At 35.6% G+C, this 130,392-nt stretch overlaps 2 protein-coding genes across 3 annotated transcripts; both read right to left on the minus strand.

Moving 5' to 3' along the window:
- Positions 1–11,927: 11,927 nt before the first annotated feature.
- On the minus strand, positions 11,928–70,121 carry LOC131668608 (zwei Ig domain protein zig-8-like). The gene is made up of 7 exons (XM_058942926.1): positions 69,822–70,121; positions 34,635–34,734; positions 22,995–23,185; positions 20,679–20,840; positions 15,681–15,815; positions 13,692–13,902; positions 11,928–12,863 (listed from the first exon to the last, which is right to left on the minus strand). Exons 2-7 carry the CDS (start codon positions 34,708–34,710, stop codon positions 12,763–12,765), a joined length of 876 nt encoding a protein of 291 aa, XP_058798909.1. The 5' UTR covers positions 34,711–34,734; positions 69,822–70,121; the 3' UTR covers positions 11,928–12,762.
- Positions 70,122–98,581: 28,460 nt separating this feature from the next.
- LOC131668610 (zwei Ig domain protein zig-8-like) lies at positions 98,582–118,732 on the minus strand. 2 transcript variants are annotated; one of them, XM_058942931.1, is made up of 7 exons: positions 118,706–118,732; positions 108,768–108,866; positions 106,758–106,948; positions 105,298–105,459; positions 100,316–100,450; positions 99,573–99,783; positions 98,582–98,748 (listed from the first exon to the last, which is right to left on the minus strand). In XM_058942931.1, the coding sequence occupies exons 2-7, from the start codon at positions 108,841–108,843 to the stop codon at positions 98,642–98,644; spliced, it is 882 nt and encodes a 293-aa protein (XP_058798914.1). In that variant the 5' UTR covers positions 108,844–108,866; positions 118,706–118,732; the 3' UTR covers positions 98,582–98,641. The 2 variants fall into 2 exon arrangements, with proteins under 2 accessions (XP_058798914.1, XP_058798913.1); XM_058942930.1 differs by having other exon boundaries at positions 118,344–118,724.
- Between the last annotated feature and the right edge of the window lie 11,660 nt (positions 118,733–130,392).

Here is a 130,392-nt window from a genome sequence, read left to right on the forward strand (position 1 = left end):
TCCAGAGAAAGGGATGTGGCGGCTTTCTCTCACTTTCGTGTGCTTGGCTTATCCGCCCTTGATTTTATCGTTGCCACGACGACGATATTCAAATGAAGGCGACATTCGGACCTCTCTACCTATATAGGTGTAACTATGTATGTATATATACATGTACGTGTGTGCTCACGAAAGCTCCCTCGGGTCGAACAGGCTGCTACCACGGTACACGTGTAATAAATAGCAAGCATCTCATGACGTTCTTTTAGCTGATAAAACTTTTCTTCCTGCAAGCTACTTATTTTCAATGAATATATTCTTGTCTTGCAATAAGGAAAATCGCTATTTGTTTACGATCGTCGCGGGAAAAACAGTTATTTGAATCGAAGCCACACAATAACGTTCGGCGCGGGATAAGAGAATGTGATCCATCTAAGTTGTTCTCTTCTTTTTGAAAAGTTTGGCGTCGGCAGCAGTACGTTCATCTATCAATGCGATACCATCTGTGGACTCGAAATTGAGAAAATCGAAAATGTAGCTTGACGTTGTGTAACTGCAAGAGCGAGCGAATGGCCAATTGAAGAAAGAGAGTTGCTCCGTGCACTTTATTCTTACCAAAGTTTTCTAATGTCAAGTCGAAAGGTTCTATTCACTTTTAGACAGTGCAAACTATCACTTTTATTTAACGATTTGTCTTGATCAAAATAAAATAAAGCGCATAAAATTACGAATAACTAACTCCCTCGTGGAATCAGAGCAGCAATGAACGACATTCGATTAGCACACAGACATACACGTACACAGCGTAGTGCATCGTCGACCCAACAAGCAAACTTGTTCATTTGACTCGACGAGCCACCAATTTTGCATAATTACGCGGCGGTTTTCAACCATTGCGATGTGTCGCTCGTAAAATCTATTTTGAAGCGTTGTATGTGCGGATCATAACTGCTCGCGCAACTGTTTTACCCATTAATTTGACGCTGCGAATTTATTTGAATTGGTAAAAGACTGGATCTTTATTATACAATCTCACCAGATTAAAAATGGATACTCGTCCGTAACCACAATAGTATACGGTGATTTTGAACGAATTAATGGTATCATCAATGTTTTATTGAAAGAGATATCATAAATAGCTATAGATTATATTTTGGACAGATATAATTAATTATCTCCGATTGATTATACTTCATTATGCCACTAAGATAGGAAGTATTAATGGGTTAGTTATTTGAGTCTCGATGTGGATTAAAATTTATTTATTATTAGTCATCGCGAGCAGGTTGCAAATTGAAGCAGCAAGGATTGGTGAAATCGGTTCAATTTCAAACGTTTTATAAAATTTTGAAATTGTATGTCAACGAATTCTATCAATAAATCACTTTAACTCGTCTACTTTTATCTTATTATGCGGATCTTTTAATGAACTTTCATTAATATAATTCGATTCACTAAAAAATCTTGAAAAATAATGGAGATTCTCAGAAGCTAAAGTATAATTCTTTTGTTAATAACTTATTGATTAGTTAATGTTGTGAGATATTGCAGACTTTTCAAATTGAGTACTTCATCAAGTTTATTGATTTATGAAGTATATTGATTTTCAATTATTTCGACAAAATAGTAGATGACAATCTGTATGTTTTTAAATAAATGTATTAGTTTACGAGTTACACGAAAAGAGTAGAAATGAAAAAAAAGAGCCAATGGTCACATTTACGAATTAATCACAGCAATGATAAACGATTAACATTTAAAGGTAGCGTCGACAAATCTGCGCAAACAGAACGGAAGCGTTAGGTGGACTAACGTAACGAGGCAGAAGAAGGAAAAAAAAAGAGACAGAATCGTGCATACGCACGAGTTGTGCTCTTGTTGAACTGGTAATTGCGACAAATTGAAAGCATTAGGTAGTTCGTACACGAGAGTGAGCGCGCGCTCAACGAATGCAACGATCTACATGTGTGCCCGTGCGTGCATGTGTGTCTATATATGTATACCAGCATATATATACATGTATGTATATATATATTTATATGTAACCGCGAGAGTGAGAGAGGGAGAGAGAGAGAGAGATTGGAGACCCGTACACGCGTCTCGCGCGGCCTCCCGTGCGATGCCAAGTTCGATTAGAAGCTCAGCGAAGGGCTTTGTTCGAACGAAAATCTAATTTACTGTGTTTAGAACGCGCCAAACAGAAGTCGACGCTGCTTGTCAGCAACCTGCGTGGCATGCCTATGTAATTTAGCCGGTTGATACTTGTACGTATCCGCGGAATAAAGTGTTGAAAAAATAACATGTTCTTATGCATCAACTATTGCACTGTTCAGCCATTTGAGTTATATTAATTTTTGTGTTACGAACGAAAATCGAGTAAGAGAAAGCCGTCATAGTGCGCCGAATTTGGCAATAAGCACAGAAATATTCGCGCGTGGGAAAATCCTTTTATTGAGCCCCTAAAAAATTCTTTTTTCTTATTAATGAGCAATATGACACGCAGCGATCGTAAAACGATTGGTAAGCGCATGTGACATTTATTCATCTTTTTTTCTTCGTTTTTTTGGTTTATTTGTTTTGTTGGTGCGATGGTTAGATATAAGGGCCGTTCTAGACGTACGGTTTTCAGTAACGCGCCAGATAACGAGGGTTTTCAGTAATCTTTGGACCATGTATTATTTAACTTTACATAAATTTGTGACAGCTTGTAAGCGTATAAATGTCGAAAGAAAATTGTGTTCGCAGCGTTATAAAACATGTGTATTACTGTACATGCTGCGCATGCTGCGTTTAATCTTGATAATGATTTATTAGTAAGATGTGTGATTACAAATGTACGATTATTGTAATGAAAACACAGAATAAGAGCTCCGAGTCCGAACGTTGCCGGGTCGAGTGTCTGTGGTTACCCGATAGTTGACGAGTATCTGTTGGTTAATACAAGAACCAGTCATTAATACTTTATTTGGATTTTAAGAGGAGAATTGATTTATTACAGGATACATCTTTTAATAAATAATCGAGATGTAAAATTTGATTGATTTTGAAATGGGAAATGTTAATTTGCGGACACGAAAATGAAAAATGTTACTTGTCACTAATGTAGACATAGTAACTGTAAAACATTGCTCATCAGTTGTGGTAAAACTTGTTATTTTATTGACATCAACATGGCGGCAGCAATGTACGGGATTACACGAAGTCACCTCCGATCTCCTCTTTGACAACTCGTTTGCCATTTATGGTTGTGGCTTGCAGCAGCTATTGCCATATACGCTATTAACTCAAGGCAATTGTTGTTCTTGAGACTGTCATGACATTTGTATGCAGAGAGACATTTAGTCAAATGACTAGAATATAACATGTACGTTGTTCCGAGACCATTCAGCGATCCACGAGCAAAGCAAAGAGAGAGACAGAGAGAGAGAGAGAGAGAGAGAGAGAGAGAGAGATAGAGAGAGGAAATAGGGAAGGGGGCAGGATTCGACAACGGGCCTGACAAACCAGATACCATTGGTGTTTGAGGGTCGAGACGCGTGGGGCAATAAAGGAGGGGAGAGAAAGAAAAAGCTTCGACATGAAAATCGAAAAACAAGGTCAATCTGACCTTAGAACTGGACTAGACGAGTCATCCTTTTTTTTGTCAAAGCACATGTGCGACTTAGTTAATTATATAAACTCGTTTGTATTAATTTTTATAACTTGTTTAATTAAAAATTTTACATTGATGTTCTTTGTTTCGATATCAGTGTTTTTTAATTCTTATACATATACACTTATTTTAAGTTTATATTCTTGTACATTTAATTTTAATATTTTGTTAGTTTTAATTTCAATTTTACTATTTGTTGATTTTGTCACTACATTGAACATCATTAAAACGTAAAATTTACTCTATTTGTGCATCACTTCTTATTCCTTTGTTACCTGTTCCTAATATTTTAAAAAAATTATATTTTTCTATCATACAGAATAAAACTATATTTTTAATTACTTATAAGTAATGTTTCTCGGGAAAAAACTGTTCTAGAGTATTTTCCGTTTGAAAAAAAGTTAATTTCTAAAAGTATGCCTTTTTAGTGTGAGTTCAAATTATAAGGTTTCTATCATTACACGTTGTTTATAACTATTATAAAATTGTGTGAAGTAAATTCTTGTGAATCGATAACGAAGAATTTAATATAAAATGATATACATTTGCTTGTGCCATATAAAGTAGTGTATGTCTATATTGCATCAGACAAGTATGTTGACTGCACGATTAATTAAATTTCATAATTAATGTATAAATGAAATATACCTGTAACTTTTTAAGGTGTGCCAAATTAATAAAAATACATAAATATTAAATACATTTATCTCATCTGATGTGTATTCGGGTAATACGGTAGGTCACAGAAATTTTCAAATTTTATCGATGAAACTGAAATTTGTCAGAATGGAAAAAACTGCATTTTCTATAGCAGGCTATAAACGGAATATTTTTCATCTTCGTCATTCTATTACATCCAGCTATTCTCGTCATGAAAAATAAATGGCATATTCTCACGTTGAAAGCTGACCAGAGAAAAGAGAGAGAGTAGAGAGATGCATTATGAATGGGATGGCTCGCTAGTTCACCTCAATAAACGATGAGACATATGACTTACGGCCGATTATCTCCCGCGTCACGCGAGAGCGCGAAACTTGAAATTTGCGGCCTTTCAAAATCTGGGACATCTCTTGTGATAATGCATGTCCGCGTTTTATGCTACGCGAATGTCTCTTAACTAACTAGAAAATTTTTTTTCTATTTGATTTGAAACTTGTTTCTGCATGTTATCAAAATACAGATAATTAAATTTTTTATATGCGATGAAAATATATTACGGCTTTTAATTTAATGCACAAATAGGGAAGAGTAAAAGTTAGTATGGCACTTAATAAACTTTAAGAAAGTTTTATGCGAGATATGGATGAAAAGCTTTTCATAGAAAATAGATAAATTTGTAACTTAATTTTAATATTTTTAAAAAGTATTTTCATTGCCTGTAGTACATAAATGTCGCGGAAGGTTGTATAGAAAATGATATGCAATGTAACAAACGTTCAGCGTACATTCTGTTTTTGAAAAAAAAACTCACGTTTATCAGCATACAATGAAAGGTTTGAATGCAAAAGTCGAAAGACCGAATGTAATAAAAAAGCTCTCTATACGAGGAAGCAGGTAAAAGTTAAAAGTCATTACACGCTGCGACACACGAAATTTCGTATAAAAATATCAAATGAAATGCAAAGTTTCAATTACCAGCGACAAAGAAGTATTAACATTGAAAAATATATAAACATTTCTCTTTGCAAGCACACAATTATATTAAAAAAAAAAGCCTTTGTCTTCGGTGTTTCTAAAAAGAAACGGTATATTATATTATGCGAGAAAATGAGCATCCTTTTTTCCTTTTTTGTCCTTAAGGCAAAAAGCAAAACGAAGCCTTACATTTGAAAACGATCTACTCTGCAGCATTTTCGCGTTCTCCTTTGATGTGACAAGGCTCTTTGGGCTTTAAACTGATACACGTCACAACGAAGCGATCCCGTGACTGTAGTAGCTTTCCTCTTACGCATGCCCGACACCGAAAGCTCTCTCAGCACTTAAGCTCGTATAGTCAAGTATATAATAGGGGCATCAAATTACCATCGGCGCTCGCTGCATAATTTCATTGATAGCTCCGCGCGCACGAGCCAAGCAGATAAAAATCTTAGTACCCGTCGCGGCTCATTTGCACCCGTTTGAAATGCATGAAAGAATGGCAGCGAGGCAATAATTAAAACCAAAAAGTATCGCGCGATTAATACAGCTCGTTGAGAAGAAATGGAGCAGTTCCATTACCGATAGATATTCACTCCTCTTAGCTATAATTTAACGATCGCTTTCCTTTCTGAAAAAAGTAATTTATCTCCAGATTTTCGATCGTATTATTCTCATTCTTCCCAAATTCGCGGATAAAAGCTTCAAATTGGCATAGGATAAAGTGGCCCGCCGTTATATCGCATCCACAGAAAAGAGGGATTGGAAAAAGTAAAAATGATAAAAGGTAGAAGGTCGAAGGATGAACATGAATACACAGCAGCTGTTGTCCTCTTCCAACAAAAGAAAGAAGTAGATAGAGAGAGCGAGAGAGAAGGAGAGAGAGACGAAAAAGGTAGAAGTAGTGCGGTCACGTTATGATCGATATTATGCGAAAACAAAAGTCATTCGAAGAGTGAGCGAGAAAGCGCTACGTAAGTGGAGTAAAAAGAAGTTCCTTTACCACACACACATATAGTTTGAGTTGTTCTCAGAAAGTCATAAATCGTCGAAGGCAGTTAGACGCTCGTTAGATAAGCAAAAGGCGGAAGATGGAGAGAGGGGGGAGAGCGAAACGATTATAATCTATTAAAGTGACCGATAAATTTGCATTTCCTTCGTCCAAAGCGCCCCCTCCTCTCCCTGCATTCTTATCGAGTCGGTCTATAACAAGTAAGTGTATAACTCACAGGTGATAGGCTGACATCGTGGCAGCATCGTGATTTCACTAACATTCACCAACACTCGCGGTGTCACACATGCAGATACAACAACAACAATGACAACGACAACGACAACAACAACAAAGTACGTGGGTAAAAGACGTATCAGCCGGGGCCACAGCCCGGCGAGACGCAACGCGGTCGACTACTAGCTGCTACCGTTTGGCTGCGCTGCTGCTGCCTGTTTCACCAAAGCGCAGGCGCCTACACCCACGATTTGTCGCGACCGAGAGGAGAACTGAAACTGCTGCTGCTGCTGCTGCTGCTGCTGCTGCTGCTGCTGCTGCAGCCCGAGGCACACTCAGCACACAGAAAGAGCATTGATCTCGCGCGCGTCACACAGCAGCAGCTCAACAACGATACGTTCGCGCCAACTCGTCACTGCACGCGATGCACCTACCGCCCTTCATCTCGTCTCTTCACGCGATAGATCGCCTCTATTACGTGCGTGTGAACAGTCGATGAGATTGTTGATTCGAAAAACTGCTGCTTATTTTTTTTAACAGAGTTAATATAGAGTTTGCACGAGTGAGGCGAAAATGTGCTGGTTACTTTTTTCCCCGAAATATTTCTATTTATCAGACGGGAATTAGACTTGCAGATATACGAGGTAGATAGTTGGACGAAAATATCGGATAAGTTTTTAATTATGCAAAATTGCAGATTCATTTAAAAACGAGCTTATTAATCTTTCGAGTGGAAGATGGCTGTAGCTTTTTACAGGTGGTAAAAACAATGAAATCATTGAATTACAGTTGTTAACGCTGGTTCAGAATTTTACTCAACATTACTATAACAAGTCAATGTAAATGTATCAAGAGATTGATAACCGAGTTGAATCATCTGCCGTGAATTGTGGATAACGACACTCATTGACTTTCTTGCATTCTGTTTAAAATAATTTTCTCGATAACGTTTATTCGACAAGCAATATAATATTGATTAATATTTAATTGTACAAAACTACATTTAGAATATTACAAGATATTTTTATTTTATTTATCTCACGGCAAGTCGACATAAATTTGTTAAGTACTCAAAATAAATAAATAAATAAATAAAGTTGCTTTTCTGATTACTTAGGAAAATTAACGTTAGATTTTATTTTCTTTGATTCTCATTTAAATTATTTATGAAATCAATAATCTGTCGTCTTAATTAATGCGACAGTTGAGAAACATAATTTTCAGCATGCTAATTATGAGTATTTTATTAGTATATTGCATTAAAATAAATTGAATTTTTCTAGTCAAGAAAACATGTCGTATGTTTTATCAAGAATATTTGTGAACAAATTAGATTTATTTAAAAATTTCTCTTTTCAAACTACCTTTATTGCAAAATCGTAACTTTTCATTGATTAATAGTAGATTGGAAAGCTAAAGAATACGAATTGATATACATAAAAAACGTTCGATATCATTTTTCTCCTTTGAAAAAGTTGAGCACTACAAATAGCCGTGTGCCTGCATTAAAAAAGAGAACGAGATAGAGAGAGAGAGAGAAAGAGAGAGAGAGAGAGAGAGTGAAAACGATATATAATAAGCGCATGAAATTGAAGGGAGGTGAAGCAACGGAGGTAAACCTCGAAATGTTCCAGAATATAACTTTGCAACTAAATCGCTTGGCCATTATAAGGCTTCCCTCCAAGATTTCAGCAAAATATTTTCCGCCACTTTGTGCTTTATCGGGGAATACGATGCCGACCTAGAAGAAGGAGGTCTAAAACGCTTCGTGACGTCATCTCTGGGTTCGTTTACTCAGCAAACATCCTTGAAAAGCACGATCCGCACAATTTCTCTCTCTCTCTTTCTAGTCTTTTTTTTCTGTTTTTTTGTAAAGAAGAAGTTTCAGTGGCAAGGAGAAAAAAATAGTCAGTGAGAGGGAGAGATCGGAAAACTCAGATGCTTTATGCACGAGGCTATTAGCAATCTCCCTCTTGATTAGCTTCGCTGAGCAAACTAATAATGAGAATCTTTTGTAAAGAGTGCGCGAGTACTAGTTTCTGATTATACAAACTTTTTTCTCAAGTGCGCAACTGGCGCCAGAGAGAGAGAGAGCGAGAAAGAGAGAGAGAGCAACAATTTGAAGTTTATTGCAGACTTTTACTTGGATTTTTTCTATTTGCCTGGCTGTTACGTCGAGCGCGCTTTCCAAACTAAACTTGGTGATGTTTGCTAATGAGCTTCTATTATCAATTCAATATCGACCTAGTTTCTGGATTCGTATCAATATAAAAAAGCTTTTTTTCGCTTTTTATGAATATCCTGCTTTGTGCGAAATAACTAATAATGCGAAAATCCAATAATCAATCGGAATTCATTGCCGGTTGTGTCTCTTATAAATACTAATAGAAAGAGAAGGCCGCAAGACGAAACTTATATTCTTTTGCCGCTCGCGAAGTGAAAAAGTGAGAAACAGACATACTCGGACCATAGGGAAGATTTAAACGTGCCTGTATATATATGTACATATCCTTTGGACTAAAATCCATTTGGTATGCGAGGTATGCAGCCTTGGGCGGAAAAGAGTTAGGAAGAGATCTGGGCCGCGCTCGAATTTCCGAATCTCATTACGGGAGAGACGATGGGCAGGCAGGTCGATGCGCACAGAGCTGTTAAATTATACAGCCAACCAGAGAGAACGCTGACACTATCTATCTGTCCATCTCCTGCCGCAGTGTAAACGCACATCGAGTGAGCGAATTCGTCTCCCTCTCATACGTATACATGGAAAGTTTAGCCGCTTGTAATGGGTCGCATCTTTCAGACTGCTTTTCCCATTAACGTTGTTTGCACTCAAGAGATAGATCCGATGTATATATATATATAAGCATCGTGTCACCGATGCTTATCCGTTAATACTGCTAATTATGAATTTTCTTGTGAGATGGCACGACAGACTCATTTTTCATTCCGACTCGCTGGTGGTGGGATAATTATTATTACGCTACTCCTGGACTTTTAAATCGAGATCCGCCATCGATAAGGCTGTGCTTGTCAATTACTATACAATATGTGGGTGTTTTATTTTTTATTCCTGTCAACTATTTGTCAACAGCATGATACTTGAATGCATAATAAGCAATTCTTATCCAAACGAATAACCGTATCATTTAAAAACCAGAAATTTCTTGAATATATACTGATACATGATGTGAAGAATATTTATTTCATAGCGCTAATTGAAACGAATTTTATACTCTAAAGTGCTTATTATAAACTTGATAAAAATTTAATTTACATTGGAAATTGTTCTAATATTGTCACCGATTATGTAGCTGTCGAATAGCACTGTTCCTCCATAAGCTTTCAGTATGGTAACTATGCTAAATTATTTATATACTCAATACGATGGTAATGTAATTTAATACGATAACACTGTAATTTTCAAAAAATAAACATTTTCATAATTTACATTATTTTCGTTTTATTAAAATAAAACTACCATTTGATCATGATTTTTTTATTTATCAGTCATTTTATATGAAAAGTAATAATTTCAATTTAGATTATTTTACATATTTGGATTTCAAAGTTACGTGTGAACGAGTTTAAAGTTACTAAATTGTTATTAATCCACTTACAAATATTTAGCCATTGTTTTCTCACTCGATCATTTAGTCTCTTAGAAATTTTCTTTCTAAAAACTGAAATTTCTTTATAAAAGAATACGCCAAGAAAAAGCTCTCAGGAAATCGAAATATTACGTCTTGATTCGAAAAACAGTATGTCATTCAATTTTTGACAATATAAATTGATCAGTTGATTTTTATTTCACAGGTTTTATTAAAATACTTAAACATAAGTAGTTAAATTCAATTCCAAAAAAATTTTTCTTATCTTCGTTTCGTTCGATAGAGCAAGTGAACAAAGGCCGAAATGGTTATGGCGCGAGCCATTGTGCGGTTGCATGAATGCCACGGGGAAGGGGATTCACAGTCAATACGCACATCGAACTTAATGACCCAGTGAATAAACGCAATGACCCTTGATTTTCGTTTTTCGTCAATCAGACACAGAGCATTCTATTATCCAAGAAAGCATTTACAACATAAAAATGTTTCTTGAGTTGTTCTTTGTCTCTTTCTCATTGAAGTTATTTTCCAGTTTGTAAATTCTACATTATGATGATGATTTTCGTGTTAGATTTTTAACCATAAGAAGTTAAATCAAATTCAACAGTCTTAACGGACAGAATTCAGTCGCTATGAATAAAGTAAAAAGCAAAGTAAAATTCAGGAGTAAAAATATTAAGCGAAATTGTCATCTTTTTTTGTTTTAGAAATAAAAAAGTAGGTATCTTAAAAATTTCTTTCGACAGCAAAATAACTTTCAAGCTAGAACTTAGTTTTTTTTAAGTACAGGCTACTTAAAAAAGTAGAGGAAAAAGTTGCTCTTTCCGAACTACTCCACGCATATTTGCTTTTACTGAATTCTTAGACGCTGGAGCTTATAAATTTGCAACTTACTTTCTCGTAAAAACATTTTTTGACAGCGATAATTTAAGAATAATGATAAAAAACTGAAAATAAAAGGTGTAATCACGAATGTACAAATAAAAAAAAAATAAAATACAGTACTAGCTTTGAATCTTCTTTTCTAACTCGCTCAAAGTATCGTACATAACATATATGCTTCTGACTTCCGGCGATAATAGAGATGAAGAAAGTCCTCAGAGGTAATAGCCATTAAAAATTCCATAAAATTGTAATGCTAGTACATAAAATACAGGTATTACGATAGCACTGTCTTAGCAGTTAAAGTGTATGAAGTTAATACTCTTTCACTCGTCGTTAAATTATATATGAGGTCCATTCTATGTCATAATGTTTATGTGAAGGTGTAAAAAACATTAAATATTAAGACTATTTTTTACACGTAAGCGGAAAAAATTTTTATTTTTATCTCAATATTAGTCTTCTTATTGGCGACCAATAAAATCTAACCATGCCTAATAACAAATTTGAATTGTAGTGTAAATAGACCAAAAGTTGATGAATGTATATTAAGCATACAGAGAAAATGGGATAATAAGTCCTTTTTTGTCTGTGTTGAAATAGAGCCAAACTAGTGTAATTTAAAGAGAAGTTCAAAAAATAGCTTAAAATCAACTTTATTTATGCAACTGATTGAAACATTATCATGACAAATGCTAAATTATTGTACTTACCTTTCTGATTTTGTCATTTATGAAAATAATTATCCACTGTAACAAAAAAAAAAGATACAAGCAATCGAATTTTTTTTAATAATAATATAATGGTATTTTAGAAAAAATAAAAAACGTTTGTTATTCATTCAAAAAAAATTCTATTTTATTGCTAATAATAAGAAATAGATAGTAATGAATTATAATCACGAAAAAAATCCACACGCAAATGGAATTTTGACATTTATTGGATATTTTTATAAAGTTATTTTTTTTATTGTAAAACAGATATATTCAACATATTCATAGATTTTTACGTTGACGAATTTTCCCACATGTAAGATCGTAAGTTTATTTACATATTTCGAGGAGTCTATTTACAAAATGTATTATGACAGACGTATTTACACGAATAAACTATTTGAAATCATAGTAAAACAAAATTTCAAACAAACATTTTCATTTACATACATACATGTGATCATTATCGTAGATATATAAAGACGGAAATTTTATTTTAAAAATAAGTTTCTTAAAATTTAACGATTTTTAAACTATTTAATCTTGCAAATATAAACAATACTCGAGGAAACAATGTGAGCGATTATGAGTTTTTTTTCGTTACCATCGTAACCGGACATGAATGGTTGGAGTTGGATAATTATTTTTTTTAATATTGAAATGTTCAGTTAATATATGAATCAACAGCCCCGTACACGATGCCGAAACCACATATACAATTACTTTTTTTTGGCATATAGACTCGTTATGCATTTAAAACTTATGTCCTAAGTGTAGTGTCGTGGCAGTTCAATGACAATGAAAAGTGATCAACCCCATGCGAGAAGATAGATACGTGCGAGAATTCGGAAAGTACTTGCAGTTACACGATGTGTCCCATTACCACTTTTACGAACACGTCGCTCTCACTTATTTACACGTTCTTCGTATAAGTTGGCGCAGGATGCGTTGTGATAGAATCTTATTATTAATATTTATCATCGTTATTAACGATTGCAAAGATCAAAGAACGTAATCAACTTTCCTTCTCTCGTTTCAGGGAGTAGATCATTCGGGTAGGGCTCATCGAACTCCAAAGTCCAGTAATAACAGAAGGGACAGTACAAGCAGGCAGCTACTTTGTCGCAGACCCGAATTTTTCCGACTTGCTGCCATCTTGTCACCTGAAATAACAGAAGAATACGGTGGTTGTTTTATCTCTCGTGTTATTTTATCGTATTAACATTGTCTTAAAAAATACGTTAGAAATCTTATTGCATCGTCTAAGATTGACTGATAGCAGATTGTTCTAGATCTACATTTTTTCAAATAAAAACCATTAAGTTTTCACAAAGTAACAATTTTTTTGACATATTATCTATACTTCAACTTTTAAAGACTCAATCCAATCAATTTAAGTTGTATCTGTTGCATAATCTGTTGCACTATAACTTGTAACTGCTTCTCTATATGGAAAACTGTTATTGCAAAGTTATATTTTTAATTGTTACTCGTTTTATTCAATTCAACGAGTACTAGTCGTTACTCTTTAGTTTGAAATTCATGAATAACTCAACAGTTTCTTCAGCAAGATAAGTTATATCAAACACCCAGAGTATGTTTTTGTATGATATCCATTTCCGCAAAAATAACAATTCAACTTGATTTTGAGTTGGGAATAATATAAATGTTATTCTACCAGTTGTATAAATCAATGTTTCATTTTTTGCGCACAATGTGCATTTTTTTAAATACATTTTATTGTGCAAACAATCTATGTGATTCTTTCTTTGGTATTCGATCTCAATATATTCTGCAAACTCCATAACTTGTTTTTCTCACCTTTTACGTAGTACACTGCAGTCCTTTTTGTTTAGCGTCAATGCCATGTTTCTATTTAATATTTTACTTTACATTCTCAACATGCATTTCATCTACTTTTCTGTTAGTTTGTTCGCATTGGTTTTAGTTCTCATGCCTATTTATGAAAGCCTCAAGATGAAATTACATACCTTCGGTGACGAAAACGAAGATTGAAGCGGGTTTGGTGTTGGAAGCGCTGCAGGTATAATTGCCAGTGTCAGATTCAATGGCGTTGTTGATCGTGAGTCGACTTTGCGTTAGCCCTGGTTCAGTTTGTACGGTGACGCCGCCGCGCGTTGTGTCATAATTAATCATGCGGTTGTTGTGGTACCAAAAGACGTACTGAGGTGGCGTTGGACTCTATAAAACGAAAGAACAATCCGATATGTAGATATAACTATTTTCTCACGTGCATCTTATACGAAAATACGATATTTAAATAAAGTTGTGCTATCATAAAGTATACTAGTAAGAACTCATTGCATTCATGTAGCAACAAAACTTATGGAACTACCATGATTGACATTTAATTTTCTAGGAAAAACAATTTTACCAGTCATGTTACATTTCTAGTTTTTCAATCATGCAATCTTGTATTTTATTTGGACAAGAACATTTTACATTAAAAAAAGTTTAATAAAGAATAATTTTTAATCTTTGAGTCTATGAATATTTTTATTAATTGACGGGCGAATAACTTTTTTTTTGCTTGTCACCATAGTATAGAGAATCAAATATTGCCTCATATTTCAACAAAAAAGTTTCATTGCTAAAAACTGACGGTCACGTATTTGGTCAATTTGATATTTTCAGTGAAGAGTTTAGTAGAATTATTACGTATATTATAGAGATTAAATTAGTTATTAATGATTACTAATCATTCAATGATCTAACGATCACAAAGGTAGAATTCATTATTATTTCAACAGTATAATCGGCTGATAATAATAAACACTAGAATCGTATTAAAAAGGTTACTTTTGATGATGATATAGTAATTTGAGTAATAAATAAACTCTATTGACTTTCCATCAATCCTTTATTATAATTTAGCGACAGTTTCAACTATTTTGATATTAATGTTCTCTGGTTCATTTCAGGCTAAAAATTACTATGAACAGAGTAAACCTAATTTTCTAACATAAAAATATAATATTATTAACTAGAAAACAAGATCTTGCCGAAGAGTTGGTAAACAATACGATAGTCAGAGGTATAAACAGTGTGACACTCTATATACACATCTGTATGTTGTGTCATACTGGTTATAGATATTACTGTGATCTCTTTTACTAGCTCTTCAGTAAGCTTTTGTTTCCTGGTTAATATTACGTTGATTGTAATAAAGGATTGATGGAAAGCCAATAGAGTTAATTAATTACCAGCGTTATATTGTTGTTGGCGTCTATACATACACAAAGAACTTGAATTAAAGTGAAAATTATATACTGTAGCATATTAGTAAGAAAATAACGAATTATGTAATAGGTTATGTGTTTGTGTGTGTACACACACACACACACCCACACACACACACACACATACTGATGCATACATATATATACTGTTTCAATACGTAATATAATCAAATCCATCGGGGGACAAAATGGATATAATATTTTAATTAAAATTAAATTTTAATTTATTTAAAATCCTAACGAATCGTAAAAGCCTCGTCTGTTGAAATATGAAAATATATATAGAATAAATTCAATCTATTAATTTTAAATTCTTTTAGTACTGCCACATAGGTCACTTCTAAATAAAACATAACTGGAAAATGTTAGAATTCTAAAGTACATAAATAGATGTATAACATTTCGGCATGAAATAATGAGTTTATTATTTTCACTTTGATCCTTGTGAGTGTGTGTTATACTTATCGCTCGAAAGAACTCCGTCGAAAGCACTCGCGACACTTATAAAAATAAAATTTGCCTGTGCCCTTATTTGTTTTGAGCATCAGGATTACTAGGTCAAGAGCCGTCGGGTGCATTCACTGAGAAAGCTTCGAAAAATCCTAGTTCCATATATATGAAATACACGTGATGGTGAGAAGAATTTTCGAAAAAAAATCGTACTTGTTTTACACAAGGATATCATTGGGATTTTTTTTCATTGTGATTGAGGCCACGTACTTTTTCTATAATGCAGACGAGATTGATAATAGATCTGACATCTACGTGGTGCTCTTCACTTCCCAGTATGAACGCTTCGGGCGTTACTACTTTCAGATTGACGAAGTAAGACAGAATTCCTGTGCTGCGGGAAACCTGTAACAGAAATCGCAAGCAGCTGTTAGCACTATCATTGCAAAACACAACGAATTTGCATATTATTTTAATTATTAATAAATGCACATAGTTTAACTATATTTGTGGATTAATACTTGGGCACAATGTCGCCTTGTAGAAGTACGCAAAATAGTTATTTTGAAAAAACGAAAAAAGAAATGAAAAAACCTAAGGTAAATAGTACGCGACTAAACGTTAGAATACTTGGTGTGCGCTGTCGCGCAGACGAGTGCAAATAAAGTAAACTTTTCAAGCAATCGTTCTGTTTTCTGTGGTTATCATACGCCAAATATTCACCAAGCTGGAAGGTGGTAGTACAGTGTAGCAGTAGGTTGTGTGCGCGCGCGCGCAAGTTTCTGGTGGCGCGGAGTCTCTCTCGCCTATTCTCGGCAAAATTCCGCGGCACAGTTTATTCATAGTTGATTATGCTTATAGTTTCTAGTTCGCAGTGGCACGCGGCTCGTTTAATTGCCCAACCTCACGTCACGGTTTTCTCCGCGTATATATACCAGTGGTATTTTCTGTCGCTGCGTTGCCGCGACTGACTAGAGTGTCCTGTGAATGTAGACGATTAGCGTTTTCAATGGAATTTCATGGTTTTACTGTAGCTATTGGATTTGCTTATATGTGTGTGTGCGTCTGTGTGTGCATGTGCGTGTATGCACGACACTGTGAGTGCTTCCATTATAGTACTTCACAGTTTGAAGTTTCTGCAAATGAATCGATATATCGTTTTACTCTACTGCAGACAATTACAAATTGGAAAAACTCAATCTATTGATTAATTTCGTTCTTTGCTACTTCATTTTATAAATTTTTTATAAAGTATCCAAGCTATAAAAAAGATATTTTTTCGTATAAATACATGGGTGATTATTATTTTTTTAATCTCGAAACACCGTCGCAAAAGTTATAAAGATCGCGAGATTGAAGTATGTTAATAATAAGGGAATTTACATTTTGATGGATGTTTTAAAAATGAAAAATAATCAACATGCATCGCCTCAAAAGAATATCGTCGTGTATATGTATTAGTATACCAAGAGAACTTTGATCGTGCAGCATCGTAGTATTCAAACGGAATTTACATAAAGGAGAGCGACCACTCACTCCTGCCTACATCCTATAGCCTTTATCCCCTGGGAAGCTATCGATATATCAATAAAATCATCATTTCAAATCTCTATCTTTATATGGAGCTGTTTTCAAATGTTACATCTATTTTCAGCGCTTTGCATTAAATATACACAAAAATCACAAAATACAAAAGAAAAATTCATCTTATCTTTATTTCAATTACATGTGCATATTTAATATCGTCATATATTTTCGTCGTAATGTTATACATTTTTTCCTCAACAATATTCATTGTGATCGAAATCCTTGACTAATTTCAGTTTAAAAATTAATTATGAAAAAAGTATGTCATCGTGTCTGGACGATCAGTATTTATAGTTTGATATATTATTAAATAAGTTAGAGGTGTATTACGTATCATCCATAAGTTATTTATCAAAATATTGAAATAATTCCTAGTATAAAATGTATAATTGCTTATATTATAAATTCACATACTAGACCTAGCGTTATTAACATTATAGAAGTATTATGAATTATAATCAATTAGAAACAAATTAGTATTAACGATAAAGGTAAAACATTTGGAACGAGATTGCATAGTCCTTTCTCAGGACCTCGTTAAAGGTATATATCCAGTCGTAGAACTACGAGCACCTGGCGTGTAAGTGTGTGAATATATAAGATAAGCCACGTGATGCGAACAATGCGGGCTAATGCCCATAATTAAATATCTATTAATTACTCTCGAACGCAACGCAAAACGATGGTCTTCATGGTCCTTCTTTTCGTGATTGTCGAGCTCTCGTGACGATGATGAGCCAGGATAGAACAAGAAAAACTCTCACGCTATTCAGTCGTCGGGAGAACTCGAACCTTTTTCTTTCTTCAATTCAAGCTTATATATATATTTACTCACTCGATATATATGTACACACATACGAGTAATCTCAAGTTCTAAGTCAAAGCGTTTTCATTATGCGACTAAAGCCTTTTTATTGATTTTCTCGGGCAAGCACGCGCGTGTATTTTATGTGAAATGTATTTACGTCGACTACTTCTTTAAGAGATTACGCTTTTCTCGTTATTTATCTTGCGTTTTTTCAGAAGTTGATCAACTTCCGTCGGATATTTCATTTATTACTATTAAAGTTTGAACGCTTAAAATAAATATTGGAGTTGATTTATTGCAGGACTGTCTATATATGAAAGTTATGCAGTTGTAGAAATGTTTATTTTACGAGATTCTTTATTACCAATTTATAATCGAGTGGCCCTGTAAGAATAAATCTTTAAATGTCAATAAAATTGACGTGATAAGTCAACAGTCGAATTCCATATCTTCTATTTTAAAAATAATAAAAAATGGAATACTAATCCCAAGCGACACGATAACTAGAGCGTCTACCTCAGAAAGAAAAATAAAAAGTATTTATTCAGCATATCTCAAGCATAAATTTATCCTCGAGCTTTCAATCTGACCGTTTTATTATCCTCGGAATTGCCTCACCTCTAAGGTAGGGATGTTATCGCGCTCATTCCTTTCTTATTTCGTGCAATCGAAAAATTCAATTTTCATTCGCAGACCGCGCAGCAAAGAAAACTCTCTAGCGACTGAATATTCTCTCGTCAATTATTATTACGTTAATTATTCAATTATTACGTTGGTGCGCGGTGGCGCTGGTCAATAAGCAAACTGGATTTTCAATCTCAGTAGCAGCTTATTCCGCGCACTGAAAGCACAAGCTATGTGCCGCACGTGCGAAAGACAGACCGAGAGGGGAAGGAAAGAGAAAGAGAGTGCGCGGTCGGCGCTAATGAGCGTCCGGGATTAAGGTAGCTCGGAGTCTCGAGACTGGCGCGTTCGCTTTTGTTTATTGCGCTTTGAAAACCAGCACAAGGAAAATGGGATCTCTCTCACTCTCTCTTTTGAGCGTCTCAGCCTCCTCGTAGAACCTGCTTTATCAAGATTTACATCACTCAAATTTTCTTGCAAATATCGGCGCAAGTAACATCCCGAAAAATGGAGTAATAGCATACCTTTGAAGATCCTAACATTGCTATATTCGAGTACAATTACAATTTAAACAATTTATCAGTCTTTTGAATAATTTTTTATTTTTAATTGAAACATACATAATAATATTAATAAAAGCAAATAATTATTTTGTTTAATAAATTATTATAATTGTTATTAATATAGGAATATTGAAAAATCAAAGTTGTAATATTTTATCGCCCATGTTTGATCATATCTTTATTTTATCATCATTATTTATCGGAATGCGATACTTTTCAAAAGAACATTCATTGAGTAACAAATGTAACCCGTAAGTAGTGTGGATCATTGTTTGGTCAGGCGGTCGCAGTCGTATTGCACCGGTAAAGAAATGTATACTCGATTTTCCCGAGTGCAGTAGCTAACGAGAGACGCCTTTGCCGATGAGGTCATCCGCAAACCGAAATGTAAATGAGTGAGTGTCGAACTCGTGCATAGTGCGTCTGTTGTAACGAGTTTGTTGTCCTCTCTTCGTGTCGATTTGATTTCACTTAACCTACTGAGTAATTGTATGTTTCCATCTAGGTGAATGATCATTCCCCATTTTTTTTAACAATGAGACGTAGATTATGAATATTCCTTGGGTCGAAAAAAGAAAGTATTGAAATAGTGCTACAAGGTTGGCAACGCTGACATCCGATTAAGGTTATAAAAACTTTTTATGCGTGCTCATTTAGAGAATTATCCATACATCTATGTCGGGGAAAATTTGAAAACGTTTTCCGACGTTCGCTGATTTGTTTAAATTTTTATATTTATACTCTTAAATGCTATAAAAATCCTTTCAGCGTCTAAATTAATTTTGATTATAATATTTTTACAGTAGTTCACAGTGAATTACAAGAGATAACTTCGATTTTACAGTATTTACGACAGCTACTGCCACGTAAGCCATTCGTTAGTATTTTGATAAGTACTTGGGAAAGGATGAAATGCGAACACTTACGCGAGCTGTTGAAATGAAATGGCTGGTTGAAATATATGAAAAGAGAGAGAGGCGGAAGATTTTCGTAGGGAAAAACGAGAATGCTGCATTGAGGGAAAAGTAGGTACGAGTGAAAAGCATCTGATGCGCGCCCGCGCGTATAGGTTTGAATGCCGTGCGGCGTGCGGTCTCTCTCACTCTCTTTAATATTTAGGAGCTTGTAAATTCTACCATACAAAAGCTAACGTTTCGCCGAAATTTTCTCCAAGAAAATTCTCTGTACAAAATGGAACACCTTTAGTTCAATTCGAATGGCGTTCGAATATGTTCATTGCTCAATGAATCAATATAACGACCAGATTCTTTAAAAGTTAATGCTAAATTTTGTTGGAATACATTTTGATAAACATTGTATAAATTTTCCTAGTAAAAATAAGCTTAAAATAGATTAATTGCATTAATTCCATGATTTAAGCTTTTCACTGCAAAATATTTACGGAACAAACATCATACTACAACGTTATTTGTTATCAAAATCACGCGCAGAGATAACTTGATTGAGTACTCTAGTATCACAATTGAGGAGGTATAATCCTAACCTCGGTGTACAAGTTTTCTTTATCGTATTGTTGTTAGCACTTTGAATTCTACGCAATTTTCTGTATCAATATATTGTTGCCTGGATATCGACGAGTTCTTTTACGATACGTATGTTTTTCTTTCAAGATTCACTTATTTCGAGGTTAGCTATTTTCATTGAAGTTATAGAAAAAGAACCCACCTGACATTCATAGGTTCCATTATCACGCTCCTGTACATACTTGATTTGCAATGTCCAGTCATCCGAACCTTCAGGATGCAACACTTGAAATCGTTCGTCATTGGTGTACGTAAAAGTTGAACTTGTCAGCACATGCCAATCTCGTCGTCGTATCCACGAAACCTAAAATGATCAATTAAATAAAAATTCATTATGTGAGTGGGTTTTTGTCGGAAATGACGCGCGAGTATGCGGGGCGGGGGAGGGGGGAATCAGGAACTTAATTTCAGCCTTGAATGTGTGTGTGTGTGAGAGAGAGAGAGAGACTAACGGAGAGAGAGAACACAAGTGATGAAATTTGTGGGCGTAATATGAGAAAACATTGTCGTCTACTTTGATGAATGCGTACCCTTTTGTCCATGTCAACACAAAGAGTCAAGAAGCAGAACAAGTTCTATCAATCAAGTGTAATTTGGATGATAATGGAATGCTGAGTAATGTTTATTGCCATGGAGGAGAACTTAGCAAAAGTAGCTTGGAATTCTAATTTTATCGGCTGCGTAAACGAGACGACATAGTATTGCATACAATCAAAAGGTTAGTAGCTGTGGAAACCACAGTGATCATTAATTACTGCATCTAAAGAATTTCAATTAACAGCGTCATTGTCACCTGTCGTAGAATAAAGGAACTCATTACTGCAATAAAAAGAAAAAATACTTAAAGCGTCTTTCACGCTCCGGCAAAAGTGAAAGAGATTTCATCATAAAATGCTCGGCAACAAACAAAAAAAAAAGCCGCTTGTTGGTCAAAAGAGCGCTTATAGCCATTGAAAAGATGTCGTCGAGAGCGCCTGCTGCAATTCATTAGAGCTTTCAGCACTGCAGTCGGAGCGATTAGCCCAGAGACAAATTAGAGCGTGAAATTCGTACTCTCGCGCGAACAAAATGTTATTGCAGAACGATTGAGAGTTCGCTGTGGTGGTGGTAGTAGCTAATGGAGTTACATCGGTCGAACAAAGATACACGGTACCTCTGAGACTCAGAGTCGTGATATAAACAGGAGGAATTAGCACTTGCTGTGTATGCTACACTATTATTATCGCAAGTGTTAATGGGAACACTGAGATTGAAACGATCTTTCACCGGATAGCAGTTCGTATATTTTGTAAGTTACGATTATAATTTATCTCAGTTTGCTCACTGTATTTCAGGAATAATTTTACTATTACTGTATTAATCGAAAAAGTAGCCTAACGAGGTAAAAAGACACGTGACAATCGAATTCCGCGTGAATTTTCAATAAGTTCAATGCTCGAAGTTGATTTAACTCGCATATATTTAGAGAGGCCCTCGATATTCAATTTAAAAAATTAACACATCACGGAAAGTCTTCGATTAACTATATTCGCGAGTGCAAGATGAGAATTCAATAAGCGATACGAACTGACGTCTTGCAACAAACTGCAAAACTTTTGAGCGGTTGAACAGAAGAAAAGGAAAAAAATCGACAATGATTATAAGCTCCTATAACGTTGAGAATCCCATCTGAATAGCACACCAATCAAGTACATAATTACCATCCTAGCTGGCGAGGCACTTCACAAAGCAAGACCGATTCCCGCTGGAGAGCCGTTAATTAGCGCATGCTATTTACGCGACTAGCGACTACAGTGCCAACTTCTGAGAGAGAGAGAGGGAGAGACTACAGTACTACTATTACTACTACCCAAAGAGCCGGTTAAGTTTCGTTTCAAATTGCCTCGATAACGACGCGCGCTTGAGCTTTGAATGTATACTTGATTGGACGCTCGCGTTATCTCGTTCTTGTACGCTCCTGTAACACGTCTACTTCTTCGCTCGATCGCATCAAATCACACTCGTGTGCGCGTTCCAAACTTGGGCTTGCTTCCCATTGATTCTGCGCGTTGATTTATTCGATTTTGCAGCTTGTGCGAAAAGAAAGACGCATCTCGAATTATTAAATTCAATTTGCTCAAGAGAGTATTTCGGAGGTGCAGGATTGCCAAGTGCAAATTCTAATTTGATGAGATAGTCGTGGAGCACCCAGACAAGATTGCCGATAACTCAATCAAATTATAGGAGTAATCGAATATTACTCGTCGAGCTGTAACTGCAATTATCGAAAGCGGCCAGGTAGAATAATTAGTAAGCTTAGGTTGCCTTTGGCGATCATTACAATGCTGAGATGCAATGACAAGATGATGCAAATTAATTTGTTTCCGTGTAAAAGCGTTCTCGACGGAGAATAATTTCATTGAGTGGTTAAACGGACGAAGAAGATGTAGAAGCGTTAATGACTGAACGCGCAACTTACCTCGGCGTCGGCGACGTTTCTCTCAGCCAAACTGCGGACCTTGCAGTGAAGAAAGGCAGTACCGCCAAGCTGAACGGTCACGTTCGTGATGGTGTTGTTTTCGTTGGCCTCGTTTGCACGTTGCAACTCCTCTAGGTTACTGTACCACAACGCCTTCCAGTCCGACGGTGGCTCGTACGGTAACTGGCGCTCTGCAAAACCACATCAAGCCGAACTTTGAATACTGTGCACACATATACATCTTTCTTCAATAGTTGTCTTTGATTTATATAATTGAGTTCAAGAGTATTGAAAAGGAAATCGACACTAAGAATATTTGTACACTGTCCAATACACGTGTTTACATACACATATACACATATACATACATATACACACACACACACATATCGCGGAGTATTTTTATTTTTCATGGAAGGCTCTCCAGTCGATTTGAAAAAATGTCATTTGTCATAGAGTAAAATCGACATCTACGTTTTTCAGAAAATAAATCGCAACTCGTGATTTAATTTTTCATCAGATCCACACGCGTGTGGTAAAACCACAGTCGCTGGAGAAATCACTGGAAAAATTCATCTTTTGAATTAAATGTTTTCATCCAATTTCACCCGATGCAGACGTGTAAAAAGTAATAACGAACGGTAAAAAAGTAAGTCTCTTGACAATGTAGCTTTCAATTTTCATACTCAGTTCAATTTGCGAGAAAAGAGACAAGAGTGAAAAAAAGATCGAGCGAGTGAGTGGTATTGTAGGAGAGAGATAGAAGAGACAGAGAGCGAGAGAGAGAGAGAGAGAGAGAGAGAGAGAGAGAGACAGGCAGACAGGCAGAGACAGAGAGAGAACTCTAAAACTTGTTCCGGCACCGTGGCAACTAATTCAGCGGGATACAATTCGATGTTTTGTTGCTTCGGTGTTGGTTGCACACTTGCTCATGCCAGTAATTCACGACTGTGAAAGAGAGAGAGAGAGAGAGAGAAAGATAGAGAGAGAAAGAGAGAGAGAGAGAGAGAGAGAGAGGGTGGAGGAAAGGTGACGCAATTTCGAAATAAACTTTTAATTAAAATTCCACGTCGTCGACAATTGGACGTGCAGCTTATTTATTTATTTTTTTGAAGTATGTATTTCAAAACGTTTGATCAATAATTGAGTTGACGGAAAAAGTAATATTGAGACATTAAGGTATCTCGATCGATATGCATAGACAAACGATCAATGAAAAAATTTCGTCGTGATTTTCCTTTAATCGTTTGGCAAACATATACATGAAAGACGCTCGAAAAAATTATTTTCGACAAATATTCATACATAGAGTGTGACTAATCAATCTTAGAATGTATTTTGAGCAGAGGTTTCTTCATAAAAACATTAAAAATCAACTATATTTACCAAATGTCATTTATGTTTATATTGATAATGAAAAACTGAATGTTGTTGTACCTCGTAATTAAGCTGTCCGGAGAAACATAATTGATTTTTTAATATTTTATGAAGAAACCACTGCTACAAACATTAAAAGACTGATTAATTACTATTTAGTAATAAACATTTGATGATAATAATTTTTTCGAGTACATTCGATTTATTTTTAGGTAAACAACTGAAAGGATGTTGCGACGTAATTTCTCCATAGACTATGCGTATTTATGGATATTGAGGAGGGGGACCTAAATTATCTTCGCAACTTTTCGACGTTGTATTAACGAGCATCGCGTTTGCTTGTATTGTACATCGTCAGCATTTGTATACCACAATCTTTAATTATTTATTTGAAGCTATAGTCTTCGCAACTGCTGCAGTTTAATGGCGCGAGAGGATTATTTTTAGTGAAAGCTATTATCAACGTGTGCGTTCATTATTCAATTTCATTATATATAATGTTTGCGTGGTAATCGAAATCTATATGTCAAATACTTGGTTAAAATTTTAGGTATTTGTTGCGAGCAAAAGTTATTAATGATGACCGTGAGAAAGAAAGATATTAAAAATAATTATTACTGGTATTTTGGGCTGACGAACGAGAGTTTATACTACTGTAGTATCCAAACTCAGGCGAATGGTAGATTAGTAATCTATATTTCTAACTTGAAATAACCATCATTTACCTTACTAGCATTACTACAATACATCATCTACATACTTACGAGAATCATAGTAATAGGCTTTAACTGATTGATTAGCCAAAAAAATATTGTTATTCGGCATACTTTCTCGGATTTGGTACATACTGGAATTAACGACAAACTGTTTAGTAAGCATTTCTCAATCAACATGTTTACTGTATTCGGTTGAGTCCGATTAAAAAATATTCAATGCATGGTTAGCGCGTCGTAGTTCAATTAAAATAACGGCTATAAAGGAATGGGGCGGAATAAGCCGATCTCGTTCTCTGCGATGAAATCGAATTAAAGACGCTGATAGAATATATACGTGTACATGCGCTTGCGTACAAAATAATATATATCCGAATGGAATTGTCGGGATGAGCGATTTGAGATTTAAAAAAGAGAGAGTAGGATAGAAAAGGGACTGGGCCAGAAGCTCGTTTCGCTAAAAGCCCTCGGCAGATATGAATAAAGCCTCGCAGTGCTCATTGTCGCCAGACTTACTTTGGCCCGTTACTGTTTCTCCCAGTAATAAGGGTTTCATTTCTCTCTCTACTCTCATGTACAGCGCTGGCTTTCTAGTACATCTCTTGATGAGCTAATTTGCTTTGCTGCCTGCTCCTTTTCTAAGAGTGACATATTTCGTTGAATATTTGCGTATATAGTTTGCTCGACTCTCGCGTTACTGAGGTCACATATACTTTGTGCAATTCCAACGTTCACCTTACTCTCTATTAATCATCCTAATATTACGATGTCGTGCATCTTACGTCTTCGTAATAATTACATGAAAAACTTTAGAGCTTTCGAGAAAATGAAGACAAAGTTTAAAAAAAAATGCATCGTGATGCAACACGAGAACGAGAAGAAATTCCCTTGAAAAAAGCATCTAGTTGGAGCTTTTTTTCCCCTGTGACTATATGAATTTATGTAATATCAGTTGCACACCATTGGCAATGGAATCCTTCAGTATCTAAACGTAAGAGATAGGGAAAGCGACGCGGATCTGAAGCCTTTGTATTTTACATGACTAAGTAAATAGCCAGCTGAAAATGCAAATTCCTCTTCAAAGAGCGTTGGCCCAACTCTCATTATTATTAGCATTGTCGTCATAATTACTATTACATCCACCAAGCTCGCGCGCCGAGAAGTTGTCCGTCTAAACACGTAGTCTCGAAACTTGCCCGTGTCCACAGTACGCTTAACTCTGTTACAAATCGGCTTTTCATATTCAATTTCCCGTACGACTCTCTCTCTCTCTCTCTCTCTCTCTCTGTCTCGCGACTCTCCGGCTTTATTGTTAGCACAATTTTCCCACTGTAATGCAAATCGCTGCGCCGCGCGTTTTGATTCTTTTTTGTTATTTTTATTTTGTTTTACTTGTAAATAAGCCTTGGAAAATTTAATTTAAAAAATCGCATTGTTCAGGTAATAGTGTACAGCGACAGGGTATCAGTATTCCGGATGAGGGAAATATTTACATTTGAAATTTTCAATTTTGAGAATTTTCTGGTTTCGTGGATATTGGTATTTTCGTAAATATTTTGAGTTTACTCCAACATTTACTATAGCCATGATTTTTCAATAAATAAATCGGATTTCGTTATCAAGCTCACTGAAAGGAATCGAAATGGCAGTTACTTCCTGGAATCACTTATACTATCATTTAAAAAACAATAAAAAAGTATAAATATTGATAATGTAATTTGTAGATTGATTTGCAGGAAATTAATGCATAAAGCCATATGCCGACTAATATTAGTGTTGCAAAACAGATAGCTTTATTCTGTATTCAATGCAATATAAACGTATATGCAATTTTATTCTAAAATGACTATTTTATTCTAAATTCTAAAATTTTTTAACAGGTAAAATAATTACTCAATTCATTTAGGTCTAAAAGAGTTCGTTTTTTTTACGTGGATTTCTCGTGGTAAACTTTGTTTTCGACCTTACAGAAACTATAAACCTCGATTTTCCTCGGCGGAAACGCTTGCACTGAGAAACAATCACCTCTCGGCGACAAACAACAATTAGAGCTCTGGGCAAACTTTGATCGAGCTCGTTGTACGAAATCCAAACTTGGAAGCCTTCTGGCTTGCCTAATTGTAGGGTATCGTTGGTACGTGGCTTGCCTAGGTCAAACCAAGCTAGTGATAATGGAGAAAGAGAGATGTTACTGCATTTACTGAAGAAAATTAAAGCTATTTGCAACGAACGTTATTCGCGCGAATTTATTTTCGAAATTGTTTTGCGGTTTGGTTAGAATTCACTTCGCGTACGTTATATTGAGTTGCCTTTTACTTTATGCAGAGTCTGCTTCAACCTTATCAAAGATGACGTCAAGTTCAACACAGTCACGTAGCGATATTGTGTAAATAATTTCATCACATAACTGTACAGTAGAATTATAACGAAATAATTATGGATATTTAAACCACTTAATAAAGATGTAGAATTATTTTCTTTAAAAATGATTAAAATCTTCAATTGCATTTCAAATATTATTTGACTTAGATAATTTACCATTGATTAACATTGAACGTTAACTTAATGCAAAATTTCTACAGCTCCTATCTATGTGACAATGTGTTCGGCACCTCACCGTAAAGTGCGTACTTGAAGCTTAATAATCATTTTCGGGTAATGAGGTTGTTAGCTAACTTATGGCTTCATCAGAAGACATTAGAAATGCTTGGGATTGTCATGGCAACCATCGTTTTTCCGCATTTATAGAATATTCATATTCATAATAACTAGTTACGTAATATTATCAATAATGCCAAACACTTACGTATGAATATGACTCTTCCGTGAATGACTTCATAATCGCTAAAAAAAATTTAATTAAACGTACCTTATTATGTTATAACTAACTTTGTACTGTAGATTGTTAAAAAGTGAAAAATATCTTCGTTTTATCGTCTTTCTAGAGATTGAAGTAAAAATAGATAGCTTATTTGGTCTGAAAAAATGTTAGTATAAATAAGACAAACCTAATACTGTGAAAACTTCGCAACAGCAGTTCACTGGGATAAGGAAGAATGAATTAATAAAATCGAAGACAAAAGGGGAAAAAGCATGTTTAAAAGATAGCTAGAATACATATAGGCCTATATTTTCTATCATAGGATATGTATAGCCTTGTACAAACTCATATGTGGCTGACCTCTTTCTACGCTTGTAAGAGTTTCTATCCGAAATCCCGCGAATAAGCGTGAATGATGCCGCAGACTTTGCACTTCAAAGTAAATGAATTTCTAAGGGTAAAAAGGTTTCAGCAATTTCTTTTTTTTTTATGAAGTTTTCCAAAAAAAAAATGAATGAAAGTTCAAAGAGCTGATGGTCTAATGCTTTTTTTCTTTTAATTTGGTACTCAATTAGTTTCTCTCCTCTGCCTTTTTCTCTCTGACAAAGTAAACGACTTTTCCAACGTCACCAAAATATATACGTGTTGAAAGTTTTAGTTTTGCGAGATAAAATTTTTTGTTTTGAAATGGAAATCCAAGCAAACGCAACGTGATATTGAAGTCATTTCTCGCGAAACCAAAAATGAATTAATTTCATGAATAGTTCGAGTAAGCTACGACGTATTTATTACAATTTTTTATATCAAATAAATACACTAATGAAAATTGTGATCGAAAAATATCAATAACTAACATTATGCAAACATACCATTTTGCAAATCAAATAGGTCAAGTTGGAACGTTGATGTACGTAGGTACATATTGCGCTTCGAAAAAAGTGCTCACATAGTAGAAACACGCGAGTGTTAGGTGCAACCTCTTTATTCATTTTTCGCAATCTCTATCTCGGGCTCTATCTAGTTTTCTTATCTCGTAGCCGTGGGTGATTTTTCCTTGGTGTAGCCATTTTTATTACGTAGAAAACAAGCTGCAGCAAGCAACAGTGCACAGCTGCGTATACGTGAGAAAATATAAAAAAATAAAACAAAAATCCGAAATACTACATTCACCGGAGTGCTTCCTGTTATTTTTCGCTCGTTTACACACACAGACACACAGACACACACACACACAGACACACACACACACACACACACACAACCACACATACACAGGTGAAATATGCTGAAATGACTAATTACGTGTTAAAAGTCATTGCGTCGGAAACGAGAATTAACTTGACAACAAACGTACATGACGATTCAGCAGCTTTTATGTTACGTGTTTCCACGTCGATTCGTTAGTGTCTGTAAATGATGATCTTTTATTTTATTTGGAGAGAAAATCAGTCACAGCTGATAGATCAATACCCGCAACGGCGCAAATACAAAATTCATTGGACTTTAATCACACTAGTCAAACTGTAATTAACCGCTTAAGTGAACTTTTCCTTGCACCCCCGGTTTTCTCTCTCACTCTCTCATCCGTCCAAGTTTTATTTGCATCTAATCTCGACTAATTCATATTCATGAGTTTCAGCTGCGGGCTCTTCACTTTTTGCCTACTGCAAATGCAACCGTTTTTCTGCGCCTCTATGATAATCGAGGAAATGCTTCAGTTTATGCTCAACTTTCGCTAAACTTTTTTACTACGTTTATTCATTCGCTCCCTCCGTATATTCAAAATTCGTTTACGCTGTGATTGCGAATTACTGCTTTGTTTTTCAACAATCATTTGATCAATTACAGATAAATAATTAAGTTTAGCATTTTTTTTATTTGTTATATTTTTTAAAGAAATAAATACTCTTCACTTACTAAGTTCTCTAATCATTACAATGTATCGTATTTTTTTAGATGAAACAATTTGTTAATGTATAGATAATAATTTAAGTTACTATTACAGAAGCTTGTAACTGCCTATTTACAAAAATATATTGTTGTGAAGATTGTTCATAGTATTATTATATAATATAATAAATTGATAAAAAGTGAAATTTCTCGACTATAGCTTATTAATTCGTTTATAGTATTGAATTCGCGAAGCCATCTGTCGACTAATATTAGTACTAATAAAAATCGTTCATTTTCTGTTAAAAATGAAACCTATATTTATCGGATATACTTAAAAATGCTAATAGACACGAATTATTGAAAGCATAGGAAAGATCAATATATGTAAACAATACAATCAGAAAATGTAAATGAAAGTGTAGCATATTTGATAAGATTGCGGCTGAATATATAGAAAGCTGCTAAATTCGAAAATGTGTTACCTATAGATTTCACGGTATCTGTATATTTTTATTTCTCGTCCGATCCATTGCTTGAATTGAATCCTTGGGATATGGAAGCTTTGTTAGACGCACAAAAACATACGTATAAGAAATGATATAGAAGAGAATTCCAAAAAAAAGAATATGAAACATTTCTACAAATGTACTTCGCGAAGTGACCGTTATATTTGAAATTTAGTAAGTGAAAAACTTGGTACAAGTTACTTCCGAAATTAATAATTATTTTTTGGGTTGGGTTTAATATTTTATTTTCAATCTCTGATTCCAAAATTCACATAAACACGTATGCAGATGGTTTAGACGATCGGCGTATAGTTTTAATTATAAATCTATCGTGAGAAAAAAATGTTTAGAAAAAGCAAATGCTTTAATTGTAGGTTGTGTAAGTTGATGTTAATTTCTATTTATCTTTATTTGTTATTATATTACTGTTTCTCTATTAACTACTCTTGTTATTGTTGTTTCTATTTCTGATGTTTGTACGTAACAAATGTTTCTGTTAATATTAAAAATATACCTCGAATATACCAATTCCTAATCTTTATGTAGAAGTAGTAAATAGAGAACTAAAAGTAGACGAGTATATTTTATTTCTTTAAAATAACTATAATTTCAGAAGCAATTAATTAATTTTACATGATTTATAAGTATTTTAGAAACTTCATTAAATCAAAAATTGAAGTGGTATTTCACATACGTTATAATTTTACGTACATTCCATAACTGTTAAAGCTACTATTTCAATATCAACTTGTGTAAAGTTTCATGTAGTCGGAACTTGCTAACGCACTTACCAATTTACAAGGATAAATTCGCCTCACAGTAAAAGTAAAACGTAATATAAGCGTTTATGATGAGAATTATCGATGAAAAACATATCTCTAAAATTTAGTACGTGGCAAAAATTAATTTTAACAAACATAAATTTATCCAACGTGAATTAAAAAACATTTGAGTTGACCTATTCTTAATGCGACTCAATACAATCACGTTATGAAAATCAAATTATTTATATATAAATGTTGTTCCAGTTATTGGTAAAGAGTAAGGACTTAACGAACATCAAGTATCCGCTCTACAATCAACGGTACGGGACGGAAAGGAGTATCTGATGTGGTTACTACGGTTCAATGATTTCTGCTATTGGAGGAAGGGGAGGGGTCATAACTTTATAGAGCCCAAAGAATGGAGTGTCGATGATCCTGGTGTACAGTGGCTTACTGTTTTGGAATTCTGGCCCTGGTGAGCCGCCCCAGGAGCCCTGAGTGGTTGTTGCAACAGAGGTTGAAGCTGGTTGTGGGAAACCATGAGGCCAAGTACCCGAAGTTTCTTAAAAGGGTAGCTGCGAGGGAGATAGCCTGAGTTGGAGTCTCGTTGGCTTCCGCTGAAACATGCTAGGCATTGGGGCCAGTCGCCCAAGAGTCTGTCACGTTTATTAATGAAGAAGCGACGGGTGGTAGTCCCGAGAGGAGAGCAGGGTAAATTTATCTAGGCAGCGGTGATAACGACCCGAGGTAGAGCGTTGGCGACCATATTTTTGGTCTCGATTTACGCTCGAGACGAGCTTTGATTTCCACGACCCTTTTAGCTAACCGTGCAGTGTTTTGCGCTTCTTTCTTCGGTCTAGTGGTGTGTTCCGTGTGAGTTTGGCTGCGTTTGTAGTGTGTTCAACGGTCTCTTGTTTTGACCCCGCAACGTCGCTTTACCGAAGAATTGAGCGACCCCCTTAGCCGGCCGTGCAGTGTTTAGCGATTGAGAGCTCAAAAATGGTTCTGAAAAAAGCTGTTGGATTGTACACTGAAGCGTCGTCCTGAGAATGGCTGAGATAGGTTTTCGGATAAAGAGTACGAGACATTTCTCTTAAGGTAACTTTATTCAGGTTTAGCCCTAGGCTGCTAGTTGAGGGGATTGGACCTTTCACTGGTGGAGCTGGAGGTCGACTGACTAACTCTGAAAATGACCGCTGCCTATATACTGTTCGGTAGAGTTGTAGGGCACCAATCAGAACACGGCGCAAAGATGAGCCGTTGTGTAGACCTCGAAGAGAAACTAGTGCGAACCGCGGAGAGAGACCCTGCGGTCAGACTACAGTGCACCAATCATCTCTTAGTGTGGAGTTTGGAGTATGGCGCTGAGTTTTAGTGGTCAATTAATCGCAAGTGAGGTAGGATGTAAGGTGGTGAGATAGAAGAAACAAAGCCTTTTATTTGACCAATACTGTACTTTCGATTGTCAATGCAGTATGTTAACGCAATATGACCCACTTTATTTTAAATATAGTTAACTTCGAGAAAACAACGAAAAACGTGTTTGAAACATTGATAATTTTATTGAAATAAATTTGGTGACGGGTAGGTACGAATTTAGGTAACGAAGTAATGAAAATTTTGTTAGAAAAATCAAGTTTGGATAACGGTAATAACAGTAAAACCGTTCGAAAAATAAACGAAGGTACAGTTTTATCCTTAACACAATGAACAAAATATGAAATTTCAACAGCTTTCGATCCTACTTCATCTCAGACCCAATTAAGAAAACCAAATTTAGATTCGAATCAAATAACGAAACCCAAGGGAAATCAAATAATCCATCTTCAAAGTAATTTATGTTAAAAACCTTCTGAATAGCCTTTCTAAATTCTAAATCCTTCTGAAGGCGGAAAAGCTAGTATTTCCGCGTTACCCTTTTCGCGATAGAAATAAAAACGAAAAAATTCTAAACGAGCGTGTGAATACTAGCATAATTAATGGGCGCTTGCGTGGTAACACACACACACACACATGCACGCATGAATAATATGATTAAACAGGGCTGCACGTATGCGCATTTCGCATAAATCATTTGAGAACCAGGCTAAAATAACGCGCGTTCAGGCGATAACAACCCTGTGACAGGTACGCAGCTTTTCACTGTCGGCGCGTAAAAATATATTCGCGACCTCCCCGTCCCGTATCATCCTCTGCTCTTGCATTTTTATTCTTCTTTCTTATTTTTTTTTCTAGCTGAGACAAGGAAAGCGCCCTTTGCCCGCGTTCACGTGCACCAGGCTACGCGTGCACGTGAATGCTATTCAAATGGCTGGATTACTTTTAGATGCAAAATAGGGGCAGGATATGTCGCAGCGAATCACAGGTGAATATACGCGAGCGAAATAAATTAAGTTGGAATATTTATAGTTGCGCGGCGCTGAACTTTGTTAAAGCAACGCAACAAATATCGAGGGACTTTCACATGATTCGAGGAAAAGCCGTTTGCGCTTTTTGCCGACTATGGAATCGTGATTTTGATAGAAACGCGGATAACTCGAATTACGCCTGCTACAATACGGATAAAAGTAAGCCCAGAATTTGGAATATTTCGCTAACCTTGCAGGTTAATTGCATTATAATGAAATACTCGACATTTTCGGGCTAGAATCGAGATCGAAACGATGAATTGGAGAATCTATTAGTATTCGCCATAGCAACGTTGACCTATGAAACTCTACGTATGTACTAATAAAAAAGAACTCGATTAAAAATGAGAGAATTCAACTTAAAATTCGGACATTTTAATAGTTAGTACAATATATAGAGCGCCACAGTGGGATACGGCAAGCAGTTGGACGTATAGTGCGTCATGGCGTCAGCGACGACGAAGAGCTCGGCGTCAACTCATATCACGTTTGATAAACAGCGTAAAGAGCGTGGAGCGCAGTCTGAAAATGTGCCATGCCAGCAATTTAAATTCCCGCGGTCTTCAGCGCATTTCGCTCTGTCTCTCGCTGCGCTTCACATCAGACAAAGCGGAAAACATTTCACTGCCGTCGAGTGCTTGCAAGCAGGCCACCGACGCTGCTAGGCGCGTTTTCATCGCTGATGAGAGAGATATACATGTACACACACATGTACATACACAGATATACATACATACACACACACACACATATGTAGTGTGTTGCCAGCGTTAAATGTTTTTCTCAGAATTCTCATAAAATTTTCCGGCTAATTATCAATTTCAATGTTTCTTGAGACTCTATACGTTCTTTGCTTTCATTCGATGTGGTTTTTTTCTGGTATTTGATGCGAGATTATTTGTACGTGTAACCGAATGCTTTTCTGATATGATTTGTTGACACGCAAAAATTACGTCAAACACGTTTCATTACAAATTTGTGTAAAGTTCACTCGATATGTAAAATTCTTGGACAGAAAAAATATACATATCTGCAGGTATTTTAAACTATATTTGCAAAACTGTCTGCAAATGCACAAAGTTCGAAAGCAAAATAATAGAGTTAACAACTTTTCCGAAAACGCAAGGCTGTATATGCGTAAAAATAAGAATGACTCACCTTTGTTGAGAGATCTAGCAAGTAAAATAGTTGGTAGTATGAGAAATATCATGCACCAGGAGAGCCGGTCCCGCATTCTTGTAAATTTTCCCAAGTCCAGCTGAAACAACAGAAAAGACGATGGAATTAAATGCACGAGTATTATAGGAGCCAAATTCGAACTGAGCTGGATTTAAATACGCAAAATAAGAGGATATGCGCGAGCGCAAGTTTCACTATCCTACAACTCCATTAATATTTGTACGGCTAGCTCGCGGAAATTCCACTTTATCAATTCGTCAGAACTTTGAGTGACTAATTTGACATGTTTGTTTCGAGCAACCAGCCGCCTTTGCAACTTTGCTAATATCATCATATAATATACAGCTCTAGTTTAGTTTAGACTCACTGGAGCTTATTATCACGCAAGTACGTACATTGTTTATACTGAGAACATTATGTGAGCTATCCGTTTATTAAATTTATTCACCTCATAATAAACAATATATAAGTTGACTCTTGATAATCTGATCTTTAAAACTCATTGCAATACTCTTTAGCTATATTTTAAAAACATATCGAGTACATTTAGTTTCCAACATACTGTAATTTAATATATTGATGAGTTAAAAATACCAAATTAATTGTATTCAAACTATGCATTCTTGATGGTATATTGCTTGACGGGTCCATAAATAAATATAATGGATAAATTGAATAACCAAGGAATACAATACGCGTGGTCAGTTTTATAGATATAACGAATATATTTGTAAATTTATAAAATTCATGAAAAATATAACAGTAAGAATTGTATCTTCAAAGACTTATTTTAACTTGAAGATTTTAGTTCCTTCTAGCTTTTTAAGCGCTTAGCATAGCTTGAGCTTTATAGCTTGTGAGTTAATTTGTGACGCATCTAAAAATGTGTATTGCACTTCAAAAATTAACTAAATATTCGAGTTTTTGAGCACATCAAAATAAGTTTTATTAAACATTAATGAGTTAAAATTACAGTGATATGTGACGATTTTGGGAACAATATGAGAGTTTGAAGGAGCAATCCAATTTGGAGCTTGGAGCTTCCAGCCGAACCCGAGGTCAAAAGAAGCCTCGTAAAATTACGTGTACTTGTAAATTTAGACGTGACGAAACGTTTTGGAGGATTGACAATATGCCATAACGATCATTCATATCAACGCATCCGCAAATCTTCATATGGAAAAAGAGGAAAGAACCATAACGGCGTGGGTGTGAAAATTATTTTCTCTTTCTCGCTTTACCACGCTATATCGCGGCTTTTACAAAAACGCAGTTTATCTCATATGCCCCAACAGAAAATTGCGTAACTGAAGTAATTAACGAGCTTGGGGAGCGAACGAGATTAGCGCGCCACAGCAAATTCTCCTCTTGCATTGTGTCCATGAAAACCGCAGAACGCGTCAGCACAAGGCCAAACCGAATGGATTCATTCTCGCTCTCTCTCTCTCTCTCTCTCTCTCTCTCTCTCTCCCTCTGCTTTACTGGCATGAGTCAAAGAGCGAGAAAGTGGGAGGGAGGGAGGGAGGAGAAAGAGTGGCCACTTAACTTTGTAAATTTGCAACGTAGGCGCCGAAATTATAGAGCTAAAGGAACTCAATCATATGCAAAGATATGCATCTTTCATCGATTGTTCGTTATCGACTTGCACGCTGAGACCAATTGAAAGTTGGATCGATATGCTTTTCGATTTATTATTGCTTTGTTACGTGCCGTTTTGTTTTGAATGCTATTTTGATCTGGTACATTTTAGATGAAACGGACGAGATGAATGAACTGTTTGTCAGTATAATTGTCGTTGAAATGCATACAATATTGTAAGCAAGTAATAATTATATCCGCTTGTGATATTAGAACGTACACTGTTTGGTATACTGCGAAACATGAATGTAATTATCGCTATTATTATGGCTCAAAATACAGCTATTAATATAGCTTAAATATCATGCTCAATAGCAATTGTATCGGAACGATAGTATCATGAAACTAATCAACGTTACGGATTCGTCAAAGTATAAAGTGAAAGTTGAATGTTTTTCTTGAAATTTCATCACACAAGGAAAATAAAATGAGAAAAAAGGCTAGTGTTCCGGATAAAACTCATTCCTCATTTGTAATTCACGCGAGGCGCGTACGCGCGCGCGCGCGTGTGTTTCTCTCTTTCTTTTCCTTTGCGATCCTTTTTAGGTTCGATTTCTCTTTAAAGGGCGTACGGGTGCTCGACGGAAATTGATTCGCTGACCGGCGAGCAGCCCAGCCTCTCTCGTGTTCATGGCTCTTTATAAAAGCAGCTAACCCCGCGCGCGCGCGCGCGCGCCGATAGTCGTACCTCTATACCTCCGGGCTTTTCTTTTCCCTCGCTGCTGCTCCTGCACCTCTGACACATAAAAGGCGAGCTGAGAATTTTTCTTTCTCTCAAAGAACGGATGTCTTTGCAATACTCGCGACTCCCGCTACAATAAATACCTCTTTTATCCCCACCACGGCACCGTTTGTGTTTTCAAATATTTGTTGAGCAATACGTCACTTTTCGTTGAATATATAGGCTTTGTGTTTCAATATTACTAATATTCTATGTTTCTGTTAATTTTCATTGTCTAATATCAATAAAATAATATAAACTAATATGTTATTCTGGTAGCAGTAATCTTAAGTTTATTATCTGTTCAATTGATATTTGAAATTATTTTAATACCGATAGAATAACTGTTTAAATAGTTATTCTGTGCGCCGTAGGTACTCGTAATATTACTATTATATATCGCGAATCTATATATAATGTTAACTATATAGACGCATCAACAGATGAATTGAACTATAATATATAAATTGAATAATCAATGTGTGAGTACATATTGATCAATTGCTTACAATCATGAAATTGAAAAGTGAAACGTCGCTTAGTTGGTTGTGAATCAATAATAACGTTATTTCTCGAGTTAATTAGTTTTGCCATGGATTTGATCTCGAAAATTCGCAATTCTCCAATTATTATTTACTCCTTATATGCAACGTTTTTTTATCTAAATCGAGTAATAAAAATCACGTCACGTTGTGCCAAATATTTCCGTTACGGTACATTTTACAGTTTCGGATTCAGTAGAACTCCCAAAACTTCGTTCCGTCGGTCTATCATTAAACTCTGGCCGGTGCAGCATTAATTAACAATTCCAAGAATAGAAAGCCTGCGCGCGTGAGCTTTTAAGTGGCGATGCATATTATACAAGAGAGTGAGTGAGTCACTTAGCTATTAGAAATGCTCCGGAGATTTCAGTTCATTACTGTGTTTCCGATGTTCTACTTTTCGTCGCTGAGAATTCGCGCTTTAGTGGATATTGATTCATTGTGCACTTGACGTACAATTTATACATAAAGACATGATACGATATATAGAGTTGATTTATTGATTTTTTATAGAGTATAGTTGAGAGGAAAGATATAAGCTTGCTCATGACCAAACATTGTCAATAGATTGGTGAACTATATGTGGTTGTATAACATCCAACGAAAAACTTTCTAAGCGCAAATGGAATTTCGGAGTTACAAAAAGCGTTCAAACAGTGGCATTTGGTGATTAATTGATATTTGGATGATTATAAATTTACCTTGATAAATAGAATGAGATACATTTTCGAAAACTACTAATTATAATATTAAAATTATTGAGAAAATAACATTAACTCAGTTGGTAATAGAATGATTAAAAGAAAATAACAAAGAAAGCAATATTTTTTATAGAATTAAAAATGATGTAGCACGGTGTGTTCGGAATGAAGAAAAGTGAAAATGAATAAAGGTGTGTACTCGTGGCAATTTCCGATTTATTAGCAAAATATTGAAACTCTCAACATTAAACTTAATTAAAAATGATTATAAATAAACACGAACATGCTAAACGCGACGCTGAACTGAAAACTTAAACGCAATAGTACAAGGGTGTAATGCGAGATTACAGAGTTTCGTGCACGCGAAAGACGCCCGTTCGAAAGCCCGGAGAGTTCTGCAGAGACACGCCGCAAGAGCCGACACGTTCGCTTTTCACATTCCTTCTCTCTGGGCCCAAGGGCCGAGGGCGTCGCTCTTCGTGATCGAACCAAAACGATCACAGGAAATGAACCCTTTTTGAAGCCTTCGTTTTCGCATCATGTTTCCCCGCAAATATCAGCAGCGATCTCGCTCTTAGGTTTTTGATACGACTTCTGTGACCTTCGCTGGCCGACAGTTTTATCTGTGCCAATAGAGGGATACTCCTTCGGATTGATATAAGTCACGCTCGAGGAATTCTACCCAGCGTGCGATATCAGAGTGGCGACGGGACTAGTCGGACTCCGCGTATGCTTCTAGATGAACGTTTGCAGGTTTACAATAACGAGTTTCAAGTCGCTATGCTTACGGACCACAACTTCAAGGCATCTTGTATAATATTTCGGTCATATGGGTAGTGTCATCATTTTTTTCATAACCATGATTTACTACTCTTTCGTTGGCGGTCGTTGGTTCATGTTACAGTTTTCTTACTAATAGTAATCGCTCGCTTTGCTTTGCCGATAGACGAGGCTGGCGAGGATCGCGACCATCTGTGAGGCAAAAGTGCGTGTCTAATCCTTGCTGTGCAATACTAGAGGGCCTGGCAATAAAGTGAGTCAGTACAGTTTATTGCTATTGCATCTTTGGTCAGGTGCTCGGATTGCATTCGCGAACCTCTTCTTCTTTTTAGTATAAAGCGACGAGCTTGAAAGATCGAGACAATTATTTCCAGATGTGCGACGCATATTTTCGTGTTTTAAATTATCTCTCGCGACGTGCTGTTGCCCGTTGTTATTCGGAACGTAGTGACAATCGTTACTTTCAATGGTAAATGTGCTTTTCCTTTTTTTAAATTATCGATTGCGCTATCCAGAGATATCGTCGTCAAAACAAAATTTTTAATGAAATAACGCCGGCGGGAAATTGCAATCAGAAGAACAATTTTGTCGATTGCGTTGTTCGTTTAATTTTTTAAAATTTAACGATGACCAACATCCACGAAATTGCTACGCTAAATAATTACTGCGTCTCGATGGCAGCGTTATTTGTTAAAAACTTGGATTTCAAGAAAGCATCTTCGATTTTAATGAATATCTCGTTCGATATTCAACATAAGGGCAAGCACCTTTACCATGAAAAATGACAAATGTCGACTACGTTTTGTTATTTTTAATTTAATAAATGGTATTGGTTTTGTTGTTACATTCAAGTATCTACGAAAATACAAAGAGCAGAACTGCAATTACTTTTGAAACTGTGAACAATGCAGCATAGTATTCCATCATTTTATCTTAAATGAAGTATTGGATAAAGCATCGCATTGTTTTTTCGAGAGTAAACTCTACGGGATGCACGTCCCGGAGTGCCTGTTACAACAATTACTTAGGTACGCTCTCTTGCGTACACACCTCTCGTTTACGATATGCACTTTGCGTTATTCAGGGGGAAGCAATCGATACGTGAGTGCGCGCGTGCCGCGTAGTATGTGTGTGTGCGCGCACGCAAAGCCTCGTTTCAAAAGGGCCACTTTCGTTTTATTTTCGTTGGCGCGCGAGCCTCAATTTTCGATCGCATGTTCCCTTCTCTCTTCGGTCTCGCACTCACTCAAGTATAAAAAGAAAAAAAAATTAATAAAAAGTAAAAGGTAACGAGGACGGAAAGTTTCTCCCTTTCCTTGTGTTTTTTTCTCTTTCTCTACGTTTTTCTTCAGAAAAATTCTCCTCTTCACAATGGATACAATATACCTCCGTCTCTCTAAGAAATACGAAAAAGAGAAGAGAGATTTTTTTTTAATAGGACATGTAAGGTAATTACCAGAAACTCTGTTAGACCAGTAGACGTGCGCGTGGTTGGAGGGTATAAATCAGGCGATAATTGTCAAGAGGCTCCTCTCTCGCAGGCTACGGTGAATTTTTGAAGGTTCAATTTGTAACGGATAACCGCTCGTCGCTTTCATTGTGATGGCTTACATCTTCCATCGCTGTGAACACTCCCTCGTGAAGTTGAATTATAAAGTGCTTACAAAATTGATACCCTCGAGAAATTGAAATTTTCAATGTTTTCTTTTCTCTGAGAGTAAGAAAAATTTTTATTTTCTATGTATACGTCACGATGATTTTTAGATTTATATCTGTCATCACACTTGACCGCTTGATTGTTAAATCCGCTACGCTCTTGCTGTCGAGAACATCAACATTTCGTTATAACCCTAGTTATCACGATTTCCTCATTAAAGGTACATCTAAAGTAAAGTATATCACGTCCCTACTTCAGCATGCAATAACATGATTGATTGATTACTCAGCGTCGTACATAACAAGCAACTCAATCAGGTCATCCAGCCTAAATTAAAGATTTCAGGTATACGTAAAATTATAGATAAATTCGATATATCCATTAATATGTTACGCGTTTTAAAGCGGATGATTGAAAAATATCATTAATTTTTTCAATATTTTCAGTTGCGTGGAACACTGGACTCAGCTGGGTTAAGAATATAAATATTATTAAAATCACTCCGAAGATTTTACATTTACTTAAGTTTAAAAGAAAATGTGATGCGTTCAAAATTGCGTCAGTGAGAAGAAAGTAACAAAACATTGGTCTACCAAGAGTTTGTTATTTTTCAGCCGTAGCAACTCCTCTAGGCTATCAAAGCCTATGCCTCTATGATCATTACCAAGCATGTACGTACATCTCTGAAGCTCTCTCTCTCTCTCTCTCTCTCTCTCTCTCGTCAGCGTGTGCCATCGTATGTCATACGCATTATTGATTTTGTGCCAATATTAACGCAAGCCTCCGTCTACGTCTCCCTCTGTACTTGCAGTTAGCCACCGGTATCTCGATTCTCTCTAAGCGCGCAGAGAACCTCGCAATGTAAGATATAGCATGCAAACATGTCGCCGCATTGGATTATTTGCATAAGTGAAGCGGTTGATACTAGGAGTATTTGTTGAAATGTTTCCACCACGAATGCGGTCTACGATGAGTATATACCGAAAGAACATCTTGTAATAAAAGAATTCTTCCCTAAACATCACGGAGAGAAAATTTCCTCTTGTTACAACAGACTTTCTTCTCGCTATTAGAATCGGGGGAGTAGTATCAAGAAGATTTCTTTCTCACTACAAATGTTACAGGTAAGACCACATCTTTTCACGATCGTTCATTTTACTTCATAACCTATTCTTGCATCGCCTGTGTTTGTCAAAACAATACAAGTACACGTAAGGTATTGCAATTTTCGTGGTCAACGACAAACTCCATGGAAAAGTCGTATGTAAGCGGCAACTCATTATACGGCATTTGCCTCTTGATGAAGCGTACTCAAATGGTCGCTCTATGCGTCATCCATTCAGCTGAAAACTCCGTCTTCGCGAGTAAGGAAAACGCGTTTACCGTTTAATTTACGGCAACGGTTTAGTATACAAGTAGTTGATCTCGAATGGTGTGGTGCTCGCTTGCTTTCTCCCGATGCATCATACTTCAGTGGGCGTAAGCGTCAAGTTGAAACTTGTTCGCGCGCGCGCGCGCGATTATCGATTGAAACTCGGGCCGATTTACGACTGCGAGCGCGAGCTCGCGTTATTCCTGATCTGCACTATAACGCGAGCCATTACTCGCGTTAGTGCTGCTGGCCACTTACGGTACGTATTTGTTTAGCTGGTTCAATTGGTTCGGACCCACCTACGTATATTTCTGCATCGTGAAAGGCAAATTCCGGCGGCGAGCGGTTTCATTGAAAAATCACGCACTTTTTTTTTCAATCGGGCGCTGAAGTTGTGATGTAAAGTTGAAGTTGATTTATGGTTTTTATATTTTCCTACAATGCCACTATATTTGCTTCTCGCGACGCGTAGCATACGTAGCAAGATTGTTTGCGAGCTCGAGATAGAGGAGATTTGGCGGGGCCGATTATGAGTGAAATATTACGTTGCTAGTGAGATGTTTATTTGACACTTGCTCGCGCGCGCTCGCTTGCGGCCTACAGCGGAAAGAGAGCATCGATCATCATGACTTTTAACGCGAATATCATAAATGCCAACGTTAATGTATACCTATTACAGCTACAACTCGCGAATACACGGAGACGTCGGATATATCACTGAACGCGTGTTAGAGAAACGAGGCATTGTATACCGCAAGACACTTTCAATGTACAAGCAACTTTCTCGTTTAAGTGATTGATATACCACACTCTTATGTTATAATTGAAATGGATTGACATTATGGAATAGTTTAACGCGGGTGAATGACCACGACAAGAGTTTCTATTTCTTTCTAAATTCGGTGAACGTTATATTGGCAATCAGTCTGTGCTTTCGTGCACGAAAAAAATATGCGCGGCACTTTGAAAGTCTTTGAAGAAGAATTTAGTCTGCACGCGGCGTGCATTACATGCTTCGCAGGAAAGCGATCGGCAGTAATGCTTCATAAGTGCATTGCGTAGTATATATTTATCGAATTCCGTTGTCGACTATATTATCTATAAGAGCGTAGCATTCTAGCGTATTCGAAAAATTTTCGCGAACGAGCTCACACTTCACTTTCTCTCTCTCGTTTTCTCTCTCTCTCTCTCTCTCCCTCTCTTGTGTATGTGAGCTGAAATATAAATCCATCCGACGAGACGAGGAATATCGCCATAAGAGCCTTAAGATGAATATCCGTACTTTGCAAACTTCACGCATTCTCGGGGCGAAATTCCTCTTGAGCGATTAATTGCGAATCTCTCGCGCGAAGAAGATTCTCAAAAAGCAGAAAGCGGCATGGAGAAGGAGTTGTATGGCAAGGCAACGACGTAACACAATATACTCGTACACGTCAGTAATCAAGCGGCTCTCCTGCTACGCTCGTTTGAGGATGCGGAAGCACGCGCCTGGGCTCCTCTCATTTCCCTTTCCGAGCGCGTATTACCCTCTCTCGCCTATACTGCTACACAGCTCCTCTCGAAGATTTAGGTGTGTGTCGCGCGAGCACGGGAGACTCAGAGACATGCAGTTCTCTTATATCTTTCTTTTTTATCATTTTTCATCTTGGCGAACCTACGGAATTATTATAAGCTCTCTCCACCTGCGATGTCGTTTCACTCGAATTAATGGCTGGAGGTACGGTTTCTATATTTGAGACTGACGTTCCACGAGACACAACGTCTTAAGGTAGGCAATGTTTTTCAGAAAAAGTACTTTTTGTCGGTGTGTTTCTCGCCTCGGTGGAAGAACTTGCAATGAAGATGATTTGCAGTTCAAGATGAAATTAGATTTCTCCGAAAATTTTTCGTGATTAATTGCAAGATATATTTGACGACATATGAAATATTGATGAAGTCAACGTGTTATTAATAACACAATAATTGCTGTGATAGATTCTTCGAGCGAAGTTCAAATTAGCGAAGCAAAATAGTTACGTAGATTAGGAAATATCAAATAGATCCGTTATCGTTTGTTTTTCCGCCAACTTGCTCGTATCCCACGACTCGCTCACGTATATAAAAGTATGAGCTTAAATGGGGTAACCCAATTACATTGACATACTTTACGCATGTTTAAATTTATGATTATTCTCTCTTTCACATACAGTCAGAAATAAATGTTGGATGGAGCCTGCAGAGGGTAATTGAAATGGAATCAACTTGATGGCTTGTGGCATTAGAGAATTTCTTGGATAATGTATTGCCGTTGCTAGTGGCTTTTTCCACTCTGATGACTCTGAGAGAGAGAGAGAGAGAGAGAGAGAGAGAGAGAGAGAGAGAGAGAGAGAGAGAGAATGAGAGACAGAGAACAGGCTAAATTCTTTTCCGCACGGAAGATTGAATGGCGCCTCGACGATTGTATCGCAGACTTGCGCTCGCATTATCGGGATACACATGTACGTGAGCTTGCGGCGTGGCGGCAGCAGCACCATTCGCTTAGAAAAAAGAAGAGAGAAGAATTGTGAAAGAGTGGGTAAAAGAGGTGACTATAGATATAGCCGTACTGAACTTTTCTACGGACTATTTCTTTGAAATTGAATACTCTCTCTCTTTTTTTCTCTTTCTATCGATGTTTACGTGGCTTGGCTTCGGTTATACTCCATTATCGATTATTGTTTGTAGGTTCACTACAGTTGTTACTAATATTTGTAACAAGAACTTATGAAGCCAAAATGAGAAGAAAGAAGTTCCTTTCCTTTAGCGTTGAATATTATTTGCAACGCGAGATATTTCATAATTTTGCGTGGCTGACTAAATACGTGTTTAACTACTGAATTTCTAAACACGCATAAATAAAATGCGAAATAAAACTGCCAGTAGCGTTTACAATAAAATTGTATAAAAATTAAGAAAATTTTTATGTGATTATTATACTAACATTAGTTTTTCATAGTTGAATATTGTATTATTAGTCTAGAAACATTTTTTACTGTTGCTTTAAATTTCAAATTTATTGTCGTAATATTCGACTCATTCAACTTGGGGATTTACATTGTGCATTATAATGGCGGTACAAAAGATTTATTGGAGCTCGAGCTCCCTTGCCATTCTCAATAAAACGGTCCTATACAAAATTTTAGAATAGCCGAATATAGCAGCTCGTCTGCTGGGATATAATAGTTTTCAATGATACGAACGGAAAATAAGGAGCACAAAGGACTGCTTATCGGGCAAGCTGCTCGCGATGTCATTAAAGTCTAACGGTATAAGAACCGTCAAACTCGGTCGCCGCAGCTAAACGGTAACGAGCAATAAAGTATAAGAGATCCGTGCTGCTTCTGCTGCCGCGGGCCCTAAGGCTTCCACATCTTTGTTAGCATAGATTTGAAAGGAGACGACTGCGACGAGCGAGAATTGGCGAGGCACGTATCGATCGATATTTACCAGATGATATTTCAACGTGTTGCCTGCCTTCGTCGTCGATTGAAAGGCGTCAAATCAGCCTGCATAATTTTCTATCTATAAAACCAACGTAAATACCAAGCTGATTTTCTATGAAAAAGCTGTTTCTTCGCGCTTTCGCGAATATAAATCACTCGCGAGAAAGAGAAATTTAGAGGGAAATTTTTTTATCAGTAAAAATTTTCGTAGAAATGTAACATTGAATATGCCAAGAGAGAGACAGAGAGAGAAAGAGAGAAAGAAAGAGAAAAGAATGTTACTCTTCACGTCATGAGACGAAATAATTCTACATGAGAGCGAAAAGACTTGGAATTCCAAAGCTCAGCGACTTTCCGCTATGTCTTGCGCGCGGAAAATAAACCAAGTCATGGCAAACGGATTTTCCAGCATTTGCATTGTCGTTGGATACTTCTCTTTTCTTTCTTTCTGTTTGTCATCGAGGCTTTGCCTTTCCTTCTTTCGTTTGATACGAGAATTATTTTCTTCTCTTTCAAGATGGATCAGAAATTCTAAGAATATCTATTCGACAGTGATGCTCGAACGGTAAGACGAAAGCTTATTCAGTAATAATGAATCTACACTTTTTGAGTAGTTATGTATTTCACTCACGTAAAGATGAATTTTAAGTCATACAGATGTAAATGCCTCTTACCTGAAACACGCAAAAAAAATCGATTACACGATAAATAAAAGTCATCGTACTTTCACATCGATTATTTCACATTTGCCTGACATTTAATTTCAGTAAAATATGGTTTCACGCAACATCAGCGGAAAGCTCAGTACTCTTCCGCGCGTACAGCTCGGAAGAACTTTAATACAGATTCAAATGTCAAAAATATGAACTTTCATGTAGAGCTAGTCTCTGGGTATATAACTTTTGCAAGAGAGAGAGAGAGAGAGAGAGAGAGAGACAGAGGATTCAATTTAAATTGGGTAATGTTTTCAAATGTGTCTCGAGACTTTATTGAATTTCGGGAAATTATGGCAGATTTTATAACGTCGCCGGGATAGCATAGTGGCAGCAGTAGCAGCAGCGATGCACTTTATGCGCGCGTGTGTGTGCACTGGGAATAACACGACCTCATTTATTCTCGGGATCGCTCGTGCGATCTCTCCGAGTGCTCTCTCTCTCTCTCTCTCTCTCTCTCACTTCTCGTAGAAGCATTAAATAAAAAGAAAAGAGAGCAGCCAAGCGCACCTAGACGCGAACGTGGTGGGAATACGTTTCAACTTTTTCCTTTTTCTTTATGTATTTTTCTTTCTTTTGCCTATTTGAAAATTATGATGGATACTTGCATGGAATTTCTTTTAGTTTTTCATCGGCACTGCGGAACGTGCACGTCAAATGTTCTGATGGAGAGCATCAATTGACAGGCATATTTTAAAATTATATGACTGACTACTTTTCCATTCGTAAATTCTGAAGAAAAAATCTCCGGCGAAGTATTTTAGTAAAAATTTGGATCAACGATATACAAAGGAAAAAACAACAAGATGCAATCATATTGTACTCCATCGCGCGAGCTAACAGTCATTTAACTTCCCAGTTTAGCTCATTATGCGCGAGCACATAAACGATAATTTTGGGACGCTCGCGAGGGGGTTGTATTTGCGCCATTTCCATGACCTTTCCTGCATCTTGTAAATCTATATGGGATTTGCGATTGGGATTTGTTATATAGAGGGTAGCGCAATTGCGGTCAGTAAATTGACGTGGCGCGATATAACGCTGCTTTCAATTGATGTTTCATTAGTATATCTACCGCAGAGACCCACCTGAATTTCATTGCTCACAAACGTGCATGGCCGTGTGGGTTGGGAAACTGATTGCTCATATATCTGTTAGATAATTTTTATCGTTCTTTTGATTGATGCTAATGAGCTTTTTTTTCCTCAATTATATAAATAGAAGAACATTTCATAACAACGTCATTGAATTAACCTTGTAGCTCCTTCGCAAAAGTGAAAAGAAAGGACAAATACGTTATCTCGTATATATAATTTAATTGACCTTTTATCTCGCCATGAACAAGCGAAATTGAATAGTCAAAAGAATCCATCAAGGAGTAGATCATTCATTATTATTTCTGCCAAAACGTATTTTATGAAAGAAGTAAGTTAAATTTGTAGAAAACAAGTTTTTTTCGACGCATCTTCCGATTTCCTTCGGTTGCCTACTAAGATTTCGTATAAGCAACAATCGCAGATGCTATTTCTCTTTTTGACCCCCTTTTTACAGTGCTTCTTCTCGACAGTGTCGAACGGTGCCCTTGAGAAATCCTATAGTTTACAGTACTCTCGTTGTTCACCTCTCTTGTGTATAATCGGGCGAGTTGGCGTTGCCGTTTCAACTGACTCTTTCGTCCACTAAATTTCATGACGTTTTCTCGATAACGATCTCAGTTTTTATCTTTTTACTCTGTAATCTGTAATATCACGCAATTGTTTGAATACTCGATTGAATACTACGGTTCTATACGTTACGAAAAAACGTATGATGATATTATTATTTAATCCAAATCGTGCGAGTTTTGGAGTGCAAATTTTTCGCAAAGATTCTAAATTGCTGACAAGTTGACAAGATTTGTTAATATGATAATCGAAAGAAGTAAGATGATTTTTCTTATTTAGTTAGGTAAATCGATTGGGATAAGGAGAGAATCGAGCACGAGAACGCTGATAAGTAGTTTTATCTTATACAATTCAGAAGAAAAGTAATAGAGTAATGACGGAAAAGTTTTATTTTTACGATCAAAGTTTGGCTCGTCTACATCCATAGCATAATTTTTTGGAAAAAGCCAAATAAGATAAATACGTTCATATGATTGTATTTTTCAAGTCACACCATCTTTTACGGATTTAACGTTTTCATAAAATCAGCTTTTCCAAGGTTCATGGCTCATTTAGAGAAAACATCTTGGAACGCCAATAAAACACCATACGTTTCAGAGAAAAGGAATGATTCCGCGGAAATATGTATTTTCAGCAAAAGTAGAAATCATGAAGCTCTCGAGCATACTAACGTTGAATAAGCTCTCCAGCGCTTGAAACGCATCTCTCAAGCTCGCCAATTGTTTTCTAATCGACTGAAAAAAAGGGAATCCGCTCGCAAGTCTCCACTTTCCGCGTTTTACGCAGGAAGAATAATGTCGCGTCGCAAGGGAAGATGGAAAATAGAAGTAACCGGATGAATTTCAATTTGAGCTTGCGCAGCATTAAGGTGACTAACGCGGCCAACTTTTTATCTCATCGCTTATCCCGAGCGCGCCGCGCCACCTTGTCTATCCAGTTTTATCGTAGCCACGATCATTCTTCCGATCATAACGGCTCGCTTGGCGCCGAGTCGTGATTTACCAGTCAAGACACGTGCCGCGCTGCAACTGGACCAAGTAATGCCCCTTTAAAGTTCACGTTTATGTATTCAGTTTGATGTTGCTTCTTAGCCAATTATCCATTCGAAAAGAAAGTTTCCCCTTGACTGTTCAAAGCCAAGGTCGAGCAATTGCATTGCTTCAGGCTTCTCCTCTTTTTCAAGATGTACTTTTTCGGTAATCTTGAGATACTTGAGGACCCTTATTTTTTTAAGTGCCAACAAATGGCTCATTTGATGTTCTAGCGTTATTAAAGATTGGCCGTAAAATTTTATATACTAAATTTTGGAGATATGTGCAAAAAGACCTTGAAAGCTTGTATTGTCGTCTTGGGATGTTTCGAATATTATGATTCTACAAATTTTAATATTTTTCATAAAGTACCCATTAAATTATTTTCGTCTTGTAAAATGGTTATAAGACAGGATTGGTAAAAAATGACAATAGCATTAGTATGTCTGAAAACAAGCGCGGGTGTCTGACTTAATAGAAACTGTTCCACTTAAATAACTTATAAAAAGGTCGTTCATTCTCGCAACGAAATTTACTAGCAGCAACCCCTCTTTTGTGTTGAAGACAATTTTCTTGACAAATGACCGAAGCGCTGAAGGCTATATTATTCTACTATAACGCCCCTTCACTTTACATTACCGGTCGAAGGACTCGTTTCTAGATATATGTTTGTTGTATCGCTGAAAAGATTCGTATTAATCAAGATTCATGTACGTCGACGAATTATGTCAATGTCTCGTACATTTAATGTATACGTATGGATCTAATTTTTCGGAAAATGTATTTGGTGATTTTTTTATGTATGTAAACGAGTTGATGACGAGTTTGCTCTGATAATGTTTTGATATTTCAGCTTCACTATTTTCTGTTATAGAATTACGTCAGACTCTCAAACGTATTGATTTCAAACGCAAGGAACGCAACTAACTGAGTTTAGTTGGCCAGAAGTCTCTCTCTCTCTCTCTCTCTCTCTCTCTCTTTCTCATTCGTTTCTAATAATCAATGACAGAACTAGAACAGCAGAGGTAGAAACTCTACATGGAAATGAATCGATTCAACCTTCTTTTCTCAAGTCAATGAATTCATCACCAAACGCAGTTTCGGATAAAAAGATAGAAATGGCGTGCATCTGCGCAAAGTTTTCACTTGAAAACATTTTTCCAGTATCGCTGGCTTTTGATGTAGCCACGAGTTTGCTTTTTTCCGAGAGGCCGACTTATCTCTTTGAAAATTAGAACCAATAGAGCACAAGAAATACCGTTTGATGCATTTTGATCTTTCAAGCTCATTCACCAGTTTCTACCTTAAGCCCAGTTTTCTCTTTCTCTCTCTCTCTCTCTCTCTCTCTCTCTCTCTCTCTCTCTCCTCGGGAAAGTATTTCAGTTTACAAAATTTCGTTCAAAGTGACCTCTTTTCTCTCTCTCGTTCACTTCTTCTTTTTCTCCATCTTTCTAGCGTTAATATTCTCCAAAACAGAATTTTTGCTTTGCTTTCTCTTGCCGCAGCTCAAGCCTTTAATTTCGTATGATAAAAGTTCTGCAGACTTTTACCCAGAAAAGCTCTACCTATTCTCTCTCTCTCTCTCACCCAATTTTTTCCTTCTTATTTTTCTTGCCTACAAAAGCATTTCAGCGTGCAAACAAAAAAAAAAGCGCGCGCATGCGCAAACAGAAAAAGTAAACCGAGCAAGATTAGAAAAAAGCACGTGAGTGTCTCTCTTTCTATCTCTCTCGCTCTCGTTATATTGTTGGAAAGTGCGTGAGAGGGAAAACCCAACGAGCGTTGAGATTGTGACAGCTGTTGCGAGTTTACGCCTACGACTATTAACGCGAGCGCGTCAATCGCACTGCCGCGTGAAAAGAGATGGAGGCTCGAGGGGAGAGAACTGAACGACGCGATGTGCGGCTAACACGGTTTTCAGGTGTAGATTGCAAGAGAAGCAGATATGCTGAGAGAGTTTTGTCCATTTTTTCCGGCGACGGCACGTATATGCGTGAGCGTACGTACTACATGCATTCGGATTAAGTTATTTATATGTTGTTATTTTTCTTCAGAACCAATGACGATCCAATTGCCAATGGTCTTGCTTTTTTATCGACACAGCGACATATATGCTGTCTATTCTCAATTCAGAATCTTTTTTTAATTAAATAAATCAGACAAACTCTTTTTCTTCTAAATGAATATTCATTCCTTAATACTAAAATGGCAATTAAATAATATTCATTGCCAAGAAAGATAATAAAATCGTTGATCGTTATATCAAAAGGTTAATTTTATTTCATACGCCCAACGTTCACGGATCTGCCTTTTCGCTCCTCCATGATATATATATTTTTTTTATCGTCCTTTCAATCGGTGGCAAGAGTTTGTGGTCTCAGATCACTTGTCCGTACTCGCGACTTATAACTGGGAGAGACTTTTCAATTTCGCGCTCAACGGAATATTTCTTTCAATTTTGAATTTGTACTGCAACACCGACACTTCGCTATTGCTATATATGTATTTTTTCTAAATATCTTGATTTTTAAAAATATACATTCAACTGGAAAGGACGCTTATTCATAAAACGTAATGATGGATATGCATATAATGAAAAAACATAGTTTTGATGCATCGCTATAAAATATGAAATAAATGTCAAGCGTAGAATACAAAAAGACGACGATAGTTTGTATTGGAAGCTTCACGTGGACCACCAAGTTTTGTTTTCTTTTTATATCAGATAGATATCGGCTCACAAAAAAACACTGAAAAAACAACTGAGTCACATTTAGTTTTTTTACCTGCGGGCGACGCTGTATACAATTTTTATGAGAGACGTACTGAATACGAAATGAAAAAGGAAAAGTAGAATGTGATTTTATACTGCAACTTTGATAAAGCTATCATTCTCTAGTTTAGAATAAACAATTAGCGAGGATTGATTAGTTAATTATTCATGAGACACCGAGAAACGCAAGAGCTTTTAGCGTGGTATAAATATCAATTTTCATAAATAGCCATATACACTTTGGCACGCATCACTTGTTGTTTGTGTATGAATAATTAAAAAGAAAAGTATGGCTAGGCAGCTCGTAAAATATATATATTCAAAGACACGCTCGATTAAACACACTTAACACCAAAAAATTTGAAACGCAAATTAATTATATATATGTGTCGAAAACATGAATATAAATGCCAGAAGGAATTCAAAGTGAAATAATGTGATCGTGTATTGGAAAAATAATGATATTCTAGTCTATTAACAGCTGTATTAGCACAAGTGTACTTCGAGGACTGTTGTATTGCAGCAGTGCATCGATCAAATTATTTTCCGCGTTATGTACTCGTCAAACTTGTTCCTCTCGACGCAAAGAGTGAAATAAAAAGCCAAAAGTGATACAGCGCAGAATAAAAAGGGCCACGGTTACATTGTCGGGATCCGCGAAACTTTTGCCGCTGCAAACTGCAAGAAAAAAGTTCGACGACCAGAAAAAGATAGAAAAAGAGAAAGCAGCACAAAATAAAAAAAAATCGCTGGAAAGAGGAAAGAGAAGAAAAGTCGTGGCAGACAAGAAATTAATAGGAAACTGCGACGATGGAAATCGAGAGAAAGAGGTATCGGTGTGGCGAGCGCTGACTTCGTTTCACTTTTTGACGTAGCATGAGAGAGAGAGAGAGAGAGAGAGAGAGAGAGTGGAAGAGCGGAGTTCGAGAGCCTCGATAAGCCGCAACGTGCGTATGTATGTGTACACGAAAAGTTGCACCAACTGTAGCCGAGATCTCTCTCGCTACTCCAACGTATTGATTTCGTGCGGGGCGAGGGGTATCGTATCTAGGTTCGTGTCTGGCCTAGAACTCAACGGCGAATTGACTTTTAATCTGATTAGCAATGGTCATACGCAAGCGATTGCCCTATACAGTACACGAATGAAATTCTACACCGAGCACACTGCTAATGCAGTTTTCGCTATTGACAGCCCAATGCTAGTTTTATCGCGTTCATGCTTGTTTACATCGAAAGAGCGATTACTTTCCGCTTTATTTGCTTGGATTTTCAGCGAAGTTAAAAATAAACGGAACGCTATGAAGTTAATCGCATTATGCTTATTATTTCTCTAATATAATAAAGATATTCAAAGTCATGAAATAATTTCTAAAAATAATTATTAATGGCTTATACTTGAGTCTTTTATATGTTATATATTCATAATATCGTATATTAATTAGAACATGATTGAACTTACTGAATATTTCTACTAGTTATTTTAAGGAATGTACAGCAAAGTAGAAAACCTGATCAAGAATTGCATTAAAATTAATCGCTTTGTGCTACTGAAAATGAAAATAATTTATTATGAATCGAATAAAATACCAAATCTGCAAAGTACATAAACATCAAGTAAAATTCATTATTCAAAATTTTATTTTATAATCACTTCTGGCAAAATCAATAATTTTGTACGAGAATCATCAAATATTTACTGTAAAACAAATTGGTTAGCTAAGGTATAATTGAATTATTCGTTTATAATTATTAACATAAAGATTACTTCTTAAAACGAAAAAAAAAACTCTGTTAAACTTGTAGGTTACTTGTGCAGCCTAAGCCTACGTGCAGCTCAACCAACGGCTTTGGTATTGTTTTTTCGCAGCCTTGAGGCGCCTTGTTAACGCTTTTTTCTTGCATGTCACGCTGTTCACGAGGCTGTCTTTCCTTCAAAGATAGATTGGTATGTTTTGTCGTCGTAAGGGTAAACGTCTTTTTTTACTCAGCCGTCGACCATTTTCTCGATCAATAACGAAAGAAATATAAGAGAGTAGTTTCTATGCCGTTTTCTATGTCCTTAAAAAATAAATAGATAAATAAATCTAGAGGGATGATTGAAATGAAATTCGATATTTCACGAGAAGCCATATTATAAGAGTAATTTCAATTATATATTATAATTTCAATATTGAACTATACAATCATAAATTTCATTGCAAATCTATATTTTATCTCTAATGTTATTTGAAACGTGTAGGCTATAATTGTTGAACACTTAATGCAAATTAAGCTATCGTTGGTTTTTTCCCACCAAGGAATACATCAAGAGCAGCAACCAGAATTCTTTCTCTCTCTCTCTCTCTTTTTGTAATGAATGATTGCCAGATAATCGGATTTTGGATTTTTACGAGGGAGAGAGAGAGAGTGAGAGAGAGAGAGAGAGAGAAAGGAGTCCAAAGAGACCAACAATTCTCATGCGGATCGTTATGTAGATCAGTGCGCGCATTCGCGTTCGCGCTTGGCGAGCCAGTAGGATCGATCATTAGTTACAAATGTCAGTGTGCAACGCGCTGCTGGGCTTCGTTATCCGAAACTGTTACTGCTGACTATGGATGGCCTAGTTTTGACATTTTCCAAGTTCTCGTTTCGCCGATTAACATTACTATTTATTACCGTGGTGAGACTTCAGTCTATTTTCATTGTCGTAGAATAAACGGAAATTATATTCTCTGTACGTCGACGTTATTATTTAATTAGATTTAGATGAACGAAGAGTTACATATATCACACTTTTGATGTACGCAGTCAGAGCCGTTTAATTAATTTAATATCGTCGCGCAGTAGCGAAGTCCATTTCGTAATGCAAAGATTCAACGAAAAGGTACGCATGAACGTCTTAGATTTCCGCAATAATTTACGCAAGGCCATCAAAGTGATATTCCTGCGCGCTTGAGAGTAATTTACACAATTCAAAAGCACCATTAAATCTCGTTAATTCAGATCTGGCGCAAAACGCGCGAACGCGAGAGAAGATAAACGAGAGATAAAATTATACTCGAGTACAAGAAAATGATGTCGCCTCTTTTCTCTATCCCAACCAAGACGACGGGGTTTCAATACGATTCGTTAAGAATCGTTCGCTCTGTGAGAAAACGAGCGGAGAGGACTTGTCGTCGTCGTGAAGATTATATGAAAAAAGAAGAAGAAAGAACGAATTTGAATTGCCTTTGTGGCATTACGCGAGTCTTGTTCACGGTTTGTTGCGTAATTGACAAAAGGAAAAGCTGGTAATCAAGCAGAGAAAGAGAGAGAGAGAGAGAGAGAGAGAGAGAGAGAGAAAAGCGATTTTCAATTTCTTTATTCCGCGCGCGATGCTATATCGGCTTGGCTCTTCTCTTCATTAAAGCTCGCTACCTTAGCTCGTTATGTTCAATTAAGGGATACGAAGTTTTCAGCGTGAGAGTCCTTCAATTGCGGCCGCTGCATAGCTTATTAAATGATCACAAATTGATGGATATCCTCGAATATTCGTAATTACCCCTTCAATATAGTAAGAAAAAATAATTCTCGTGACCGAGTTTACTGTGTGCATGTATATTGGTCGGATGTTTATCGCTCAATGTGGAGGGGGGGGGGGAGGGGTCCCCCTCGAGTAAAGTGAATATTTGCATGAGAAAATATTCAAGAGAGCGAGTACGGCTCATTTATTTAAAGCTACGACAACAGTGTTGACCCTCTTTCCACGCGCAGCACCTCGTATCGCTGCTGCTGCTGCTGCTGCTGCTATGGGCTTTTCTTTGGCATACGGTTACAAAGGGAAGGTTTTGACGTTAAAAATTGATGATGGATAGAGTGCTATACGATTCTACAACAGGTTGTTCAGTTTCTTTGCACTCGAGTCGTCGAGTTAATCAGTTTCTTTGTCGACCAAGAAGTAACAAGAAAATTAAGATTAGCTCCCGTTTAAGAAAGTTAGCTTTTACAAGCCAGACCTAATAGGCTATATCGCAACGCGTCCTATATTTTCTTTTTCATTCGCGTATCATATTTCAAAAGAGCACCGCATTCGATTATCGACCACCTCCTGTAGTATAGTGTAACATTGCTTGCATGACTGTTTTTGCGCGCTTATCGGGGAGCAACGGCTTGCGTGGTAAAACCATTCGAAAGCTCTCTCAGCGCGATATATTTATCGTTCTTTCCCTCCCTAAATTCAATGCTCTCGAAGTATGTTAAATTTCGTGTAAAATTTCAGACGGCAGCATGTCTGCTATTTATTTTTTTCTCATGCAAGGTTCGTGGTAGAAACTGCCTGTCACGTAACTGAAAGCCACCCTTGACTCAGCCTGACATAGCTGACTCACTCTGGCTAATTGTTAAGCTCGCTTTTGTTACGTCTTTATGCATTTTTCAGCCTATTCTCTCCGCCTTTTATCGCGATTGAGTTGTCTGGTATGACTCTGTAACTTGGATAAACAGATCGTAAATTAATAACGTACATGATGCATTAATCAATGTTTTTAAGTTGATTGAGATGCTATATGTGCGCGCTCGTATATCATTAAAAGATATCGATGACGATGATAAATTAGATATTGCTATGCAGCGTTGTTTTCTGCTCATACAGAATGGATAATTTTCTTTGTTAATCATTAAAATTTCTAAAACAAGTGTAGTGGATAAATATATGTACCAATGGTCATTAATTAAGTACAACAATAATGTGATTGTTGGAGATTCTATCAAGGAGTTGAATATTAAAGACTCGCTTTGACTGTTTAATTAACGCTCGAGATTAATTCGTTTCAAAGACAAATCATTAATTGTACAAATTATTTCCAAGGAAGGTGTAAGGTCCTAAGAAAATAATTTAGTCAACGCTTTTCAAACTAATAACTAAAAATGTACACGTGATCGAGATTATCGTTGACAGATACACATAAACAGAGTAATTTCTGCCTATATAAAAGTAAAATTGTCATTAACATGAAATATCTCAATTTATGTTTTAATATATGTTTTGCCTGTGCGTTCCCGCAGTAAACAAGTATATGACGGGCATAAACATAAATTTGCGCCTATTCATAAGAGAGAAGCGATTTTATCTGCTGTGTGGTTTTTCGCAGTTGCTGTGTGACATCACGCTCCAAGCATAAAAACCAAGCTATCCCGCTAATTAATGTTCACATTTGGAATGGAAACCAAACGGCTTTTGTGATATGTCTCTCTCACTCTCTCTCTCTCTCTGTCCCTTTCTCCTTTTTCCCCTCGTTTTAATCAAACTGAGAGACATTTTCGCTCTCTCTCTCTCTCTTTTTAGTGAATAATTCCGTGAAGGCTGTGATTCTCCCGTAAAAAGCGTCACTCACACACAAACACTATTCGAATCACAGTCAAGCGTATAAATATGTACATTGTTGATATAATACGCGTCGGGCTCTCTGACACAATGGCTTTTTACCATACGATAAAGGCCAGTAATTATTTTCCCTCTCTCTCTCTCTCTATCTCTCTCTCTCTCTCTCTCTTTATCTCACACTTTTATACGATCCATAAAGCGGAATCACGAATACGCAGGCGCGTGTGTATGGATGGTAGGGAGAAGGATCTCTAAAAATTTTATTCTGCTGCGTCAACACGTGTTTGATCGATTTCCCGGACGATTGCGAACCGAACAAATATGTACATTAAACGTTCGAATTGTTTTTGGTGACCAAGCACGTACGCGTGTCTGTGCGCGAGAGAAACGGAAAATAAAAAGAGTGAAATCTCGTTGGCGACTATATAGTTTACGGAAACGTTTGAATACTCAAAAGCTACGATAACGATTGGGCACACTATTTTTACTATCTGAATCAACATTATTCGTGACAATATGGGGTTCGTAATAATATTTTAGATTCTTATCATTTGGATGTGAGCTATTTGATCAAGTCAAGTTACGTTTAGATTAGTGCTCGGTTTATTTTATTATATGCCATGATTTAATTATTTATCTATCGTCTGTAAATAAATCCCAGCTAAAAATATCTCTTGAAGTTTGCCAGTGGCAATGTAGCGTAATGCAAGGCGTCCAAAGAAGATAGAAAAAAGGAACATGATTTCGCTGATGCCAAGTAAACAACGAATCGTCAATGGTACAAAAAGAGGAAGAATAAAAAAAAAAGCGAGAACGCAGCGAAGGGCTGACGTTTATTTGTGGAGCTCGAAGGCGCGCGCTTGCGCTTGCGCTCGGATAAATTGAAGGAAAATTCAAGATGAAACTCGACTGCTGCTGCTGCTGCCGCCGCCTTTTCTCTATTCTAGTCGAGCGAAACTCGAGACGATGCCAATCGAGTATACTTTTCGTCGCGCGACAGCGACGTACATACCCGCGCACATACGCAGACACCCATACGCGCGCACACAATGACGAAGATTTAAACTCACGTTTATATAGATATATACCTATCCCATCGGAAGTAGTTTTACCGACTCTCCCTCTCTCTCTCTCTTTCTCTCTCTTTCTCTTGATATTTTTCTTTCTCACAGCTTCGACTTCCATTATAATTCGAGGATATCGCCGATATCTATTGACAACAAAAGACGGCAGGAAATATATAGATTTTTGCGAACGGATTGGAGTTGAAAGACAATTTGAACGAGGTTACTTTTATTATCTCGCGACAGTTTGGTTAATGATTTTGCTCACTGAATTTCAGTCGAGGATTTATTGAATAATTTTTAATAAAAAATGCAGATCCTGGAAATAAAAAGTATTTTCAGTCGCACATCAAAGAGTGCATATATCACGGAATGAAAGTGCATCTAAAGTTGGCGCCGATAAAAAGCTAGCAATCCTATCGGATACAGCAGTATCAACGCTGAAATCCTATCCACATACATATTTGAAGCTTCATAAAAATCTTTGCAAGTTTTCTCTCCCTCTTCTGGTAAAGTCGAGCAAACATCGCAGTAGCGAATGTTTCGTACACAAAAAATTCATGATGCTACATTACTCCGCGTCGATTGACGTTTATAAACAGCAGACGTTCACCGACACGCACACGAACTTTGTCGTTGTAAAAAAATGATAAGTCGACGTGAATAGGTAGAGACGGCAAGTCGTAAAGATTCCCTTTGCTTGCCGAACACGTGCATGTACCTCGTAAAACTTACAGTTGGTCGACTTCGAAAAAAAAAGAAAACAAGGCGGCAATGATGCGGCAAGCTTTATGTTGCACACGCGCACGAGAGACGTTGGAATAGTTGACTTTTTCTCGCACACATCTATGCGAGCAAGGCCCCACAAGGGAATTTCAAAAGCTTCCTTGCAGCATCCAAGTTTTGTCGTCGCGCGCGACACTCGAGGGGCCCGTCTGTTTCTCTCTCTCTCTCTCTCTCTCTCTCTTTCTCTCTCACTTTGGCTTCTGCAAGGTTTATGAACTGCTTGATACCACAAGCTTCCTTTTTATGGCTTGAGAAATGAGCTTTTTGATAGGTTTAATCTCGTAGATGGTATTGTACGACCATGGATAACGGAATGCTTTTTTCATTTGTCAGTTGAAGTCCACTTGCGTTACTAAAATCACAAGATTTTAGGGGGCGTTTTAATTTTGTTGAAAAAACGATCAAATAGAAATTGGTAAAATGTAAACATGTAGAAATTGATCAGATAACAAATATGACCTATATAATATTTCATTAAACTTCAAATATATTAAAACGCAAATTATATAAATTACAGTTATATTGAGATGCTAATTTTAACTCTTTTCGCACGTCTACATATAAATAATTGTCTTTTCAACATTCCATTCTTAACTGGTATTTCAACGACGAATAAAAGTTAAGGTGACGGTGAGGAAATATGCGCATTGATAAAGTACTATAACCGTCGAAATAAGTTACACGGGCGCGTCATCGGAATTTCAAACTTGCGGCCATGTAAACGGCAATGCAATATCTCTGTCCCTCGTCTTTTGGTGCAGAAGCGCTGGAGCACATTAATAATTGATTGATACTTTCGCCGCAGTGCATCGCTTTGTTACGGGTGGCATTGCTATTCGTACGTTTACCATGCCACCGAAATTTCGGCCGTATGCCCGCGCCGCGTTGTCGTCCGTCGATGCAGATGCTAATATCCGTACATATTCATTGAAATTATCGGACGCGTTAGCCTAAATTAAGGTCGGGCGTTTGTACATGCAATGAGTTGGACTCGATGTTACTGCAGCGCACATTTCATCCTTCTACATACGATTTCGCAAACTGGTGTTCGGCTAAGTTTATCGTGTGCATGTGATTTTTCGCAGATTGAGCTATTATCTATCGAGAAAATTTTACTCTCGGTAATTTGACTTGTTGTAGTTTTTATGCCTGTGTAGTTATTATTTTCAATTCGCTAACAACATATTTTCAAATATTTCATGGAATGAAGAAGTTAACATGCTATTGAGTTTTCATCCAATAGTACTCGTACGAAGCGACGGCGCATGCTGAGGGGATACGTTAAAACTAATACTGTCATTTATTTTGGACAGTATGAGTAGTTATTGTTAAAGTATACCATGAAAAGCTTTAGTATACCATGAAAAACTATATAATTTATTTAAAAATCTAAAAGTTAGAAAAAAAATCTGTTTTGAAGGAAATAGAGTGATTTGTATCATGGCAGATTAAAATTGGTTTATTCTACTGAAACCTAATTCTATTGTTATAAAAGTGACATAATTTTTAAAACTTATTGTAATAGCAATCTGATTAATAGTCATCGTAGGAACATATTTAAAAGTACACGAATATAATTCATTTCAGTTACAAAGATGAAAAAAGGAAAAAGAATTTTAACAACGAAATGGGAAAACACATTCACACACGTACACACGTCAGAGTGAGGATGGTCTGTTATATCTGAATAAATAAATTCTGATTGGAAGGGAACTTCAAGTATGACAAACTGTTCCGAAAGAAGTACTTAGTAAGAAAATACAATCTAAGATTCGCTACAAATGTTTGCTAACCTTGAAATGTATTGATGGCTAATATTGACAAGGCGAGAAGGTATCAAGCGTCTGTCTCGTGTCGTTCTTTTTTAATTTGCCGTTTTTTAATAAAAAATGAAGTTAAATGAACATTGTAGTTATCACCAAAATTACAACAAACTTTGCGTTTTTACCTATATGCTCCAGCTAGCATTCATAATAAAAGAAACTAAAAATAAAAAATAAAAAGAAGATTACATTTGCATTTTATTTATCGAGAGATTGAAATGGCAAGCAACTCCAAAAATATCAAAATAAATTGTTCCCCTCAGTATAGTCGATATGTACATATTCAAGCAAGAGTGTACACAATATATCTTAGTACATTTTGGAGCGACAGTAGGTAAATATATATCCCTGAAACTTACGCAGTTACTATTTTTTCATTAACAACTCACCCTTCCCCTCTTCGCCCACTAATTCGCTCATTCCGCCTAGCTGAAACAGCAAATCCGAGAAAAATATCTTCCTATAAGGAAATTCACGCGTATTAGAAAAGTAGTCGTGCAAACACACCTCCAACTGTACAAACACATACGTACACACAAAGCCAAGGGGGAATACAGATGTGTCTGAATGCTATCATCGATTGACTGACACGTACGCATGTTCTAAACGCACGCGCACACATATGGCGAACACATTTGCAATTCAAACCTCGCCATTGCAATCTCACTGACAATTAAATGTGCGCGCAAGCATAAGCTCGTTGCTCCGGGGTAAAAAATTACGCTGTCTTTTTGCGTTCGATTGTTACGTTTGATTGACGCTGCTCGAGCACGTGAAATTAGGTCACGTTTCGGATATCTCACGCGTGCCTAGCCACCGATCTAGCTACAAGCTACTTCTGGCATACAAAACTTGTCTGACTGATAAATAGTCATGTGTGCCTACGTATGCCTTCTTTACTTTTCATATCTTTTAATAGTTCTATTTTCTTCCCCATCCCTACTTACTATGATACTTCTATTATTTTATATTTATTTTAATGAAAGTTAATGATACATATATTTTGAGAATACTAAATGTAATTCAACTTATCTGATATGGCGTATTGCACTAAATATGACATTGCGATTAAAAAATAATAAACCAAAGTAAAAATTTTTAAATTATCACTTGTTAATAACCAAAAAAGAAAAAAAAGGAAAAAATTAAGAAACATGTATCGATATTGAAAAAATCGTTTTCTAAAAATTGATGGGGTAGTAATAATTACCATTATTTCTCAAAAGTTTATTGATTTTAATTTTCTTTAATTAATAATAAAAAAACTACATCCGGAGAGTAAATGTATACTTTAATTGTGCAATATAATGTTTACGATATCTCTTATATGTATATATATATATATGATGAGTGAGCACAAGAGAAAAAAGTAACAAACTGGATGTTGACCTATAACTTCCAGGGCGTCGATTTCTCACAAAAAATAACCTGAAGCACAGTAGCCTAGAAATATCAGAAAAGCGTTTTACGGTAAGTTACTGATGCGCATGTGACGCTACAGGGGAAGGAGAATCAGTGCGTGCACAACACCGGTCGTCAATATACTTTTATAAAGCTCCGACGAGTTTAATGCCTTGTATTATATTTATAAATCTTCAACCCACTTGCCAGTGTGTTACATTGGATCGACGTGTGATAAAGTTATCGCCCTTGCCAGAGAGGGAGTGGGAGAGTTACTAACGGCTGCAAATTCAGAGTGTAACGAGCGGAAAGAGCCATCAATTAACTGCAACTCTGATTGCGTTTCAATTTTTTTTACTCTAGTCTCCTGCCCCCACAGCTTTTAATTGTATCGTACAAAAGTCACGCTCGGCGTTGCGCTGTAATTGACTATATATAGCCTCTCCCTCTCTGCGATAAATGGTACACTTTGATTGTCAAACTTTTTGATACGTTGCACAGTACGCAGAGTCTTTGATAAAGTTTATACTATTTCCTTTTTGTTCGCTTTAGATGTGATTATCGATATTGCTCGGAACAAAAGTATCAACAGCTGATGGCAAAGACAATCCAATTCGAGGAATCTGATGTCTCGTTGTTTTGTTGTCTCCGGAACATCGCGAGAAAAGCAGGTAAAGAAGTTTCGTTTTTGTCGGGTGAGTTCAGTTGGATTCTCTAGATTATCGTCGGCAGCGACAAGGAAAGTATATTCAACAGTGTGTTACAAGAAAACAAACTACTGCTGGCGCGTGAAATTCGATGAAGCTCGCGTTACGTATTTCTCGGAGCAAGGAAGGAAAAGAAAAGAGACTAAGAGAGACAGGAAAGAAAGCCGAGGTTCAATCTTGTAAGATCGGGCGGTGAATCAAAAGTTTGACAAACAGCAAGCCCGTAGCCAAACTTATGTCGTTTCTCAATTAAATGTTTTCCTTCGCGCGTTATAGTCTGACTGGGTTAACGCATGCTTTCTCCATGACGCGCGCTCTTTTCCTTTCTTTAGCGACTTGAATTATCGAAGTTGGAAAAAAGCATGGGAGAAAGGAAAGAAGGAAAGAAAAAAAGAGGAGAGGGAAGACTCGAGTATTCGCTTCGCGAGGTACAGCAGTAGCCTAGGAGTAGCAGCAGCTGAAACTTTAAATTTCTCATCTCATGGGCCGCTAACGCTATAGCTACGCTACGTAAATTATCTCGTCGTAAATTCATAAGCTTATGCGCGCAGCTCCTCTCCAACTTCCTCCTCGCAAGCGCTGTTATAGCACGTCTTCATCGTCTTCTCAACCTGCCATTCCTGAAAAAGCTTCAGTTACGAAATTTCAATTTTCCATTTGATGGATTTCGCCTTATTTTATTTTTCAGACTTGCTACTTGAATTAATGCGAATCTACGCAGTCGGTTGATCATTATCGGTGAAAACTGATATTTTTTATATGAGCAATGACCTTTGCAGAATTTCGCAATACGTTGAGCACATTTTGCAATATGGAGTGCTGTAAAAAAATCAACTGTCGTTACGTGCACCTAAAGCCACTTGAACATCAAAGCAGATATATACGAGCAGAGTCCTAATTACATGCTGCTTTTTTTCCTTTACAATTACTCACGTGACACACACACACACACACACACACACACACACACACACACACACACATATCGATCGCCGTGATGAGTGCGGTTGTAGCGTCAAAGGGAAATACGATTGCATGAAATTTTGGAGGAAGATGGGCGAGCTGCACAACTTTCCAAAACGAATATAAAAGTCTGCTATGAATCCGGGTCAGCTTGACATGAATGAAATTGTCGATATTTCTTATAAAACGCTAGAATCTATTTGAGACCTGCTTATGTAGCTATTTTTCTTGATTTAAATCAATATACACTAAGTCACTGAGTGAGCGACACTATTCTGTCAACTATTAATATTTTTTTTTATTGGATTTATGAAAACCTTCTTCAATCCGTCACTTAAAATCAATTTATATTTATAATATTTCAATAACCTGAAATGAAGAAAAATCTTGACGACGGTATATGTACTATTTCCCACAATTGCAATAAAAGCTACGGAAAGACGACTGGCAGGTCAAGTTACGGCGAGCAGCAGTATCAGGAGATAATCATCTGAGAACTTATTGTCGGTCACGGTATAAAAAAATAGGAGAAAGAGAGAGACAGACAGACAGAGAGAAAGAGGAAGAGATAAGCGAGAGGATCCGAAAAGGGCGTGTGCGAGGCCCGCACATACACATACCGCTACCACCAAGCGATAAACTCGGGCAAAGATCGATCCTTGGGGAAATAAAGTTCGCGGTAGTGACTCGTAGTTGACCTCTCTCTCTCTCTCTCTCTCTCTCTCTCTCTCTCTCTTTTCGCCTTGTTTTTCCTTCAGCCAATATGTATGTGTGTATTTAGATAGGATTTTCGCGTAATTTTATGTGTGCAAAGACGTGATTTAATCAAAATCGTGAGGGAACGGAAAAAATAAGATACGTGACGCTTCTCTTTCTCTTTTGAATTCCGATAGAATTACCGCCTGTCCCTTTGAGTTACTTCCTTGATTCTATCATGACGATGCTTGCCATTCAAATGCTATGCCATGTGTATGCGAGTTCACTTCTTTTCGCTGTTTGTTATCCCTTGACTTTTTATGGCGGAGGGCTACACGCTAATAACATCATGCATCATTGGCTAAAGGATAATTCGCTAGACTCTACGTGGTTATAACTCCGCAGAGAAGGATGGAGGACTACCCTAAAAGTTGTGACCTAAATTCGTGTATTCGCCCGTGGGCTAATCCGTCAAATCTTGTTTCTTATTGCTATGCAAATTTCATGTGGGAATAAGTAGAAAATCTAGCCACAAATCAAACGGTATTAGAAGCATATACATTTAATGACATAATACGCGTCGGCAAAACATGCTATTAAAGCTTTCTTTCGTTTTTTCTTATTATGGGGACATTAGCTATTTAAATAGGAATACGATGGACATAACCACTGTGTTATTTCCATTATTTTACAAACGTGAATACTGAAACCTTACATATATTTGTTGCCAACTATTCAATCACTGTATGTTCCATTTATTTTAATTAACCGAAATTAGTAGTTTGTATCTAATTTTATTTCAATTTGATTATTTGTTGATTTCTTTAATTGTCGATTTCGCCTACCATAGTTTTATCTCAGTTGAAGCTATGCTCGATCACTTTTAATATTTCGTTAACCGATTCGTCAATCTCTTTAGAATAAAATAACAGGCCGATAGTGTTGTTGTCAGAACAAATGCACTTAGTCGACTTATATTTTATTCATTCATTACAAATTGGATTTCTGAAAATGTAGATTGCAATCAAAATCAAATTAAATGACCTTTGATATGAATGTCAAAAATATATGAAGCAACTTTCAATTATTTTATAAAATTAAAGGGAACCTACGAAATAGATGGAAATTCGATTTTGCAGTAACAGAAGTGATTTTCCAATATCCAAATAAGATTTATGGCTGAAAATACGCATCGAATCATTCTTAATTCTGTAACAATATATATTCCGTAAGCATGATAGCATATACTTATGGAAGAATCCATTAATTCAGCCTCATCCCCCTTTAACTGCTAAAACACAAAGACTCTGCACAATTAGGCGATGGCTTTTCGGTTAAAATCTATTTCGTGTACCCTTAAGATGGTAAGGAAAGGAGCTTGTTTTGCTAATTATTGGCAGTTGAATAAATAAATTGCTGTAAGTGTATTTATAGACCGGTTGAAATACATAAGGGGCACAATGAAAAGATTGTTACAGTAACTTGTGTGTATATATAATATACAGTTATTATAACCAATGAGTAAGATTAAAAACAAAAGAATGAAAGAAAGCGAACGATAAATCCAGCGCAATTAGTGCTACAACGTGAGCTTAACGAATAGATCTCTTTTTTATGTTGACCTCTTCAAACATATCCCCACGCGGACGATGGTAACTTCGTTTATTCGCGGGAAGCTACCTCTTTAACACGTTTGGCGTTACGAGCTCGATAATTACGGAATTCTTTTTTCTTGCTCTCTCTCTCGCCCACAGGGAAGGATGGCGCGATTCTCTCTCTCGACGCGAGAGCACAATGGAAAATTTGCATCGGGTGGAAAAAATCGCTCTCTCTCTCTCTTTTTTCGAGTGAGTTGAGCGTTGGATGCTCGTTAGTAACAATCGACCACGTAATTGCGACAAATTGAAAGCATTAGGAAACAGAAGCGTATACGCGCGCTACGAATGAAAAGAGAATGAGAGATAGGTAGAAGCCGCGAGGTATAGTGGCGATGCCAAGTTCGATTAGAAGCTTAACTTAGCTCTCGGTTCGTTCTTTGGGTTGTAATCTAATTTGCTGTGTCTAGGGTGAGTCTAATGGCTCAGAGAAGTCGTTGTTGCTCGTCAACGACGTGAGGTCTTCTCTCGTCTAATTCATCGATGAGCAAACCTCTCTCCCTTTTATTTATACGTTTTCTCTTTCTTTTTCCCTTCATTAATCTCCTTACCTCTCTTGTAACTTTTCTCGCTGTTTGCTTTCTTTCGTTGCTGCTGCAAAAGTTTTCGTATTTTCGATACTCAACTTTTTTCCTCTTTTTTTCTTTATTTATTTATTTTAGTTTACACACCGTGCCACACTTGCGGATCGAAAATCGGCGTATACACGCGGTAAATAAAATGTTTATTATGTTATGTAAATACGACGTTTGAGCATTGATGTTTACATCAATGCTGCATAAAGTTTATCGTGAAAATTTTGTGCATTATCAAAATCAGCCGAGTATACGAAACTTTCGAAGGCACAAAAAAGCACCCTCTAAACTGATGTTTGTGTATCAGTAAAAGAAAGTTGGAATTATAAAAATCAGCGTTTAACTTGATGAGAACAACTGTATGCCGTAAAAATAGCTAATGGCTTATTGTAACTCGGTATCTTCTTTTGACGATAAAACTCTTCATGCCTATATCTCCCTCAAATGTGCCTTTTTTCCTTGTATATACGGCCAAATATGAGGAGATAACTGCACTACAAGATTTATATGTTAAATAATGCACCTGTGTCGATAAATATTACATTTTTTAGACTGCCAAAGTGTTTAAAAGCAGTTTAATTATCTTATAACCCAATTTCATTTTTCAACCAAAGAATAATGAAAACTTATTATCAGTAAAAAATATGTATGTTTGATAAGCTAAATTAGAGCGTATCCTTCAGTATTAATTATTTTCAACCTATAAAATTAATATAACACTTTATGTTATGTAATATTTAACGATCAAACAAAAATGAAGTGTAGAAGCATTATAACATATGTATACTTAATCAAACAGCTTTAAATGTACAGCTTATTAATATTTATTGTTATTCCGTGCTGTACTTTTATTCAATAATTGTATTTTGAAGTAAGTTCACGCGATAATCATTTATCTTTTACATGCGTACATCTATATGCATACAAGTAATAATACTCGAACTATAAGTCGTATAGATTCTTTCGTCATTATTTTCTGTTTTAAATATAATTAATCATAGTAAACAGCAGCAGATTCACAAACTCCTACTCGTTATTTTTTAATATATTACCAGGAAGTATATTGTAATTTTTTATTGTAATGTTATAATAATAATATTGCAATAGCTATTTGTAATCCGTTCTTGTAATTAGGTAGAAAAGTGATCCTCTTTTTTCGTCCCCTTTCGTATATGTGGATACGACCACATGGGCGGTTTAATGCGAAAACAGCAGAGCAAGCTATTTTTCGAGTGTAACAAGGGAGAAAGACACAGCAAGCTGAATTAGACGAGAAAAATTAATTAATTTCTACGTCTTGAGAGATAATGTAGTAGTAGTAGTAATAGTAGTAGAATAAGAAAAGAAAAAAAATCCAATTTAATAGGTAGTTGGAAGAAGAGTTTTCTTTTCTGAGAGCAAGAGAGAAGGAAGAAACGTCTTTTCATTACGGAAAGCTCGAATTCGTTTTTTCTTTTATTCAAAGCGTCGGCCACCGCTGCCGCTGTGTTCTAGTTACTCGCGAACTGATCTTGAACTAACGTTGTTTTTATATATATTTAATTTTCCACCTACAATACATACAATTAATTAATTGCATGAATTTCGAGAACAATAGAGAATTTTGCAATAATATTACCTCGGGAAAAAAGAGGACGAAGGAAACAAAAATATGGAGTGACAATTTCGGCAACTACACTAATTAACTTAAATATCCCAAAAGCTGCGACTCTCTATCTCTCTCAGCGACAGTTAAAAATAGACGGTCTTTTCAACGAAATGTGGGACAACGAAAAAGTTCGGCACCCCTTTCACACATATAGTCCAACAAGTCTTCACAGTGCGCATGCGTACTCGTGCGTATACATAAACGCGTGGCGCAGACTTAATAGATTAGCGGCGCTTAAAAGCCGCGTCGTATCTCTTTTGCGAGACGTCGACGGATGAAAGGGAAGTATCCTTAGCGCGTATCACAACAGTCGACTAGCCGATACTGCCGCGAAAGCTTTATTTTTTTTGCAATCGACACCTTCCCTTTTATCGGTATTTGATTTTTCATGGTTATTTCTCGCTTTGTAATTAAGCGCCTGCGAAACGAAGATCCATCTGGGTTGGAAGCTCGTTTTCTTTTTTTACCACCGGCGACGCATGAAAGATTTAAATGAGAATCCCCTTCCTTCCTTCAAGGAACGACTGAGAGAGGATACTTTTAATAGAAGCCGATAAGTATCTCGCCGAATCGGAGATTAATAAACGCCTTGAGGAAGATTTTAAAAAGTCTCCGCGTTATTAATGCATTTCACTTTGGTCCCTTATCAGTTATCGGCTTTTTCAGACGATCAATTTGCTACTCTCTCTCTCTCTCTCTCCCAGATCGGCGATTAAATTTTATCGGCGAGTTATATTGACGGTTTCGTTATAACGAGTTCTTTTATAATGTAATATTCAATTTCATTCCGAGTATAAATATAATAAATGATATTAGGCTGACGAAGAAATCTCGAATTAAATTAAGATTATATTGATATTGAGTCTTTAGTTGAGTATCGAATAGAGGTTGAATAGAGTTTAATTGTTACGCACAGGTCATTGAATGGTGGAAATAAATGAGACATCTCTACGACAGATTTTTATTTCTCAATTAAACGCGTTGAAAGATAGAAACCTCGTGAGAATTTATTAATAAATTTGAACGAGATCGACTCGGGATTGATTATCCACCTCCTTTGCCCCAACAAAAAATTGATCAATCGCGATCGTATAATGTGACAGATCTGATAAATTCAACGTTAAGATTTATGTAGCCATTTAGTAACAAATTGTTTACCGCCCTTTTCGTGTCTCGTGTCCAGAAAAGATGATATCTGTGAATTTATTTCATTACAGCTTTCTTGGAAAATAATTGAAATTGTATAGAAATGAGCGAACTTAATTTTCACTTCGTGTGTATGCCAGTAGGTCACCACTGCGGAACAATTACACGTTTTCGCCATCCGACCGTAAATATCAGCAATGTTACAGAAAACAGATAAGCCGCGCGAAACTCATTTCGGTCTCCCGGAAAATTACTTGCAGAAGAGCATCATTAACAAGCATCATTCGGTAGGTCTTCACATGGCTCACCTATATATCAAGAAGCAGACAAACGAAACATTGACAGCAGCAACGATGTCATGTAGCCAGTCAAACAAGATGCCTACAATCAACTTTCACAGTGAGTTACGTATACACGTTGTCACTTGATCTCAGAGCGAAACTCAACACGATCAACAGCCACGAGATAGACATAGATCACTCGCGAGGTTAAAAACTGAAAGAATATTGTGTTGGCATGGGCCCGCCTGATCACATGGTCGTTTGGCGCAGAGCGGGCCACAGCCCGCGAGACACTGTGGGAGCGGTTCGTTCCTCTCTCTTTCTCTCTCTCGCGCGCGCGCTCTCTCTCTCTCTCTTCTGCTACCACCACCACCACCACTGCCAACGCCAGCAGCAGCAGATGTAGGAGAAGGGCGCCAGCGCAGGCGCCCCCGAGGCATTGATCTCTCAGATTCCACGGCGCCAAAGATACTCATCGGCGACGAGCGCGATCTCGCGGATTCCTCCTTTCGCACGCGACTTCTTCGTTTGCAAGAGAAAAAGGGTGATAGTGAGAGAGAGAGAGAGAGAGAGTGTTATCGATTGTTTATTTTCTTTTTTTCTAATTTTTTTTCTTTCTTGCTGATAGATGAGGCTTTTACGGAATTCAATTTTTCTTTTATAGTTTCGCTCGTGAGCTGATTTCCTTTTATGGGATAAAAATTTCAAGGAGGGTTTCTTGATTTTATGTAAAACTTTCGTAGATGAAAACCAGCTTGCGAAGGAGTTGTAAAAGAGAATTGTAAATTAGTTTTTAATGAGTGACAGTTTTTGATTTTGAGTTATACAGATGAGACAAGGTTTGCCGTTTTGTTTGAACAGCGGTATTTCCAGATTTTTTATTTTACTCATGAAAGCAAAAGTTACTCAACATGTTAGAATATTTTTTCAAAATTAATCATAAATCAAAACGTTCAGGGAAGATTGTTTTAGGTATTCGTTAAATGAATGGATTGTCATCCAAAAATAAAGCAAGTTATTCCGAGCATGCTTTTTTTTTCTTTTCTTAAAGGTATGGGAAGGGGACAAGGATTCGATTTTATACAACCGCATTATCTTTGTGCGGCATTCAAAAGCATTATAGGATTTTTTGATAGAATATTTTAGATACATGGAATTTATAACATCTTGTGACGTAAAAATGTCTGCTTTTGTATATATTTAGCTGATAGAAATAAACACTTTTCAGAAGTTTTATAGTGAGATTTATCATTTCCGATATATTAAGAATAAATGAAGTTTTTTACTAATCGTATTTTTTAACACATTTTTTATACCTAAGTTTTGTAAACAATGATCATGAGTTTTCGTAAATAATGAAAATAATAAAATTTGGCGTTTATTTGCAATAATTTAATAAATATTTTTAAACGAACAATGAGTTTCATTCAGTATTTCAATGTTCTTTTTACAGATCCTAAATAATTACTCGTGAAATGCTTTTATCCTGAGAAAATGTAATTTTCAGATGTTGAAACTTTATCAAATGAATCGATCCGATAAACTTGAAGTTCTAAATTCAGGAACAGCAAGTTTTGATAAAGTTGTTAAGCTTTGACAGATACTTTCTTCAGTGATATTGCGTTTCAATTACACACCGTGCAGACACGAACGCCAAACAGAAAGAAAACTATGTGTAGAGACTTGAAAGACCTTCAAAGTTCATGTTCAATTATGCAGCCAAAAAGTTAGTCGAAGCTATCTCCTTACCGCATCGGCTGTAGTTTCAATTTTAGAAGAGCCCGGGCTCGGAAGATGAAAAGAGTGGGAGAGAGAGAGAGCGAGCGAGCGAGCGACGCACGATTGAAGGGTCCAGAGGAAAGGGCCGCTACTTTATGCAAAAATTAGATTAGATATCCGTCCGCCTTTTACGAGCGTCCTTTTTCTATCCTCTTTGCGCAGTATCCTTATTCCTTTGATGCCAATGTCTTATCTCGTTTTTCTATCGTTTCTCTTCTATCTACGAAATTCTTTGAATTTGAAACTCGTTGACGCATGACTTGTGATCGCATTACTTGTAACTGCTGAATAGCAACTCATTACTTAACGAATTCCTCACGGACTCGTTTATGTTTGCGTTGAATTTATTTTCTCATCACCTCAATTCAATTCACATGATCTTTCTCTTCTTTCGTTGATGATCCTCGTAAATGTCTTTCGGAATTTTTTTAACGCGATAGCTTTTATTTTATTATGTTTTCAGTTAGTCCTGCGCACACATTCGTTTGATACTAGGAATACGTAATTAAGAAGTATGATAGTGATATGAGCATAGTTAATGATTTTATTTGATTCTATTGAAAATTGAGTTTCCAATAGAAATTTAAATAAAGATCGTGAAATACCTATTAATATACTCTAAAACAATCATCAATGTAGATTCATTTAATTTTAAAACTATAATCTTATTAACTCACAGTCGAGACATGTGAAAGAGATAAATACAATTTAATCATCTGTGTGTATGATCTTTCAACAGATATCTACATTTTCTGAATTATTGTGCGATTCAGTCGAAAGATTCTAATTCTCATAAACGTAAAACCTTCGTAGTTATGATAATGTAAATATTGAGAGGAGGGAGAACAATTCAGGCAGATAAGTTTATGGATAGGAGAACAGTGTGTTTTGAATAAAAAAATTAGCACTAATCAGATTATATGCTAAACTGACGGTGTGAAGTGCCCATCAATTTTCAGCTCACGGATATTAGGAATAACATACGCGCGTATCTTAAAAAACGATGTTCTTCAGAAAGTCCGAGGTGATCAGACTTTCGTTGAATCGAACTGCGAGGAAAAAGAACCCTCTTTTCAAAATAGTCGAGAGAGAGTGGTAACCGAGTGGCTCGTGCGTCGATCGACGAACAAGGACCCAGTGTGAATTTTCACATATGTGAACTGCGATTAATAGAAAAAGTGGAGTTTATATCTGTTTTAGTATGTAAATTAGACGACGCTGGAGTCGACTTGTAATTCACGTTAATGACAGGAGTATTGCACTATCTGCTGCACTCTTATAAACTAGAATGAGTATCGAATAAATATAAATTATCGTAATTTGAGGAGATTAATTAATTAAATAGTCTCAATTTTAGAACACTGATTATTCACGCGTAGCTGATTAAAAAATCTAAAAATTGCATATCCAACTGTTACAATAAGAAGCTGCTCCATAAATGAACGCGTAAATCCTTCCACAACGTTATAAGCAAGAGCATATCCGTTCAGTACACAGCGTTGCTTTTATATGAGAACGTGCTACCCCGCCTCTTTTTAATCGACTTATGCTGTGTGGCTCGTAAAAAATCGCGTGAAAAATATGTCACGCCAGGATCAAGAATAAAAGTTAAATTTTTTGAATGGGCGTGTCAGCTTTCGTTACGTTCGTGCAAGTGCTTTCACTTTTTCGTATATCTTGTGTAACGAAAATAAAGCCAGCAATTATTATACGGGTCGCTAGAAGAATCGCGTGCAAATTTATTTGAAAAAATTCAAGTTACCCAAATATATATTACATTAGTACCTCGAATAAAATTGTCTATTAGCAAGCAGGAATACATAATCCCTTCATATAATCAGAAAATTTGGACCATAAATCACATGGGGTGAGGTAGATGACTTTTCCTTTTTGCGTGTATGCCGGTCTAAAGCAAGGCAATAGGGTGTTTCGAACTTCTCGGACTTTATATAGGGCTCGTGTGCACAAGTCTATAATTGATTTTCCACGTATTGGAAAATGTCGCTACGGCATTATTGGGTATACGCCTACTGGCACGCTCGTGTTGGGGATTATAATGCTGCACGCTCGTACTGCACGCTCTTCTACGTGCGGTGCTTTTCTTTCGTGAACATTTTATTGTTTTTCGTGTAATTTGATGGTTTTCTTGAAACCCAAAGTCAGAAAAAAATAATAAATATTTTTTACGATTATGAGACGTATATTATGAATACGGACATCTTATTAAAATCTATTATTTAGAGCTTAATTCAATTCCATGTTGATCGTTTGTAATATTTAAAAAAAATTTTGTGACGAATATAGTTAGATTCATCTACCGTAGTAAATTAAGTTATTCGAATTTAATCAGAAGCGTCAAATACTTATTTTTTAGGAAAAGTCTCTAATGATGAATATAATTACATATAATATACAAGGATTAAAAATACTAGATTAGAAAAATTTCTAATTAATTTAATGACGTATTTTTACGAGTCGTATGAATGGTTTTTATTTTTGGAAGCTTCTTTCTTAGTACATAAAGTCAACAACCATCGCAAAATTTCTAGAACATGTTCATATTGCATTACTTCGTGAATCGAGACAAAAACTGCTGCATAAATTTAGTGCCCTATATTTTCTATTTTCTTGCAGTAAATATAACTTTATTGCAAGTAAATGTATTTCAGGATATGTTTCATAAATTTAATCTGATACGTATAGAGAAAAGAACTATTCAAAAATAAAATTTACAACATTCAAGTTAATTCTTTGAAATCTCTACCAAAAACTTCATGTAGATGTATTCATGCACCGAAAAGTTTTCTGGTAAATTTTTTTTTGTTCAAGTTATCTCGAATGTTCGTGAGTAATTCAAGTATAAATACAGCAATTATTATTTTCATATAAAATTCGTTAATTTGTGTAAATTGACGTGTGAAATTTGAAGACACGTTATAAAAAGCCAATATCCTATCTAAAAATTATGTATTCACTGAGTAGGCAGTTGAGCGATGACCATGATATGACATTTTTCTCTCTGTCTCTCTCTCTCTCTCTCTCTCTCTCTCTCTCTCTCTCTCTCTCTCTCTCTCTCTCTGTCTCTCTCTCTCTCTCTGTCTCTCTCTCTGTCTCTCTCTGTCTCTGTCTCTCTCTCTCTCTTCCTCTCTCTCTCTCTCTCACTCTCTCTCTCTCTCCTATATTAAATTCTCGTCAAGGATAGAAAAAAGAGAGGGGAAAAGGCAACGTAAAAGAAATGTTAATGAGCTAAGCTTATCTCCTTGTGAAAGCGTGTCATTGATCTGCTCATAAGGTTTAGCAACCGATTCATCATATGAACGTCTTATATAAGTTGCGTTTTATCGACCAACGCATTGTGTAAGATAGCCGAATGATGATACATCTCGCTAGGGTCTTTCTTTTTTCTACTTCAACGTAGTTTTTGGTGAGTTATACTTGACACGACTTCAATAGATTTCGGATAATCTGGAAGATCAATCTGATATCAAAGCAGCATGGATGGATTACTAAGCATCCGTGTTTTCAACGAAGGCGAAAGTTTTTCTCAAAGGCTTTTTTTAGTTTTCAATGTAATTTCCTTTTATGAGGAAATGTTTTTCCTAAGGTTCTACCACTTTTTAAAATCCCTGAAAAATATGATTTGTCAAACTCTTCAAAATCAAATTTTGTCTCGACGATTACCGCCTCGTTTTAACTGAACTTTTTCCCGCATATCACGTTTTGATACTAGGAAAAGAAAAAAGTCGCAGGGAGCCAGATCAAGTGAGTAAGGTGGATGCCGCAACAATTCGTAACGCAATTCCTACAATTTGGCCACGACAATTCCGGATGAGTGAGCTGGTGCATTGTCGTGATGAAGCAGCACTTTTTTTCTTTGCCAAATGAGGTCATATTTCTTTCAATTTTTTATGAAATTGTTCTAGTAAAGTACTGTAGTATTTCCCAGTGATTGTGCTACCCTTCTCTAAAAAGTCCATTAGGATTATTCCCTTTAAATCCCAAAAAGTCGTAGCCATGACCTTTCTGGCCGATGGAACTATCTTGTTCTTTTTCGGAGATTTACCTGAAAAAATTCAGTATTTTAATTATCCCTTGATCACTGATATATGCTAATGGATTTAAATTTCATGAACGTTTATTATGCGATGCAAAAGCTCCGACGGAGTTTCTCAATTAAAAAGGTTCAAACACTGCTTCGAAGTTGACAGTCGTTTTCACTTATTATCTACCAAAAGCAATTGCGGCACCCATAGGACCGACAGCATTCTCATTCCTTATCGTGCAAAATCTTGATTCCCATTCCGTACGATACGACTATGGTCTCTGCTACTTCGCGCACTTTCGTTTAGCAATCAGCGAGAATCACGTCATAGACCTTTTCAACGATTTCCTCAGTGACCACTTCTAACGGGCGGCCTGGGCTCCCTTCATCGAAAACAGATGTACGGCCATGTTTAAATTCGTTGAACTAATATCTCACGGTTGTTATAGATCGTCAAGGATCCCCATAAACAGTATCCTACTTTGTTTTTATTTCTTGACACGTTTTACCGTCCAAAAATAAAAAGTGAATTACCGATCGACATTACTCTTTTTCCATTTTATCAAAAAATACCAAACATGTTTAGTGCAAATCGCTGTCAAATCAAAACTAATTTACGAGTAACTTAACAATTTTTTACTGCGTTAATTTACGGTTTTTATAGATATATCAATATTTCCGAATTTTCGAAACAAATACTAGTTGTAATTGTAATGTACCTTTTTGGAATTCGCTTGTGTATCATAAGATCAATTATAGGTAGATCTTTTGTTAGAGAAATCAAAGTTTTGACGTTAACCGCACTTTATTGTTTTTCTACTTTAAGTATTAAACATCGGTTTAATGAAAAATTCTCACTTAGTCTGTTTCCTAAAAGTTATTTTTTCTTTTGCCACTGTTACATCCAACATTGGTACATGCGGTTAAAGAAGTTTTGTAAAAGTAAGTAATCTACTTCCAAGTAGATTAATTCCATAGAAAGTTGAGAAACACTAAATTACCGACCTTCTATGTAAAGTCAATTTCAGCGGTTACATCAAGTTCCAAGCTGCTGTTCATTAATTTATATACAATGAGTGGGGCAAAAACGAGATGTACGAAAATGGAAGAAGATAGAGAAACCCAAAGTAAAAGCTAAACGTTCAGAAGCTCGTACAAAGTCAATCTTAGTTTTTTAAGTAGATTGTCGGGTTTCTTTATCTTCCTCATTGACATTTATTTCTGGGTAAAAAAGTTTTTTAATAATTCTCAAGGTACAAATATTACTTTGTGTAAAATTCTGTATCTTATACGATAGAACTATTTGCAATTTTGAAAATTGAAAGGCTATATTCTTAGCCCTCAGAATAATTTCGAATGTTATCAAATTTTACCAAAAAAATTTAAAGGTTTCGAAAATGACTTCTGAAGACTTGACACTTTTATAAAAGTGTCCAAATCGAGAGGAGCTGGGATCTGCTTTTCAGAATAGCTCATATCAACCATTCACTACTCCGATCTTACTCCTCAATTTTTTTGCGTGGATTTCTGCAGAATGCTAGATTTTTCACTTCTTGGTTTTTTTTCGCTCTTCTACATATCCTTTCTAGATACTTTTTTTTCAGTTTTCTCGCCCACGCTTCCGACTTGCATTTATGCTTACTCGGTGAGGTCACTGACTGTGTTGCTTTCGTAAATATGAAAGGCTGCTGACTGGCCGACAGATATATCACTCTCTAGGACATACGTTTTCCAGCTCGCTTGACAACTTGCTGACGTATGGTCGTCGCTTGTTTTATTTCTTTTTTTGTATTTTTGCTGATTTGCCTCGATCAATACGTACTCTTGATGCAGTACAAGTTTTAACATAATAAAGTTTAAACAATCTTGATTATTTATTACTTTTTAAATACTAATAGAAATACATATCTTGTTTATTGAACTAAAATATCAAATGTTGCAGACGGAAACAAAATTTATTTGTAGTTACGTTAAATAAAGACCTTTTGTATTTCAATTCACAACCATCACCGTAAGGTTTTCTTGTTGTAAACTCTTTTCAACGTATACATCTATGAAAATTTACTCGCAGCTCGTAAAGTTCTGTACATTTCAAAAGTTGCAATAAAAGTTTCGCAGCTGCGAAACAATGCAAGCGAAGAATCCTGTAAAGTTTCTGGGAGAAAATGTTTTTCAAGAGTGTACTTTGCAATTAACAGAAAGATTGGATAACCATCTGACGGTAGACGCCACTTTGATAAAAACAACTATTTACGCTTGTTTGAAATACTCAACTATTATTTTCTACGTGAGGACGAAATGTAAAATTGATCGATGCTTGGTCAAATGAATCAAATGCAAACCTCACTATATATTTCTTTGCCTTGGCTCTTTATCTTTTCCGCGTGCGCATTTCTAGTTCATTTGCTTTCCGTGTCTTTTAGATTTCAATTATATTCCACCCGATTGACTCTCACACAACTTTCGATATATATACTCATTATTTCGATCATTGCAGTCGCCCGCGGCTTCCGTTAGTTTCTTCTTTTCGTACTCTTTCGTTGAATGTTAACAATGTTAAGCTCACTCAAGAGCAAAGTTTATTTCGTTGCCGATAGCAAGTACAAATTTTGTAGTGTCAACGAGTTATCGGCTCGTATTATATTCAAGAGTAATTGGCAAACTTATTTATTTAGAGACTTCGCAGAAATAGACTGCACTGATTATTCCAAATTGATTAATTTTTGGGGAAAACAGCATTCTCGGAAATAACAAATGATTATTTGATTAAAAGCTAAAAAGATAGAACTATTTTTAATTCAATAATGGCTACTTCTCCACAAAAAAACAATACTTTCAATTTTACAAAGAACATACAAAAGAGTCAGGCGAGACGCTGCTCAGAAGAACTAATTGTTTTTACGACAAACAAGGTTTTATTTGTTACCAAAATAAGAAGAAAGAGAAACTTCGTTTGAGTACGAAAGGCGCGTTGCTTTTTCACAATTCTATCGTAGCTTAGACAATGTTTACTCCGGCGATGTTCGTCTTGACTCCGCGCCAAGCGCCACAAACAATACGTAAAAGCCTTTCGTGACGATGAATTGCGAGCGGGCGCGCGACTAGAAGTTTTGTTGGCACTTCGACTAATAGTAATGGGAGGCCGTTTAGTGGCGCATTCACGCGTACGTTTGTCTTCGATCTTATGGTTAACATTTCGAATTGGAAAAAGAAATTAGTTCATTTTCTCGGCTGATTTCACATTGAAACTTCACGTTTTTATCGTCGCTAAAAAATATTATTACATGCCTCAACGCTCTGACACCTGCCGAAGTGACAGTAAATTTTTTTGCTTCTATAAAACAAAACGGCAAAGATTATGTAATAGTGCTGGCAAAGAAATCATGTTCAGCGTGAGTAGTACGCATAAACATTCGGTCAGACATGTGCGGTGGAGGTAAAGCAGTCGCGCGCTGCACGTAATTGCCATCTAAGATAAGCAAAAGTATTTTCGAGCAGAAAGTAACTTGCTAATGAGCGGCAAGTTTTAGTGGCACACACACGTAAACTAATCCTATGTGACGAGGTCTTTTTGCCTCACGCGCGCACCTATGCCAGGTTAAATAGTCACTTTGAGCGTGTGTGTAGTTTCGCTGAGTTCATTGTAGAGCAACTGGGGGGGTTGAAACTTGCTTTAATGGCCATTAGCGCAATAGACGCAATTATTAACAGCGCTATTTGTAAAGCGCACCATTCGTTGTTCCCAGTGAGTCGATTGTTTCCCCCTCTCTTTTCATGATTTATGCTCACGCCTACTGGTCAGACATTCTTACACTTGCAGTTGGGTGAGCATACGCAGTTGCTTTACTTTAAACTTCCCTATTAGTGTCGGCTTACAAATGCAGCGCGTAAAACGAGTAAATGATTTTATTCAAAGCTGAAATTGTATAATATGCCGCTATGTTGTTATTTCCTCGAAATAATAATTATTTTTCATAGAGAATGAATCCTAAATTATATACTAATTCAGTTATTCAAGCTGCCAAACGGTATGATCGAATTCCATCCAATTATCTAATAGAGCTAGTTGTGCCTAGTAGTTATCATGAAAGTCATAAAAACCTTTCAATTAAATTACTGTAAGACAAAGATTAATTAAACTAATTTCCATTACGGAATCCGGTTAGTTTATTGCTACTTACCATTAGATGTAATAGAGTTACGTTCGAGAAACGTGTCAAGTGAGGATTTAAAATAATGCGCTTACAAGGAGAGGCCAAAGAAATATAATTGCTTACCTTGTGAGTAAAAGATCGAGCGGAACAGAGCATTTTTTTCTAATCCTAAGGTTTCGCTGCCACATATGGGAAAAATTGTTTTGCCACTAGCGGTTTTATGGAGACTCAAGTCAATCCTTAAGGGTTCCGAAGTCAGCTGCAACAGAAAAAAGTATATACATATATATATTATATATATATGTATAGTAGACCGCCTGCGTGATCATTTCGTCGCGGAAAAGATACCTAATATGCTAATTTATCTGCCCAGTGTTATAATAATCGATACAAATAAAAATAATTTTTTGTGTAATTGCGTTGACAATTGCACAAAACATTGTAAGTATTTCTTTCACAGTATCGTAAAGTAGAAAACAAGCAATTAATTTTGTTTGGAAGGAAAAATCAATCAAATTCAATTTGCTATGCTAAAGATAAAAAAATCCCAAAAATACAAGTTAAACACGATAATTCACGACGTATCTGAATCTTCAGGTAGAACGAGACATTACGCATCAAAAAAAAACAAGAAAAGAATACGAATCTTTCCATTTACATATTGTCATGTATAATGATAATCGTAAGCATTTTGTGAAATATTATTGTAATGAGTTCCTTTAATTGATTATAAATATATTTATAATTATAATAAATTTCATTATACTTAAAAGAAAATATATTAACAATTTAATCTGTCATCTGCACAGATTTAGAAATGTAAAAAATATAACGATAGACCAATGATGATTATGATTGGAAACGCAAACTTGATCAAGTATTTTTTAATCGAGCTGATATTTTATTTTTATGTTGTGTAATAATAATTATAGAAATAGCCAGTCCAGTATCGTTAACCCGTTTGCTTATATTTTAATGGTGTTGCCTAAGAATTAAACACTTGTTCTAAATTTAACGAGAATTTCGAAGGATGCCTGCAATGCTTCTATTGTAATATATTACAAGCGCTGCTTATAATACCGATTCTAATCTTGATTGCCGAGACAGAAGCACTTCATAAAACAACTGTCTGATTACAACAGAACCATCTGGTTTACTGCTGTTTCCGTAAACTTTGTTCATTCTTAATTATTTAAATTTTACATAAAATTGAAAATAGTTGTAGTAAATATTATTGCGGTTCATTTATAAACGAAATATCCATAAATGTTGTTAGATTTATTTACCAAAATTAAATTAGCTATATTTGTCAGTTATTTCTTTGAAGACTGAATATAATATGAAAAAGATTAAAAATAAAAAAATATATTTATTGAATGATGCTCAAGTGAACAATAGTATTTTGGATTGGAGTATCATTGAATATTTCTTGATTAGTTTCTAGTTGGAATATTGGGATATAATTTGTAATTTTCCGAGAATTTATGAATTAAACATTTAGCAACTTTATAGATTCGCGTGCACGAACTATTCTATGACTCTATACAAACTAGAAAAGCTATCGATTTTCCAACAATAACTGCGGATAGCATTACGGAACATGATTATAAATGCGTTCTCGCCAACTTCATCCCTTTTTTTTGTCAGGCCAATATTTTCTCTCTGAAAAATTTTCGGTCGATTTTTCGCATGTGGCATAAATGGTAGAGCACTCACTGCGCCGGAAGAATTCGATATGCCGCGTGGTCTGCTGTAAAATATGAAGGCTGGCCGTTGTGCATGTAATGTAGCGATGAAAATTCCGTTCTATTTTGCAGACTTTTTTTTTTATCATGTTGTGCGGAAAAATGACCTATTTAAAAGAAGAAGATGAAAGTACTACCGACATTTCATGTCGTAGAAATTTATTGACTGACTATATTTATGAACATCGGATGTTTTTGAAAAAGTAGTAAAATATGGGGATAATTGAATTACTATTACAAATATTGTTTATTGGTACCAAACGATACCATTGAATATTCTATCCAGTGTTTCGCGGTGGAATTTTTTCTTTACCGCGTAGTCAGCACAATAATAATCATAACTCTCTGATTACGCTAATACATTTGTAATAAGTGCATTAAATTTTGCTAAAACATACAAATAAATATCTAATTGTTCGTTCTTAGAAAGCAAACGAGCAATCAAAAGAAAGTAGATTATAGAATTCAAGTTGTATAAGATTGGAGTTATTAGGTTATTGGGTTATTTAAATGGACGAGTTTAAAACATAAATTAAAGAGAGATTTTTATATTTCCAGTACAGATGGCAATCATATTACTTGTTCTATATTCGGAAATCAATCAATTTGTTCTATATTCAACATAACGTCGATACAGATTCGAACTCTCAATCGGCCTCGTGAAGCATCAACACCAGCACACGAAACGAGAAAAGAAATTAATTGCAATACACCAGAGCAAGAAACAAACTGAAAAGTGACGAGCTGGTTGCTCACGTAACAGGGAGAATCCAATTCGTGAGCGTGGAATCCGTTCGCCGGAAGGAAGCCGTTCGGTGAGTAACGACCGTCGACGTGCGCACGTACGTGCACCGCTATCTTTCTGACCGATCTCGTTTCTGTCATGTTTCTTTTTTTTCTTCGCCACGGCTACGACGACGATGCCGTCGCATCCTCTCTTTGGAGCTCGACATCTCTATCGACTACCTGCGCGGACTTTCCATTAGTCGGAATGCCGAGAAATCGGAGTACGTTGCCCGGGATCCATATACCAATTTTAGGAAGTCAGCGTCCATTATATTACACGTTGCTTTTTGCCTTTATATATTTTTGTTATTTTCCCTCTTTTAAGAAAATTTGACATAGACCGTGAATCAAATAGTTGGAATAAGAGTCTAGCAAATATATATATATATAAAGTGTCTCAATTAAAAGGCAAACAAATATCAAGAGCACGCTCTTTCTCACTCATAGTGTCAGTTATTGAACCCTTGGGAGGATGTGCATATATGTGCGAGAGTTTGGAGAGACGTTATTGTCACGAATCAATAATACAGACTGCTATATCGGTTTCCAGTATTCGTTAACATGAATGACATGCTCGATAACAATAAGAATTATGCTTTGACAACATTCAGTTTGAGCCGCGCGAGAAAGTGTTTTGTTATATGTTTTTATACATTGTTTTTGATATACCGTGCAATGCAAAATTTGACGCATATTTTCTGAAGTACAGTTATGATACATAATAATAATTAATCGGTAATAAAATGCTTGTGTTTCTTCTTCCATATCTTTGTGAAACTTAATCAACGTTATGCTTACAGATAAAATATTTTTTTTAAACTCATTTCACAAAAACTGAACTCTTTTTATTGAACTATACAATAATAGCTTTTTGACAAAACAACTTTTTTGGTTTGTCAAGTTTGACGTTACTCACAAATGTACAATTTATCATTAATATTGCCTTTATAACCAGAAAACGACACTTGCAGCTATTCTAATATCCCGAGGTAATGAAGGAAAATAATGGGCCACGAGGGAGAAAATGGCTGCATCTAATTACACTTGATCACCTGAAAGTACAAAGTAAAGTAGATAGATTCATCTTCACTAATTAGCTCACTTAAACTTTATAAAATATGCATTGTAATCAGCTAGTCAAAATCGGAACAATAACAACGACTCACTGCAAAGATACATAAGAGAACTGCAACAGACGAAACGCCATTTATATAATCTAATATATGATGAGGTATTGCAACTTTATATATTAATATAACTTTTAGATATTTTTATGTCAAAATCTAGGTGAATAATAATATCTTCTAATATTCATGGGATATGTGATATTTACACAAGCGAAAAGCCGATAGCCATTGCATGCTCCACGTTTGGAGCAGTTGTATGCGTATCTGTGTGCATATGCCAGTAGAGGGTATTTGCACGTTTAAATGGAAGAAATGGTAAGATTTAGGTCACGTGAAAATTTCGTGCCAGCAAAAATTTTCTAATAGCTGTCCCTTAAAAATCCGTGTGATCGATAACTTTTTTAAAAATTTTTGTTGCAGTAACGAGGCTTCATTCAATAACATGATCAAATCCTGTAGTTTAATGAGTATTATGAGATTGATCAACAGGCTAGAGCATAGTGAACAAATATAAAACAATGAGTATAATGAAAAATACGATTTCCGCACCCACGATGAAAAAAAAACGCAGGGCCATTATCGCAAAAAATACGTGAACTGGAAAAAATTGATAGTAATCGATGGAGCGAGTGAAGAGTGCGCAAAGCGCACGTTATTAGCTTGCTGCATCCACGTTATTGCACTTCTCTTTCGCTTCGGAAAAAAAGGAATTTTCTTTTTGCGTCCTGTGCATTTATGTACGCACGCAGAAACCAAGCCTTGCTTGGCTACGCAGTATTTTGTACTTTCAGCAATATAATCCATACATTGGATCGTCTTTATGCAAAAAAATAATAATAATAGTAAAAGCTCGTTATTTTTTCTTTTTTTTTGTTTGTCCTCTTATTTCGGCGATAAAAGGCGAATAAAACCGAGAAGCATGTACGGCCTCTCGCAGCGCGGTGTGATAATCCCTCGACACGTTTTGAACAATAAAGTAATTTATCGTCGATACATTAATCACAAACAAAAGCCACGCGGATCGCTTGTAAGCATTCCCTATGGACGCTCGTCTTCTCTATGTACATAGTATAATGGCTAATTGCTGGCGCTCTCTGCTCGAGATGTTCAGCTAGAGATGCAACTCTCTCTCTCCCTCTCTCTCCCTCCGCCTCTCTAGTTATCTGACCCTTGCTGACCTCACGATGACCCAAACGCGTTGCTTGCGTTCTATACCATTATACTTCGCCTTTGTTACGTGCCAGTGATTCTAGTGTAATTAGACACGTTTCTGAAGAATCACTTTTCGATTCTATCTGAAAAATTTCTTGCGATCAGTTTTACCCTTAAATTGCTTTCGTTTCGGTAAAGTTTCCGCCGCAGGGTACGATATCAATCCACCTTTGCATTAGCTTTTCTTATCGTAATAATCAATAATGGTAAGTTAGAACGAGTTCAATGATATGGATTCTGAAAGTTATGTGATCATTAATGTCGAAAGACAATTTCAAAAAGTACGATATTTTTACTTTAATGCACATGTAAAAAAGATGGCACATACGTCTAATGGTTTTCAAGTGTATTGTACACTGTAAGAAAATATTATATTTCAAAATTCCATTTCACGGATAAGCTTCGATTTCCCATCCACTGCAATCCACTAGAATCTATTTTGTAAAAAAAAAGACGTATTATTTGATTTGCTAGGTTAGTAAAAGGTTTATTATCTTTTGTAATGAGTGAATAAAGGTTATATAAGACTTGAGTGTTTTAAAAAAAATTTGCACAATTAATCATCATAGCGGTATTATCTACTCATCATAATATTATGGCATTTTCAAGTTCATAGTTTTCATAATTCTCTTAAAAGAGCTGGTAATCAATTTCTAAGTTTAAAATTTTTTTCTAGCCACTTTTCTGAGGCATACATTGTTTTTCCATTTGAACGGGAGTCAAATAATGAAAAATCTTTTCTGATAAATAAAATAAATAAATCATAAATAGTACACAGCAGCTCATTTCGATAAAAGACTCAGCTATTTGCAATATCTAGGGTGCTGAAGCAACTGGATCCTCGTAATCGAGTAGTTGCACAGAAGCGTAAACGACACAGAGGGATCTACGAGTATGAGGTGAGCTCGAGGTCTGAGCGTACAACCCTTTGTGTAGATCGGTGCAAGTACCTCCTGGTCAAGTAAATAATGGACGCGTTTCTACGCGTCTCTTTCATTGTTGACGTCAACTTCTACTTGTTAGTCTGCCTTTTCTTGTCATTTATTTGCGACGTCTTATCACCGACTTCTGACGTGATATAGCTGGAGAAGCATATATTAATGTTGTAAACGTACATGTACAATAACAATACATGTCTTCAATAAAAAGCTTCAAAATAGTATATATTTGGAGCTATGAAAATGAACTAGATATTAGATATTTTGCTTTATTTTCTTTCCAGCGCGAATTGCAATGTTCATAATTATTCTACCTTATTAGAAATAAAGTTTATTTTATCCTCACGTTTATGCAACATACACAGCATATTTGAAAAATAATAAAAACAATTAAAAAATTATTTTTCGTGATTAATATGCGGAATATCGAATAATTAAGGTACTCCATAGATTTCTTTCACAATAAAAGCTTCATTGTTATGTCATTTTTTAAAAGGAATGAGAAAGAAAAAAAAATGCGTTTTCTTCTCGCTGGGGGCACATTCCGGTAACTCAATTACATCGCGCTCCAAAGTTAGCAAGAATAGAGGTCGCGCAATTCAAGTTTAATAGAATTTTTAAGCCGCACGAGTGCAAATGTGCAAAAATAATGATCATTCAAGATTAAATACTTTCGCTGTAACGATATATTGACAAATAAAGCGAATATCATATTCAACTGGATTATTTTTCCTTGCTTCGTCGTTCAAATTTCGGTACGGACGTATGAAATTGAGGGGCATGGTTTTTATTCTTAATTAAAAGTATAAAAACTCATTTCATCAATGCACTCTCGTACGTAAGATTTTTATCATGCTGGATGTAAAAATTTTTACCGCGTTCTGTCAATGAATTTTTCACAGGCACCTGGCGATACATTTTCAGGAAGCAAGGCAAAAGTGAATTAATAATGAAACCGTTACCTCGGGGAGATTTCTGGACGTTGTGTTCTACTCCTGCTGCTACGAAAAGAATGAGGTCTCTCGCACATGCCGAAATAATGTAATTACGCGTGAGTCGAGCGAGCAAGCGAGATAGAGAGAGAGGGGGGGGGGGGAGAAAACGCGGAAGCTTGATTAAAAAACTTTATCCCGCATCCGTCGCCCTTAGTTACGCGTTATCGCGAATGTCCCCTCATTTTCGCATCGTTATATTCGTAACTTTCATCTCTTGTCGGTGGCGCAGATTGTGCAGCATTTTAGCAATAACCACCTTTCGACGTAACATACCTTCTTTGCTTTTTTCCTTCCCTACGTTTTTACCTCCATCCTTTTTCTATTTTTTCTCTGCACCGACACATATTCTCTCTCTCTCTCTCTCTCTCTCTTTCTGTCTCTCGGAAGATACTCCCACTTGGACGCTTAACTTCCACTTGCTGCCTCTTGAGAACAAGCGATGGCTAGTTACTGTACATTAAGGCACGATTAATACGAGTTACGTGGTTGAGTGTCGGTCACACTTTGGTTATGTTTTGTGGCGATAATATTTTTGGTTGTTTCTTTTTATTGATTAAGAAATTATTAAACCAATCGATATTATTTTTACAATTGGAATGAGTCTTTTTAGAGAAACAGATTTTTCATTTTATCATTGATGGTAGTCTGAAATGAAAAACTAATTGGTATTTTCAAATTAGTTGACCTATCCCTATATTATAAAATCTCGCTTTACTCTTACCTATACGCAAAAGCAAAACCATCGAAACTCTAGCACGCTTACAACGCAACACAACAATTTCTTAAAAATAGTAAACCAACATATCTGTAGCACGTGCATGGCATAATACTGGTGCGCGTGTGCGACACAAGCGTCCGTAGTGATGGTGCAATAAAGCCAATCGCATTTTTCAATGTGTCAAAAATCAATTAGGGGCGCACGCTCGCTCTCGTAATATAAGTTTGAGCCGCAACGCTCTCCCCGAAGAGAGGGCAACGCTAGATTACGACTCCCAAACGATCACCAAACGCGCGCCATATGTCGAGCTCGCGTAGCTTGAGCATGTCGACGAAAAAAGCGCAGTCTCGAATGTTGACACCCCTACTCCTCCAGCAATATACTTCTTTTTTATCCACTTGTTCTATTAATCAAATGAATTATTCATTGTATATATAAGATCATTTTCCTTTGTAGTATTATTGACGTTTATGAGAATATACTTGCAAGGGCATTAAAATGAGATTCATTTCAATAATGCCGTCGCGTCGTGCAACGCGAAAAATTAATATTATTTTAACGATAATTAAATAAAATAATTAAACGGTAATTGTAGCGATAGTTTTATTGACTGTGACGCGAGAATATATCTGAAACATGAATTTATCATCACAGAATGAATTAAGTGTTCAAAAACATTTGCAGTCATAGTGTGTATAAGAGTATATATATCCTTTCCCGACACTTTTCACATTAAACTGTCTGATGCCTTTGGAACTTGAATCCGCAGTCTCGCGTGTATGCAGGCGTAAGGCATATATATATACGACATTTTGAAAATTATGCTCGCAAGATAAGATACAAGTATAGATATACACAACGTCGGAAAATCCGACCGGAGAGAAAGAGAGAGAGAGAGAGAGAGAGAGAGAGAGATACTTTTGCAGGGGTTTATCTTTGACGAACAACATTAGCGTTAGAAGCCTTGAAGGATACACTCCATTACGGGCCGGGCCTGGAACTTTCTTGAGATTTGCTCCCTCGATGTGTTTACACTTTAGTTAGTTGCACGCGCGCGCACCGGGATGGATAGCTAAGGTGGGTAGGCACTTCTGCATAATTTAGAGGTCGAAAGTAGTAATAACGCTGGCCTCCCTCAAGATACCAATGGCAGTTGGGAATTGATCCTTTTCAATCGCACTACAACTCCGTCTCTTGCCGTCTTTATCAAGATTCAGTTGTCGTTTGCAAAAGTTTTATTGAATTTTGTTTGCGGACCTTTTTCTTTTTCTTGTTTTTCATATCGAATTCCTCGATCGCTCTTCTTTTGTTTTTTTTTTCCGGAAGTAACGATAATTGAATTCCGCGGCGATCCACAAACTCGCGCCCAGCCAAGTGCATAATTCGAGTTTTCGCGGCACTACGCGGAGTTGGTTTACGTAGCTTCGTCGCGTACGTGTCGAGCCGCTGTAGCTTCTGGCGCGGAGCCACACACTTCTGTGGCTCCTGAGGGTCCGACCATGCAAAGTGCACCCACAGGCGTGAGATTCCTTCTTCGTGCGAAGTTGCCGTGCTGCTACGCTGCAGTGTCACGCCTAGCGGCTTTCGCAAGTAGCGCGTGCTACACTTCAGCTTAGAAGGATATTGATTGTCTGCTTCTTCTTATCTTCTAGCAGTTTTTACCGTTGCTATTTTTCAGGATGAAACGCCACTTTTTAATTTTGATCTGCTCTCGCAGCTAATCAAATTTACGCTATTGTACGTAACTTAGCAAGCCTCAGGACGTGGCAAAATGCTTTAGTAAAGTTGTTGAAGGGAGAATTTGACCAGCTTCTTGGAAAATAATTTTCTACAAAACTTATTTATAACGCAATACCGACAGATTTTATAAACGAGGGCGTTTAACGAGAAAAATGTCAACATTGAAACGTTTCATTAAAATTTTATATTTTTCAACTTTGTTTTTATTCTTTACATCGACAGGACTTTAGCTACTATAAATTATGAAGATTGCAGCATCGAAACTCCATCCTATTCATAATGAACAATTATTCAAAGTTACATGTACATGGGTCAGTTTAATGGAATACAAAATCTACTGCGTCTAGACGGATTGTAATAATTACTATGATCCCATTCATCAGTGATTTCAACGAGTCTGGCTCACAACAACGAATCAAGCGATCGTAACAAATGTACAATACTATTTTGAAAATCATTATTAATTAATTTTCATTATATGCCGCTAAGCGATAATAATAATAATAATGAATACGTTTTTTGAAAAATATGCAATTTTTCCATTCCAGATCGTCAGCGTGATATAACTGAACCGTGACACAGTCAACTGATAGCTCTCACTCATTGCAATTGCGAATGCAAACGACACGTGGTTGACATGCGTACGTGTCAGTCAATCGATTCCCATTCAGTCGTGTGCGCGGCTCCTTCTGATGGTTACGCTTGAGGTCCATTGGGCATGCCATTTTTCAATTTTTCACATTTAAAAAAACTGGCCGATTCAGTTGACGTTGTATACAACCGAAAATTATTTTGAGAATTATTTTTGAACTATCATTGTGATTAAAATGAAAATTTTATGTACTTATATTGTTTTGTGTTATTTTTTGTTAATTTCTTCAACAAAATACGGTTTAGTCATGAATCTTTTTGACTTTGTTTTGTTAATATAATTAATAAAAGAATTGTCCTTATAATTATTCTCAATTTAAGAACAGAATTCCTTTGTTACAGGAAAATTGGAAAATATATTAGCATGCAAATATTAGAAATAACACACGATAGTTAATACTATTAACTATCGCGTGACTCAAATTACATTTCTGTTGTAAGTTCGACGCCTAGTAACAACTATCAAGTTTAAATTGACTCGTTCAAATATGTCACAGTCACATACCCATTAGTAGCTTTCTCTCGCCCTTTTACGGTGAAGTGCTCGTGACCAAGATTTTTCACAGTCTATTTTGTCCGAAAAACCGAAAGCACGTTAAATTTAATAAGCTGCGCAGCATGATAAATAACGTTACTACCCTACGACTGTACGCCTCCATGTAGCAGCGGTAATGGTATTTATAAGCACTCGAGTTATGCGCAAAAAGCATTTCCATAAAAACAACATAGAAAGCACACATCACATACATCAAAATAGAGAAAGAGAGAAAGAGAGAGAGAGAGAGAGACAAAGAGAATGAGTGAGAGAGAATGGAGTAAATGGTCAGACATGTTAATCCTAGAATTTTTATTTGATTATTCAGTAGCGGTGCGTACGATATCTCTATACACTCCTCGTGTATATCGCATGAATATTTAAGCCACTCACGAAGCGTGCTTTCGAAATAAATCTTCGACAAATCCCAAAAGTAAATCCCCGAAGAAGTCAAATAAACAGATGCCCGTGCCTATATAGGGAAGTTTGAAGCGATGAAAAATGCCTCTCCCTATTACCATTCACGAGAAGCACTTAACACCAGGCGCTCTCCCTACTTGATAATTGGCACTATCGACGATATGAAATTGCAGCACACCTGAATAAAAAATAGTATTGTCAAAAATGTAAGTGTCGGCTTTACTTAATATGGATTTAAATAGCGACGCCTCGCGCGTCCGATAATTTCAATGAATATGTACAATATACTCAGCAACCACACACGCTTGGACTAACAAGTGTGCACGAATAACAATGCTCCCGTTACAGAGAGAGAGAGAGAGAGAGAGAGAGAGAGAGAGAGAGAGAGAGAGAGAGAGAGAGAGGGAGAGAGAGAGAGGGAGAGAGAGGCAACGCATTGCGCCAAAAGTATTAATCAATTATTCACGAGAGCTGTGTTTTGCCGGAGTGTGCAGCGAGACAGAGAAAGAAAGAAACAGAGAGAGAGAGAGTGAGAGAGAGAGAGAGAGAGAGATAACTTTTACACTTTTGTTTCTTCTTTTCATTAAATTGAACAAAGTAATTGGAACGCCAAACTTGTTGGCGTTAATCCAACAATAGAAGAGTTTGTATATATTTTTGTTGTTTAGGTAATAGTCGCAAGGAAAGAAGTAATTAATAAACGTCACGAAACGCTTAATTGACAGCGCATGGAAGTGTCAGCAACTGCAACGATATAAAAGTCGGCCGTGCGGGGAAGAAAAGTTTTGCGAGAGAGCTTGTGAAAATTCCCTAGTGGACTCTGGATCCCCTTACCCACAAGAGCGCCTGCGTGTATATGAGCCACCATGCCTTTCACATACAAAACACACGCACACGCGTCGCGACGCTTCCGCGTTATATTGCTTCATCTCGTGTGCGCGCGCACTTTATTTTTTTACGGCTTAGCGCAGTGTAAATTTTATGAGCTAGACAACGGTCGAATTAGGTTGAGACGCACACGCGCGTCTTCGGTTTATTACTTACGTTATTCTCTATTGCATTTCTGACTTTTTTTTTACTAATGCGAATTTACGGCTGACTTGTTATAAACGTTTTTTGATGGCGCACATTTGGCTGTAAATTCTCATTCAAGGGACAAAAATTTATGTTTTGCTCATAATTAAAGCGTTTGCTTTTTTTCAAACTTTGCGCCTTTACTGCTATACGTTAAATGGCCATGTATTATAGTTTGTATATTTGAAATTTGATTTAAAACGGTATTTTAGAAATTTTTTTTTTATTTCCAACGTTATTTAAAATCTGTCTAACAACAATAAGTGAATGTTATTGTATAATAAATGTTAACAGTTGATTTTGACTCTACATTACATGGAGGTACTTCATCATTGATCCGTACCAAATTTTAGAAATATTATTGCAAATTGCAAACTATAATGCAAGTGAATATGATCTTTTCATATGTTATGAAAACACGACTCAGCATTTTGTTAAATCATAATTAATTTCATATATGTGATTTTAATATATTATAGCCATATTCAATAGCCCTATTCGATTTTCACGACTTACTTATAAGGGATTATGTATTTGCATAAAATTACTAAGATTACTTCTACTTATTTAATTTTTGGCAGAAGAACGGAAAAATGAATTTCATTAAGAAATTCGAAATAAAAAATGGTCTTTGAAATCATTCAATCTAGTTAGATAAGTGACGTAAACTGTATTTCCCATGTTCGTAACTAGGTCGCTCACTGCACGAATTTCCATTTCGCACGCGAGAGCCTCCATCTATCTAATCGTATACGCTTTGTACAGTCAACTGTGTAATGAACCGTAAACAATTTTTGTTCCAGATATTGCATTACGAAGTGAGTATACAACATCGGCATTAAATCAATCGATATCAAAGTTTATATGATATTACGAAATACCGTTGGAAATGTATAAAAAAATGTTTTTTGATTGTTACTGTAACGAATATTTGATGAGATGTAACGATCATTCAAGTTAATCGTACTATCGATAACAGGTTGGATTCTTTCAGAAGGTCGTAAAAATAAGTGAAATAGAACATAAAAGCTCATTTCATTAATCGCTGCCAACCGCTTAATAAAGCAGTCCAATATCCGTGAACGCGCATGCGAGTTTTTCTGCATAATCAGTAGGTGGAGCACGCAACCAACTTTTTAGACTTTTACGAGATTTTTTTCTACCTGATATATATTGATGATACTTTGGAAGCACACAAAAGTACTGTGCATACAACGAAAGTATAATTTAATCTGTTTTCGCTGAAAACTGCTATATATATTGTTTAATCATCAAGCAAAACGTGCATTAACTTTACAAAGATGAAACGAATGATCTATAATAAAACTACGTCGATTAAAAAAGTAAATTGAAGTTTTAACGTTACCTATCATTACTGTGGCAATTAATTCAATATTTTCATTGTATTGTTATATTTTTCATACAATTAAATTTGAATTATTCTTTTGAATGAATTTCATTGTTTGTGTTTAGAAATAAGACACAATAAAAGAATATCATATGCTGCATATTCATTGTTAAGTAAATAACTATTTATCATAAAGTATCAATAACAGTAGTCAACATTGTAATGATTAAGCATATAATTAACCTGAAATATTTATTAAATTATGAATTCAGTTATTTAGTATACACAGAATTACATTAGAAAGTCATATTTCACTAATTCATTTTCAAGAAAACAAAAGTCATTGGTTAGCGATGAATGCAAATAGGAGTAAATATATTCTATTCTACTGTATTTCTTGAATCGAATTGTAATATTATGAAGCCATGGATAGTTCTGAATAAATCACATTAAAATACCAAAGGAAACAAAATAAGATTAATTTAAGCTCGTTAAATATAGAATAATTATTTGAAGTTTTTCACAATGAGCATCAGTTGAATGTAACGTTTAATGTAACTAAATAGTATATTTACAATTTTTTAAATTGTTACTGATTAAGAAGAGATAAATACTTGCTTTCATCTATGTTCAATATAAATTAAAATAAAACAGATCGAGTCACAGTTGACTAAGAGTAAAAAATGAAATAAAAGAAAGTGCAATCAGTAAAAAGTAACAAGTCCGTTTACTAGCAAATAGCAATGGTGGACGATTAACCACGTAGTCGTCGCTTCGTTAAAGCTCGTCTCGCGTGGCCGATTCGATTAGAGTCAAACTCGAGCTTGCGACACCTGCAGTGATAAACGTTCGCGAATTTTCCTTAAGGGCCGGACACCACGTCGCTTTATACATGGAGTGTGCTACTTTGAAACAGTCTTGCGAAGTCACGTTACATCGGTACATATATACCATTGCTACGTACAGAGTTTTCGTTTGAAATTGGAAGTGCGTGCGCGCCCGATAAAAAAGATTTCAATGTCAGATACGCGTTGATTGGACACTTTCAAAAGTGAGTTACGATGGCAGATAAAAAGCGAAATGAACGTGATATTTATTTTAAAAAAATGCATTTTTCATACGTGTCAGTTAGTTGATTTACTGCTTGCTGAACTCTCTTACTCGTGAAGCCTTGAATAAAGATTAAAAGAGATATATGGCGGTTGATCGCTTTATTAAAAAGAAAATCCAATTACTTTATCTGGAAAAATGTGTAATTACAACGACATAGTAAAATTTGAATAAATGTCGAAAAAATTATGGTTCCTGTATATTTTTAGAGTGATGGACACTTTTTTTCAATTATTAACAAAAGCTGTCATGTTAATAATGATATTTTTGATGAAGAAAGAAAAATGTGCTCGAAAATATTGAAATTCGTTTGTCATGTCATACTGATTTTTTCGCGACTTATTATTAGTAAGCATTCATAACTGTAAATTTTTCAAACTCAAAAATAAATCTAATATATTTGTTAAGAGTTTAATATCTAGAAAAATATTACGAAATAATCTCAAGTTATTCACGAGTAGCATTATTTACAAAATCAATTCACAATAAAAGTCATGCCAGATGGAAGCAAGCCGGATAGCATACATTAGGCTAACACAATTAGCGCAAGTAGTAATAAATTTACACGAGTAGGCTTGCTCGGCCAACTGCTGTTATCAGAAACGAGATTCTAACTAGAGAGAATAGCTCTCGGCATCAAGAGAAAAGTTAGTCCATCGCCCAGCTGGAACTAACTTTCCCATTAACATCCGAAAACAAAGCCTTTGCTCTTCACTCAAATGGTTAGAAAATCCATCTCAAAAGCCAAAGAATATTGATTAAACTCTGGCTAACTTGTCCGTAGGAGTATTGAGAGACCAAATCTACAGACGCTACCCGTACATTTAGTTTCATGTCATTTTCACCGGTCAAACTTTGATAGAGTTAGAGCTAGAACTATCAAATAATTTTTCAATTAGATAACGCCTGCTGTTCAGAAGCGAGAAGTATATTCGAGAAGAACAATTCTGAATAATAGTTCATACATATTCCTTTCATAGTTTTTCAAAAGTTATACATTCGGTGTTCAACTATTGGCTATCTTTTTAATAAAAATAATGTTTTTCCAAAGTTTTGAAAAAGTTCAAACACTAACTTACAATTATTAACGTAGAAATTGTGCTAGTGAAAATTAATCCAAAAAATTTTCCAACATTGTCTGCAGGCGAATAAAAGAAAAAACACTTTGTTGTGGAAATCCATCAGATACATTAATTACTCACTAGGTTGCCTGGCCACGTGCGTACACGTCCATCGGGACCTAAAGCTGAGCTAAAATAATTTTAGCCTTACGAACTTTTCCCTCTACTTTCTTTTCCAAGGGATGAATTAAAGACCAACATCAAAGAGACTTCTACTTAGCTGATTGACCCAAGGTGTTGCTTGAAATGAAATTGAATAGAAATTAATTTACTTTTGTTGACATGGAATGATATTTCGATAACTCTCAGGTTTATTATTGTTCAATGTGAGAATTCAACAAATGATTGACTTTCAATATATGCAAGAACTTCAAAAACGGCATTTCTACTCACAAAGTTTTACTGATTTCCAATTTTACTAGACAGCTTATGTAGAATACTTTATCGTCCACAGTAAAGGAGCACAGGTGTCGAATGCATAACCTTTTTACTACCAAAGTATATTAAAATAATTGAAGTAAGTATCACTGAATTTGAAAAAATGAGTTAGGTATTATACTGAATTGACAATAATTTGGCATATATAATTTTGAAATGGTATTCTCTTAAAGATTCTGTATTTTTAATCTTGAGCTTAAAACTTTATACACTTATTCATTGTAAAATAATTAACATTTTTGCTGCATTCTTTTAGCTTGATAAGTCATTTGATAAATATATTAAACTGTACTTAAAGCGCATGTGTTATATACACAATTATTAAGCCAAAATAGTTATTCGAGAGCTCATTATCTACAGTGGAGCACGCCTTACAAAATTTACAAAGTTTTTTCCTAAAATTTGTTTCGAATTGAAATAACCATGAAATGTAAATGTAAACTGACAATTGATTCAAAACTATCCTATTTTCTAATATTTTGTGGTATTTTATAATTAAAAATAGATTATGTTAAAAATGAATTAAGTGAACCCTTGAATAGCTATTTTGGTATTTTTATTTCCTTATAGAACACTTGTAAATAGAAAAAACTAATTAAACTTACATGTTATAATTCAAAACAAAATCATACTAATGTAGTTACATGCCTAAAATTATTCTTTTCGTGAAATATAATAAATAATTAAACATTCAGAATCCTACATAGAAAATGTGCAATTCGTTGAACACAAAATTGAAGTAGAAATGAATCTTCAATTATCTATAAGTAAATGTAAGCAAATCTGATAATTTATGACAAGCGTGTAAGGACGATTTGTTTGCAATCGAAAGAATAACTTAGATCATGATAGAACCTAAATTATTTATTTAATAGTAATTATATTCAATTGAATGAAATAATAATTAAATTAAACCTAATTCAACAGTAATTCAAAATAGAGTAAAGATTTAACATAAGGACAAATTATGAGATGGAATATTGTTGGCATTATTTGTCATTGTACTAACATGTGATAGATTCAACGAAATAGATTACAATATTAATTGTAAATGTAAAAATAAAAGATTTTTTAACGAATCAGATTTAATCAGATAATTTTTAATCGGTTAATAATACTTTCATTATTGACATAAAATAAATCCGTAACAAAATTAACTATAGAATTTAGAAACTAAGAATATTTTCTAGAAAATTATGAAAACGTTGAAGTAATCTAAAATAAATGCATGATTTCAGATTCATTTTTCTCACAAGTGTTCTCACTCTTAAGCGTTATGTTATATTATACATGGCAACGTAGAGAGTTTTTATTCATAAGTGTTGCTCGTTTTTATGATTTGTTGAATATTTATGGGATTAGCTGTAGAAGACTTGAGTGTTACTATAACTATATTCTAGTTTCTATTCTGGTATATTTCAACTTAAAATGTTTTTACGTTAACCACAAAATTGGGTCATTGCTAAGATAGTAGTAGTAATAATAAATAAATTAATCTATCATCACCATGACTCACATATTTATAAGAGTAATACAAATAATTAAAAAATTATAGTGAAATTTTCTCTTATAATCCATATTTTGAACAGTTCGTATTCTATTAGTTTTATATGCTCTTTTACAATTAGACTGACCTCACCCAGAAAAATCGATGACGGGAGTGTCATACTTTTTCAGTTAAAAGGATTAAAAGACTTGTTAAAATGACTTGCAGTTTCGAATTTTGAAGAAATGTTATTTTCAACGCTTTAACTCAAAGTTTTGCAGTCTGTACTAAAATGTAAAAGTAACGGGAGTGTGATATTATGAAACTTTATGAGAAAGCTCTATAATATCGACGCGTAAAGTATAAGCTATATGGATATATATTTTTCGTAGTAAAAGTATACTGAATAATACCTTTTATATACATATTAATTAGATCTTGAACGATCTGTTGAGACTCTTCATCATGCGTATATAAAAGCATTTTCGTGTTTGAAAATCAAATTAAGAAAAATATTCATTAAGTTTGAGTAAAGTTTAACTAATATACTATATTTGACGAATTATACAATATTTATTTAAATGCAAGTTTTGAAAACCTTATCTTTAGAAGATATCTTTTTTTTATTTATGGTAACAGAAAAGAAGTTTGTTGTTATTGTTCAGTTCCTATATTTCAACCACAAGTTTATTACTTACCGAATGAGATGTTTCACTTTTATGTGTCAACTTTAAACGAATGTCGTTGTAAAATAAGTCTTATTAAACAGAGTGGTTTCATTGAACGAATTTGGATGAAGGGTGATTATAAAAAGAAGATTCGAACGCTAGATATTGCTTTTATCATTTTTATTGAAAATACTATTTGAATTTGTTTTAGAGAAAAGCATTATTTTTATTTGACAATCAAGTTATTTACTGAATTTTGATATTTACATAAATATTATAATCTAAGATAATAATTTCAGAGATCTCTGGAATATTCATATTTTGATTATCTAAATATTATAAAATTAAGGTAAATACAAATTCATAATTCAAACAAATCTATAATTTATAGTAAGTGACAGTATGAAAATTATAAATTTTTTACGATGTTTCTAGCAATATTAAACTTACGTATTAACAATTGCATTAAAAACTTTAATTGGATCATATATTTCAGCAATGAGTATATATACGAAGAAATTTATAGACTAATAATTAAAGAAGTTTTGGAAAAGTTACTGTGACAGATCCAAACATTAACAATTAAGCTTATAATACCATCAAGACAGTAGTAAAATTTTTTTTTCATAAGTGTTAATAAAAGTGTTAATAAAACAAATTACTTTATAGTTTTATAGTAATAGAATAATACATTTACATTTTTTCCGAGATAGTTTATTGTTCGTTTTTCATACTATTAGAAGATTTAGAAAAAAATCTATTATCGAGATTGGAAGGCCAGTAATAGCAGAAAATTCAGTGTAAAAGTACAGACTGTTTGTTGCGAGCTCGAATTCTTGCGGCGCAGTATTGCTGCCATTTTGTCACCTGCGACAATAAAAAAACCATATATTCAAATCAATCAATACATTGGTAAAATGTGTACGTTAAATTGATAGATGGAAAAAAAGGTAACTGTGTTTCTTTACAGGGTTGAAAATTCGCTATTTTTAAAGCCGTGTTTTTGTCAATAGATGGAATATAATGCATGTTGCTCTTCAAGATTTAACATTGAGTTTTGACAATTAGATGAATAGTCAATAATGTAAAATATGAATATTTTTAATTTCGAATCGTGGTAAAAAAATCAAATATAATTTTATTAAAATTAATAATTGACTTTTTTTACAATGAATTTAGATGTATTAACTAATGCAAATTAAAAAAAAGTATGAGAATAAAACTAGAGATAGAAATGTAGTTTACGTGAGCTGGGTTTTAGTTAAACGATAAAATATCATGTCGCCGTTTCGATTTTCTTCTTTTTCTAGTGTCAAATTACGTCTATTAAGGTCCCGTAGGGTACAAAACTTTCACATAACTTTCTACTGCCCGAGATACACGCGCTTGATCGATGAGCTGGCCTTAAAGCTAGAAATTTATCAAGACACGAAAGCTTCTTTTTTTTACCAACTTGTTTGTTTTTCTGTAAATCAATCGTCCCCGTAATACTAATTAAATTAATGTTTTATGTTAAAAATTATATAGTTAAATCAGAAATAATAAACTTCAAATTTCTATGAAACATAAAGACGTAATCAAGTTAATATGCTATAATAAAAGTCAAAGAAAACTCTTATGAAGCACAGTGTTCTTACATTATATGAAATTTTTATAAATCAAATCGTTGAACAGTTTAAGTAAATGTTCACCTTCAGTAACAAAAACAAATATGGAAGTTAGCTTAGTATTGGAAGCACTGCAAGAGTAGTTGCCAGTGTCAGATTCGATTGCATTGTGAATTAGTAATCGACTTTGCGTTGGTCCCGGTTCATTTTGTACACTAATACGACCTCGCGTTGTGTCATAATTTATCATACGATTATTATGATACCAAAAGACATATTGAGGTGGTGTCGGGCTCTGAAACATACACACAATTATTAAGTTTTATTTTCGCAAAATGATGTATATGTAGAAAATTATTATGATCTCGAAAAATTACTCTGAAACGCCGTAATTGAAGAGCAATCAACGCTTTTTATATTAAGTTTAATTATTATTGCTTATTGGGATCGAACCTATGTGCAATATTATAAATATGTGGATGGTAGTATTTTCCGAATTATATTGAAATTTCGATTTATCAAAAAATTGTAATATAATTTTAAACTATAGATTATCATAATTTAATTAGTATCTTCAGTAAATCTGATTGAAAGCAACAAAATCTATCATGTTTTCCGAAAGCACTGCTTATTTGGAATGAAAATAAACCTCATTGTAGGGCTTTTAAATTCTTAATGCTAAAACTTGATTTATTGTACACGTAATAAGTTACAAATTTGTTCGTATAAAGTCGGCATTGATTTGTTAATTAACGATCGAGCTACTAAAATATTATTTACACAATTTTATTAGTACTTAACATCATGATTAACCAGTGCAAATTCACCTTTTTTATGATACAAACAAGATTAATTGTAGATCCCACGTCGACGTGATGTTCTTCACCTCCTAAAATAAATGCTTCTGGCATCACGATGTTTAAATTGACAAAATGTGATACTATTCCTGTACTTCTAGAAATCTGCATCAGAAAATAATTATTATCTTATGATATAGCTATGCTAGAATAATGATATATTGAAAAAAAGTGTCGAAATAATTTTATCGATCTGTAATATGAGAAGATTTTTATAACAATAATGTAAATTAATATGAGAATCATCCTATCAAACTAAAGGAAATATGATTGAAAAAAGGAAAGTTTTATGGCTTTCGATGCTAAATGAAATAAAGTTTAAAAAAAGAAGTACAATCAAAGTGGTGAAAATATAAACGTATCCAATATTTTGTAGCAAAAACAAATCAAATACGGAAATCAAATCAGACAAATCGAAAGCTAAATATCGGTTGTGGATGTGAGTCCTTTTATTGCAAAAGTATCGATTCTGGCGTGCATTGGAATAAAACGATAAATTTACATTTTGATGGATAAAAAAGAGAAGTGTATACTATCGTATATGTACTTTTAATATCGATAGGACCTTTGAAAGAACTACTTCATGTGTATATTTGCATAGAAAATACTGGCCGCATGCTCGACTCTTCATATAACGCTCTTCTTTGGCGAAGTTATGGGTTAGATAACGAAAATATCAGTCGAAATGGACTATTTCATACCTTTCCCTTCAAGTTGCTATTTTATTTTCGACAAACTATTTTTCCTGTTCCATATTTATCATCGTTAGTAGTCTGATTATGTTTTAAAATAGAAAGTCATTGTGCACTAGAATGCACAAAGAGACAATAACTAATTTCATATCACTATCAGTACAACAGTTTTTTCGCCTAAAGTACACTTCTGATATTTTTATGTATGTTGATGTAGAGTTTATTAAAAGAGAAAAATTAGAGCATTCGTTATTTGATGAATTAATTTAACCGCGTGACACCTTATGACAGTACTATACTAAAAGTCGGAGAAATATTGTGCATCATGGAATAATTAATGAGATTCCATAGAGAAAAGGTCAAGAGGCCGTCTCCGAAAGAAGACCACTTGAAGCTAGCCCAAGTTTATACAAGCCGTTGCAAGTTTTGAGGGCCACTCGCAAGCTCTTCTTCATTAAGATAATACTCCGTATAAAATGATGATCCTTGGGGGCAAAAGTTTGCTTTATGACTCTTCTTCGTGCAAGAGGTTCCGAATAATTTCCTCTTTATTACCTCAATTTTTTGTATCTCTTGTGCCTGCCGGTTTGCCGCGCTACTCTTAAGCGAGTATACTGAATCCTCGAGCATAAAAAGCAACGTGAATTTTTTCTTCAATCCATAAATATTTTCCACGCAAACGAATAATGAAGAGTAATTACAAACATTCCGTCAATGGCGATGAATCGATTAGTCGTAATGAAAATCTAATAACCATCATCGCGAGCAATTACGAGAGCTTAAATTCCAAGAGGCAGCAGGCAATGAAGAAGCGTAAGCCGACAAGCAAAAGCCGACTAGGAGACTGTAACGAGTATCGCAACTGAAGAAGCATTGCGGATCAAAGGGTAGCGAGCGAGGCTATATGGGCTAGACGCTTGTTGCGGTTAACGCAGCCGCAGCGAGAGACACGCGCAGTACTATCTTGGCTGTATACGCGTTAACAAGAGGCCTCGTTGCGCTTAACATAATCCGTTTCGTCCGGATAATCCCTTCATTATGTGCAGCTCTGAGTGTTGGCGGTGAGGAAATAGCACTGCTACCGTTTACTGTAAGTCAGCTAGCTTCTATATCCAGAAACCTAACATTATTAGGATCTTGCAGCAATGATAGTTTGCTTACTCAACGCTAATGATTAAATATTTACTTGAGCTGTTTGCGGCTTCGTTAAAGAATTTGCAGACTTTTTATCAGAACGAAACTTCCTTGTTTCTTTTTCGATGCATTGCGGCATGCCTCAACAGTTGAATGATTCACTTGAAAAAATAGTCAAACTTTTGTGTTATTATGCATGCATTTTTAGAACGCTGTTTGCCACATCTTTAAGGGAAACTTAGTTTTTCAAGTAAACTGAAAATTTTATAGGCATAATGTTGACCAGACAATATTTCACCAGTTACTTATTGGGTTTTTCAAGGTATCAAAAGACAATGGATTCTTCTTATTTAAATTCTTAATATTGATATTGATAGTGATATTATAAAGCCATTTATATAGGTAAATTTTCACACTGCTCTATTACTATATGATTTACTTTTAAATTCTATCTGTGTTCGTCACTTATTTAGCTTTATAATGGAATTCATCATATTTTCGAAATGTCGCAATTATAGATAGGATAGTATAGCTCCAAAGGATCTGTGGAAAATGTATTTGTATAAGATACTCTATCAATATAGTAAATTATACTAAGGTTCCTGTACTCCAAATTTGCTTGCAGTCAATATCAAATTAGTATGATATTTTAAACTTGGGTGCGCCACAGATCAATTTGGACCCTAACATCGTGTGTATTATTATAGTTGATAAATTTCTCACTAGATGGCAACATTATTCCGGAAAATTAACCATATTATTACTCTCAATCATATTAAATCTTGCGATATTACAAAGCAATACTATGTCAATACTATAAACAGAAAACTATCTTAACTCAATTTGTTTTCGACAACGTTTCGTTTATTTGTGGTCCCGCCACATCAGGTCTTTTACTCAAAAAATTATTGAAAAGTGATATTGTCATCATGTTTGTACAATTCATTGATTTATTTTTTGAATAAAGGATCTGATGACGCTGGAAGACAAATAACGAAACGTTGTCGAAAGAGATTGAATTGAAATAGTTTGTGTTTATAATATTGAAAACCACACAAAAATTTCTTTACTTTATCATTCCACAGGAATGATTCCGGAAAGCTTATTGTTTTTACTAGAGGTTTTGTGCATTGGGCGAAACAATTTTTAGTTTCTTCGGTTTTTTCTATCATACGTATTTCTAATTTAAACTACTTTTATAACTTTATCAATAAACTTGCAATATATTATTTCCTGTGGCAGTGTTTGTCCTTTCTAAAACACTTTCAGAATCTCTGTAGAATTCATGCACACCAAACGCTAACCGGTTAACTATATGGGTTCGATTGTACCCAGTAATGGACGAATAAAAAATGTTTTTAAAAAATGGAAAAATTATAACTATGATGTTTTCTTTTTATTTCACAATTTAAATTTCACGTTAGTATGAGAAAGATGAACGCAAGAAGCTTTGACATGCAGACTGAAAGCTGTACAGTCAGGTAAAAGAATGGCACACGCTGCATCACTACTTTACAACATTCGAAAACAAACCTTGTATGACTACATTAAGAACAATGTACCAATGAAAAAGAAGTTAGGTCGAAATAGTTTTCTTTCATTATAAAGTATTTTTAATAATGATTAAGACTTGAGATAAATAATTTATAAAAATTTTTTTTAGTTGTTCATGAACTTAAGATTTTGAAGTCATGTATGTACTTTTATCAAATGATAAAGCTGTTGATAATTTTAATTGAACGCTTAATATAATTTTTATTGTGTAATAAGAGTATTAATAAAATGTTATCTATGACAAATAGAGTGAATAAAAAAGTTTGAGAAAAATTTCTCTTTTTTTTCAAAAGAATTGTAGATATCAGTATAATTTAAAAGAGTTATATGAATTAAAATTAATTTTACATTACGCACACATTACAGAAAGTGGAATAAAATATGTTTGATGAACTCATTTTTATGTATCACTTGTCATTGTCGTCAGTTATACAATACATTCATCCGCATTCTAATCTCCAAATCGCACCTTCGGCGCTTCTTTTCGGCTCTCATGCGAAAGAATTCTGTCCCTGACTGCTGCATAAAAGCTTCTTGACGAAACTCGAGTCAGCACTCGCCTTCAGCTCCTGGCGTAAACTTTTCATTTCATCAAAAAAGTCTTTGCGCATTAGTTAGGAAATGTACTAGTCTCAAGTATCCCCCTATTGAATACACGAATTTTCTCGTGGTAGAAACAAAAAACTTTTTCTTTGAAGCGTGATAACTCTGGTTTTAGCGCATGAAAAAAATCGTATGAGGGTTCATTTTAAAGCTGCTATTATATTCTAAAATCTGTTTGAGCTTAGTAGTCCGGTATCGAGTAGAGGTATCTTACAAAGCATATTAATTCATTAATTAACGGTGTAGAGAGTATCATCATTAAATTACTGAAGTGATCTCCATTAGCTAACTATACAATTTGGTGAAGTTAATAAATGAAATGCAAATATACAAAGCTGTAAGTCATGATGAATACGTAATGAAATTATTCTAAAGTGGATGGAAAATTGAAAAATGATCTATGACATGTATTCTGATATAAACGATTTAACTCCCATACACATTGTATATATTTACGTTGTTATGTAAACTGGATTTTCAGTCTCACCAAGCAGCTCATTTCGCTAAAAGCAAGACAGAGATACCGTGTATTATATGTAATGAGAGAAGATGCTTGCACAGCTTTTGATAGCAGTTTCACTAATTAATCTAGGGGGTGTGCGTATATTGACAGTAGGAGGAAACTTTTGCTTGCATAGATATGAAATTATTCAATTTAATCATTGAATAACTTTCCATTTTGAACTTTAGCTTCGATACACTCGAAGTAACTGTTAAGCGGAGAACACCAGTTGCAAATCTTATATAATTCCAAATTCTAACTATGATTCAAGATTGGTGACAAGGGTTGAAGAACTCTAAGGAACCCTTGCGTTTGCAAACGCGCGTTAAGTACTCTTCATACAAATTTCACATTCACGACATTCACGCCTATACAGTAGCATTTATTTCACTTGAAATTATTTTAACTTAAAATGTTTTCATATGAAAAAATTAATATTTACGATAAGATTGAAAGAACAACGTCACCTGACATTCATAGATCCCATTATCTCGTTTTTTCACGTACTTCACTTGGAGAATCCAGTCGTCGGAGCCTTCTGGATGCAACACTTGAAAGCGCTCATCATTCGTATAAGTGAATATCGAATTTGTAAGTACGTGCCAATCACGACGACGAATCCATGAAATCTGAAACATTAGAAGAAAAAAAACAATGATGCATTAAAAAGAAAAATGTATGGGAAAAATAGAGAGAAAGATAAGCGCATAAGCGATGTAAAAGTTATAGGTGCTAATCATAATTTCAATAGCGTGATGGCAAAAAATGGATTGGCGATTGAAGTTGTTATTTTCCATTAGATAATAATGCTCAATTTATCGAAATCATATGAACTCATAGGCATTTTGTTATACTGAAAATTAACAGGAAATAATAATTAATATTTCAGTCATAAACAATATATTATTTATTAATTCGTTGTTTATAAAAGCTGTATGTATTTTAATCAAACATATTCTCCTCTAGTTTTTATGCTTACGAATATATTTTTCTTGGTTAGTTTTATTCGAAATTCCAAAGATAGCGGGCGATCGCGCCTTCCAAGCGAAGATTAGGCACAACCGAAATTAGGTACACGAGGGTCCCGACGCGCTGTCGTGAAAGGTCAGGGAAACGGACGTGAAACACGTGTGCGGAAAGACCCGCCTGGCTTCAGTAACGAGCGAAAGGGAAAACTCAACTCGCTGTTCTCCCTGCGCCCGCCGATCTCCATACCTGCGTAAAATGTTAACCTTTTCTTTGAAATAATTTGTAATAGTTGCGCCTACTACACGTACGTATTCCGACGCGTCTTTTTCGACGGCGATGACAATTGCTAGTTCCAATGTAATTAAATTTATCGCTAGTTCTACTCCCGAAGTGAAAAGTACAAATGAATGTGCTTGAGCGAAAAGACACTCGCGGGCGTGAAGTCGCCAACTCCACGGGTTACTCCGAGAGGCTGTTAGACCTCGCGCGAAGCTCAGCTTTTGGGAATTATAGGTCACCAGATACACAGGGATGAAGCTGTAAAGCGGATCCCTTGGTTCGATAGGCAACCGATGGAGCAAACGAGCGGGATAGGGAGTCGAGGAAGTATTTGGGGGCGCGGCCGAGTGCGCGCGCATCTGGGCCCAAGCAAATGGGATGGTGTGCGCCGCAGTTAATAGCAGTTGTGTTGCTTCGGTTGCATCGTCAGCCGAAGTAGTGGAGTCGCTTCCTAGCTTAAGGGTTACGAATTTATATTGTCAGCGAACTTTCATTGTAACCAAGTTTTTATAACCAGGTCTGCTTCATTTGAGCAGTAAGTATTTGAAAAATAAAAAAAAATTCATTCCGAAATTGTTTTGATAATATCCACCTTCGAGCTCTATCCCTCACAAGTTTTGCCATGGTTAGAAAAAAAGAGTGAAAATCACATACTAATGAATGAAACTAGCAAACTTACTTCGGTATCAGGGATAGTGTTGTCGGCAAGATTTCGAATTTTACAGTGTAAAAAAGCTGTGTCACCAAGTTGAACCGTGACGTTCGTGATAGTGTTATTTTGATGAATCTCGTTCGCCTTTTGCAATTCTTCTAGGTTACTATACCATAATGCCTTCCACTCCGATGGATGACCGTTCGGTGCTTGTCGATCTGTAATCATTATTATAAAAAACTTGTAAAGTATCAATATACATATCAAATCATCTGTGATAAATATAGATCTTCCTTTTTTGAAAATGACTGTAGAATACTACATGAATAAAATAACTTGAAGAAACGTAAAAAAATTGGAATGTAATAGCAGTTATTTCGAACAAAATTGTAAAATTGTAAAAATTCGTTAGAACAAGAATTTTTTGGTCACATCGAAGGCAGAGATAATTCACGGTCGTTTCTTTAGTTTATCTTGGTGGCTGATCGATGGATAAGATAAGAAAACGTTTTATTTTTTACGACGTGCGTAGCTGTTCGATATTTGCAGGCTTAGCTATCCTCAAGAACAGTAAAAAATCCATCTCCCCGTGACGAGGGTACGTCTATCTTTACATTCACTCCGCTCAATCTTTGTCTTCATTCTTTTGGGTTTTCGTATCTCGTGTCTTGAGGATGATTTTTTCTTTCTTTTTTTATCGAATTTCCCATTGAAAGACAAAAGTAACGTTCAATTTTTAAAGTGTTGAAAAAATTATCGTCAATTCATTCAACCAATGTTACTGCAACAATAACTTATAAGAGAAATGTATCGACAAGTGCAGTATATATAGACTTCTTATATCAATTTGTCATCGCTTGGGAATATAATGAATTTGATAATCAATGATGGCAGTATACATTTTTTATTTTTGTTTCGAATAAGAAAAAAACGAAAACAAAAGAAAACGACACGTTCACGGAGCAAAAATATCAATATGCGGATACAAAATTCATCGAGTTTTGCCAGCCAGTCAGACTGACCGTTAACTACTTTATACGTGGGACTGAACATCTTTTTTTTATTTTTCGTAAGTGAATTTTATTTGTGTTGATATTCCTTCTATCTTTACTTCATTCATATTCATAACTTTTATCTGCAAGCTCGGTATTTTTTTTTTCCATCTACAAACTAACGGATACCTTTTTATTTCGATTGCAGACAAATGATTTAAAAACTGATAAATTTTTTGATACTAAAAGAACTTGTGTTTTACTTCTCGATTAATGAACGTAATATATTTTCTCTCCTTTTTGTTTAGAAAAATTACTTTGCAAGCTCGGCGTGAAATACAATATCACGCGATATGCACTTTCATTTTTCCCTTCGCGTAGCGGCTTTATCAGATCGTTTCTTGTTTATCACAAGCCTGGGGGGGGGGGTCGAGATGCCAGCCAGACAAATAGAATGAGATAGCTTGGAATATAGCGAAGGGGTAAGGCTAAGGAAGAAAGAGTGTGGCAAATGCAAATGTGAAAATGTATTAGGTGACAGACTTTTGTGACTGTGTGGTTTAGATTTCAATCGAATTTCCTGTTTCATCATGCCGAAAATTATTTGGAACTCTATAAAGGTTTACTTTTTGCAACAATAAACTTTAATACTTTATTTTTAAAGTCCATCTGAACTGTTGCAAATTAGCATCGTACCGATAAAAAAATTGGACCACTGAAAATCGATAGATGATAGATCAAATATATAATATTTATGATGAAACAAAAGAAAAAGCATTCAGGCTGAATTTTATTGAATAGTCAAATTGTTTGACTAAACAAGAAGGTCGGTATTGCATATTTATAAGACTTGATAGAAAAAACAGTGAATGTATTACACAGAGTGTGGAAGCTTAGAAATCGAAGCTACAACATTGAATGCGGACTTTATCTTTGATAATATTTTTTTTGCCACATGAATGTATTCTTGAATCTTGAATGAATATTACTGTAAGCGCTAGCTTTTCAATAGAATACTGTAGATTCTTTAAAAAAAGCCACTCACCTTTGTTGAATGATCGAGCCAGTAAAATTGTCGGCAGGATAAGAAAAACCATGTACCATGATAATCGATCTCGCATAGCTACTTTTTTCTAAGAATTTCCTGTAATCATAAAAAACGATATTCAGTCCTGTAATCATAAAAAACGACATTCAGTCCTGTAATATTTTATTTCTTTTGTCTCCGGTACCAAATGGAATGTATACGTTGCAATTCTGCGCTAAAAGAAATAGTATTTCTTTCAGTGCAGAATTTGAAATTGATATACGAGGTCAGTAAACAAAAAGATTTCTCTTCTTAGAAGAGGAATTTCGCGGAGAATTATTTTGAGAAGAAAATTTTTTCAGTGATCTTCGGTGGAAGTCCATTTACTTTCAAGTATACAGTATGCTTAAATACATATGTACACTAAAAATAAATCCTCTTATAATAAGAAGGATCATTTTACTTCAAGAGCATTTCCGCCTAAAAAATAGTACCAAGAGCGGGGTTTTTCTCGACAAGAGGATTCTCTTGGGCCAAGATCGAATATTCTTATTACAAAGGCATATCTTCTTGTTAAATGACGATTTTTTCTTATTACAAGAAGGTTTCCTCAAAATCACTGTACTTTTGTAAAATACTATTTTATGCAATCATCGTAATACTAAGCTTTGGTCTCGTAATTTCTGATTTTCATAATTATTAAAGCACTCATTTATTTGCATATAAGTACATAAAGTTGGAAAATCCCGCTTAGCAGTTTGAAAAACAAAATAAGTTTAAATAGCAATTTCATTTTAAGCCCCACTCTAGTGAAAATATTTAATTAGGTTTGTTGCGTCCTTCTCTCTACTTACTACTTTTCCTCGAACGGCGCAGTTTAACATGAACGCTTGGTTTACTTGTGTACGTGACTCGGTCTCCGAGATAGTACTCGCACCGACAGCACTCGCTTATAACTTTCTTGCGAGCGTTGCGTTATTCATCTTACTCAATCTCGTAAAAATGGATAAATCGAGAGGATAACTCTCTGAATGCGGTGAACATAGTTTTCTTTTAGAGAAGAAAAGAAGAAAAAATATATAGTTAGCTGTAATTTGGATAAGCATATATATATAAGAATCTCCAGTATTTTATCTTTAGTATTTTATCTGGTTAGATTATAATCTATAGATATATGTGCGTCTGTACGTGTTCGAACTACTTCCGTGGAATCTTAGATTGGCTTTGCTGACCAACCCGTAGTCGTCTTTTTATTTTTGCGTTCTCAATTCTCAATAAAGTCATTTAGTTAGCTCTATTTCTTTCTTCCTTGTTCTTTCGCATTTTCTCTTTGATGCGCGACGATAAAATCCAATTCCTCCCTTCGTTCCACTCGACTTCACCGTAGAAGCTTTGGTAGCGAGTTGAGAGAAAACAAGCGACGATCATCGCCGCTGGACATTTTTAATTTATTGTAAATAAAATAAAAAGAGCTTCGTTAATAGAAATCGACATTATTATTTAAAAAATGTTGTTTCTATCTATTTATTGCTCTTACAGTTCATGTAATATCATAAATAACTTTGAATATTTAACTTAATATATGCCTGGTTGGAATAGAGTGTAAAATGCAATGAACGAGAACACTTCAATACTTTTTTTCTTAGAAACCGTATCCTACCAATTCATAAGCTTAACCCTGTTCAAAGCGACAATTACCATAATTACTTTTCTATCCGCATACTCTATAGCTCAACTCTACTTATACTTTATTGAGAAATCGATATATGGTCCACGTGCACGCGATCCATTTTAAAAGCTCATTCTGAGCTTTAGTGAGTGTGCTAAGTCGGTAAAGGCTTTTTGTAGAGTTTTCAACTACATTTATATCTCTGTAAAATTATTCTAAAAAATTTATTAAAAAATTGATTTTTCAAATATTTGTTTCGGTTTTGTAGAATTTCAAAAAACTAATTTTACAATTTTTCACGAAAATACTTGTCACTTATCTACTTCAGAAACGTGCACTCGTACACAAGCCTCAAATTATCGGCAAAATTTTCGTCCTACTTTTTGCGAAAGTAAAATTAAAAAAATGTTTTTCTTTCAGTTAACTTGAAGTAAATTTCATAAACCATTTCAAATATAATGATTTGAAATAAAGAATGTAGAAACATTTTTGTTCATTATGAATTTATAATTACAATTTTATAAGAAGAAAATTTATTACACTAATACATGGACATTGATCATTCTTAATATATGAAATTGTTAGTGCTGATATTATGAGTAAAAATGTGGACACTGTAGTAAAAGCTTGACTCGACTCGATAACAAATACTCATAAAAGAGTATTACCATGAAGATTTTAATCATGTGATTAGGAAAATACAAAATTATGCAATACTATAAGTTTGGGTTTTAAGGTAAGCGGATTTAAATGGACGTACAAGGTTATACCAGATAGAAAATTAATTATAATGTACAGGTGAGCCATTCTTTAAACGACCGCAAGAAATACAGTACTAAAATTTATGACAATGGAACTTTTTTTGGATTTAATGTTAATACTAGAATTTTGTTTTAAAAGTGTGATTTTATTGTAGACAAAAATCATAAAAACATTTAATGTATGAATATCGATGAAAATAAGATATCCGGATTTTGTTTTCGACTTAAATGTTTATATACTCACATATTCAATACTGATATATAGCAGTTATAACGAACTGATAATCTAAAATATTTAATTGATAATGAATCTATTATCTTTTACTATTTAAATTTTTGATTTTACATATCAATTTGATGTAATAAAAATTTTTCTTGATTACAAAGAAATAAGTACATTTGGTTTTATTTCTTTTTAGATAGGCAAACGTTTGCTAATTTTTTTAAAATTTATATTCAAAGTTTTAGCAGTTCTATCATTTTTGAACTTTGTGTGTTTTTATTTTATTTTATAATTGTATTACCAATTTGTGTTATTAAATTGTATAAACACTTGGCTTTTTTAATACTGTACGGAATCCCAGCTTACGAGTATGCATTTTTTTATTGTTATTTTTCATAATAAAATTTTATTTGTTGTAATTGTGAATCCTGCAATACCCAAACATAAGGGTAACGATATTTTTTTCATTGAATCAAAATGAGTATTAAATATTAGAATGAAAATATACAATTAATTAATTTCAGTAATCAGTTATTGTATAAATATATTATTTACCTTTAAATAATAAAGAATAAGATGATTTTATAAATAAAATGCACGGTCAAATTAAGAAATTGGACTCGCGCTTATCCATAAAGAATTCTCACGTAAAATTCGCGTTTGAGTGGATAACTTAATTTAGATCATTTTTCATTGAATATGGTAGTAAACAGATCATGTAATGAAAATAGTGAAGTTTATTCATTTTAGTTTCATTTTATTTTAAAATTATTATCTGAGAGTAGAGTCATTCGTTTGTCAGGCTTCAAAATTATATTCAAAATTATATTAATAATGAAAACCTAAATGTATAAAAAAACTTATATCCTACAGGTAACCAAACTAAAATTTATTTTAAGTTTAAATTGAAGTAGCATAGATTATTTAAAGAAACTAAAAAATCGGTTTGGGATGGAAAAAACAAAAATAAAGCGTCAGTTATTCACGTACATGAAAGCTATGAAACCGTGTGCAAATCTTATCGCACTATGGCTCCCCGATAATACCCATAAATATGTATCAGAGATAGAAACTGAAGTTAAAATTGAAATATAGTTATGCATGTGGAAGAATAAATTTTGGCGTTTATTTTCACCAAAAATTCAATTTAATATATGTATTGAACGATGCAGAAGCTTGGAATTGTTTAACGATTACAGCTGTAACATCCCGGTAAAGTTATCGCCAGGATCGAAATCGCAGCGAAATTCAATTCTACTACAGTTAGCATGCAAAAAACAACCTCACGCTGCTGAAGCTTATAAATTGTGAAATTGGATGTATCGAAGCGCAAAGTAGACGAATGTTACGATAGTTACGTGAAGGACGTGGTACGCAATTGCTTAGTAACTTGTTTGGAGCTCCTCAAGGGCTAATTTTTGTTTTTGGTAAAATCATGTCAGGAGGATGTTACGAATCAAAAGTTGAACAACATTTCAGACAACTCATGCGCTCAATTAAATGTTTTACCTTGCAGTATATCGCGTGAACATTTTCGCGCGTTGTGTTTTGTTCTTCCTTTTCTTGGGAAGGGGCGAGATTGGATGAGCTATTGGGCTCGAAAAAGTCGGTGTAGTGAAACAAAAGAAGAAAAAAGTAGCCGAAACGAAACTGGCTTTCTAAGAAGAAAGCTTGGGCTAGCGTGAAAGTGCTGGCTGAAACTTTAAATCTCGTAGCTCACAGAACCCTTATTCTCTTCGCAAAGTGCAGTATTGTGCTAGTCATAAGTTATCTTGCCGTAAATTCATAAGCGCGCACGGTCAGCGACTCTCTCTCGCGTGCAAGCTTCGCGAGGGAAACATTATGTAGCCAACAATTTGATGGCTTTACTATCGACAGGAATGCTTTCAAGTCGAATGATTCAATAATACATTTTTTGTCCAATCAAAATTTCTTTATTCTTATTATATTTTCGTCGTAGATGACCGAACGAATTTAAATATACTCACGTTAAATGGATGAAATACACATAATGAATTATTATAAAATAGATATTGGACTTTGATATATTTAATCATCGATATAGTTTGAGAAAATTAAATAAAATACTGTTGTGATAAAAGTTTATACTTTAGTATGTTTGCGCATTTTATTTCTATACCAATGAGTGACTTCTGGTCTTTATTGAGTCGATATATAAAAGTGAATATAATACTTAACGTGTATAATTATAGCATTTTTAATATTGATAGAAAATAATGCATCATAAAAATTTTGCTAAAGAACCGTTTTATCATCAAGAGTTATAATATATTTTTTCACGCATCGTTGAAAGTTATGTATGACAATATTATACTTTTTCGAAAAATTCGATCTCTTTTCGATAAAATATTCAACATGCTACCTCAATCGCTTCAGCAATAAAAAGAGTAGAATCTAAATTCAATAAAATATTTCATAAGCGATTCTGTTCACGGGGAAAATTGCATCGACATGTATGTAAAAGATCTGCAATATAACTCATCTGCAAAAAAATGAAAAAGGAAAAGCGCTTTGCATAAGAGAGTTAAATATATACATATATAAAACAGTATTATACCTAGTTGAAATGTCGGTGGGTAAGCGTCTGATTACATGTGAGTTTGCTGGTTTTTTCCGTTTGTGTATGTATGCGCGTCCGACAAATTTATCGACTTGCTCTGATTACAAGAAATGCGATCGTTTCTATTCCGCATGAATTGGGGTTCCAAGTTCGATGTTTCCATTTGACTAGGCATGTAATAGAGAAGGTGAATTTGGGTTACTACTTTTGCGCAAATAAAAAACCATCAATACCAAACGCGCTTCCAGCCATTGAAAAAGTTTTATACTAGCACAATCGGCATTGTTCTACGTATAGTATGAGGTAGCTAATATTCGTTTGCTTAGAACACCACACGCAATCATTTGAGACTTTTGTTAGCGTAGACACACGCACAATTGCGTGCATGCGTAAACAGACACGCACACATGCGCACGAAATTATCATTTAGAAAAAACGGAAACCGTAAAAAGAGCAGTAATGCGGGTATTCAGACACAAAGCAATAAAAGTAAATGTAAGTTCTCAGCTCGTAAAAACGATTTTATTTCTTATTACCCATACGCTATCTTTATCTCTCTCTCTCTCTCTCTCTCTCTCTCTCTCTCTCTCTTCATATTTGCGTATATTCGCTGAATATAGTGCACGACAGCCAACGTGAAACCAATAATAAAATAGATAAAAACTATACACTACGGGTACAAATCTAGATGAAGCAATAAATTGTCCATGCTATGATAGTATAAGGGGAGCGATTTCCTCAGGGAAATAAAGATTTTATAGTTTGACATTCGACTTGTTATTCTTTAACTCCTCTTTTTCGATTCATGAATGCATAGTCATTAGTTACACTCGCGACGACGCATTTTTATGCAGCTAGCTACTCGTCGTCGAAGCGCAGAGAGATCTCGAGTATTTCTTTCTCGTGTCTTTCCTCATTATCTCTTATTTCAAGCTTGAAAACTCGAATAAAAGTGCAAACTGTCTTCGAGAGTGCCACTCGCTCTTGCGACAGACGAAAAGTGGCGAGAGAGAAAGGAAAAAACAGAATGAAACGTTGTATTGAGATTCGCGTTCTACTGCATTATAACGACTCAGCAGTAGGACTTTTTTTTGCTCAATTGTATTCGTATTCCTTCCCACTTGCGCTCTTTGTTGAATTCAGATTCCAGTGCTCTCTGCACTGCTCAGAAGGTAGAGAGGAAAAAAGAGAGGGAGAGGGATTACTGGCAAGCCAAATCTCTCTCATCCCTGGGCGTTTTGACTTATCCCCTCGTGATTTTATCGTTGCCAGGACGACGATATTCAAATAGAGAACGAAGAGAGAGACGATACTTGGACCCTATCTCTTGAGGTGCGTTACGCCTCCCACGGGTCGTCGCCGTCGACGCTGGACTACTTCGGCTACTACTACTATACGCCGCTTCGGAATGCGTCCTGTGTGTATACGCGTGATAAATGTACGATCTACTGTTCCTCTCATACATACCCCCTCCTTTTCCCCTTGTTCGCTTCTACTTCTTTTTACGAGCTCGAGCTCGCTCTGATAATAGCACCATGCATCATTTCTGAATTAGAAGACTTCGCAACGTTGCTGTTGCTAACATAAAGTAATAACTGAGCAGCCCCAAGAGAAGATGACCTACATCCGCGCGTGCGCGCGGAGCTTCAGCCAAAAACGTCTAATCATGTCCCCCCTATTCTCATGTAAATTTTCGAGGAATACAGCGAAAAGCTAGGGCCACAAATCAAAAGGCATTAGATCTTACAATGGACGACAAAAGAAGCTATAATCTATTCTCTATCTTCTCTTTCTTTTTTTCTTTGTAGTGCGAGAGAGGACCTCGTGCGCAACGTTAAGTCACGATCGATATACGACTACCGTGAGATATCGTCTGTTATGCGTGTGGCTTAGATTCTTTTGCGCGAAAGAAGAAGAGAGGAAAACAAACTGCTTCGACGTCGTATGAGAAGGGAATATTGCAATATCATTGTACGCACTGGAAGAGCCCGAGGTAGTATTCAAGTAAACTTTTGTAATCGAGAAACAGTTGAAATTCGTGACATACAATCAAGTTGATTCTAGTAATTATAGAAAAAAATATTAAAGTTACCCGAAGGACAATAAAGTTAGATGAGTGATGATAGAGAGCGGATTATCATATCATAAAATGAAAGAATCTAATCCAACGTGATCCAATCAGAATTGCATTGGTGCGAAGTGACACTCGCGCGCGAGAGGATTAAATTATTTTCAGTTCTCGGAGCTGACGAGGGGTAAGGGGGAAATAAACAATATTCGATTAGCTCGCATTATGTAGGCTCGTCGAGTAATCGCGTCCCTGGAAAACGCTTTTCGGTACACCATTCATTTATCGCCTCGAATGGCACACACACACGCGCGCGCGCGTGGGCACACCTCGTGCAATTGCGCATAATTACGTGAGTATAACTGGATTCAAATCTATTTTGCAACGATCATAACCAGTGGGCGTGTTTCTGTCGTCGAGCCGATTATATTTGCTACGAGCGTGGCTGAGGGCGCATTGGCAAAATCCTCTCGCGCTTGAATAAATAAATGAAATTGGTGAAGGGAGGTCGTGTGCAAGCGATAATTGCACGCGACGCCAACTTCGTTAAGCGTGGATAATAAAGAGCAGTATAGCTCTAAAAATGAATGGGACTGGAGAGAGAAAGAGGAACGCGAGGCGGTAATGCGAGCCGAAAAATTCGCGATAAATATGCGCAATTAACGCCCGCCACGGATACTTTGTTAACGGTAACAAATGGAATACTCGTTTACTCCCACGCACGTTTTGTTGTTTCTTTTCTTTCTCACCCTCTTTCGTTTTTTGCGAGCGTACATTCTATCCGCCAGTCAGCTTTCATCATCATCAGCTATAACTTTTCCAGCACATTGTTGCAATTGTTTGTGAGTTTATTTTATGCCTTGTGGCTTTATTTTCTTGGACCTTTCTTACTGGAGTATTATGAGTCCGGTAATTGTGTAATTAGAGAACGCCGCGGCGTCATCGCGATTTTCGTTTGTTGCAATGTTTTCGCACCCTCCGCAACGCTCAAGCAATTTCACTTTTACGGATACGAGTCAACGACTAAAGTGCATCGAATAATCCCGCAGAGGCAAAAAAATTGCTCGTTCGAGTTGCGCACTCGTTAGTAACCGACTGGACTCGGTAATTGCGGCAAGCTGAAGGCTTTATATCGCTTTACGTACTGAATATAAACTTCCGTAAACGGAATACATACTATCTATATGTCCGAATACCGAAATATTTTCTCGGTATTCGGAACAGTAACCTATTTGAAATTTCAAAAATTTTTATAAATAAATCTTCTAACTTGCAGTAATGATTACAAAGTGTTGTAAACAAATACAGTAAAAATCCGTACCCTTTAACTAATTCATATTGAATAGATCCGACCTAATAACAATATTTATTCGTTGAAGTCGCTATTCGCATGATAAAATGAAAAGAGAGAATTAATAAGAAGAGTTCAATGGCTATTTAGCCGAAATTACTTCTTTGAAACTTGCATTGCATCTTTATTGCAACACCCCAGCTATTTATCACTGCTAGATTGACATCGTTTGTGTTGGATGCCTTATCTGTGAAGCAACGGTGCCAAATAGAAAAGAATCACTGGCCACAAAAAATAATAATAAAGAAAATTGCGAGATAAATCAATATACGAACAAAATAATTATGAGAATTAAGTTCCAGCTGAAAAATTATTATATAAATTATTTTATTCGTGAAACAATTTATTAAACTACTCATTTTGAAATTCAAATGAAGTTTAATTTCACAATTACCACCTATTATGAGAAGCCGCACTCTATTATGAGTTTATATAAGCATTAGGTCTAAATGAGAAAACAAAAGAGGGTTTAATATTATATGATATACACAGATACATGAAGGTGCAGTAGAATCACGTGGCTTTTAGATTAATTTGAAAATAAGATATTTTCTTTTTTTTAATCGTACATAATTTATAAATAATGAACTGCTGATTGCAATGAAAGTTGGTTATTCACATTCGATTCATTCAAATAGTTTATTTTTTTTAAATTCAAATGAAAAGAAAATGATCAACAAAGATAGGCATGGTCAAATCGTAAATACAATTCAAATATCAAGGAATGCACATAGGAACAAGAGCGAAGACAGCAAAAGCGCTTCAAGGGAAGTCGGATTTATTATTAAAACTGGCATTCGGACTTGTACGCGGAAGCTCATCGTCATAAATTCAGCTAGAGAGAGAGAGAGGGAGAGAGAGAGGGAGAGAGAGAGAGAGAGAGAGAGAGAGAGAGAGAGAGAGAGAGATGGTAGCTCATGTTTTATACAGCAACAACTCACCTACGTCAGGATGCACGCGGCAGTAGTAAGCATCAAGCGATACGCGGCGTGTTTCCTGAAAAGGCGCTTTTCCGGCCAACCGAACGTAAACACAACAAGGGATATTTGCTCCGTCCAATAATGTATTTACTCAAGTAACATTACTTTCGCCTCAAAGGTTAACGACAATATACTTGCAAGCATGCAGGTTATAATTGTATTGTTAATTTATACATTTGGCGGAGATGTATCATCCACGTTCGTGTTCACTTGGACAATCATCACCCCACCGGTCACCACGCACTTGACGATCACCATGATGCATGCTGTATTGCGCGCGTGCAAAAGAGGAAGAGACACTCTGTGTATACACAACAACACACCTGGAGTCCACGTAACGTCGTGTCGGCACAGCGACTGGCGCAATTCCAGGGGGAGCGGCTCCATAGCTCCATACTGTATATCTCCAGTGGTGTCACTTTTGCAAAGCGCGCAGGCGCCAACTGCTACTCTGCACCGGTATGAGATACACCTTGTACATACCACTACTTCATCCGTTATTTGTTGCCGACCAATTCGTTTTTAGTGATATTTGGAGAATTTGCTTTTTTTTCATGCTCACACTCGTGAAGGGGAACGTTAATGCGAGGGTGTCATGGCGAGGCTTCCCTTACACGAGCAACTCGATCTTTTCGCAGAGGCTTCTTGAAAAGCTGGTTATTTTTTGTCACTTTTAAGCTTATTCAAAGCACGCACTTGAAAATCTGAGTCTTCTGTAAGCGTGTCTGCAAGTGAACATTTTTTTCATAACCACTGTGAATTAACTATGGAATATTTCGATTGGACAAAGACAATTAAAAAAAATACTCATATCCCGATCTCGAATGAAAGATACTTTTAAGGACCGATCAAAATGATTGTAAAAATATGCTTTTACGTAATTAATGTATATCCGTAACAATTTTCCCTATCTCAAGACTGATTGCACTAAAACTGAAAACAACTGGAAAAGTGCCAAGTAAAAATGAGGTCTAATTAGAAATAAGTTATTTTTATTATTTTTCTGTTATTTTTCAGTAAAACACATTTTTAAATAAAATCACGAGCTTGCTTTCATTTTCAGTTCAAGATGTTAATTCATATGTGACACAAATCTTCTTGCTTTACAAAGAAACAAACTTTCGTCATTTAAATTGTAAAAAAGAGTCATCTAAATAAACCGACATGTAGAATTGAAAATCCGCAGAGTGTATAAAAATCCGAATGAGAAATAAAAAAAAAAGGTGCGGAGCTCGTAATCGCGCGTATTCTCTTTCAGACTCCACTTAGTATGCAAGTAGGGAATGCGCACCGAGGTGGAAAAGGGTTAGGAGGAAAAGATCGAGGTCGTGTGCTTGAGTTTCCGAGTCTCATTACGGCTTGGATGCTAAATTATGTGTGTGTGTGTGGGAGGGGGGGCAGAGAGGAGCAGATGCTGCTGCTGCCGTGCGACTATCTATCCACTTTCTCATGAACGTAACTAGCTCGGTGCACACAGTGTAAACGCATTGCGCGCGTGGCGGTGCAAGTGGCTCAGGGTTTTCAAAGTTTACAACTACAAGTATAGCCCAAGAGAGAAGAGCACCCTAATGGAGCGTATTTTGAAAGGCCTACTACATTAAACATTGTGCTATTTGGCACTATATATTTAAAACTATATGTTACACAGCCACCATCAGAAACCGTTCAACATTTTCGAAAGATTCTATAAACATTTAAAAATAATAAAGCATTATTTTGCTTATTTTTATTTGCAGAAAATAACCACTACTTCAATGTGCTCCAAGCATTAAAAACATTACGACAAAAATAATCAGCAAAGAAAAAATTGACATCAGTGTTTTTTTATAATCTCTACTAAGCGGATTCGTGCGGAAAGGATTCTTAAAATTTTTTTCGTGTCAACTAATCACATGATTATATTTACGTAAAAGCATATAAAGAGAGGAGTAAGAGAGAGAGAATAACATGCTAGCGTGTGAAACTACAGTGATAACATTATCTTAACGATTGAAAAGAAAAAAAATTACATTCAATTACAATTACGTTTTGTGGTTGCTGATAAAATTATTTTATCACTTACGGCCAAATATTATAATGATAAGAATAATATTGAGTGAAGAATTCGAAAGTCTTCAATTTCTTTAACAATTAATTTTTCTTTTTTTTAAAGAAAGAAAATACATTATTTATTCCCATTTCGCTCTTTTGAAAAACTGTTAATAACTTAACGGAGAATAGTTACGTGGAAAATAATTGTGCAGCGAAAAACAGATGGGGTAGAACAATGAAACAGGATTAAAGCGAAAAGGTTTGGATATAATTTCTGCGGAAATTTGTTAAAAAAGGAAAGTTTTAGAAGTGATACAATTCGCGAAAGATGTGAACGAAATGCTCTGACACTTAAGTCGAGTATTAAGTTCGCGTTGTGACGGAAAAAGCGATGCAGAGTTTCTGTTCTGGATAAATCTTATTTATAATAAAAAGAGCTTAGCGAAATTTAAAAGCATCGGTTAATTAATATCAATATCAATTGAAAATTTTTCGAAATACCACGAGCAAGCAAGTCGCTGCTCAGTTTAATCAACGCATGCTCATCACCAGAATTTGTAAAACCAGCAGAACGAAAGCAATTCTTTCCCGTTTCATTATTGGGGTAATAGATGCATAGGTGCTTGAAGGTTGAATTAGACCATTCGCAAGAGCCAATAGAACGTACGAGGATCGAGCGGAACGGCAGGCTAATCACCGTCGTTGGCGGTAAAGCCAAAACATGCTGGGTCCTACGGTCTTTGCAACACAAAAGAGAAAAAATCCGGGAAAATAGAATTCAATAAGACACGTTCGTGTTTCTAGCGCTAAATTCTCGCAACATTATAATTTTATAGTTGTCTGCGACAACTTATAACAATTTATGATTTTGCTAATTAGAATGAATAGATTTGATTTGTATTTTTATTTAATTTTTAAGAATTTATTTTAAGCTTAAAATCGTGATTAAATTCAAATTTATTCATTTTATATTTTTATTAATTTATCTATTTTTTGTAAATTTGGGAATAAAAGCCGAAAAATATTTCAAAATCTTTTTATGATTCTCACTGTTGCTTAACCCGAACAACGATAATATTTATAGAGCGTAATAAAACAGCCAAAATTACACGCACGTGTGCGTGTGCGGAAACCAATAAAGAGAGAAAGCATTGAATTTATTATATCGCTATAGTGAAACGTAGAGAAAAGTAGGACATTTCGTATTTTCGAGAAGATAGGTAAATAAAAGGCAAACGGTTATGGCAAGGCATTACGTGGTCACACTTGCGTTGTCGTCCCCTCCGTATATGCGCGAGCCAGAGTAAGAGCACTCATCTTCATACTCACATCACACTACCGTGCGGTGTATCCTTCTGCGTAAGCGACGCGTGACATACGTACATCGCACAATGCGAGGTAAATTTATTGGCTCAGCTCCTTTTGTATGTAACTAAACGCATGGGGAGGCGCGTCAGAAAACTACTTTCCCTGCTCGTGCAAGTGCAGTACACGCGCGCACGACATATGGCGCACGGTGGTACGTGTACGCGTGTATCTGTGTGATCCTATGGTTCTTTTTGGGGGATACGTATAATCCTAAGCTCATTCTCCTTTGGGAATCTGAGCGCGCGTGCGACCCTAATTGATTTTTGACATGTTGAAAAACGCCGCTACGACCGGTATGGGTGTGTGTGTGCGCGTCGCCTTCTAGTATATTGGCTAGCTCGTCTCGTATCAGAGCCATGCGCGTACGGCACACTTATTTTGTTTGGCTCGTCAAATTTTCATTACTTCGGTATTGTTTAATTATTCTACACGTTGGCCGTTTAGATTGCTTATGAAGCTGATGTCCTTGATTTATCTTGCATTTACGGATACTAGATAATTAAGAGTGGAAATACATAAGTTTATTTGTTCAAAAATATACGTCACACACATGTCATTGTTTCGACGATATAATTTTTAATCGGTAAATAGGACAAGCGTCTTTTAAGAATATATAATATTTTACCTAACATTTTTATAATTGGAAAACGTAACTATAATCAAACGAAGAATACATTACGATATGTATAGAATATGCTGAATATGCAATATAATTGTGCAGACGTTTTAATTAGATATATAATGTTACGAAAATATACGTTCACTAACTTTAAGGATAAGCGTTCAAACAAATGAGTTTCATAAAATGTCCCTCTTGAGAGTATATATGCAAAGTAAGTTAATCAAGTAAGCATAATTCAATTGGAGAGATGCTCTGCTGTTAAACAAGAGTGTAGAAAACACCTTGTTATCAAAATTTTTTTCTTCCTTGTACTCGATTTAACCAACACGTGCGCAATAATAGATGTTCGCACACATCGTCGAACAATTTTTCCAAAGGTATCTTCATGGGCGTGGCATACACACTTTTCATCCATCTTGCTGCTTACTTCTTTTGAATGATTTAATGCTTCGCCAGAATGCTATTACTGGTTTGCTCGCTGTATAAGCACTTTTAATATTGATTTTCTGTACGTCATTTCTTTTAATTTATCGAGAAAAGTCAAGATCGTTTATAATAATGAATGATCAAACGCTCTTATGTAATTCGTTTTGATCTAAAGAAAAATAAATAAGTCTCAAGAATTTGGTATGAGGCCGATGTTGAATATCATTAATGTTGATGCGAATACATTTTTTCTCGTTAGTGTGGGCGTCGACAATACTGTACATACAACACCTTGGCCGAAACATCTGTATGATAGTAACCGTTTCACCTTAGCGCAGAATAGGACTTTTGTGCTAGCCAATTTTCTTGAGTTTGCCTCTCTCGTCCCTTTTTTCCATCAACTCGTTACTAGCACCGGTGTACATGCCGTAACAACATCGCGTCCACTGGTATGCTTTAGAATTCATTCCAGCTCCCTTTGGTCTTTTTTCTCTATACTTTTTGCTTTATTTCTATCACTCAAATATTTAGCTTTATTCAATATTACCTTTTAATTTATCGTTTGAAATATAATTTATGGGAATAGCCTGCTATGAAAAATCATTCTTTGAAATATAGCTTTTAACTAAATTTTGCAGCATTATTTTGCAACGTCTTATAACAAATATTATAACCCTTTGTAACTCTAAAAGAAATTAATTCTAGTATGCGATATTCAAAAGCACGTACTAAATATATTTCAATATAGATTTCACAATTAAGATTTTTTATAGGAAAAAACCCTCGGTACGTTTTTCGCCTGGTTTAAGAATGAAGAATCTCATAATACCACGAAAGTTTCAAATTATCGTCATAAAAAATATTACAAAATGTTATTTTACCTAACTCACGCTCTGACTATCTTAATCACGTGAACTTTAAACGTTTTGCTATCATCGAAGATTAATCGACCTGACACAATTACGGTTATGAGACACGACCTGACAGCTTATGCATGTATAAGACAATTTCATCGGCTTTCTATTACATGTTTATAAATAACTTTAGCTATTTATTTTGATGAAAATTTCACAGTCGAGAAGAAACTGTGTCAATTTAAAGATTTTTAAAATTTAATATTATAATCGTTGATGGCAATAATATAAAATAATAATGTCTTACTAAATACAATAACCTAGATATACATAGCACTGTTGATAGTCAGTCAACCCTCTCAATTTATACATGCTGATATACATATAGTGTAATTAATATGCGGCCTCTTTATTATTTCAGGCCAAGCTTATGGGAGAAAATTAACCATGATGCAGCTTTTAACCGGGAATATGTATATAGTGTTTCTTGAGCTGCCAGCCATCGCGCATCGGTGAGAATCCCTCAACAATGGCAAAGTCTAGCCGCTTTCAATTCATGTGCCGTTTTCATTTCCCCGCTGCCTGAAGCTCTTAAGTACCAGTACACGCGTGAGAGTGCCAGAGTTTCGTATATTTGTTTTGCATAAATACATGAACTATTATCGCGAGGACATGTATTTTTTCAATATAATAATAAAGTCCAAAAAAAAAAAAAGAAAAAAAAATGAAAAATAAAACAAAGCAAAAATGCACGTTCTTTTTTTGATACCAGCATCGAGCATTGTGCGCATACTTTCCTCTCTTGCATGGAAAAATCCTGATGGACAAGATAAGAGAGCAATTTTTACGCGCCGATGTAAAAATCCTGCACAGAATTTTAATGGATACGATAGGCCAAGTCTGATCGATATGCGCGTATATACGTGCGCTGCAGCATGAAACGCAAGTTTTTGATGCATTCGTTCGGTGCTCCCTGCCGTGTATAGCCATCACCGTACGCGTACAAGCACTTAATTCGCTCTTTCTCTCTCACGCTTTTGGCGGACTTTCTATTTATATGCACATCCGTTATGATTCAAAGTGTGAAAGTTAAGATACCCAGAAGTGTTTCAATTACTTTCGGTGCTCTAAACACTATATTGTTTATATATAACTTGTTCACACTACTGATAAATCTATACAGTGAAATCGCAACAGTTGTGTTAGATATTTTTACGAAGAATATAGTATTTTTCGGAAAAACAACAATTCCTCGATAATAATTCTAATTAATTTTGTTGGGGATTCCGATATTTCGAAAAATAAGCAAGATATTATGTTGCAGTAATGAGAGCAACTAATAGTTGGTAAATGAAAGTAAGAAGCATTTTACTCATATCGGATTCATATAGAACCAAGATTAATTCAACTACGAATTAGATAGAAAATTTTATCAAGGTTATAAAATTTTTCATAAAGTGAAATCAAGATCTTAAACGATTTTTAATAATATATTTAATGAACGATGAAATAGGTTCAACCTTCAGAAAACTAATATAAATTTCAATTTTGTAAAAAATGAAGATTATGCTGGCCAACATACAAATAACGAAAAATGAACATTCGCTAACATATTCCATATATATTGCTCACGTCGTTTCCCTACTGAATAGGATGTATCAGCTGAATATCTTCGAAAGTAATCTTCATTCAAAATCACTTGTCTAAACCAGGTCGTTCTGAAGTTTAATAGAATTTGAGAATGCTGCAAGCACTTTTTGTATGTATGCGAATGAGCAAAGGAGCGAGTTGTGAATGAGAAGAAGTTAGAGAGAGAGAGAGAGAGAGAGAGAGAGAGAGAGAGAGATAATACGAGGGCACGGGAGAGACAGAAATTCGATAGCAAGCTGGAAGCTTTTCTCTGGAAGGTGTCGTCATTATCTTCGCCGAGGCGCCCTCTCTTCTCAGCAAGAAGCTGCCAGAAAGAAAGAGAGAGAGAAAGAGTGAGGGAGAGAAAAGAGCTCGGAATTCTCGCGCGTGGTGGTGGTGGCAGCGTCTCGTTAAAACGATCTCACGCGCTGGGGCTTTTGTTTTCTTTGCGTTTGAGAGCTTTTTTATTTTTCTGTTTTTTTTTTTTTTTTGCCTTGGCATTTTGTGTGCTAAATTCAGTGCTTCTCACTTATTATTGTACGAATCTTTTTGTTCGTTATCGGTGGTACTTGCTCACCATCTGCGAGTGCCTTGTGAATTTTATTTCGCATTCTTTAGCGTCTCTCGTGACAAAAGAAAAAAGCTCGATTGTTCATTCTTTAGTGCACACTTTACGATTTCATTGTAATTTAACGAGTTTATTCTTCTTGCCGCTGCGTAGAGCGTTATCATTTTCAAAACTACTAGCGATTAATTGAATCCGTCTAAAACAGAGTTAGCCAGAAATTAGCTGCAATAAAAACTACAAACATATAAAGAAAGATCACTTCAAAGATCTTATTTTTCTTTTTTTCAATTCCGGTGTGTGATCAAAGCCTGATATAGAAATCTGCTTGTTCAATACTAGTCGAAATAGGATACGAAATAGACACAAAATACAAGCAGGGAAAGTACGAAAGTGTAGCAGCTTGTGGATCGTCAGGAAATGTTGTAGAACCGGTTTTTATTTCTTCTGAGGGTTTCTGGCCTTTCTTTTTTCTAATATAAAACTTGTGCCTTTTTCAGATTTAATATGTATTATCTAGGAATTTCGACTGATTGCATGTCAAACATGTAACGGAATTAGGTGATTCTATAAAACCGATGAAATTCAGTATTTTTCATTTATAGAATCAAATGCAGAATATTGTATTTTAACGTTTTTATTACTCAATTCATACTACTCATTACATTTTTTCGTGCGAATATGCGCACTATATTATAATAAGATATTTCGATTAGGGTAAACATTATTAGCTTTATATATTTACGAATGTAATGGCTTGTCGGTTGCAAAACTCTATGGTACACAACGTTGTATAGCTTCGAGAACTATTCAATCCATAGCAACAATTCACTTTTATACTTGTGCTGTACACCCTGCTGCCTACAATTTTTACGTACGCGGCCTTTTTTTGTTGTTAGTCGTAGCTTGAAACCACTCGCCTCCATCGAAATTCTCAGTGGTTGTCCGGAGCAGGACTGCAGCACAAAGCCTCGGCAACAGAAAGTTTTTCTTTCACTGCACACGGTATCTAGTTGGCGATACTTCAATCTTGACGAAAACTTCGCATGTAAAAACTTATGAAAAACTGATCATTTCATACTATTTGTTCTTGCGTGTATTGTTTAATAACGAAGCGTATTTTGTGTTATTCATTTCTTTTTCAAAACTTGAACGCATCACTCATAGAATAATACTTCCGACAAAAATAAGCCCTTCTGCACCTCCAAATGTTAAAATTTTTGTAATTCAAAGCCACTCCAGCCCAATCTATTTAAATTTATTTCTTTGTTGCGAATAGCAAGTGCTTGGTGAAGTGGTTCCAAGCTTGCATTTATACAAGAACTGCCTCTGAACAAGATACAGAGAATGAAATCCACGCGCGAATCTGCTATCTTCGTAATATTATATACCATAATTATCAAGCACAAGACTGCAAGCCGGTCACTTACAGGAAAGCCTTTTCCTTTTAAGAGTAGGGAGCTTTAGCAGCGGAAATTTTCAATCGCTCGCGGTCCAGAAAACCTCTTTAACGCTTGCCTGCACTTTCGGCGGAGAGTGGTTCGCTGCAGCTGTCGAGCAGTGAATTGTTTTATTCGATTTTTCTTTACCTCTCTCTCTCTCTCTCTCTCTCTCTCTCTCTCTCTCTCTCTCTCGCTCTCTCTCTCTCTCTCTTTCTTTGAACACTTGCAGAGCGAGGGAGGAAAAAATCAATATTCTTCCACAACGTGCTTTTACGTACTCGTTAAAATAGGATATAAAAAAAGATACATGTTATTTTACAACGGTTAAGTGTATTCTTTCCACCAGCTATTCCATTTTACTTCCATACGAGCACGTTCACTGGTTTGATTTAGATTCTCAATGTAGAACAGCGCGGTTTAGTAAAATTTTTTTTACTCGCGACGATTTTAACCTAGGAATATAATTTGCATTTGTATTCAAACGATATTTAACTTTATCTTTCATGCATTGCATTCATATGCTTGAAGCAAAAGTATTATAAATTAGCATTTACTCTGACGAGTGAGGAGAAGCATTAACATTTTATAAATCTTGGCAGGTATCAAAAAGATTCATGATTCTCATGAAATATAGAAATTTAAATCTGACTTTTTCTCCTTCAGATTTGACTTGACGTTTAGGTACACTTTTTTCTTTTAAGCAAAGTATTTTCTTTTATTAGAAAGACGACAGATCTTTTGTCTTCTGCGCTTATTGAAAGTAACAGAAAACGATAAAATGGAGAAATACTTTTTTTTACCAAAGTCTTTAAAAATACTCTAGATTTATTATGCAAGTACTTATATTTTCTGCAAGATCAATATAATATTAGCTTTACTATACGTACATGTATACGGAAACGTCTATAAAAAAAATATATAGCTGACCTCAATTGCCATAGGTTTTGCACTCAGCAGAGTGTAGTAAACGCGCGCCGCGTGCAATGGCAACAAGGAGGATGAGACTGCAGAATAGTACAGCAGAAAAGCCGAGAGTGAGTCGAGGATGACCTGATTGTACGTTATTCCCATAGTCATTCTGTGGATTGATACGTGTGGGCTATACAGTGATATCCGTTTTCACATTTGCCTCGGTTCAGAAAACATACACACGCGCGGAAGAAAATGAGGGAGGATTGAAAGAAAAGAGAGACAGAGAGAGAGAGAGAGAGAGAGAGAGAGAGAGAGAGAGAGAGAGAGAGAGAGAGAGAGAGAGAGAGAGAGAGAGAAAGGGAGAGAGAGGGAGAGGGAGAGAGATGGCAGGCGACAGAGAGGAGGCCTTCTAGAGCAGAATGGAGGTTGACTCGAAGCATGAGATACTTGAGGCGATTGCTTGCTTTCCTCCAAAGTTCGTGCGTGTAGTCTATGTATGCTTGTGTTTGTGTGTGTGTGTTCATGAGAGATACGACAGCGTACTTCGCTAATGGAAAGCCCGCTTTCTCTCTTTCTCTCTCTCTCTCTCTCTCTCTTGCAAGCAATCGATAATGTCCGGCACATAGAGACGTTCAACTTGAAAGTGTAAAGAATCCGATATCCTCTCGAGATAAGAACGGAAACGAGATTGACCGTAACATCACGACATAACGACTTCAGGCAACACACACACACACGCATACACATAGGTGCACGCCCAATAGGGTTTTTCGTCTAACCAATCGGACCTCATGGTTTTCATTTTGTTCCCAGGATATAGTGATCAGATATATATTTTACTAATAAAATATATTTTTATAGTATATTTTTGTCAATATCTGTCGAATTCCTCATTTACTTCTTGCTTCTGCGCTATTGATGATCAGATGGTTAGAAAAAAAAACAAGAAAAGTGTTAATTAATTTTTATTTAATCGAAAGTAACTCGTTTACATTAAGTTATTCGAAGTTCGTATGTAAGTTAACAAATCTAACTATTTATTATTTTCTTAACCGAAGTCATTTACGTAGACTAAGCGAATCTCGCTCTAGCTCGAACTTCAAAAAATGCCAAAATTGGAAAGTTTGGCAAGTAATTTGATTGTCGTTTAAAAATGGTATCGTAAATATCAATAATAGAAAGTTTTGGAGGTTCTTTAATTTAAAATTAATTAGCTTGTAGATAGCGAGAGCGAGAGAAGCCTAACTTGAGTAGAACTTTGGAGAGTTGCGCGCAGGACAAATCCCCAGAACGCGGCGCAAGTGCGGAATACAAATTTCGCCGCTGCTGCATGCACGTTCTGGGATTGTACAAACGTCGCCTCCGGTTTCGACTAACGCGTCCTATAATTTCAATGAATATGTACGGATATTAGCATCTGCGCCACTGTACGCCGTGCGTGAAGCCAAATTTTGCGGTTCTCGGCTGCCAGCTAAGGCAACTCTCTTTCTCTCTCTATCTCTACTAACGTCATATACCAACGTATTGACTAATGGCCAACTATACCAAACGATTAGATACTAATTCTATCAATCGCTTTTTGATCCTAGAACTAAACATAGTTGTCGATGATAAACAATTTCCAGCCAATCTAGTTAGTAAACACGTAATCAAAATGGTTATTTATTGGCTGAAGCAAATTGAATTTTTCACAAAAAAATACACATTGCTAGGCACATTTGCACACACGAAGTGTTCGAATAGTTCTCGTTTTTTCCATGCTCAGCTCGATAAATATTTATTAAAAGTGTTATCGAAAAATCGAACGTTCATTCAGTTTTTCTTCTTTCTATTTCATTTCAACTTTGCATTCCATCTTTTACATAGTTTATTTTTATCAATTTCACTTTACACAATATTGAGGTTGCTTTTACAGTACAAAAATATAGCTTTATAGTTGATATAAAAATTTAAAATTCAATACCATCTATTTTTTTATTAATTATAATATTGATATTTATTAGCATAGTTGCATGTCCTGTCTATTAAATATTACACATGTCATAAGTTTTAACACGAACATAAATTTGTAATGACTGTCATATAATCCCATCTCGTATGCTTTTATTGTGTACATTCACAATTTTTTTATCCTTATGACGTTTTATTTTATTACATTTTC

The sequence above is a fragment of the Phymastichus coffea genome, unplaced genomic scaffold (genome assembly GCF_024137745.1).
Source record: "Phymastichus coffea isolate CEN01 unplaced genomic scaffold, Cenicafe_Pcof_1.1 PCOF00081, whole genome shotgun sequence".
In the NCBI taxonomy this organism is placed as follows: Eukaryota; Metazoa; Arthropoda; class Insecta; order Hymenoptera; family Eulophidae; genus Phymastichus; species Phymastichus coffea.

Coding starts and splice junctions, on each gene's coding strand:
- LOC131668608 (XM_058942926.1), bottom strand. CDS start 34,710: ATGCGGGACCGGCTCTCCTGGTGCATGATATTTCTCATACTACCAACT. Junction 13,903..15,680: donor TCGTCTGCATTATAGAAAAA/GTACGTGGCCTC, acceptor TTCGTTTTATAG/AGTCCAACGCCACCTCAGTA. Junction 12,864..13,691: donor CTTCGTTTTCGTCACCGAAG/GTATGTAATTTC, acceptor CTGTTATTTCAG/GTGACAAGATGGCAGCAAGT.
- LOC131668610 (XM_058942931.1), bottom strand. CDS start 108,843: ATGCGAGATCGATTATCATGGTACATGGTTTTTCTTATCCTGCCGACA. Junction 106,949..108,767: donor GGCTCGATCATTCAACAAAG/GTGAGTGGCTTT, acceptor TAATGATTACAG/ATCGACAAGCACCGAACGGT. Junction 105,460..106,757: donor ACACTATCCCTGATACCGAA/GTAAGTTTGCTA, acceptor CTAATGTTTCAG/ATTTCATGGATTCGTCGTCG.